The sequence below is a fragment of the Castor canadensis genome, chromosome 15, assembly GCF_047511655.1.
Source record: "Castor canadensis chromosome 15, mCasCan1.hap1v2, whole genome shotgun sequence".
In the NCBI taxonomy this organism is placed as follows: Eukaryota; Metazoa; Chordata; class Mammalia; order Rodentia; family Castoridae; genus Castor; species Castor canadensis.
Genome location: NC_133400.1, coordinates 90192024 through 90332243, shown reverse-complemented (window position 1 = coordinate 90332243; position 140220 = coordinate 90192024). Strand labels below are relative to the sequence as shown.

The 140220-nt window shown below is 36.9% G+C and overlaps 3 pseudogenes; 2 read left to right on the top strand and 1 right to left on the bottom strand.

Annotated features, from left to right (window-relative positions):
- The first annotated feature begins 21608 nt into the window (after positions 1–21608).
- On the top strand, positions 21609–90314 carry LOC109680001 (aldo-keto reductase family 1 member C3-like; annotated as a pseudogene).
- LOC141417591 (putative aldo-keto reductase family 1 member C8) lies at positions 70645–78496 on the top strand (annotated as a pseudogene).
- Positions 90315–129330: 39016 nt separating the features above from the next.
- On the bottom strand, positions 129331–139673 carry LOC109674694 (aldo-keto reductase family 1 member C3-like; annotated as a pseudogene).
- Positions 139674–140220: the final 547 nt, after the last annotated feature.

Here is a 140220-nt window from a genome sequence, read left to right as displayed (position 1 = left end):
TATCATTCACAAAATCTTGTCAAGTAATTTTTTAGCTTGCAAGTCAAGTTAAAGTCTGAGACCAATCATGATTCTTACAGTGATTTGGAGAAAAAATGCAGGAGCAGGGAGAATGGGTAGTTGTGTAGGAGTTGGAGTCTTAGGTGCTATTTTCAATAGCATAGGAAGTAATTGAAATGCTGACTCTTCAGCAGAAATTTGGGTGAGCTGTATGGATATGGTTGAAGGAAGCATGTTCCTAGTACATGGAACAGTAAACACTAAGGATATGAAAATAAAATGCCCATGTAATACTTAAATGACCATTGTTAGGCTAAGGGTGGTAGAGCTTGTGAACAAGGGAGGTGGAAACAAGATAAGATCCAGAGTGGCAATGGGAACTGTATTATGTCAGCTTTTGGAAGCAATTTCATCTTGATATTCAGAGAAATATAGAACAATTTTGACTTTTGTGCAGAGTTGCTACATGAGCTGACCAATTTTAAATTGTTCACACTAGGTATCCTTAAGAAACTAGTACAGGGCAAAAAGAAGATAATTCCTCTCTTAGGGACCTGTATATCAATTCAGGTGAGAAATGTTGACTTGGACCATAGCACCAGCAGAAAAGATGGTCAAAATTTTAAGAAAATGCATTTATTTCAAGGGTAGTGTCAATGTCACTTTCTAATATATTGCATGTATTTTGAAAATACATGTATTTTCTTTCTTTTTCCTTCCTCCCTCCTTCCTCCCTTTCCTGCCTCCCTCCCTCCTTCCTTCTCTTTGTATTGTGCTCCTCTGTACCTCTTGGCTCTTAGTAGAGCAGAGAAAAAAATCCTGCTAAACTATCATGAGATAAGTGGCTCTCAGAGGTACTTCATGTCAAACAGGAAGTGCCAGAGATCTTGTAAAATGCCCAGTACAAATTTTATTCTGCGGACACTAGAGGTCTGCATCTGGAAACACATCTGCATTTTCTGGGTGATGGGCCAAACTGAAATGTTCAGTTTATCCATTGCTAATAAACATGTCAGCAGTTTCCTTGCTCTCACATCTGTTGTGAAAAACGTTATCTTTCTTAAAATGTATTTATGTAGTCCTTAATAACAGTTTTCATGGATTTCAAAAATAAAGATATGCTTTCACTTAACAAATTCAATAGCAAAAAACAGAACAGTTAGGATAGCATGATGGAGTGACTTCAAGAAAGTGTAAGAAGAGAGGGATCAGACATAGAAAGCTTGCCAAGATGTGGTATAAAGAGGATGAGGGAATGGGGAAATCATTGAAAAACAAAATGGAGTCTCATGGGACTTTTTTTGTGAAGGCAGAAATAGTATGCATGTGTGTTATTAAAAGAAATCTTCAAGAGAGAGGAAAATTGATGTTTTAGGAGAGAATGGATAAAGGTAACTAGAATCAGGTCTGTCTAAGATTCCTGTCATTGATGTAATAAATTCCCTCAATGATTATGGAATCAATATAAATTTATTTTCCAAGATTCAATAGGCTACAATCATAGAATTGGCTGGATTGTTTTTGTCCTTGAAGGGCTATAGAAAATGCAATTCTTCCCCTTTGCCAGGTTATAGAAAATGCATTCTTTGGTTCATGGCCCCTAACTCCATTTTCAAAACCATCTATGTAGCAGCTCTGAATCTCTGACTATGCTATTAATGTCATATCTCCTCTTTGACTGTGATACTTCATTTTCCACTTATAAGGAGATGGCAATAACTTTGGGATGCTACTAATTTCAGTAAAATCTTTTCATCTCATTATCCTTAATTAATAATATGTGAAAAGATCTTTGTGCCAGGTAATATATTCAGGCACTGGGAGAGGTACATGGACTTAGTTGGGTGACTATGTTTTATCCTACTGCATTGGTGGTTGATGAATTTTTGGGCATCTAAGGCTCAGTTTCCTAATCTTTCTAATAATAACAATTACATAACCACATACTCAATGTTGAATCTCTAAATTTCATCTCATATATCAAATGGGAAACCACAATTATGAAAATATGTTCCTTTAAAGTTGAAATCATATTGATTCTACTATGTTGCACACTACTTGGTAAAATGTTTTCATTCTTTTAAATTACATGGTATTTTCTCATTGTTCATGCAGACAACTCAAACTTTCCTGTTTTATTTTTTTTTCGTTACTCCCAACTTGTATTAGTTCTACTTGTACCTAAAACATGCTTCAGGTAACTACTCCTCTGTTTACAACTTGTCACTGCTTCATTTAGAAAATCTTAACCTTAGGTCACCTCATACTAAGTAATTCTGTGTGTGTGTGTGTGTGTCTCACAGTTGCTATGTAAGCACTCTAACATTTGAGCTATGCTGCTGGACCTTACGTTGTGGTTTCTGCTAAACTTCCATGCATTATGTCCTTGATTCATTAAGAATTGCAGTCAGTCAGGCAAGGTGGCATGTGCGTGTGAACAATTTTAGCGCTTGGGAGGCGGAGGCAAGAAGATCCTGAGTTTGAGGCCACCTTTGATTACACAGGGTGAGCCAAAATGAACAAAAGTTAAAACTATTGGGTGTTTATTGTTTCCTCCTCTCATTGTTTTATTCCCCATATTCAAATTAGTCTAAATCATTAATTAAATGAAAGTTGACAAGATTCCACGCACTCTCTCCATTTCACTTTCCAACAGAATTCCTGCTGCTTGAGTCCTCCTGACATTTTCACCCAACCATATAGAACAAACGTTGCCATAACCAGAACAAATGCTTTTGCTGGTTTTTTTATATGGACTGCTTTATCTGAAGCTGAGGCCCTCCCCATTTGGTCTATAGTAAAGCCTGTGAAATCTGTCATTTTATGAAAATCATCACTTCCTTATATGATTTCTCCCCAAACATATTATTTCTCATGATTTATTTGTTAAGAGTGTTGTGACTCAGTCTTACCAATGCCACCTGAAAGGTACTGTCCTGAGTGTTGAGGAAAGTTTCCTCTTACTTCGAATGAGAATTTTAAAACATACTGTCATTATATTTTGATTAGACATTGTCTTTTTGCATTATAAGGTCTGAAATTGCTAGGCCAGCCTGAGAAAATTCATTTACAGAAGGAGTAGGGCCAAGAGACAGTGGCAGGAGTTGTGTTCTGTCAAGGGTCATTATCAAGAGATTTTACTTCTTCCGGACTAGTTGTTACTTCAGTAACACATTTCTGTAGGTTTTAAACCAACTAAGATAGGTTTTTTTTGTTTTATTATTCATATGTGCATACAAGGCTTGGGTCATTTCTCCCACCTGCCCCCACCCCCTCTTACCACCCACTCCACCCCCTCCCTCTCCTCCCACCCCCTCAATACCAAGCATAAACTATTTTGCCCTTATCTCTAATTGTCTTGAAGAGAGAGTATAGACAATAATAGGAAGGAACAAGTGTTTCTGGATGAGATAAGGATAGCTATACAGGGAGTTGACTCACATTAATTTCCTGTACGTGTGTGTTGCCTTCTAGGTTAATTCTTTTTGATCTAACCTTTTCTCTAGTTCCTGGTCCCCTTTTCCTATTGGTCTCAGTTGCTTTAAGGTATCTGCTTTAGCTTTTTAAGTAGCCTCCAAATTTTTTTCCAGAGTGGTTGTACTAGTTTACATTCCCACCAACAGTGTAAGAGGGTTCCTTTTTCTTCATTAAGTATAATGCTGGCTGTAGGTTTGTCATATATAGCTTTTATAATATTGAGGTACTTTCCTTCTATTCCTAGTTTTCTTAGAGCTTTTATCATGAAATGGTGTTGGATCTTATCAAAGGCTTTTTCTGCATCTATTGAGATGATTAGATGGTTTTTGTCTTTGCTTCTGTTAATGTGGTTTATTACATTTATTGATTTTCGTATGTTGAACCACCCCTGCATCCCTGGGATGAAGCCTACTTGATCGTGGTGAGTAATCTTTTTGATGTGTTGTTGAATTCGGTTTGCCATTATTTTATTGAGGATTTTTGTGTCAATGTTCATTAAGGAGATTGGCCTATAGTTCTCCTTTTTGGAGGTGTCTTTGCCTGGTTTTGGGATAAGTGTAATACTGGCTTCATAAAATGTGTTTGGCAGTTTTCCTTCCCTTTCTATTTCGTGGAACAGTTTAAGGAGGGTTGGTATCAGTTCTTCTTTAAAGGTCTGATAGAATTCATCAGAGAATCCATCAGGTCCTGGACTTTTCTTTTTGGGGAGACTCTTGATTGCTGCTTCAATTTCATTTTGTGTTATAGATCTATTCAGGTGATTAATTTCCTCTTGGTTCAGTTTTGGATGATCATATGTATCTAGAAATCTGTCCATTTCTTTAAGATTTTCGAATTTATTTGAATATAGGTTCTCGAAGTAGTCTCTGATGATTTCCTGGACTTCCATGGTGTTTGTTGTTATCTCCCCTTTTGCATTCCTGATTCTACTAATTTGGGTTTTTTCTCTCCTCATTTTAGTCAGGTTTGCCAGGGGTCTATCGATCTTGTTTATTTTTTCAAAGAACCAACTTTTCGTTTCATTAATTCGTTGATTTCAGCTCTTATTTTTATTATTTCTCTCCTTCTATTTGTTTTGGGATTTGCTTGTTCTTGTTTTTCTAGGAGTTTGAGATGTATCATTAGGTCATTGATTTGGGATCTTTCAGTCTTTTTAATATATGCACTCATGGCTATAAACTTTCCTCTCAGGACTGCCTTTGCTGTGTCCCATAGGTTCCGGTAGGTTGTGTTTTCATTTTCATTGACTTCCAGGAACTTTTTAATTTCCTCTTTATTTCATCAATGATCCATTGTTCATTAAGTAATGAGTTATTTAGTTTCCAGCTGTTTGCATGTTTTTTGTCTTTACTTTTGTTGTTGAGTTCTACTTTTACTGCATTGTGATCAGATGATATGCACGGTATAATTTCTATTTTCTTATATTTGCTGCGTCTTGCTTTGTGCCCTAGGATATGATCTATTTTGGAGCTGCCTGTCTTTTCATGGTTAAGTTGGGTTTCACTTTCTGTGTGCAGAATCCCTTGAAGAATCTTTTGTAGTGGTGGCTTTGTGGTCACATATTGTTTTAGTTTCTGCTTATCATGGAAGACTTTTATTGCTCCATCTATTTTGCATGATAGTTTTGCTGGGTAGAGTATCCTAGGGTTGAAGTTATTTTCATTCAGTGCCCGGAAGATCTCACCCTAGGCTGTTCTTGCTTTTAATGTTTCTGTTGAGAAGTCTGCTGTGATTTTGATGAGTTTACCTTTGTATGTTACTTGTTTTTTCTCTCTTACAGCCTTCATTATTCTTTGCCTAGTTTCTGAACTTGTTGTTTTAATGATGATATGTCATGGGGTAGTTCTATTTTGATCTGGTCTGTTTGGTGTCCTGGAGGCCTCTTGCATCTGTATGGGAATATCTTTCTCTAGATTTGGGAAATTTTCCATTATTATTTTGTTGAATGTATTTCGCATTCCCTTCGCTTGCACCTCTTCTCATTCTTCAATGCCCATGATTCTCAAGTTTGGTATTTTGATGGAGTTGGTGAGTTCTTGCATTTTCTTTTCACAGGTCTTGAGTTGTTTAATTAATAGTTCTTCAGCTTTTCCTTTAATTACCATTTCATCTTCAAGTTCTGAGATTCTGTCTTCTGTTTGTTCTATTCTGCTGGATTGGCCTTCCGTTTTGTTTTGCAGTTCTGTTTTGTTCTTTTTTCTGAGGTTTTCTGTATCCTGGGTCATTTCCTCTTTAATGTTGTCTATTTCTGTCCTGAGTTCATTTATCTGTTTATTAATCGTGTTGTCTGTTTCACTTTGGTGTTTATACAGTGCTTCTATGGTTTCTTTTATTTCTTCTTTTGCTTTTTCAAATTCTCTATTTTTGTTGTCTTGGAATTTCTTGAGTGTCTCCTGTACATTTTGGTTGACCCTATCCAGTATCATCTCTATAAAATTCTCATTGAGTACCTGTAGTATGTTTTCTTTTAAATTATTCTTGTGGGCTTTATTAGGTCCTTTGGCATAGCTTATCTTCATTTTGTTGGAGTCTGGATCTGAGTTTCTGTTTTCTTCATTCCCCTCTGGTTCCTGTACTAATTTTTTGCTATGGGGAAACTGGTTTCCCTGTTTTTTTCTGTCTTCCCGTCATTGTCTTTGGTGTTGTTACTGTCCCTGTACTGTGTGCAATTAAGTATTTTGTAGCTTGTAATAATAACAATGGTCATATTTAGAATGGAAGGGTGAGCACAGATGGAAAGCAAGAAGTTAAAGAAAAGGGGAAAACAAATAAACAGACAAGAAGGAGAAAACAGAGCAAGTAATCAGACAAGAAAGTTTCAAAGGTATAAACAGGGAACTTCAGTGTACTAATCGACAGTCAGCTGAACAGGCATTAGAGAGACAGAGAATTGAAAATAAAAAATAAAAAAAAGATAAGAATAAAAATAAAAAATAAGTAAATGAAAGAAATATATATATAAATAAAATAAAATAAAATGAAAAATAGAAAATTTAAAAAAAAACCCAAAAAACCAAAAAACCTCCAAGTTCAAATGCAATGAAGTTTCAGTCTTAATAATTTGGGTGTCCGTCTCAGTCTCCAGTCCTGGAGATGGTGCCTCAGATGTTGTTCTGTAGTTGTCTCATCAAAGGGGAAGCATAAAGTAGAACAAAACTACACACACACACACACACACACAAAACCCACCAAGTGTCCCAAGTTCAAATGCAATACAGTTTCAGTACGTTTTTCAGCATGCAGGTGTAATTCAGTTGTTCTCTCATCAAAGGTAGGGAGAAAAAGAGAAAAAAAAAAAGAATCTGGAGACAGTTCTGAGAATGGTATCTGCAGCTGTGGCTTGCCTGCCCACTGCTGTCAGCCTGCTGTTGCTTGCGGGGTTATTCATGCAGATCTCAGGGGTGAGCTTAGCACTCACCTGGCCCTGCAGGCTTTGTTTACTCAGAGCTCTCCTGTGCAAGAGCCTCTGCTACAAGCTTTCCCCTTTCCAAGCACACTGGGGAAGGTGACACTGCAGCCACTTTCTCAGGCCTGTGTGTTTATTTACAGTTCATGTGGGAAGTGGGTCTTCCCCCCCTTCCTGTGTAGTTTTCCTCCCACCGTCACTTTACAAGCTTTCCTGCTCCTGATTACTGGGCAGTGCTGCTGCTCCTGCCAGACGCCATGTTTGTTTACAGTTCACATGTGAAGTGGGTCTTCCCTCCTCTCCTGTGGAGTTTTCCTCCCTCTGCCACTCTCACAAGCTTTCCTGCTCCTGGTTGCTGGGCGCACGCCCCCGGTCCTGCCAGAGCCTCTCCGGCCAGGCCCAGCTTGTTTATTTACAGTACCAGGAAGGATTCCCTTCCCCCAATCTTTGGCTCTCAGTGCACCCCACCCTCTTTCCTACGTGTCTTTATTGTTCTTATTGCTTATTACTCAGTTTCTCTTTTTACCCCGGGTGGAGGTCAGTCTGTCCAGGAGGCTATGCTCCTCTGTTCAAGGCTTGTCTGTGGGAGTACCGCAGTACTGCGAAGCTCACCTTGTCTGCGTCTTCCCAAGCCATCTGGGCATGGGTGACTGGCGGCCTGGGGGCCCTCCTTGTTTCTCCATTTAACATGAAGCGGAGATTCTCTGCACTGGCTGGATGTGTGGAGGGGTCAAAGGTTTCCCTCTTCTCCTGATTTTGCCTGCAAAGTGTGTCTCCAGCATCTCTCCAAGATTTCTCTATAGGAGGCTCACTTTCTGCTTCCTCCCTCTAGCTGCCATCTTGGAATCTCCCTTGTGTTTTTCTTCTCAAGTAATAATCAAGTTTAAAATCTTTCTCCTTATATTTGCTTCCCTTTGCATTTTGTAATAGTTTGGAAGTGTTTACAAACTTTGAAAACTCCATTCATCCTCTAAGAACATGAGTCCAGTGGATTCTAAAGACTCACCAAATTAATGAGCAATATTAAAATAATAAATAATGCAAAAGAGCCAGTGCATCATTTTCTTTGCCTTGATCTAGAACACAGTTTCTTCTTCGGACAGAACTCATTACATGAAACAAAAATGTAAGAGACATAGGTTTTATCTAAAATTTTATGTGTTATAAATTTCATCTATTTCTTAGCTAAAGCTCCATAACAATTCCCTTAAAAATCTCTGTTCTTTTGTTCAATGCTTCTTCCAGGGAAAGAGAGTGCTTCACACCATATTGGTCTTTCCACTGTCTCCAGTTACTCCTACTTTCTAAATCAATGTAGTTTAGTCCTTGTCCTGCACAGATCCTCAGATCTATATTCTTGACTCCTATCCATAAACATCTGTGAGGTTCAAGTGAATGCTTTCTTTTTTCCCTTTAGTATACTCACCCTAGAGAATTCATTAATTAAAATAGGACATTTTCTTGGGACAAATGCTTGTGGCAACTTAAAAGTTTTAAAAACCACACCAATATAGCTTTGTTGACCACACAGTTGAAGTTTTCCAAAGATGTAAAACTCTTCATGCTTTTCATGGAGTTAACAAAGAGAAAATGGGATCATGTACTTGAGGTACATGAGTGTTTATGATGATTCAAGACCCATTCTTTTCTCTTCTTCCTTATTCTAATCCTGCTTTCCTATTTCTTCCCTTCCGATTTCCCTTTTCTTTTCCCTCTCCTATAGGACTCCGCATTTAAAAATTTTTCTTAAAATTAGTTTTTGTTCAGCCTGATTGTATTCAAAGTAAAAAAGGTATGAATTCTTACCAACTCAATAAACTCATAACTGGTCAGACTGAACCACTCACATACCACCAATTTCTCCAGTAGACTTAGCAGGTTAGCAGTTTCACAGCTGTTCATTGAAGGAAGTGCTATGTACATTGAGGAAAAACTTTGAGTCTGAGACCAGCTTGCACATTCTTTATCCTACAAGTGAGAGTCTACTTTACAGTCCTCAAAAGAAAAGCCATCTGGTGTTCAGACTCATTAAGTCTTTCTTCCAAGCATCTGGGTATCAGATGCTTAGAATTGTCCAAATTTCAACCCAATGACCTCAAAGTCCTAACTATCTGTGCATTGTAATTTTTGTACAAACCTAGAACCAGCATGTTATGAGGATGTGGTGTCAGTCCCTCATTGTCACACTCATAAACTTCATGAAAAAAATTTTCCGAATGTTAGTAAAGTAGAATATATAACCTTAAATTCAGGTCCTGGCTTAAGGCATCCTCAGATTGTCAGTGAACACACTCTTCCTCATATCTCCATTAACTTAGATCTTTTTAAACCCTTATATTCTTCAGGTGAAGGCCAAATTGGAGCCATGCCCACAATCTAGTCTTATTATTCTTGGGCCATCCAGGTCAATTCTCTTTTCATTTTCCCCTGAATCCCCAAGTAGGACTAGGAAACAAATGGGGTTTAAAAATGCTTAACAGATGAGTTGAGTGTTTATGTTAAGGAAACTGACATTAGGAAGTAGATTTAAAACTTTGAGTACTTTATAGGATTTTTTTTAAATGTCAAGTAATAGTGTGCACTCTTTATAAGCTGTTAGTTGCCTATCACTTTGTAAGGATTTAGCATCTTCCATTGCTGTACTAACCTTTGTCATGGTCACATTACATTAGTATTATGTTCTAACTAAGTCTGGAAAGAGAGCACTTGGGATATGTCTAAATCTGACCAATTGAGGAAACAGTACTAAATACAGGGTGAGAAGGATTGGTTGTGTACATTGCTGAGTGGTGTAATATTTGGTCTTTGATCTTAGAATCAACAGCAGAAATGTTGAAAGCAGGTTTCATTGTATTCCTCTAAACAAAAACAGACTGTACTTATTTGTAGAAGTTGTAATTCAGGAAACTACAATCATTTCTTCAGTTTCATGATAGTTTAAGTCAGAAATTGTAAGATTGATAATGGAGGCATTTAGAGTAAGATAGTGAATTAAAGTTTGCTGTGACCGTGAAAGTGAGAAAACTCAGGGCAACAAAGGAGCAACTATATTCCAAGGAGATGAAAAAGAGGAAGAAAACCAGGAAGAAAAAAAAAGGGATAAAAAAGGTCACAGGAAAGCTAAAACTTGTGGAACCAAAAAGGCAATGTTGAGAATGGTAGGAAGCAGTCTTCATCCTGCATGTTGGACAATGATAAGCCTGAAAAATTAGGTGGTCCCAGTAATAAAGGGCAGAACAGGTTCTGCCTGGAAACCAGGAGCTGAGGGTGGGGTCAGGGATGCAGGGAGGTGGCACACACAGTGTACACACATGTAAGTAAATGGAAAAATGATAAAATTAAAGGAGAGAAGAAAGAAAATAAATAAACTGTAGGAATATAGTAAAGTATTTTTTAAATCTTCTTAATTTTTATTAATTATAAAGGAATACATACTTAGAATAGATAAAAGTAAGATGTACCTTTAAAAACAAAGGACTGGAATTCCTAGCCAAAAGAGAAACTTATGGTTCTTACAATCCTTAAATGTAATGTAGCAATCTTGTCCAAACATGATTCTATCTGAATGCCAGATGGTCATTTAAGTACAGATGTATTGCATCTCTTGCCATATTTTAGGGTACTGTATCTGAGAACCAAGTATACCTGCTACAATAACTGTGTGGGAGATGCCAGCTGATCCCTTGGTTCCATTTGCTCCCTGTCACTTATAGTTTACTGAAGGTGGGTCTGAAATCATGGAGAATGAAATGGAATAGAAGCTCTCTTCCTAGGGCTCTCCATCTCCATTGCGAAACTGTGTACTCTCTATGATTCCTCCATTCTTCCATCAACTTGGGTTTACAACTCTTTCTTCTGCCTTTGGGTGCACATCCTGAGGGAGAACTCTGGAACAAGAAAGAATCTAATTTATGCACAGATTGTGATTTCATCCTGGTTAGTATTAACTCTTGGTGTGCAAAGAAGGGAAGCCTCTAGAGTGAATAAAGCCCTGCTGCTGACAACATGCCTTTGATTGGTCCAGCATAGCCTGTATACGTCATCAACCTGTTGTGTGGGAACATAAAGGAACTACAATACACTCTAGCCACTACTTCCTCCCCCATTCCTGGTGTATTCTGATGTTAGAGAATCCAGAAAGATGCTTCTTCAAGCCCAGTACCTCAGCTAGGAGGAATTTTTGAATGGTTCTCTTTTTCTTTCTTTTTTTGAATATTATTTCATGACTTTTTAACAGTTTTTAAATTTCACCACCTTTTCTTTTACTCTTTCTCATTTTCTTTTTCTTTAAGTTTTTAAATTGATTTTTGTCTTGCCTTTTGTTTCCTTTTCCCCACCCCCTTGTTTACTTTAACCTTTATTACTTTTTCAAAACTTCTTAGCCTATTTATTCTTTTTGCTATTTCTTTTCTATTGTTACTGGTGGTGTAGACCTGTTATTTTCAATGCTTCAGCTTTTTTTTTGTCAAGATGCTGGGTGCTATCCTATTCCACCTAGGAGAGGAGGCAGAGCTGCTAAAGCTATCACAGTTGTAAAGCTTCAGCTTTGTTGTTGCAGAAGTCCTTAAAAAGGATCAACTACTGCTTCTGTTTCAGTATCTCTAATTGTCTATTGAAGGAAGAATGTATCTTTGTGATCCTAGAGGACAAAGGTAATAAAGGTAATAATGTGTGGGAGATAAGGGAGTAACTCCAGTAAATAATATAAGGTGCAAAGTTTTATGTGGCAAGAAGGGGTGGCAGCGGAGCTAATAGAAGGGGTTAGTGAAAAAAAAAACAGACTGTGATAGGTAGAAGAGATCTAGTAGCTATTCAGACAAGGGAGAAAGGGGGAAGAAAATGGAAAAAATTGAACAGAAACAAATATAAACATGACAAAATAAACTGGAAATCTATTTACCCACTAAAAGTATTGGTAATGAAAGAGGATTGTGGGTAGGTAAACAGAGAAAGGAGAAAATATGAACTAGAAAGCACTTCTGGTTGATGACAGGAGGAAACTATAAATGGGGACTGGCAAAAGGAAAAGGGAAGAGAAGAAATAGTTTAAGGTTGCATTTTGAAAGGCAGGTCATGGGATTCTCAAATGACCACAAAGAAGGGGAAGGGAGGAAGGCAAAACTAAGGAGAAAATGGGGGAGAGAGAATATAAAATTGCTCAGTTGGAATGTACAGAGAATGAAAATGCAACATATAAAAAATCTCTACATGGCAAATTTAACAGCAACAAAAACTAGTTAACATAAAAACTGAGAATTATCTAGTGCTCTTCTGAGCAGCTCATCTTTTGTCCTTCAGTGTCCCAGTCTTTTCAGCCTGTCTAATTAGATACCTGCCTCTGGAATGGTGTCGGTCAACAGCCTTGTGTTCATTCTCCTGTGACGTAAGAATGAGGAGTGTTGGGAGATCTAAATATGGTCTGATAAAGGGTTCTGGAGTTAGTACTGTCAAGTTGCCTATTTCATACCATCTCCTTTTGTAGATTTCCTCTCTCTCAAGATCCCTGTACTTACAGTCTGTAGTCATGCATCAGACTCAGATTTTGTCAGATGTCCTCATTGGCAGGAGTCCCTGTAGTGTTAGTACAAGTATGGCTCCTTTTTGCCATGGCCACCTCCACAGCAGCAGCTGCTGTAACCCACTCCATGCAACTTCTTTGTTCTGAGATGGCCACCACTTTTACGCAAGCAGCTTTTCTATAGCAGGTTCCTCTGCAGGCACCAATCATCTCTGCTGTCACTGCTGCTGTTGCCTCTGCGTCTTTCAGCCAACATCTTTGTTCTAATATAGGACACATGTTACCATGCTATGGACTACTTCTTCTGCTCACTAGGTCCTAGCAGCTTTTCTGTAGCAGGTCACACTCTGGGCTCCTTTCCTATTTGGGCACTAACAGCTTCCTTCCTGACTAGGGAAGCTGATGGTGGGCTCAGCTGGAAGGAGTGCAAACCATTTCTTCACTACACTGTTTGCTTCTCTCTTTCCCCATATTTTTTAGCAGGTTTGTTCTTTCTGGGTGGTTCCAAATGCTCTTCCTCCATTTTGCTCCTCTGTGAAAGGACTCTTTTGTTATCCAGGATCTGAGTCATGGAGTCAGATGGCAAAAGCTTCTATTCCTCTGCTGTCTTGTCTCTCCTCTTTTCTCCACTTTTTCAAGCCGTGTTTTGTGGGTTTCATTATGCTGTCTTTACTGTATAAATGCAGTGTACTCCCATCCTATTCAACCCTCAACATCTTCCCCTGGCACTCACCTCCAGACACACTATGTACATTAATGTTCTATCATCATCCCCCTCCTCCTCTTTCTATGTCCAGGTTCCATGAATGAAGGAGAACATTTGTTATTTGGCCTTTCCATCTTGGCTTATCTCGTTCAGCATGATGATCTCCAGTTCCATTCATTTCATTTTTCTTTATGCAGTCATTGTTTGTTGGGCAGTCACTATTTCTATTCTTTGGCTGTTGGCAAGAGAACTGCAATAAACATAGGTGTACAGGTATCTCTCTTCTATATAGATTTAGATTTCTTTGACTACATGCAGTATCATAATGTAAGTCCTTTCTTAGTGTTTTGAGGAACCTCCATATTGATTTGCATAGTGGTTGAAGTTACCTTCCTACCAACAGTGTATATGGGCTTCTTTTCCCGCATATCCTCATCTGTATTTGTTGTTGCAGGTTTTCTCAATGATTGCCAACATGAGTAAGATGAGATGGAATCTTAGTGTAGTTTTGATTTGCATTCCCTTTATGACTGTTCATTTGCTGTTTATTCTGGTTATCAATCCCTTATCTGTTGAATATCAGAGAGACATTTTTCTTACATTCTGTGGGTGATCTCTTACTTTTGGCCACTGTTTCTTTTGTTGTGCAGAAACTTTTTAATGTGATGCAGTCCCCTTTGTCAAGTCTTGCTTTCATTTTCTATGCAATTGGAATTCTGTTAGGAAAATAATTTGCTATGCCTATATCTTCCAGAGTTTCTTAATTTTTTCTTGTAACAGTTTCATGTTGAGGTCTTACATTAAGATCTTTAGAGGTGAATTTTGTACAGGGTGATAGGGTTCTAGTTTCAGTCTTCATCATGTGTACAGTCAGTTTTCCCAACATCTTTTGTTTCTCCAATGTATGTCTTTGTCTCCTTTGTCAAATACTAGATGACTGCAGTTGTGTTGTTTTATTTCTAGGTTTTTCATACTCTTTCTCTGTTGGTCTTCTTGTCTGTTTTTGTGCCACTATTATATTGTTTTTTGTTTCTTTTGTGTGAGTGTGTTTATCATGAATCCATATTATAAATTGAAGCTTGGTATTGTGATGATTCCAGTGTTGCTCTTTTTTGTTGATGATTTCTTTGATATTCAGGGTCTTTTATGTTTCCATATGAAATTGAGGATTGATATTTTTAACTTTGTGATGAATGTCATTAGGATTTTGATTGACATTGCATTGAATCTGCAGATTGCTTTTAGTAGTATAGCCATTTTCACAATATTAATTTTGCCAATACATGCATATGAGAGGTCTTTCTGTCTTTTGGTGTGTTGATTGATTTCATTCTTGAAGGTTTTATAGTTTTCCTTACAGAGGTCTTTTCCTTGTCTTGGTTAAGTTTATACCTATGTATTTTTTTGAGGCTATTGTGAATAGTATTGTTTACCGATTTTTTTCTCAATCTATTCATTGTTGTTATATAGATAAGCTTCGATTTTTATGCTGATTTTCTATCCTACTACACTGTAGAAAGTGTTTATCAGATGTAGGAGTTTTTTGATGAAATCTTTGGAATGTTTAAACATAGAATCATATCATCTGGAAATATGGATAATTTAAATTCTTCCTTCCCTGTTTGAATCCATTTTAATTTTTTCTCTTACCTTTTTGTTGTGTCTTAGAACTCCAATACTATATTGAATAACAGTGGGGAGAATGGATTTCCTTGTCCAGTTTCAGGTTTTAGAGAATATAATTTCAGTTTTTCCCCATTTAATATAATGCAACAGTAGGTTCATCACATATGCAGTAGGTGCATTCTTTCTATTCTTCATAGCATTTATCACATAAGGATGCTGAATTTTGTCAAAAACATTTCTGCATCTATTAAGATGATTATGTGCATTAATGTATGTTGAACTGTCTTTGTATCCATGAAATGAAACCAACTTGACCATGGTGTATGATCTTTTGAATGTGTCATTGAATTTGTTTGCAAGTATTTTCTGGAGAATTTTTGTGTTTATGTTCATTAGAAAGATTAGAATACAATGATCTCTTTTCTTTGTTGTGTCCTTGTTCAGTTTTGTGACGAGTGCAAGATTGGCTTCTTAGAGTAAGTGTGCGGTACTGTTCTTTCCCTTTTTATTTCAATCAAATTTTGAGGAGTATTTGTATTAGTTTTTTTTTAATATTTGATGGAATTTGGCAGTGAATCCATCAGGTTCGGGGCATTCTTTGTTGGGAGATTATTATTGCTTCAATTTTTAGTTAAGCTTATGTGGTTTTTATTCTCTGGCTCAATTTTGGAAGAACAAGTGAATATGAAATACTATGAATTTGGATCTTTTTCCTTTTCCTTTAGTCATATCGGTTAAATGTCTGTTAATTTTTTTTATCTTTTAAAATAACCAATTTTTTTGCATCATTGATTCTGTATAAGTTTTTTGGTCTAAATTTCATTGACCTCAGCCCTAATTTTTACTATTTCTTTCTGTACCCTTATTTAGATCTTGGTTTGTTCTTTTTTTTCTTTTTCAGGAGTTTGAGGGGCATCATTAGGCTTTTATTTGAGATATGTTTTTGGATGTAGGTGATTACAGCTATAAATTTTTCCCTTAGTACTGCCTGTAATGGATCTCAAGGATTCTGGTAGGTTATCTTTATATTTTCATTAGATTTTAGGAACTTTGGATTTCCTCAGTGATCCACTGGCCATTTATCATGTGTTGTTCACTCTCCATATGTTTGAATATTTTCTGTACTATCTCTTACTGTTGTGTTCCAGTATTATTCCATTATGGGCTGATAGGATACTGGGAGTTATTACAATTTTTTTATTTGCTAAGACTTGTTTTGTCTCCTAAAGTAAATCTATTTTGGAGAAAATTATGTAGACTGCTGAGAAGAATGTTGTTGTGAGCACTTATGGTTTGTTACCAATCAAGTACAAGTAAGCAGTACTCAGGAGACTCTTACTTCAGAGAACAGGATTTTATTCAAACAAATCCACACGGCACTCTCACACAGATCCTACTCCTGTCCTCTATCACCCCAGCCAGTTGGGAACTTATTCGGGCCTTCCCCAAGCCTTGCTCACCATGTGATGTTTTCTTAGCTGGTAAGAGGAGTCCAGCCGGGCTCCGGGGAATGCTTACAGCAGATCTTAATTGCAGGTTGAACTTGCCTCCCCCTGTGACACCTGTCATCAGGAGAAGGGGCAGTGCTCTCAAGCTGAGGCTGCCTCTGCGTTGGAGCTTCGGGTTAGCCTCCGACAGCACGGTCTTCAGCGTTTCGGAGATGAGCGAGGTTTGGGTTTCAGCTCTGAGTTTATATACCTGGTGGTGACCTCAAAGTTTCTGCTCTCAGCACTGCCACCTTAGGGTTAGCTCACTTGTGTATCGGCCTGTCATTCTCTGGCTTGGTTTCTAAGTCCTAACACACACTGGCTAATAATTATTATTAAAACAACCATACTTCAACACAATACAATCCATCAATACAACACCAATGTTATATGTGTTCACCACAAATGTGTATTGTGCAGTCACTGGATTAAGTAATGTGTAGATATGTTTTTAGTCCATTTGGTCTATAGTATCAATTAATTCTGAGCTTGAGCTTTCTTTTTTGATTTTTCTCTTTTTGGGTCTTGATGCCCTGCCTAGCAGTGACAATAGGGTATTAAAGTTTCCCACTATTATTGCATTGGGGTCTGTCTGTTCTTTTCTAAGACAAGCAGTGTTTGTTTAATGAAGTAAGGTTCCTTTCATTGGATGCATATAAGTTAACAATTGTTATTTCCTCTTGATTGATTGTTCCCCTTATTAATATAAAGTGACCTTTTTTGACTCTTTTGACTAATTTTGTTTTGAAATGACTTTATTGAATGTGAGTATAGCTACTGTTAGGGTAAACAAAAAGAAGCCATGTAAAAATTGGACCTCCCACCCTTGCAGACAGCTTACTGATACCCCATTACCCACTGGAAGGAGCACATCTAGCTTTAAGGAAGTGACAAGCCACCACCTCCCTAGTCAGGGGGTCCAGAGATGAGCAATTTATCTACCTAATTACTACTTATCTCCTCTAGATTCCCTGAGCAACTTATCTACCTAGTTACCACTTATCTCCTCTAGCTTCCCCTAGTGATGGTTGACTCCACACCAGAAGAATTTTCTTGCGCAGTGGCGTTTCCCTTCCAGACCAATCCCAATATCTACTCCAAGTCTGTCAGCGGCTTTGGGCTCCAGCTCTCTTGCTGGGGACCTCCTCCACAGGGGTCCTTCCCAAACAATAAACCCTGTGCTGGCATTTGAGCCCTCTCTCTGCCTCTTCCATGCCTCTTTCATTCTAACAGCTACTCCTATCTACTGTTGGGTCCATTTGCAGAGAAAAACTTTTCTATCCTTTTGCCCTAACCCAATGTTTATTTCTTTTATTGAGATATGTTTCTTGTATTGCTTTTTATTCCAACCCATTATTCTGTCTTTTGATTGCATAACTGAGGCCATTAGTATTCAATATTCAGTTCAGCTTAGACCCTCTTCCCTGTGCAATTCTATGTTACAGGTGAAAATCTGTTCCACTACCTTAGCTAATGGGTGATCTTGTTTATCTTTGTCCTTAGACATGGTAGAATTTTTTCTGGTTTTTATGCATTAATAGCCTCAGACTGGTGAGAATGAAGGTACACCAAAATTTGTCTCCTGGTTCATATAATGTTGAGTAGCAAATTAAATATTTATGTTGAAAGATAATATAATTCTCTTATCAATCCTCAGTAAATCTAAATAAGCTCCTATACTTGGTACTTTTTACTTACATATTTGTCTCAGGAAGGAGAACCATTCTGTTTTTAAAGCCTTTCTGTTTAGAAATCATGCTTGCTTGATTTACGAGTTTCTAGGCAAATGTAGGTTTCAGCTTAAAATATTGCCTCTTTGTTTTTTGTCTCTCTACTTATCAAGTTACTTAACATCTAAAAGTAAAAGTAGAATGATAGTAGGTAAGATTGTTGTTCTAATTGTTAGCTTTACTTACTCTTCTATTTCCTGATCTGGTCTTTTGTGTGTGCGTGTATATGTGTGTGTGTACGTCTGGGGTTTGAAATCAGGGGTTCACATTTGCAAAGTAGGTACTCTACAACTTGAACCACACTTCCAGTCCCTAAATGTGGTTTTTAATATTGTAAAACTATCTTTCAGTTTCCTGTTGCCTCTTCTGTTATCCTGCCATATTTTCTGCTGCAAGACCCCATTAATATGGTCCTTATACCCAATTCTATGATACTCTTTGTGTACAGTCTTCTTCACCATGCTTTAGCCAATATTATGAATTATTTTTTTCCTGTTACATGTGCTTGTATCATAACAGATTATTCCAGGATGGACACTAGATCCTTGCTCAGAATTTCTGTTATTGGAATTTTAAATCCTAAATGAATATTATGGGTATGTTGAAACATGTTTTTCTCAGAGGTGTAGAGAGAAGAAAGTCACAGTTTGCTTTAGCTGAGATGTCTTATGTTGCTCTGGTGTTTGAACATTCTAAGTCTTGGTTCCATTCCCTTGCATTAGAGTCCATTATTAGCATTGTAAACCAGCAAAACATACTTAAGCAATATAGTGTAACACTAGCTCCCAAATCACAACAATTCTAGCAGCTGTATCTGAAAATCAAAATTCTTTGTTACTTCTAGAAAATTTGATATTTCTTTGATTCAGTATGGCTTATTTTTGCTTTATGTTATGTTTTTCTTTTCTTCTTATTGACATTGAAATTTCCTTGCCTTTTCTACTGCCATGCCCTCTATTTTTCTCTGGTTTCATTTTCTGCTCTGTGTTTCTTTTTTGTAAGCATGTTCTTGGACGTTTCTCACATTCAGACTTCTAAGAAAAATGGTGCAATATGTTGGGTTGTTTTATCACCATCCTCTATACAGCACCATTTTGGGGAAGTTCTCCTTCTGTACCTACTATGCCATTGCCTTGCTAGATGATGAGAATCTTTGTTTAATTGAAGATTCATGTTCAAACAGTCATGCCTAGAAACATAACCAGACTAAGTGTTGGACTGCTTGTCCCTCAAAATTCAGATTTCAGGCTCTTAGAGCTGGTGGCAGAAATCTTTTTTTTTTTCCAAGGGCCAATACATTGAGAAGATAGAGGATCTGTCTAAGTCAAATTTTGATGTAGTGGAATTCAGCAGTATAAAGTGCTTTTTCGGGGGAGGGGAGAGGTTAGAAGGAGTCAATGGGCAGGAAGACTGTAATGACAGAATTTTTTGTGATTTGATGCAGAATTTAACTCCATTTCTGGAGTTAAGTTCAACAGTTTAATCAATGAAAACAAAAGGGCACACAAGAAAGAATGGTGAAACTCATAGAATGAGATCACGGTAGTCATGTTGATTCTGAGGCTGGAGCATGCATATTGAGGAAAAGTAAATTTCATAATGCTAATGGAAACATAGCAGGTTATTCTAGGAAGAGATAGTTGCTGAAACAGAGGCAAGAATAGAGAAATTTAAGTGTGATCATAAATTTTCTTGCTTAAAAGACTCCAGGAAACAAAATAGAGATAATCAGAATGTAGAATAGAGCTTTGAAGCACACAAACAGATAATAAAATTAGGCATGGATGTTTAAATAAAATTTTGTCACCTCTTGTATTGGGAGCAGACATCATACTTTGTTCAAATTCTAAATAAGGTCTTTTTGATGGTACATATGACAAAAAGGAGAATGAGGAAATTAACTAGAATTCTGTATTAGAATTATTGTTGTAAAATAACCAGCCTGAGCCAACAGAATGGGAGAAAATCAAAGGTAGCTGTACATATGATTGGGATTAATAACCAAAATATATGGGGAACCAAAAAACTAACTCCCCCACCCCAAAAAAATGACCCAATGAAGAAATTGGCAAATGACTTGAACAGAGATTTTTTTTTATGGTACTGTGTTTTGAACTCAGGGCCTCATGCTTGCTAGCCAGGTGTGCTCTATCACTTAAGCCACTCCATCAGTCCTTGAACAGAGCTTTTTAAAATGGCCAAAACACACATGGAGAAATGTTCAATATCTCTTCCCATAAAGGAAGTGCACATTAAGATTCCATCTCAAATACCAAAATGTACTCCCACCCAACACAACAATAAAAAATAAAAATATTTTAAAAAACAAGATTCCACCTCACTCCTCTTAGAATGGTTATCATTAAGAACACAAACAACAATAAATGTTGACAAGATGTGAGGAAAAAGGAAACTTCATACACTGTTGGGGTGGGTTGACAATTAGTACAATCACTATGGAAAACAGTTGGAGGTTTCTCAAAAAACTAAAACTAGAACTTCCATATGATCCAGCAATACCACGCCTAATGATATACCTGAAGGAATGTAAGCCAGGTTACAGTAAATACATGTGCACACTCATGTTTACAGCAGCATTATTCACAGTAGGTTAGCAATGAACAGACAAGATTCCCCACAACTTATGAATGGATTAAGAAAATCTGTTATTTATGTACAATTTGATTTTATTCTGCCATAAAGAAAAATGAAATTTTGTTGTTTGCAGGTAGATGGATGGAACTGGAGAACATCATGTCAAGTGAAGTGAGCCAGGTTCAGAAAGCCAAAGACAACATGTTTTATTTCTCACATGTGGAATACAGTCCCAACACAAATCCAAGCAATATTATGAAAAACAGGTCTCACTAAAGGAGGTCATTAATGGGAGAGTGAAGGTAAAGGAAAGAAGTTAAGAAGGTAAATATGCTTGATGTACTTTCTATACAAGAATGAATACAGAATTTTTATACCTGTTGAAATCACCATAAGAAGTGAACTAAGATAGAAAGGAAGAAGGTAGAGGGGATGAGCCAATTCAAATTATAATGCATGTATGCCTAGAAATGTCACAATGAAACTCCCCGTATAGCTTTCTTAAACAAACAAAAATGTCTCTTTTCAAAAATTAAGAATATCAAGGTAAAACAGGTCCTCTCTAGTGGTTAGTACCAGTGGTGGGGCAGGGGAGGGACATAAGGAAGGGGTGTAGGAAGGGGAATAAGATGGAAATATTGTGAACTCATGGATGACAATGGATAAATGAGACCTGGTGAAACTCTTCCTGTTGTGGGGGCATGGGGCATAAAAGAGAATAATGGATTGGGTGAATTCAACTACGACATATTAGAAGAATTATTGTAATGTGTCTTAATGAAACCTCAATACAACCATGATATCATAATAAAAAATAACCAGCCTAATGATCAATTTGCATTGCGTAAAGTAAGTCTGGTATAATTAACAAGGACAAATCATCATGTTTAATATTTAACTTAGGAACAATGCCAAAGAAAAAATTCAACTGCCCCCCCCCCAGCATCTATAACACTACTTATGCTTTTATGTAAGGTATACCTGTAAAGACATGAAAGAACCACAAGCAAGCAAATGAACTGGTTTCAGCTTCATTTTGAAATCACTGGTAGCTGTAATCTTGGCTCCACCTATCTTGTGGAAAAAATGACCTCTGGAGCTTTGTCCTCTCAGCCCTGGTCAGGCAGAGGAATGAACGGTCAAGTCAGATTAATTGGGTTGTAGATAATGATGGATCTCAAGCATAGTCATTTGGTGAAGCTGAATGACGGACCCTTCATGCCAGTGCTTGGATTTGGCACTTATGCTTCTGAAGATGTAAGTGAACAGTAAGGGGATTGAAGGGTTGTACACCAATTGCCCTGGGAGTGCTGCCATAGGCAGGAGCCCTAAACCTGCTGGACAATGAGTGGCTTGGAAAGACTCATCTTGCCTTCCCTTTTGCTGTCTCTAAACTTTATTTATTTACTCACTTTTTTGGTTGTATTGGAATTTGAAACAGGGCCTTGTGATTGCTAGGCAGGTGTTCAAGTACTTGAATCATATCTGCAGTCCCTTTTGCTTTAGTTATTTTTCAGATAGGTTCCCCCCCTTTTTGCCTGGGGCTGAGATCCTCACACATTGCAGGGATTATAGTTGTGTACCACCATGCCTGGCCCTTGCCTTTACGTTGCTTCTCTCCAGGTTTCAGGGATGATTTCTTACAATAAGTAGTTTGCAAACTGCTGAATCTGGAGTTTTAAAGATTGATAGTTTTGTAGGTGGATTATCTTCATTATTGATATTATTATTACCATTATATCAATGTTTACTGTGTGTTTTAAGTACTTTTCATAGATGATCTGTGTAAATTCCTCAACAGCCCTCCCAGGTAAATTCTATTATTATTATTGCAATGTTCTACATTTTTTAAGTCCAAAGTTCATGCTATTCCTTTGAACTCCTCTGCTACATTAGTTACATTGTATTGCTACATAGTAACACCTGCCCTAATCTTCCCTAGAAAGTCATGATGGGCCATGTTTATAGGAGGAAATGGCTAAGAAAACTACTTTGGAACACCTTTGCTGTGAGTTTCTAGGGGCTACAAGTATTTGTCAGAGAGTATTAATCATCCAAATCTTTTGTCATATAAGAAGCCTTGATTATTCTAATATTGTTAGGTAATTGTCAAGGAAGATTCAAGAAGCATAAAATCACAATAGGGATGAGATTGTGCTTCCCATAAAATATATTATTTACCCATCCATACAGCTCATTGAAATGAACTTGAAGTGTCAAATACTGGTCACAGTGAGGCCAGGGCAGTTTTAAGGACAGTTTGGGAAGGATTGCCTCACAATGGCAGAGGTCAATATGGCATAATTATCCCTTTTATACATTGTGATAGCTTAGGCATAGGGTGTGTCTTATATATCCTACATCTAAAGTTTTATTACTGCTGTTAAAGATAGGAAGTATATTGGAGAATAGAATAAAACTATACCATAATTCCTTCGGAAATATAAAGTTTTATGTGCCTGTGCTTAAAATGCAGTTTGTCCACCAAAATAATTCAGGTAAATAGGTAATTATTAATAGATAACTATACAATTCAACAGTCATGATTAAACACCTACTTATTCTAAGAATGTGGGAGTTTACCTAGAATGTAATTCTACATCTGTCAGGAGAAGGTGACAGATTCAGAAAGAGGGAAGCTGATGTGAGCTGGATTGTGCTGAGAAGGCTTCAACCAGGAGGTAATCTGAGCTTAAGCAAGGCTTCATCTTAAACAGGCATTCCCATGAGCAGTGAGTGAGGAAACCATAGCAGAAGGAGCCCGCCAAGGGCAAAAAGACTGAAAATGTCCTGACTGCACAGAGTGTGGACTTCAGGAGACCAGTGCTAGTGTTTTCCTGTAGGAAAGGGGAACTATTGTATAAGCTCTTTTTTTTTAAAGGAATGAGATTTAAATATCATTTATGGACTTACTATTAATATCCAGATATTTTAGATGGACTGTTTAGAGTAGGACAAAAAGTAAGGGAAATTCTTTTTTCCTTTTCTATTATTTCTCTTGAGCATGCATGGGGAATTGCTAGAGCAGAAGTAGAAGATTGTGTGACCACAGTCCAGACAAATGATAGTCAGGACAGGGAGATTCGGGGAGTAAAAACAAGGGTGGAACCTAAAGGCATTTAGAAGAAGTGACCGGACTTGATTATTCTGCCCCTCGTTCCTAGTACTGCAGCCTTCCTGGCCTTTCTACTGTTCCTGGCACTTGGGTATCTGGTTCCTATTCTGGACCTTGCAGATGCTCATGCATACTTTCTGGGTCCTGGGAAGTCCTCTCTCTGCTTCATCTTTGTTTAGCAGGTTCTTGCCTGTGAGCTTGACTTAAAACCCAACTTCTCTAATGCATCAACTCCACATCACATTGCTGGAATTTCCTTCCTAGTATGGAGTTTGTTATATGGACATATTGAGAAGTTTTCTCAGCAATGATCTGCATATACTTCAAACTTGGAGCAAGTTATAAAATCATATTTTTAATATTTTGTGGTGATAATTTTAGTTTGCTGATTTAATACTTACTTCCTTATTTAAACTGGTATCTCTGTTTTTCATAAGCCTCATGAGTGCATGAGAGATAGTTCTTTGTTCATGGCTACATCCTAAGTACCACAGGGTCCAGTACAATGTCAGAAATATAGAAGGCACTCAATAAATACTTGTTGCATGAATGTTGAGGGAGAATACTAAGAAAGCGAAGGATAAAAATGAATCATGAACTACTTGAAATGCCTAGCAGGGTGGAAACTGGGAATGATGAGTGCTATCATTTCTATTGCAATAATCAAACAGATGCTGTATCATACATTTGTGTGTGTGTATGTGTGTGTGTGTTTACTTGTGTATGCTTGTCCTGTCTATTGAGTGCCTTGGAATTTTTCTCCAAGGATCCAAAATTTTCCTTTTAGCTGTTTCCTCCTAATTGATTCTTACTGAATGAGACTTGCTTTTCCATAGTCCATGGTGAAGTCCTCTTCACTAACTTATTTCAGATAAGAATGTATACTGGAGCTTGGTCTGTGTCCCCAGAGTATAAAGCTATTATTAAGGTTTGTGCCATCAAGTCAGAGGAATAATCAGGCCACACAAAAAGCTGGCAAAATGTTTTAAGGAATTAAATTGTTTCTTTATGGGGTGAGCAGGCTACCAACTGTCTGTACTTGATTTGTAGACTCCTAAGAGCAAGGCTCAAGAGGCCACCAAAGTGGCAATTGATGCAGATTTCTATCACACAGATGCAGCATAATTCTATCAAAATGAGAAGGAAATTGGAGAGGCCCTTCTAGAGAAGATTGCAGATGGTACTGTGAAAAGAGAGGATTTGTTCTATACTATCAATGTGAATGTTCTGTGTGTGGGCTGACTAGAAGACATTGTCAGTTCAGATACGTCATTTTGAAAAAAAAATAAAAGCATTCTCAGTTTGAATGTTATTTTTACTTCCTAATATTGTGAAGGCACATTGTATGAACAAAGAGAATGGAATAGGCTTGCTTTTCTCTGATATGTGTTAAATGTAAGACAGAGCTCAATGTTTCTGAATATTGGACATTGATCAGATGCAAAATGGGAAGAATATGGCTTATGTTCTTTACTCTTGTGTGGTTTAACTGGCCAGTGTGGGTCCACTCTAATTCTTAAGTAGATTCTCAAGCAAGCTTGAGATATTATTTCAAAAAGGGAGGCGGTAAGAAATTCCTTTTTTCAAACATGCTCTGAATTTACCGAAATTTGTAACATTTTCTTAGGTAGAAAACCGTGTTTTCTATGTAAAGATTACTGAAATCTATACAGATGAATCCTAGCTATATTTACATTGACAGCACATTAATTTCAGAATATTGATCTCTCAGTATAGTTGTATTTTTAGGAACTTGTTATCTAGGAGCATAGACTCCATTCCCATATTACCTGCTATTTCTTGACTCCATTCATAGAATAAATTTTCTAATCCTTGAAACATTTAAGCTGTTCTTCCCAGTTTTCTTATGGTAAAGTCACAAAATAAATCTCAGAATTCCATTAATTTATGATTTATACTGGTAACATAAATTTAGTCACTGTTCTTAGTTTTAGGGCACCATAGTGGTTTGTTGCTCATTTCTCAAACCTTTAACTGTGATGTTTTATTCTCCCCCCTCCCAGCAATGAAATCATAAATCACTTTTTATTTCTTTTGGTCACTACAACTTTGGGCTTCTTTCAGTCAACCAGATTTGGTTCAATAAGCCCTGGAGAAATCATTGAAGAAACTTCAAGTGGTCTTATAGATCTCTTCAATGTTCATATGCCAGTTTCTCTAAAGGTCAGCTTTTGATGTTCTTGGTATGCTTTTAAAATGTTATTTCACCTCCACTATCTCAACAGAGATTTTTCTGGGTTCTTGCAAGGAGAAGTAACTTTGAATGAGGTAGGTAGAATTGACAAATTATCACAACAATGTTTTGTAAGTGAGTCAGGTAAGACTTGTAAACTCTTCATTCTCCAGGCTTCAGAGGGATTGAAGTTCAAGAATCTCACGTTCTACCTTCAAGACCTGAGGGTATTACCCCATATTTAACTGATGTGCTCTTGTCTATAGGCCATTAGTAATTAGAGTCCTCCAGAACACTGAGTTACTACAGACTGAAGAGATAAAACAGGAAACCCTCACCTCTGTAAGGCAGGTTTTCTCCCATGTGTACCTCTCAGCCCAAGTCAAGAAAGAGTTGCCTCAGGTAGCCCAAATTGCAAAACTGGGTACCTTTTCCCTTTTCTGGTCCAACTTTCCTTTCCAGTTTGTGTTTACTGAACAAATCTGATAGACTCATGACATCGGAGTTGGATAATTGTAAGCCGGAGCCAAAACACATTGATTAGTAGATATGTTACTATCTTACAAACTAGCCTGTCTTTGAGGCCTGAAATACATTCTGCAGTGGACCTCATGCTTAGCGAAGTCCAGAGGTTGATGGGGACAGAAAAGTGGAAGCAGTGGGGGGCAAGATATTTTTTACAACACCTTAGATAATCCTGATTTTCAATAACCACAGCCTCCTGAAGGCTGGGTGACCAAGCTCCATAGACATTGGAAAGTGATTCTTAAAGAGAACCTTCTTAATTCTCTCTTCTCTATGTGTTGCAGCCCAAGGATGCCAGTGGGAAAATTATTTTAGATAGAGTGGACCTTCATGATACATGGGAGGTACGTTCTGTTACAGATGGCATGGTGTCTACTATGTGTGGAAAGAAGAAAGCACTAGATGTGGATGCAGAAGAGAAAGAAGTTTTTGCTCCAGCATGTGTCTGAATTAGACATGTCATAAACTTCTCCATATTCTTCATAAAGTGAAGGAGTTAAATAAAATGACCTTAGTCTATTTTTAATCTCAACTTCTTTGGTTCTATGTAGGAAAAACTTTGCCCCAAAGAGTTGGTCAAGTATGTAAACCATATAAAGGGGATCATTAAATATAAACTGAAGAAATATTAGCTCAGTATCTCAGGACAGGTAAACATCTATAGAGGGAGAGACATGCTGTGATCTGAGTTAGCACCTACTTAGATTATAAAGGAGAGAAATCTACCCTTACATATCCTATCTCATATATATTTTTTTCATTGTTGTAGGAAAAGAGGAACCAATAACCCATAGCAGAAAATCTGAGAATTCTTCTTTGGTCTTTACTATGGTAGCATTTTTTCAAGAACTATTGCATGCCCAATACCAAAACAGGCACAACTGATGTGGTTTTGGAAGTTAAGGGGGAACTTTAAAACAGGTTAATGCCTATTTGTTGTTGTGGATGAGCATGTGCTAGAATAAAGTAGAAAATAAGTATGCACATCATCAAAGTGCATTAGGAAATACTGTTTCAAGTAGTAAAACTGATTAAGTCAAATGGTTCAAGAAGATTTCCAGCTTTTATAATGTCCAATGACAGATGAAAAGATGAGTTATACTAAAAGTTTACTAAAGTACAATATAAGCCTAATCGGAATTTCATCTTGAATCCCCCCATGTATAACAAATATATCCTAATAAAAAACTTTTCTTGGTTGAAAAAAAGTTTACCAGACATTTCCTTACTTCATAGGCCCTGGAGAAGTGTAAAGATGCAGGTTCAACCAAGTACAGAGGGATGTCCAATTTCAACCACAAACAACTGGAATCAATCCTGAACAAGCCAGGCTCAAGTACAAATCTACCTGCAATCAGGTGAGCTTTTAGCCCATCTGGGATATACCTTACCTTCTGCTTTTTATATCCTTCTTCCTTAGCTAACATTTCTCAAGTTTCTGGCTTTATATCAGACACATAGGTGAAAGTTTCTTTTTCTGAAATAAAAAAGAATAGAGAAGTATTACAGTGGATAAGAATGGAGTGGGAAGAGCATGATTTTTTGATCATTCACAGTTAGACTTGAGGTCCCTGTGAGCCATCCAGGATGGAGATGCTGCTTGAAAGGTGGCATCATTAGCCTGAGCTCAGGTAGTTGTCAGCACTGGAGATCCTGATGTGTTGGAGTTGTTGCTTCATAGACGGTCATTAAACTCACTGGGTAAGTGAACTTTCTCAGGAAAAGAAAGAATAAAAAAAGCAGAGGGCAGGACAGAGTGAGATAAAGAAGCTCTGGCAGAGAGAAGGAATGGGACTTTTAGACAGGCAAGGAGAAAATGAGGAGTGTGTGGTATGAGCAAAGCTAAAGAAAGGGCTGAAAAGAGATGAATCATAAAAGAGGAGCTGGCCACTCTACCAAGGCTGGGAAATTGTTGAATTTGGTAGCAGAGTTTAGAGTAAACCTAGCACAGGCAGTTACAGAATGGTGGGAACAAATGAAAAATCAGAGGATGGGAGGGAATATTTAAAACATAATTAAATAGATATGTTGAATAACATACCCAGTAGGCTAGAGGTATGTGTAGCTCAAAGACAGAGTGCTTACCTGTCATGCATGAGGCCTGGAGTTGAATCCCTTCTAACACACACACACACACACACACACACACACACACACAAAACAGGACAACAATAAAAGACCCATTCAGCATTATCCAATTTCAAGCATTATTTATGACATGTTAAAATGTATATAGCCTTTGAAAAACACTGATAATTATACAAAAAGTCATCCATCTGGGATTCTATTTGTAGAAAATCAAAGCATGTTTTAAAAAGCAGTACACATTTTTGCACACTTAATTTAACTTTTTTTCTTTTTTTTTTTTTATGGTACAGGGTTTTGATCCCAGGTCCTAAAGTGCTAGCAAGTATTCTGCCACTTGAGCTATGCCTCTGGACCTTTTATTTTCTGAGTGTTTTTGAGAGATAGGGTCTTGTTAATTTCATCTGTGTTGACCTAAAACTGGAGGTACTCTTGCTTCTACCTCCAGATTAACAGAGATTACAGGAATGAGCATGATACTCACTGGCCTTTCCTTTCTTAATGAATCTTTTGATCACAGTTTTATTTATTACATTAAGTAATTGGAATTTTATGTATCTTGCAATAGGAAAATTTTAAATTTATGGTGATATCATGGAAATGTAAATTGGTATGCTGTGAAAATTCATGGTAGAAAGGAAAAGTATTATTATATTTCACAAAATCACATCAAGCAACTATTTGCTTCTGTGTCATTTAGGATTATTTCAGTTGAAACAAACAGAAAATCCAAATCAAACCATCTTAATATCTTGATGTATTTACAGAAAGTTTGGGGTTTTATTGTTCTAGAGGCTGTAAGATGTTAATATATTTTGTCTATCCTTTTTCTTTCATAATTGCAGAATGACATCCCCCATACAACTGAGCTAAAATTGGGTTCCTTGCTCCTGGTCAGTGTGAAGAGAGAGGTTTCTGGTGCTGTTTCTAAATGCAGAGGAATTTTCAAGGAAGTTTACTAGAACATTTTTTCTCACATGTCATTTGTTGGTCAACATAATGTGTTCTTTCTTAAACCAATCAGTGCAACAGAAAGGAAGACCATTACATAGTATAGCTGGCAAATATTTTCTCCCACTCTGTGGGTGGTCTCTTCAGTTTAGAGACCATTTCTTTTGTTGTGCAGAAGTTTTTTAATTTTATTAATTCCCATTTGTCCATCCTTTCACTTAGTTGCTGGGCTGCTGGGGTTCTATTGAGGAAGACTTTGCCTATATCTATTAGTTCCAGAGTGTTTCCTGCTCCTTCCTGTAGCAACTTCAGAGTTTCAGGTCTGATATTTAGGTCATAGATCCATTTTGAGTTGACACTAGTACAGGGTGATAGACATGGATCTAGTTTCAGTTTCTTGCAGAAGCGTAACCACTTTTCCCAGCAACATTTGTTGAAGAGGCTGTCTTTTCTCCATCGTATATTTTCTGCCCCTTTGTCAAAAATAAGGTGGGTATAGTTGTGTGGATTCATATCCAGGTCCTCTATTCTGTTCCACTGGTCTTAATGTCTGTTTTTGTGCAAGTGCCATGCTGTTTTTATTGTTATTGCTTTGTAATATAGTTTGAAATCAGATATTGTGATACCTCCAACATTACACTTTTTGCTGAGTATTTCCTTGGCTATTCGCAGTCTCTTGTGTTTCTAAATGAACTTTAGGGTAGATTTTTCTACTTCTGTGATGAATGTCATTGGGATTTAGATGGGAATTGCATTAAACATGTAGATTGCTTTTGCTAGTATAGCCATTTTTGCTATGTTGATTCTACCAATCCATGAGCACGGGAGATCTTTCCATATTCTGTAGTCTTCCTCAATCTCTTTCTTCAGGAGTTTGTAATTCTCTTTGTAGAGGTCATTCACATCCTTAGTTAAATTTACTCCTAGAAATTTGAATTTTTAGACTATTGTGAATGGAATTATTTCCATATATTCCTTCTCACTTTGTTCATTGTTAGTGTATAGAAAAGCTAATTATTTTTGTAAGCTGATTTTATATCCTGCCACCTTGGTGTACCTGTTTATGGTGTCTAAGAGTTTTTGGGTAGAGTTTTTTTGGGTCTCTAAGGTATAGGATCATATCGTCTACAAATAAGGATATTTTGACATTTCTTTACCTATTTGTTCTTCTTCTTGCCTAATTGTTCTGGCTAGAAATTCCAGTACTGTGTTGAAAAGGAGTGGAGATAGTGGGTGCCATTGTCTCATTCCTGATTTTAGGGGAAATGGTTTCAGTTTTTCACCATTAAGTATGATGTTGGAATCAGAACCACATTAAGATTCCACCTCACCCTTGTTAGAATAGCCATCATCAAAACCCCCACCAAACGGCATGTGTTGGTGAGGATGTGGGGAAAAAGGAACGCTGGTACACTGCTGGTGAGAATAAAAGCTGGTGCAACCACTCTGGAAAAAAATTTGTAGACTTCTTAAAAATCTAAATATAGACCTGCCATATGATCCAGCAATTCCACTCCTGCAGATATACCCAAAGGAATGCAACACAGGTTACTCCAGAGGCACCTGCACACCCATGTTTATTGCAGTGCTATTCACAATAGCCAAGTTACAGAAACAACCAAGATACCCCACTACTGATGAATGGATCAAGAAAGTGTGGTACTTGTTCACAATGGACTTTTACTCAGCCATGAAAAAAAATGAAATCTTGTCATTTGCAGGTAAATGGATGGCACTGAAGAACATCACTCTGGACATGGTTAGACAGGCTCAGAAGACCAAAAATTTTATGTTCTCCCTCATATGCAGATCTAGGGAAAATGCAGCAATGTGATTGGACTTGGATCACAGGACAAGGGGAGAGCACAAGCAGGAGATATAGGAATAGGTAGAAAACTCAAAACATGAAAGCATTTAATGTCCCCACTCCAGAGGAACTAATACAGAACCTTAAAATGACAGAGGTTAACATGAGAAGGGGATCAGTAACCAGTGTAAGGATCAGTTAGAGATGAATCAACGTGGGTTGTAACACGTGTTCTTGAAAGCAGTGCTAGGAATATTTCTATATAGTTATTCTTAACTCAGCTAGCAAAAATGCTCTGTCTTCCTTATTATGCTTATGTCTTTTGTTCAACAAAAATAGAGATAAAGGCAAAACAGATTCTGCCTGGAAGTGAGGGGAGGAGGGGCAGATGGAGGGGAAGGAGGGCATGAGGGAGAAATGACCCAAATAATGTATGCACATGTGAAAAAATGAACAATTAACACACAATAAAATGATAAAACCCAAGCAGACACACACTCATTGAGCAGCAAAACTTGGATATAGTGACTTTGGGTGGTTCACCTTGTTTATTTAGAGTGCTTACTGTGAATATCTGTATGTTTCATTTAAAAAAAAAACAGTAATGTGTATGATTTCTCCCTAGTTACTAATACTTAGTTTATGTACAGTGTGACCTTTCTAAGATGTAAAAGTATCTGAATGTGAAATAAATCATGTACAAAGGTTTTAGACAAGAGAGATTGCACCTGTCATATCTGTACTGGAATTTGCTTATCTGAATAAAGTAATATCTTAATGCCCTCCCCCAAAAAACAAAAAAGAAATATTATTGGAAATATGTTATAGCATTGTGTATGTTTCTTTCTCATTCTTACGGAAGTTTTCTTTGATACAAAATACTTTTCATTTTGATGAAACCCAATTGAACTACTTTTTATTTTGTTGACTGTGCTCCTGGTATCTTATCTAAGGCATTATGACCAAATCCAATAACATGAAGTCTTTTTTGCCTGTAAGTTTTTTTCAGTAACAGTTTTATGCTTATGGTTCTTGGTTAGGGAATTGGATACACTTTGAGTTAAACTTTCCATACACTGTAAGTATAATTCCAATTTGTTTTCCATGAGGGTATCTAATCTTCCTACTATCTGTTGTTGAAGCCTGTTTTCTACAATGACTGGCTTGAAACTCTTATCAAATATATTTTGACCATATATGCAAAGGTTTATTTCTGAGTTATTGAATCTATTCCATTGCCATATATTTCTGTCTTTAGTACAATATTGTTGGGTGCCATGAGCCACAATCTGACAGGGTCAGAGGCTGCAGGTACACCAAGTTTCTCACTGGGGCTTTGAGGAAAAATGGAGTGGTTCCCTTTGTGTGGAGAAAAGAAACATTAACCTGAAGGTATTTGTTTATGAAAAGTCAGGAACAGGGCAGCATGCTCTTGGCCACCAGGCCCAGGTTTTATGTATGTGAAACAAGGTGAAATAGGTGAAACTAAGAGGGTCTGAGTTTAATTTATGAAACAAAGGAGTTTTGGAGCAAGGACATTGTTTTTCAGGTAATGGGCATTGTTTCTCAGGCATAGAAGTTCTCCATGCATTGTATAACTTCTTGCTTTGTACTACTTATAAGCCTAATGCAAAAATAAAAAAAATTGCCAATTTGGTCATCAGCCTTCTGGTCCTCTCGATTTGTGTCTTGACTCTTCATTCCTTTCCTGAGCCCTTTCAGGTCAAGAACCTCTGAGATGCCAGCACAATATTATTTTGCTAACTGAAGTTTGTAGTAAGTTTTGAATCTAGAAATGTGACAACTTTACCTTAGTGGTCATTTAAGTTCTTCTTCAACGTTATGTCTTCCTTTTCAAGATAGTTTTAGTGCTTTTGGGTCCCTTAATATTTCATATGAATTTTAGAATCTTTTTCTCTATTTGTAGCAAAAATATCTTGGGATACTTTTGAGGATTACACTAAATGTGCAGATCACTTTGGATAATTTTGCTATTGTATTCTCTTCTAGTCATAATTATGACTCTTATTTGTTTCTTTTCTAATTTCTCTTAGCAACACTATGTGGTTTAATTATACAACTCTTTTACAACTTTGGTTAAGTTTATTCCTGAATATTGCATTCTTTCCATGTTTTATAAGTGAAATTATTTTTTTAATTTCCTTCTCAAAATTTTTGTCATTTATATACGTGAACTGATTTCTTTTCTTGTGTGTGTGCTTTTTGAGAGATGGTCTCACACTGTAGCTCATTTTGGTCTGGAGCTCCATGTGTAACCCAGTCTAATCTTGACCTTAATTTCATCTGCTCCAACCTCCTAAATTCTGAGATTGTAGATGTATGATACTATGCCTGTATTTATATGGACTCTTTAGAGTTTTCGTCACATAAGATTATGTTACCTATAACCTGAGATAATTTTACCTCTCCTTCACAATGTGGATTTAAATTTTTTCTTGCTTTTGCCCTAGTATTCTAAATAGTACTTTCAATAATGAGTTGAGTTAGAATGGAAAAAGAAAGAATTCTTATTTTATTCTTGATCTTAATGTCTTGTTCTTGATCTTTTACTCTTTCACTATCAAGAATGACTACAGCAGTGGGTTTTCATGTATATCCTTCATATATTGAGGAAGATTCCTTCTATTCTGGTTTGTTGAGAATTTTTATCATGAAAATACATTGTGATTTTAAAAGAGATTTTTCTGAAGAAATTGAGATTTTCCTTCATTCTGTTAATGTGGCATATTATACTCATTGATGTTTTAGTGTTGTATAATCCTTGCATTCTAAAAATGAATTCCATTTGGTCATTGTGTATACTTTTGGTATGCCACCCAATGTGGTTTCTGGTATTACACAGAAAATTTAGGTGGCAAAAAATATGAGGTGTATTTGTTTGCAGTTATTTTTTCTTATACTGCCTTTGGTTTTAGTATGAAGGCAATGCTAGCCTCATAGAATGAGTTAGAAAGTGTTTCTGCCTCTACAGTTTGTCAGAAGTGTGTGAAAAGAATTGCTAATCCTTCTGCAATATTTCATGGAATTTATTAGAGAAGCTGTCAGGTAATTGGTTTTTCTTTTGGGGGGAGATTTTTTTTTGCTTATTGATTCAATTTCATTGTTAGTTATAGGTATTTCACATTTAAAAAATTATCCCTGACTCAGTCTTGCAGGTTATCTGTTTGTATGAATTTTTTTTATTTATGTTACTGAATTTTTGACATACAATTATTTATTTTTCTCTTTGTTCTATTTCCTTGTTGATCTTCTACATATTTATTAAAAATTGGGCAATGGAATTTCCAACTATTATTGCTATTGTTTCTGTTTCTCCCTTCAGTTACTTTAATGTGTGCTTCATGTAATTTGAAGCCCTGATGTTTGATACTTACATGTGATGTTCTTCATGAATTGGCCCTTTATCAATATATAGATTCTGTCATAGTTTTAACAAAAATTCTATTTTATCTGATATTACTTTAGTTACCACAGCTCTTGTTGGTTATTATTTTAGTAGAATATGATTTTGCATCTATCACATACAAAGTGTTTGTGTTTTCAGATCTAAAGTGAATTTCTCATAGAATACACAGTTGTTTCCTGTCAAAAATCAATTCTGCCAATATAGCAGACTTTTGATTGTAAAACTGAATTCATTGACATTTAAATAATTACAGCTAGGAAAAGACTTACTTCTATTATTCTACACTTTTTTTCTGCTTGTATTTTAAATCTTTCTGTCCTTCATTTCCTCCATTATTAACTTTGTGTTTGTTACATTTTTTTTCAAGCAACATTTTTTGAAGTGTTAGGGATTTTTGCTTCATCACTCTGCTTTATATTATTGGTATCATGTATTGCAATTTTGTACATAAGATACATATTGACAAAATTAATGCTTTTTTGTTTTTATTTTCTTATAGTAAATTTGAAAGAAGAGAAAGGTAAAAGGCAAACTGTCTTCCAAGTTTATTATTTGATTCTTTATTGAGGATCAGTTATTTGAAATATCCTCATTTCTTCCTACTCTTAATTTTGTATGTATGTCTGCATGTGTAGGAGGCACAAGGTAGTCAATTATTTGAAATGATGCAACATAAACAGGAGACTTCATTAGTTCTAAAAGGTAAATTTATAGCAATGAGGACCTACATTAAAAAATCAAAGATCTCATATAAATAATCTAATCATGTGCCTCAACTTCTTAGAAAATGAAGAAAAAGAACAGGCTAACCCCCAAATTGGTAGACAGATAGAAATAATTAAAAAAATCAGGGCATGAATTAATGAAATATGGTTGGCTCTTTGAAAAGATAAACAATATTGATAAACCCTTAGCCAAACTAATCAGAAGAGAGAGAACACCCAGATTTATAAAGTGGATATTACAACAGATATCACTGTAATCCAGAGGATCATTAGGAATTATTTTGAAGAGATACTCTAATAAGTTAGAAAATACAGAGGATATAGACACATTTCTAGACATATATGATCTATCAAATTTGAACAGGAAGGTATGTAAAACATAAACAGACCTATAATGAGCAGTGGGTAAGAATTAATAAAAAGTCTCACAATAAATAAAAACCCATGACTAGTCAGATTCACTGCTGATGAGACTTTTAAAGAACAAACATCTATGCTTTTCAAACTATTCCATAAACTAGAAAGGGAAGGAATGCTTCTAAAGGAAGTCAGTATTATCTTATACCAAAACTGGATGCATATATAATAAAAAAGAAAATGATAGATTAATTTTCTTTATCACTAAAAATGCAAAAATTCTCAATAAAATACTTGGAAAATTGAATTAAAAAATACATTAAAAAGATCATACAACACAATTAAACTGGTTTCATGACAGTGATGCAAGGCTGGTCAAAATATACAATTCAATAAATGTAATACAGTGCATAAATAAAGAAGATTTTTAAAAATGACCTCTTCAAAGGTTAAATAAACCCTTTTAGAAAACCCAATATCATTTTATGACAAAAGCCCTGAAAAAACTAGGAGTAAAAGGACCATACCTTAATATAAGGGCCACATGCAACAAACCTATGGCCATAATACTGCATGGGAAAAACCGAAAGCATTTCCACCAAAATCAGGAATGAGCTAAGAGTATCAACTCTCTGTAATTTTATTCAACATAGTGCTTAAATTCTTACCAACAGTAATGAGACAAGAAAAATAAAAGGGATATAAATAGGAAGGGGAAAACTTAATTATCTCTACTTACAGTTGATCTGATCCTATACTTAAAAGACCCAAAAGACTCCACCAGAATACTCTTAGACCTGATAAACACTAACAGCAAAGTAGCAAGATCCATAATAAAAATACAAAAATGGATAGTTTCCTATATTCCAATAAAACACACGATGAGAAAGAGAATCAGGATAAAATCCCATTCATGATGGCCACAAACAAAAAAAATTCTTGGGAATAAGCCAAAACAAGGAAGCAAAAGACCAGTGCAGTAAACACTACAAAGCACTGAAGACAGAAATTAAAGAACACAAGGAAGATGGAAAGACTTTTTATGTCCATGGATCAGTAGAATTAACATTGTGAAAAAAGTCATATTGCTGAAAACAATCTGCAGATTCATTGCAATCACCTAGCAAAAACAGCATGGCACCGGCACAAAACAGATACACAGACCAATGGAATAGAACAGAAAACCTGGAACTATACATACAGCTAAAACCATCAGATTGACAAAGGTGCCAAAAATATGCATTGGAGAAAATATGAGACCTTTAACAAATGTTGCTGGGAAAACTGTATAACCACATGCAAATGATTGAAAGTAGATCTCCATCTCTAAATGATGTACAAAAATCAGCTCAAGATCGATCCAAGAATTTAATGGAAAACCTGAAACTTTGAATCTACTAGAGGAAAGTATAGGGAAAGTAAGGGAAGCATGGCAAGATTTATGTATAGGAAATGGTTTTCTGAACAAGCCTTCAATATCTCAGAAAAAAAATAGGGGGATATAATAAATGAGATTTCATTATATTAAAAAACCTCTACACAGCAAAGTAAATAATAACGAAATTGAAAAAACAGTTTACAGAATAAGAAAAATCCTTGCCAGCAGTTTACTAGAATAAATTAATATTAATTAATATTAATAAATTAATATCCAGGCTGTATAAAGAATTGAAAAAAAACAAACACTCCAATTAATACAAAGTTTAGTGTACTGAGTCACTTTTCAAATGAAGAAGTACAAATGGCCAATAAATACATGAAATAACACTCAGTACTTTAGTTGTCAGAGAACTGTACCTCAGAACTACACTGACATTCATCTTCCCCAGTTAGAATGGCTATCATCATGAAAATAAACAACCACAAATGCTGTTGAGGATGAGGGAAAAAGGAACCTTGATACACTGTTGGGAAGATAAATTATATCAACAACTATGGAAATCAGAATGGAGTTTCCTCAGAAAACTGCAAATAGACTTACCATATAATCCTACTATACCATTCCTGGTTGTGTATACAAAGGAATCAAAGGCAGCATACAAAAGATAGACCTGCAATCCATGTTTATAGAAACACTAGTCACAATAGCTGAGTTTTGATATTAGCCTTGGTGCTTACCAATGGATGAATTTATAAAGAATATGTGGTACACAAATATAAACAGAGAATTATTCAGCCATAAAGAAAAAATCATATTGTTTGCAGGAAAACAATAGAACTGGAGGTGATGATTTTAAGCTAAATAAACCAGACTCAGAAGGATAAACGTAACATTTTTCATATGTGGAATTTAGTTTTAAAAAATACATGAAAGTATAAGGGAAACTATTTAGGAAGAGGAAGGAGACCAGCAGGATGGGGGAGGAAGAAAACAGGTCAATGAAGGGGTGAATATGTTCAAAAGTACATCATATAAATGGGACCTCATAAAACTAAAAAGCTTCTGTTCATCAAAAGAAATGGTCTCTAAACTGAAGCGAACACCCACAGAATGGGAGAAAATATTTGCCAACTATACATCAGACAAAGGACTGATAACCAGAATATACAGGGAACTTAAAAAACTAAATTCTCCCAAAACTAATGAACCAATAAAGAAATGGGCACGTGAACTAAACAGAACTTTCTCAAAAGAAGAAATTCAAATGGCCAGAAAACACATGAAAAAATGCTCACCATCTCTAGCAATAAAGGAAATGCAAATTAAAACCATGCTAAGATTCCACCTCACCCCTGTTAGAATAGCCATCATCAGCAACACCACCAACAACAGGTGTTGGCGAGGATGCGGGGAAAAAGGAACCCTCTTACACTGTTGGTGGGAATGTAGACTAGTACAACCACTCTGGAAAAAAATTTGGAGGCTACTTAAAAAGCTGGACATCAATCTACCATTTGGTCCAGCAATACCACTCTTGGGGATATACCCAAAAGACTGTTACTCCAGAGGCACCTGCACATCCATGTTTATTGCGGCACTATTCACAATAGCCAAGTTATGGAAACAGCCAAGATACCCCACCACTTACGAATGGATTAAGAAAATGTGGTATCTATACACAATGGAATTTCATGCAGCCATGAAGAAGAACGAAATGTTATCATTCGCTGGTAAATGGATGGAATTGGAGAACATCATTCTGAGTGAGGTTAGCCTGGCCCAAAAGACCAAAAATCGTATGTTCTCCCTCATATGTGGACATTAGATCAAGGGCAAACACAACAATGGGATTGGACTATGAGCACATGATAAAAGCGAGAGCACACAAGTAAGGGGTGAGGATAGGTAAGACCCCTAAAAAACTAGCTAGCATTTGTTGCCCTTAACACAGAGAAACTAAAGCAGATACCTTAAAGCAATTGAAGCCAATAGGAAAAGGGGAACAGGTACTAGAGAAAAGGTTAGATGAAAAAGAATTAACCTAGAAGGTAACACCCACGCACAGGAAATCAATGTGAGTCAATGCCCTGTATAGCTATCCTTATCTCAACCAGCAAAAACCCTTGTTCCTTCCTATTATTGCTTATACTCTCTCTACAACAAAATTAGAAATAAGGGCAAAATAGTTTCTGCTGGGTATTGAGGAGGGGGCAGAGGGAGGGGGCGGAGTGGGTGGTAAGGGAGGGGGTGGGGGCAGGGGGGAGAAATGACCCAAGCCTTGTATGCACATATGAATAATAAAAGAAAAATGAAAAAAAAAAGTACATCATATGTATACGTGAAAATATAATAATGAAATGCACTATTTTGTATAAAAAAGAAATGAAATCTTATATGATGTCTGAAATAAAAAGGAAACTGGCAGCTAGAGTGTTTTTAAAAATTTAATATACTTTATCTTTTTACCAAAACAATATTTTGCATCTTTATGAAGTACATTATGATAATTTGATTCATTTTCAATGTGTTTCTTCAATGTGTAATGATCAAATCAGAGTAATATGCACTTTCATCTCAAACATTAACCATTTTATATGGTGGGAAATTTGTATTCATATAGTCCTTTTGAAATATAGTACACAACAATACCTACCTTACTCTGCCATAGAAATCCTCTCTGTTGTTCTTTGGGTTCCCTTATATAACTTCTTTCCACTCTTGCACTTCCCAGACTCTAGTGACCACTACTTTACTTTGTTCTTCTATAAAATTGATTTCAAATTTTTCTTTTTAATGACACTTCATTGTCAACTGAATTAATATAACACAGTTACTCAAACACACCTCTTGTGGTGCATTTAAATTTCCCACATTAAAATATAAATAATGCTGCTGTGGACATTTTTCTATGAAAATCTTTTTCTGTAAGTATTGAGTTTTAGAAGTGGATCAAGGAAGATGAACAATTTAAGTTAATTATTTCAAATACTGTCATCAAGTAGGTAAGAAAAACTTGAGAATAAGTTGATCAGAAAATGATAGAGTATTTTTGTAGAGATAAAATAAAATAATGAATTTAAGCAACCAAATCATGCTGGGAACATGTATGTTGGTCATTTCCCTCGGAGATAAAAAAAAATAAGATTGCTGCATGATAATCCCTCCCTCATAGAGAGTACAGGGAGTTTCTGTTCTTGTATGTTTCTCTTTCTGTGAGATCATTCATTCAAGAAGTAGACTTTTGCCACAGCCCCTATGGCATTGGGACTGCCTGCTTTCAAGATGGAGTCAAACTTTAGCTGATTGTTTTCTATCAGAACTAAACAGAGTGATTCTTAAGCAGGGAACTCCCCCTCTCTGGTTCTGTGTCCTGTATTTTTGAGCCAGCCTTTGCTGACACCACTATGAGTTATATCTCTTTCAAGAGCCTGAATCTGTCAGTTTTGCTGCAATGACTTACAATACCAGAAATAAGTTTCTCAAGCATGTCCCATGTAAGCCAAGACTTACAGTGGACTTTTCCACTTAAATTCTCATTCCAGGTCCTGGGCAGAAAAAAGAGCTCCTCTCTGAGGAGTATTGAGCAACAGAGAGGCTGTGTAAATTAGTTTTTGCATCCCTGGAAGCTGGAGTTTTGTTTGCTAGCCAAATATATGAATAATGATTGTTCACCAAATCTCTTATAATCATGTACAGCAATGTACATGGATTGTGAATAGAAAAAAATTCTTCTGCAAAAAATTAATGCTTTCATTGTTACTATATAGTAATTTACTTATGAATCCACTTTCATAAAAATGTAAACTGTCTCCAATCTCTTCTCTTTCCATGGAATACTGCATTGAAGTTACTCCTCCTGGAGTTACTCCAGGCATGGAATACTGCATTGAAGTTACTCCTCCAGGCATGTGCCTGGTTAATCTTTGAACAGTTAGGAAATTTCCAGCTTTGTAAAGAACTTATGTACACAGAAGAAAGAATCAGTGTCTGCTTATCCACAAGAGTGAGAAGTTATGGATCATAAACATCCATGTGTGGCACTAATTGATGGTCACCCTATTCCTGTATTGGAATTTGGCACTGCTATAACAGAAAAGGTAACAACAGGGTCTTTGGCTTAGCTGTTTATATGAAAAGAGAATGAATGGAAGCTGACCTGAATTTTCAGGTTTTATACCTTTGTGGCTAAGGGGAACACATTTGTTTATGAATGTCTTTAGGCTAGAATTATACCATGTACAAGAAACAAAGTAGTCACAGGTTACTGTGCATTCTGGTTTAACCTACTGACTATTCTGGGCTCTTTTGTTTTTCCGTTTGTCTCAGTCTATTTCATAGCATGGTGGAAGAGGTAAAACTCAGCACTCAAGAACACTGCTTGTCCTCCCTACTTAGAGTTTGATTGTAAATTGCAAATTTCACAAATATTTCAATTTTTTCATTATCATTACCATTACATCATTTATTGTGATCTTTGGTTAGTGATCTTTGATGTTACTGTCATAATTGTTTTTCACTTCTCTGTAATAGAAAAGGACAAGGTGAAGCAGCAAGTTCTGAAACAGACACTGTAGCAAGTCATCTAGAAGTTCTAGACAACTGCATTAGAAGAAGAAAGCTTTTGTTTGAGACAGGGTTATGCTATGTTTTCCAGGCTGACCTTGAACAACTCCCGATCCTTCTGCCTCAGACTCCCCAGTGCTGGAATTAAAGGCTTGAATCACTACACTGGGTTTAAATAGTTTTTTAATGTAGATGAGACAGCCTTTTGAAAAATTTGCCATCTATGACTTTCATGGCTAGAAGTAGTCAATGCATGGCTTCAAAACTTGGAAGGATAGGCTGATGCTTGCTGGAGATAATGCAGCTGATGACTTGCAGTTGAGGTCAATCCTCATTTACCATTCTAAAAATCCTAGAGTCCTTAAGAGTAACATTAAATTGTGAGGCACATAAAATTACACCTGTATCTCGCATCCACAAACAGTAAAATGAGGGATGATTATATCCCTATGGTGCACTTATTTACTCCTAGTATTTATCCCTGTCATTCAATGATAATGGATAGCTACAAGAGATTTAACTTAATAGTAGTGCTCATTTTCAAAGTGATGCCTGTCTAGCAAATGTAACTTGAATTTATCACCTTGTCCTAACTGATGATGAAAGTAACTGTACCTTTACAACCTAATTATTAGGGTTTATGTAAATCCATTTTTTCTTGGGTGACTGCAATTTTTTGTGTGCTAGCAGGGAATGTCTATGAAGCCAACCACTGGAAAAAAACAAGAATTTAGTCTCTAAACAGCATTTCTTGTAGATGGTGGTTTTTACTTTTTTTCAAAATTGAATGGTGTGAAACCCATGCCACTTATTTGAGGCACTGAGGAATTTTGTATTTGATTTCCTCTCTTTTTTTTCTCTGCGCCTAGTCTCTGAAATGATTTTCCTTTGTAACTGTTCTCTATAAATAATAGACATGACTATAACTACACACTTAGTCCTATGAATCCTTCCAGGAAATCAATGAATCTGGGGACCTCCAATATCAGTGATAAACCAGTGATTTACAGGGCTGAAAGTGTTCTTGAGATGCTTGTCCTTTATTACTCTTTATGACTGGTTGGAGAAGATTCAAGAAAATTGCAATGGGTTTGTTACCATACATATATAACTGACCCAAGACATAAGAACTTGATTCACGTGAAAGTCATGCTTGCATTTGATATAACTCTCATTACACAAGTGTCTAAATGCTATTTGTGGTTAATTCTCTAGGTTCCTACAAGTAAAGCAATAAAGTCACCAAATTAGCTATAGATGCTGAGTTCTGCCATATTGACTCAGCTAATGTTTACCAAGTAGAAGAGGAGGTAGGACAGGCCATTAGAAGCAAGACTGCAGACGGCACTGTGAAGAGAGAAGACATATTCTATACTTTAAAGGTATTGATTAGTGGTAGAGACCTGCCTAGAAAGCCCAAGGTCCTGAATTCAAACTGCAGTACCAACCAAAAATGAAAAAATGGATTGCTTACATGGTATGATTTTGTGTATATTTGTTTAATACAATTGTATAGAGATGACAAATATATAGAAATGTATATGATCAGATAATAGCTGTTTTGGTAAATTGTTGCTTACTGGTATAACTTTTAGCCACATATATTCTTGTCTTAAAATGAAGATCAAAACCAGATAATGATGATATCTTTGTCATCACTGGATGTCAAATTTATGACTTTAATATAAAGTTGCTATTCTTAATTTCAGATCAAAGTGGACTGATTCGTTGTGATCACAGATATAACTTATTAGATTATAGCTTTTCTTATTTTTTGGGTGACTTTCTAAAATTTTTTATTCTGAACATCAATTTTTCATTTTGTCAATTAGAAAGAGTTACATAATATCTTTAGATATAAGAATAAATGGATAAGTATATTCAACTGTGTCCAGCACATATTAACATGTTTTAAACAGTTTTTCTCTTCTAACTTCAATTATGTACACAGAGGAGATACTAATTCTTCCCATTTGGTTGAACAGAAGAAAGATTAAGACTAAACATGTACACAACGATGTATACTTAATCAAACATAATTAAGATAATGAACATTTTTACTTGAAAATCAATTTTATATCTTAAGCAACTTCATTTCATGTTCAGTAGGTGAACTGACAGCAACCAAAGTATAATGAAGTCTATATGTGGTAGACAGTTGAAAAGAAACAAAAGTGACCTTACTTCTGTGGCCATTAGTTTCCAACCAGTCAAAAATGTCTTTATATTAGGTGAATCCAACTAATAAAATGGCTAAAGTATTAATTCCAAGTTTCATTCTTTAACCCTGTAGCTTTGGCCCACTTTCAGTCATCCAGAGTTGGTCCAACAGTGCTTGAAAAGGTCACTGAAAAAGCTTCAATTGGACTATGTTGACCTCTACCTTATTCATTTTCCAACACCTTTGCAGCTAAGCAATTTGTGTGCTCAAAACTGTTCCACTGATGATGTCAACATACTCATTCATTATTCAGATGGTTGAATTAATTTTTTCTTAAGAGGGAGTATGGATTATTATGCTGGAAAAATCCTAAATAATAATTCTTGATTACCTTTTTATTGAGCAATTTTTGAATCCTTGATTCCCTACTTCATGCCTACAACAGAAAAGAGCCTATGGGAATAAAGGAGAGTACATAATACAAAATTATATATACTCAAAATTGATAGATACATCATAACTAATATTTTTATTAGCATAGAGAAAAATTAAGTAGGAACATAAGGTAAAGAGATAGTGGTAGTGGTAAGCAATGAGTTGTTATTTTTATCTATTAAATGTTTCAATATGAAGGCGTGATAATCATTTTGTATTAATAAAGTGTATTTTGTATTAGTAAAGTATGAACATCAACAAATTATAAACTAGGCTCCTAATGCATGAAATTATTTCCACTCATTAAGTTAATGTAATATATTGATTATTGTGGTAGGCAGTAAGTAATTAATGATTTAGTGAAATCAAAGTGAAGTTGCTGACAGTAATCTATATACCTTGAAATATTATTTGGTGCTGACCAACATCTGTATTTATCCTTGTTCAAAACAAGTAAAATCAGGTTTCAGTTTTCATTGAGAAATGGAATATGAAGAGATGAAATATTGTTCTCCTTTGTTTACACATGCGGTTCAAGGAAAAATAGGTTTGGATATTTTCTCTGTTTTCTGTGTTTATCTCCAGGCATCAATAGTATTTGAATCACTTAACTATGATTTTATAAGAAACATTTACTGTTGAGTCATGTTCATGCAATTAAAGAAGGCATATTGTACAGTCAAGAAATAAAATTATTCAACTTAATGCTCATGTCAAGTTCACAGAAAGCATTTCCCACCCTGAGTCATCAAGCTAACATTATTCATTTTTTCTAATTTTAGTTTGGCTGGACACCCCAATCATCCATTTGTTGATACACATTAATGTGATGACCTTTATCTTAACTTCTGCCTGAAACCCCTGCTTATGAATAGTGATGCTGGGACATTTCTCATTGGTCCATGGGGTCTGTCAATGCCTACTTAGCTGGAACAGGTTCCACAGGTCAGGAAGGGAAGACACTAATTTTTTCACATTCTGAAAAATAATATAAAGTTGTTTTCCTAACTAATTTTACTTAGTACTGTCTCTATTTCTTGCATATTTTGTTTCCTTCTGATCCCTTATGATCAAAACATGTTTTAGTACGGACTAGGAGATGATAACAGTCATTTTATAGACATTTCTGGCTAGAAAGATTTTTCAGCCTTTAGGGAACTGACAAAGAGTATGTATCAGTCAATGTTCCTCAAGTCCTTCAAAGAACAAGAAGTCACACTGCGCTTAGCTCGTGCTTCTTAGTCTGAAGATGAGGCACATATAGTAAAGGTTACCAATAGTCCCAAGACACCTGTCCAGCAGCTCAATAATGACAGCTCCAGGAAACTGGGTAATGAGAACCTCCTTGTGGTGCAGTGAGTTAGCCACAGAAGTAGGAGGGGAAGCACACTGGGACATTCATTAGGAATTAGATATGAGGGAGTTTGAGGAGGGAGTTAAGCGCATCTCTGTTTGGAAAATAATACCTTATTTTTTTATTAATATCTACTACACACAAAAGGGAACTGTCCAGATAGTGTATCCAAGATTGAGACATAGGTTTAGTTTGTATCTTTCCAAGAAATAACAGTGGCCTTACTAGGCTGTACTGGGACAAGAACTCAAAGAAACAATGAGTTAATCAAATTCACTGATGATCCATATTCATCAAATTTTCTGATTGAAAAAATTGAATCTGTGAAACTTGACCCTTTTAGCTGCTTCATACACAAATAAGTCAGACTCATAAATAGAAAACACAAAATATCCCAAAGCTATTAAATGGTAGTGTTACATTGATATATATTAAAAGGATATCTTATATATCTACTAAGACAGATTCTGTAGATTTTCAAAAGACTTTTGGAAAGAACATCTTTAAATGAGTACAATACTTTTAAAACTTACTTTTAGGAATACCTTTTACAAAGATATAAACTAATTTTAAGTATTTTTGTGGTAGTTGTAGACAAAAGGGAATTTCTTTTTAATTTTATTTTATTCATATGTGCATACAATGTTTGGGTCATTTCTTCCCCCTTCGCCCTACCCCCTCCCACTGCTCCCCAACGCCCTCGCGTCCAGGCAGAAACTATTTTGCCCTTATCTCTAATTTTGTTGTAGAGAGAGTATAAGCAATAATAGGAAGGAACAAGGGTTTTTGCTGGTTGAGATAAGGATAGATATACAGGGAGTTGACTTGCATTGCTTTCCTGTACATGTGTGTTACCTTCTAAGCTAATTCTTTTGGAATTAACCTTTTCTCTAGGTCCCCTTCTCCTATTGGCCTCTGTCACTTTAAAGTATCTGCATTAGTTTCTCCACATTGAGGGCAACAAATGCTACCTAGTTTTTTGGGTGTCTTACCTATCATCATACCTTCCTTGTGTGCTCTCACTTTATCTTGTGATCAAGTCCAATCCCCTTGTTGTGTTTACCCTTGATCTAAAGTCTGCATATGAGGGAGAACATATGATTTTTGGTCTTTTGGGCCAGGCTAACCTCACTCAGAATGATGTTCTCCAATTCCATCCATTTACCAGCGAATGATAACATTTCGTTCTTTTTTTTTTTTCATTTTTCTTTTATTATTCATATGTGCATACAAGGCTTGGTTCATTTCTCCCCCCTGCCCACACCCCCTCCCTTACCACCCACTCCGCCCCCTCCCGCTCCCCCCCTCAATACCCAGCAGAAATTATTTTGCCCTTATCTCTAATTTTGTTGTAGAGAGAGTATAAGCAATAATAGGAAGGAACAAGGGGTTTTGCTGGTTGAGATAAGGATAGCTATACAGGGCATTGACTCACATTGATTTCCTGTGCATGGGTGTTACCTTCTAGGTTAATTCTTTTTGATCTAACCTTTTCTCTAGCTCCTGGTCCCCTTTTCCTATTGGCCTCAGTTGCTTTAAGGTATCTGCTTTAGTTTCTCTGCATTAAGGGCAACAAATGCTAGCTAGTTTTTTAGGTGTCTTACCTATCCTCACCCCTCCCTTGTGTGCTCTCGCTTTTATCATGTGCTCATAGTCCAATCCCCTTGTTGTGTTTGCCCTTGATCTAATGTCCACATATGAGGGAGAACATACGATTTTTGGTCTTTTGAGCCAGGCTAACCTCACTCAGAATGATGTTCTCCAATTCCATCCATTTACCAGCGAATGATAACATTTCGTTCTTCTTCATGGCTGCATAAAATTCCATTGTGTATAGATACCACATTTTCTTAATCCATTCGTCAGTGCTGGGACATCTTGACTGTTTCCATAACTTGGCTATTGTGAATAGTGCCGCAATAAACATGGATGTGCAGGTGCCTCTGGAGTAACAGTCTTTTGGGTATATCCCCAAGAGTGGTATTGCTGGATCAAATGGTAGATCGATGTCCATCTTTTTAAGTAGCCTCCAAATTTTTTTCCAGAGTGGTTGTACTAGTCTACATTCCCACCAACAGTGTAAGAGGGTTCCTTTTTCCCCGCATCCTCGCCAACACCTGTTGTTGGTGGTGTTGCTGATGATGGCTATTCTAACAGGGGTGAGGTGGAATCTTAGTGTGGTTTTAATTTGCATTTCCTTTATTGCTAGAGATGGTGAGCATTTTTTCATGTGTTTTCTGGCCATTTGAATTTCTTCTTTTGAGAAAGTTCTGTTTAGTTCACATGCCCATTTCTTTATTGGTTCATTAGTTTTGGGAGAATTTAGTTTTTTAAGTTCCCTGTATATTCTGGTTATCAGTCCTTTGTCTGATGTATAATTGGCAAATATTTTCTCCCACTCTGTGGGTGTTCTCTTCAGTTTAGAGACCATTTCTTTTGATGAACAGAAGCTTTTTAGTTTTATGAGGTCCCATTTATCTATACTATCTCTTAGTTGCTGTGCTGCTGGGGTTTCATTGAGAAAGTTCTTACCTATACCTACTAACTCCAGAGTATTTCCTACTCTTTCTTGTATCAACTTAAGAGTTTGGGGTCTGATATTAAGATCCTTGATCCATTTTGAGTTAATCTTGGTATAGGGTGATATACATGGATCTAGTTTCAGTTTTTTGCAGACTGCTAACCAGTTTTCCCAGCAGTTTTTGTTGAAGAGGCTGCTATTTCTCCATCGTATATTTTTAGCTCCTTTGTCAAAGATAAGTTGCTCATAGTTGTGTGGCTTCATATCTGGATCCTCTATTCTGTTCCACTGGTCTTCATGTCTGTTTTTGTGCCAGTACCATGCTGTTTTTATTGTTATTGCTTTGTAATATAGTTTGAAGTCAGGTATTGTGATACCTCCTGCATTGTTCTTTTGACTGAGTATTGCCTTGGCTATTCGTGGCCTCTTGTGTTTCCATATAAATTTCACAGTAGATTTTTCAATCTCTTTAATGAATGTCATTGGAATTTTGATGGGAATTGCATTAAACATGTAGATTACTTGGGGAGTATCGACATTTTTACTATGTTGATTCTACCAATCCATGAGCATGGGAGATCTCTCCACTTTCTATAGTCTTCCTCAATCTCTTTCTTCAGAAGTGTATAGTTTTCCTTGTAGAGGTCTTTCACATCTTTTGTTAGGTTTACACCTAGGTATTTGATTTTCTTTGAGGCTATTGTAAATGGAATAGAATTCCATTGTGTATAGATACCACATTTTCTTAATCCATTCGTCAGTGGTGGGGTATCTTGGCTGTTTCCATAACTTGGCTATTGTGAATAGTGCCGCAATAAACATGGGTGTGCAGGTGCCTCTGGAGTAACCTGTGTCGCAGTCTTTTGGGTATATCCCCAAGAGTGGTATTGATGGATCATACGGTAGATCTATGTTTAGATTTTTAAGAAGCCTCTAAATATTTTTCCAGAGTGGTTGCACTAGTTTACATTCCCACCAACAGTGTAAGAGGGTTCCTTTTTCCCCGCATCCTCGCCAACACCTGTTGTTGGTGGTGTTGCTAATGATGGCTATTCTAACAGGGGTGAGGTGGAATCTTAGCGTGGTTTTAATTTGCATTTCCTTTATTGGTAGGGATAGTGAGCATTTTTTTCATGTGTTTTTTGGCCATTTGAATTTCTTTTGAGAAATTTCTGTTTAGTTCACTTGCCTATTTCTTTATTGGTTCATTAATTTGAGAGAATTTAACTTTTTGAGTTCCCTATATATTCTGGTTATCAGTCCTTTGTCTCATGTGTAGCTGGCAAATATTTTCTCCCACTCTGTGGGTGCTCTCTTCAGTTTAGAGACCATTTCTTTTGATGAACAGAAGCTTTTTAGTTTTATGAAGTCCCATTTATCTATGCTATCTCTTAGTTGTTGAGCTGCTGGGGTTCAATTGAGAAAGTTCTTGCATATACTTATTAGTTCCAAAGTATTTCCTACTCTTTCCTGTACCAACTTTAGAGTTTGAGGTCTGATATTAAGATCCTTGATCAATTCTGAGTTAATATTGGTATAGCGTGATATACATGGATCTAGTTTCAGTTTTTTACAGACTGCTAACCAATTTTCCCAGCAGTTTTTGTTGAAGAGGCTGTCTTTTCTCTGTCGTATATTTTTAGCTCCTTTGTCAAAGGTAAGTTGGTTATAGTTGTGTGGTTTCATATCTGGATCCTCTATTCTGTTCCACTGGTCTTCATGTCTGTTTTTATTGCTATTCCTTTGTAATATAGTTTGAAGTCAGGTATCATGATACCTCCAGCTTTGTTCTTTTGACTGAGTACTGCCTTGGCTATTCGTGGCCTCTTGTGTTTCCATATAAATTTAATGGTAGATTTTTCAATCTCTTTGATGAATGTCATTGGAATTTTGATGGGAATTGCATTAAACATGTAGATTACTTTTGGGATTGTAGACATTTTTACTATGTTGATTCTAACAATCCATCAGCATGGGAGACCTCTCCCCTTTCTATAGTCTTCCTCAATCTCTTTCTTCAGAAGTGTATAGTTTTCCTTGTAGAGGTCATTCATATGTTTTGTTAGGTTTACATCCAGGTATTTTTTTTGAGGCTATTGTAAGTGGAATTGTTTTCATATATTCTTTCTCTGTTTGTTCATTATTAGTGTGTAGAAATACTAATGATTTTTCTATGTTGATTTTATATCCTGCTACCTTGCTATAGCTATTGATGATGTCTAGAAGCTTCTGAGTAGAGTTTTTTGGGTCTTTAACGTGTAGGATCATATCATCTGCAAAAAGGGATATTTTGACAGTTTCTTTACTGATTTGTATTCCTTTCATTCCTTCTTCTTGCCTAATTGCTTTGGCTAGGAATTCCAGTACTATGTTGAATAGGAGTGGAGATAGTGGGCATCCTTGTCTGGTTCCTGATTTTAGAGGGAATGGTTTCAGTATTTCTCCATTAAGTATAATGCTGGCTGTAGGTTTGTCATATATAGCTTTTATAATGTTGAGGTACTTTCCTTGTATTCCTAGTTTTCTTAGAGCTTTTATCATGAAATGGTGTTGGATCTTATCAAAGGCTTTTTCTGCAACTATTGAGATGATTAGATGGTTTTTGTCTTTGCTTCTGTTAATGTGGTTTATTACATTTATTGATTTGCATATGTTGAACCACACCTGCATCCCTGGGATGAAGCCTACTTGGTCATGGTGAATAATCTTTTTGATGTGTTGCTGAATTTGATTTGCCATTATTTTATTGAGGATTTTTGCGTCAATGTTCATTAAGGAGGTTGGCCTATTGTTCTCCTTTTTTGGAGGTGTCTTTGCCTGGTTTTGGGATAAGTGTAATACTGGCTTCATAAAATGTGTTTGGCAGTTTTCCTTCCCTTTCTATTTCATGGAACAGTTTAAGGAGGGTTGGTATCAGTTCTTCTTTAAAGGTCTGATAGAATTCATCAGAGAATCCATCAGGTCCTGGACTTTTCTTTTTGGGGAGACTCTTGATTGCTGCTTCAATTTCATTTTGTGTTATAGATCTATTCAGGTGATTAATTTCCTCTTGGTTCAGTTTTGGATGATCATATGTATCTAGAAATCTGTCCATTTCTTTAAGAATTTCAAATTTATTTGAATATAGGTTCTCAAAGTAGTCTCTGATGATTTCCTGGACTTCCATGGTGTTTGCTGTTATCTCCCCTTTTGCATTCCTGATTTTACTGATTTGGGCTTTTTCTCTCCTCATTTTAGTAGGGTTTGCCTGGGGTCTATCAATCTTGTTTATCTTTTCAAACAACCAACTTTTTGTTTTATTAATTCTTTCTGTGGTTTTTTTGGTTTCTGTTTCATTGATTTCCACTCTTATTTTTATTATTTCTCTCCTTCTACTTGTTTTTGATTTGCTTGTTCTTGTTTTTCTACGAGTTTGAGATGTATCATTGGGTCATTGTTTTGAGTTCTTTCAGTCTTTTTAATATATGCACTCATGGCTATAAACTTTCCTCTCAGAACTGCCTTTGCTGTGTCCCATAGGTTCCAGTAGGTTTTGTTTTCATTTTCATTGACTTCCAGGTACTTTTTAATTTCCTCTTTTATTTCATCAATGACCCATTGTTCATTAAGTAATGAGTTATTTAGTTTCCAACTGTTTGCATGTTTTTTGTCTTTATTTTTGTTGTTGAGTTCTAGTTTTATTGCATTGTGATCAGATAGAATGCATGGTATAATTTCTATTTTCTTATATTTGCTGAGGCTTGCTTTGTGCCCTAGGATATGATCTCGTTTGGAGATGGTTCTGTGGGCTGCTGAAAAGAATGTATATTGTGTAGAAGTTGGATGAAATGTTCTGTAGACATCAACTAGGTCCATTTGATCTATGGTATGTTTTATATCTTGGATTTCTTTATTGATTTTTTGTTTGGCTGACCTATGTATTGATGATACTGGGGTGTTAAAGTCTCCCACGACCACTGTGTTGGAATTAATATATGCTTTTAGGTCCTTCAGGGTATGTTTGATGAAATTGGGTGCGTTGACATTGGGTGCATATAGGTTGATAATTATTATTTCCTTTTGGTCTATTTCCCCTTTTATTAGTATAGAATGTCCTTCTTTATGTTGCTTGATCAATGTAGATTTGAAGTCTACTTTGTCAGAGATAAATATTGCTACTCCTACCTGATTTCTGGGGCCATTGGCTTGGTAAATCTTCCAGCCTTTCATCCTAAGTCTATGCTAATTTCTATCGGTGAGATGGGTCTCGTGTAAGCAACAAATTGTTGGGTCTTCCTTTTTAATCCATTTTGTCAAGCGGTGCCTTTTGATGGGTGAATTAAGTCCATTAACATTAAGTGTTAGTACTGATAGGTATGTGGTGATTCCTGTCATTTAGTTGTCTTAGTTGTTTGAAGGTTTGATTGTGTGTACCTAAATTGATGTTAATCCCTACTTTCTTGCTTTTTCTTTTCCTGTAGTTTGGTATTGCCTGCCCTTTCATGGTCATGTTGAGTTTCACTTTCTGTGTGCAGAATCCCTTGAAGAATCTTTTGTGGTCACATATTGTTTTAGTTTCTGCTTATCATGGAAGACTTTTATTGCTCCATCTATTTTGAATGATAGTTCTGCTGGGTAGAGTATCCTAGGGTTGAAGTTATTTTCATTCAGTGCCCAGAAGATCTCACCCCAAGCTCTTCTTGCTTTTAATGTTTCTGTGAGAAGTCTGCTGTGATTTTGATGGCTTTGCCTTTGTATGTTATTTGTTTTTTCTGTCTTACAGCCTTCAATATTCTTTCTCAAATTCTCTCTTGTGTTTTCTCAAATTTTCTATTTTTGTTGTCTTGGAATTTCTTGAGTGCCTCTTGTATGTTTTGGTTGACCATGGTCTAGTAACATTGCCATGAAGTTCTCAGTGATTACTTGCAGGATTTCTTCTTTCAGAATGTTCTTGTGGGCTTCATTGGGTTCTTTGGCATAGTTTATCTTCGTTTTGTTGGAGTCTGGATCTGAGTATCTATTTTCTTCATTTCTCTCTGGTTCCTATACAAATTTATTTTTGGGGGGAAACTGGTTTCCCTCTTTTTTCCATTTTCCCGTCATTGCCCTTGCTATTGTTACTGTCCCTATACTGTGTGTAATTCAGTATTGTCTAGCTTATAATAATAACAATGGTGATATATAGAATGGAAGGGTGAGAGGAGAGGAAAAGTAAAGAAGGTAAAGAAAAAGGGAAAAAAAACCCAACCAAACACACAACTAAAACAAACAAACAAACAAAAAGCAACAAAAAAAGCAGTGCCAAAGATATAAACAGGGAGAGATAGTGTACTAATCAACGGTAAGCTAAACAGGCATTAGAGAGACAGAGAGAGGATTTAAAAAAAATCCCCAAGTTCAAATGCAATAAAGTTTCAGGCTTAATAATTTTGGTGTTAGTCCCTCAGCCTCCAGTCCTTGAGATACTGTCTCAGAAGTAGTTCAGTCACTGTCTCATCAAAGGTGAAAAAACCAAAAAACAAAACAAACAGAAAAAACAAACAAAAAAACAAAAACAAAAGAACAGAAAAATCCAAAGTTCAAATGCAATACAGTTTCAGTTAGTCCTTCAGTTTCCAGTTCTAGTTCTGTCATTGTCTCATCAAAGGAAGTGAAAAAAAGAAGAAAAAAAAAAAGAGTCTGGAGACAGCTTTGTGAATGGCTATCTGAGGCTGTAGTTCACCTGCCCACTGCTGTCAACCAGCTATTGCTGGAGGCTTTATTGATTGCAGATCTCAGGGATGAGCTTAACACTCACCCAGCCCCGCAGGCTGTGTTTACTTAGAGTGCTCCTGGGCTCGACCACCACTGTTACAAGCCTTCCCTTCTGCAAACACATTGGTGGTGCTACACCTGCCTTCTCAGGCCGGCTTGTTTATTTACAGTTCACGTGGGAAATGCCCCTTCCCCACTCTCCAGTGGAACCCTCCTCATGACACTGTTACAAGCTTTCCCGCTCCAAGGTTGCTAGGCAGGGGCCACCACTCCTTCCTCCTCAGGCCAGCTTGTTTATTTACAGTTCTGTGAGGGATTGCCCCTTCCCCCCTCTTCAGCACTCAGGGTGCCCCACCCTCTTTGCTATGTGTCTTTTGTTGTTGTTGTTGTTGTTTATGCAGTTTGGTTTTTTTTCTCTTTTTTCCCTCAGTGGGGTCAGTCTGTCCAGGGGGCTATGCTGATCTGGCCCAGGGTTGTTTGTGGGTGTACCATGTGCTGCTTAGCTCACCTGCTTCTCTTGATTCAATAGGAGCTGGCATCTGCTGGTGTGGGAGCCCCCCTGGTTTCTCCACTTACCATGGAGTGGAGATGCTATGCATGGGCTGGGGGTGTGGTGGTGTTGGAGTTTTGCCCCTTCTTGTTGATTTTTCCTCCAATGTGTATCTCCAGTGTCTCTCCAAGATTTTACTTTAGGAAGCATGCTTTCTGCTTCCTCCCTCTAGTCACCATCTTGGAATCCAAAAAAGGAATCCTGAAAGAAACTGGCATTGGTCAAAGATGGTACTGTTATGTTTTAGAAGATCCAGAAGAAGACAGGGAGAAATTTTTAAATTTGCAAAATATATTTGTTTCATGGATACAGCTGGATTTCTGTACCCCATTAAAAAGTAGTTAGAATAGATTTGTTTTTGAGATAGTCTCTCACTATGGAGCTCAGGCTAGCCTGGAGCTCAAAATATGTAGTCCATGTTGGCCTCAAACTCATGATCCAACTGCCTTCCTCTCTGAGTACTGGAATGACAAGGATGTGTCACCATGCCTGATTTAGAATAAGAAAAAAATTATCAACATAATTTAATTCACAAATTATCTCAATAATAATTATAACATGTTCAAAGGGCAGAAGAACAGGCTTGAAGTGATATCTCACTGTCTAAATAAGAGACATATGCATTCTTTCAAGATATATGCCCAGGAGTGATGCATCTGTTTTGTTTTTAAGGAATTTCCATAGTGGCTTCACTAATTTACATTTTCACCAACAGTATATAGGGACCCTCCTTTCCCTGAATCCTTCTCTACATTTGTTATTTTTTTTCTTGATGAAAGCCATTCTGACTGGGGTGAGTTGGAACCTGAATATAGAGTTGAGATACCTGTATAAATAGGTATAAACCTATGTTTATTCACAATAGCCAAAATATGAAGTCAGCCTAGGTGCCAATCAACCAATGAATGGATAAAGAAAATGTGATATATATTATGTATGCTGAAGTATTATTCAGCCATAAACAAGAATGAAATTATATCAATTATGGGAAAATGAGTGAAAATAGAGATCATTATCTTAAGTGAAATAAGACAAATTGAGAAAAACCAATGATGCATGTTCTCTCTCAACTAGTCCTCAAATATGAATTCATTTTTGTAAATGTAAAACAGATTCCATTTGGGGATGGGTACTATAGTGGAAGGGAGGAGAGCAAAAAGAGAAGGTGAAGGGGGATAAATGATGTTGAAATGCTTTATGTAGATGTATGAAAACAGAAGAGGATGAAGGGGTGTGAGGGAGGTATGGGGGGTGCATTTGATCAGGGTGCATTGTATGTATGTATGGAAATAGCAAAATGAAACCTTTTGAATAACTAATATATGCTAATAAAGTGTATACATGAATAAATAAATTAGGGGTATTTTAATTTTATTTTTGAATGTTTTTATTAGTATATGATATTTATAACAGGGGGTTTTGTTGAGACATTTCCAGGCATACATACATTGTACCCCAGTTTGGTTCATTCCCTCTCTTGATCTCCCTTTTCTTCTATTACCCATCTTAAAATGACTTCGACAGGTTTCAATGTTCCATATTCATGCCTGTATAGAAAGTACCTCAACCATTTTCATCCTCTTTTCCATCTTCATTTACCCTCCCTCTCTGGATATTACCCTGCTTTAACATGACATATTTTACATTCCTGTCCTACATTGTTCAAGTATTTGTTCATTGTTCAATAGGGTTTTTCCTCAGTATTTTACCTATGAATTTATTATACTTTAGTCAATCAAACCCCCTCCATTACTGTACCTTATCCTTTTTCAATTATGGGTATTTTAAACATTGAAAAGATTGTTGGCAATTGTTACCATATTGAACCAAATGCATTCATATAATTCATAGTAATATTTTAAAATAACAATACAGAGAATGAGGCATGCTGAGGGCAGGCCTCTAGGGTTAGAGCAACTTATTTGAACTTTCCCATACATTTGAAAATCCTCCAGGAAAGTAAAAATATCAAAAGAAAATAAAATTATCAGGTGTCTATTAATAAATCTAATAAAATGTATATAAGTACCAAAATGAACATCATAAAATTTACTGAAATATTCTAATTAGAAGAAATTAAAATGACCCAGGAGGCATAGATAGGAGAATGGCAAAGTTACTGCTAGAATCTATCTAAAAAGAAAACTAAAACCACAAAAGCAGGTGAGAGGAAGGGGGCTAAATAGTACAGCACTTGCCTAGTAAGCAGGAGGCCCTGAGTTTAATCCCCAGTACAGTAAAAAATAACAATAAAGTTACCTTCCCCTTAATAAATCTAATAAAAATACATCAATACCAACAATATAGAATGTTATGAATTTATTGAAGTATATTCAATACCAAATAAATAATAATTGGAATTTGTGTCATGATCATAGAGTCAAATGTCACTACCATCAAGAAGTCAGCTGTCTCCAAACTGGTCATTCCCAATGCCATATCATTCAAATGCTTAGGCTCTTGTAGGATGTTGATAAAGTAATTATAGATTTTATTTAACAGATGAATTGGTAAAAAATTAACATATTCTTAAATAGGAAAAGGAGGTAGAGAAAAGTTACCATTGCCATTCTTTACAAGACTCCAGCATAGTAAAGATGGTACTTAGTCAATTGAATAGAGGCCAGAGGCCAGGAACACCTCTGCCTCTGCAAACATTTGATATTTTGATATCCCATTGAAATTTCATATATATAAATGACATATATATATTTTTTATCAACTTGGAAAGACTTTAACATCTTTGTAAGATAATGAAGCAGAATATTTTCATGTTCCCAATACAGTGAAAGACATGGCACTCATCAAACACAGAGAAAAGACATGAAGAATTTCACATTAAGAGTAGAAATACTTGTTCATGAAAATATAACATGAAGAGAATGAACATATGTACAATTTCAGGAAAATATTGCAATAAATATTTCTGAATCTAAAAAGGAATTATCATCTAGAATATATAAGCATCTCCCAATCTCTACATTGTTTGTTATGTAAATTATATCTCATTCTACTAAGAGGTGGTACCACTCACCAACACTTAAACCTGGTCTTTCTGTAGCTTGCATTTATACATAGAATTTGCCACGAACAATGGTGCACCATTTCAGAGCCTAGAGAAGAAAAGACTATTCAAGTATCTACTCATGGCCTTGGGATTGTGTCATGTGATGAGGTGTAGATTGACTAGTCATAGCCACCAGGTGGATGAAAAAGTGTCTTGAGGAGAAGTGAAGTGCCCCAGACACAGCCAAATCAATATCATGAACATGACTGCCACATTGTGCTAAAACATAAAACACAAGATATATAGCTATGAACAAATGAGGCAACCTACCCTAGAATGGAGGAAATACTCAGCTAGTTTCAGGCTAATTGTTATCATAAGCTAAGTAAGAGAATATTATATTCGGTCTTCATGTTGGAGGTGATTTACTATACAGTTATGGGCAATGGTTTAATAGTGGTTTCCTATGTGCAAATAAAAGGTACAATTAAATAATATGGGGCTAACTTAAATAGGTAATTAAAAACTCAAAAAGCTCAAGCAGAATAAATATGTAAAGATTGAATTGAACATTTACACAATGAAAAATAAATCCACAAGAATTTTTAGACTGAAAATGACCTATCCCTATTCTCTTATTTCAAGAAAGTGAAGAAAAGGAAGCTAGGCCAGCCCAGGCAAAGTTACTGAGTCCCTCTCTCAGAAAAAAAAAAAAACTCTGGAGGTGTGACTTAAGTGTTAGAGTACCGATGTACTATGTGTCAGGCCCTGGGTTCAATCCCAAGTACCACAAAAAAAAAAAAAGATAAAAAGAAAATGCAATGTCATTTACATGGGGCTACCTATTATACTGCTGACTGTTAAAACAAAAACAAACCACTGTTATTTTTCCAAACCTAATTCCATCATGTCAAGTTGCCTCTACTATTGTAGAATAGGAGGAAACCTTTACCAGTGTGTGTAAACCATGCATGCTAGAGAATACAGTGTGGTCCAAAGACATCTTGAAAGCTTACCATGAGACACACATGTGAAGGATAATATGTAGGATCCCAGATTTCCAAAATGACCTTCATTATCTGCAAGTGCTCTTTTATGTGCTTCTCATTGAAACAGCAGAGTGTTTTTTGCCATGGATCATCCAAGAAAACTGGGGAGCTTGGACTGATGCTGGAAGGAAAGGCAGAAATGCTGAACTCTAGAAGATAAGTATTCAGTTTGTAAGGAGGTTTCCAAATGCTAAAGATGTCCACTCTAGACCATGGTTTCTCAAATGTGGTCCCCAGACCAGCAGCACCAGTGTCTTTGGGATCTTCTCAGAAATGGAAATTTTCTCTTTTCTTTGAGCCAGTTGAAGATTAACTTCAGAAAACTGAGTATTGTAGGACCAAAAATAGTTTATAAATTATGGTGTTTTGCCAGGCACGGTACCACATGCTGGTTATCTCAGCTACTTGGGAGGCAGAGGCAGGAGGATCTTGAGTTTGAGAACATCCTGAGCTCCACAGTGAGACCCTGTCTTAAAAAAAAAGGCCTTTGGATATCTCTCAGTGGTCCAGCACTGACCTAGCATGTGTAAGGCTCTGGGTTCAGCTTCCACCGACGCACGCGCACACACACACACACACACACACACACCCTTCCTCTCTTCCTTCCTTCTGTCTTCCTTCCTTCCTTCCTTCTGTCTTCCTTCCTTCCTTTCTCCCTTCCTTCCTCTTCTCTCCTCCCCTCTATCACAATACTTCTGTTAGGCAAGCACTCTCCCTTTCACCACCCCTATTCTTTTTATACTTCATTCATTTTTTGGATAGTGTTTCTCATTTTGCATGTAGTCATCCTTGGTCTATGATCCTCCTACCTATGCCTCCTGAATAAATGGGATTGCAGTTTGCACCTACATGCCCAGTCTATTTTGTTCTTTTAGTGAGATTCTGTCAGTTTATAACTGACACTGTAGTGCATGTGTTTTGAAGCTTTTATTTTCTTTCACCTGAGCCCTCATTTCTGCATCTACATGTGTTCTATGCTCTCCATTCCAACTGCTGGAATAGTCTGTCTTTGTCTCTGTTACATTTTCCTTTTTTCATTTTTTTCTGTTCTGTCTTTTAACTACCAAAGCTTCAGTGCCATTCCACTCTCACCCACTTCAAAGGCAGTTTTAACCCTGGAGATGTTAGAGATTAGTGGGTGCCACCACTATTCCACTATCTTCTTGATTCTTTTTGAGACAAGGTCTTCCTATATAGTCCAGGGTGGACTCAAACTCATGATTTTCCTGTCTAGCCTCCCAAGAGCTGAAATTACAGGCATGGGTCACATTGCCTAGCTTTAAGGTAATTTTTATGTATGGTTTAGCAAGTACCATAATTCATGTTATTAAAAACTACGTGCTAATTTTATGTATTTCAAAATGTATTTGCCCCAGAACATTCACATAGCACAGAAAATAAGGAGAAAAGAAACCAATTTCCTTCAGTTCTGTTCAGTAAAAAATTAAAATAACAACTACCATCCCACTCCAAAGCATGGAAATCTGACTATGACTCACATCTGTGACTAAGTAAAGAAAAAGAAAAAGAAATGTAAATTATTGCAGACAACTCAAGAAGAATTATAATGTGGATAGTTTCAATAGCACCAATGATAGTGGTTGCAATTGAGTGATTTTCATATTTTATGCAGTATTCTCAATTAATCCCCATAATATATGAAGTAGGTTCAACTAAAACCTTATTTTACAATTAAGGAAACTAAAAGCTTTAATGGATTGTCCAAGGTCACTTGGCATAAGATATTATTCTAAACTTTCATTTTTTATTGCCACAATGTCCATTGATTCTTACAGACCTTTACATCATTCCCTCCTATCCTACTTCCTTCTTTTCTCAGTGCAACAATACATTTGGATAATGTGGAGGATTTGTAGGAAGCCTTGGGAGAAATCTCTGTATATTATATTTGCTCCACATAGAAAATGGGTAGAAAATAAGAAAAAAATGAAATTTTTAGTTTCACAAGTGTTCACCTTTTTCTAACATGGGTAAATTTCCTTGCCACTTCCAGGAGCACAACTTCATTTCCACAGTCATGCAATAGGACAGCTACAGTGTGATTGGTGTTTCACACAATTCCTGGTGTAATAGTTTTCTAACAATTTATTGCCTGCAATATCCATAAAAGATCATTTTAAAGCCAGAAATTCTAAGGATAATCTCATTGTCAGTGTGGAAATTGTCTAGAATCTTATGACTCCAGCAAGTACATGGAACTGAGGATGCTCACAACTTCCTCCATAGTCTCAATTATATGGACCAAAACTTGATGAAACTTATTTCAAGGTTATACTACCTGACATCCCCAGGCTGATATTGCTTGTGTTCTTACTGAGTATGAACATAATTGATTTTCCCCTGTTGAGTTTTCTTCCTTGACCAACCCTCTGATTGTTCAAACCCATGCCACCTGTCTTACTTAAGCCACTCTTCCAAATGGCAAGTGTCCAGTCAGAATGTCTAAATAATACAGACCAATGTACAGTAGATCCTTGGTATCCATGGGTAAATAGTTCCCAGGAGACTGTCACTAAGCAAAATCACAAATACTTAGGATGCACAGAGTTCAGTACTGTGCTGCAGATACTTGATTTCATTTTCCCAACAATGCTGGCCAACTTCAACTAAAGTCAGGGCACCTTTTAACAAATCATGCTTTTCCCTTTATCACTTAAACACTTGACTTGTACCTTGATTGGGGAGCATCATTTTCTTTTGGGGAGATACATTTTCACAAAATTGAGGGCAGGGAATCATTCAGCAGATCACACAATGATTGAAAGGCAACTGATGATGACACAGGAATGACTAAGGGCTTCTCCACAGCACCTCAGCTGCATAAAGCATGCATAGAAATTTAAAAGTTTTGTTTGAAATTGCTTTTGATGTTTAAATTTTATTTATTGTTGCAATTGGTCAAAGCACAGGAAATAAATCCATTAAAAAGGCTGGCTTATTATATTGAGTTTTCAACATTATAATCCTTATTAAGACATAGAAAAGTGGATATTGAAGAATAGGCTTGTAGATAATAAGTATAAAATTAGATTCTGCATATGAGAAAAAGGTGATGCTTATCTTTCTGAATGTGGCATATTTCATTTAACATGATGATCACCAGTGCTATCCATTTTCCTGAAAATGGCATAATTTCAATCTTGTTTATGGCTGATTAATTCTTCATTATCTGTTCATTTCCTGTATCTGTTCCTCTTTTGATAGGTACCTAGGCTGATTCATAACTTGACTATTGTAAATTGTGCTTTACCAAACATGGGTGTGCATGTCTCTTTTGTATGTTGAGTTAGATTCTTTCATTTATTTACCCAGAAATTGTATACCTGGATTATATAGTGGTCCTATTTTTGTGCAGAATGCATGTTCATTTTCAGAATTGTTTTCTTAGATATACCAAAGCTTTTAAATTTGATAGTATCCCATTTACCAATTTTTGTTCTTATTTCCTGAGCTATTGGTGTCCTATTCTGAAAAGCATTACCCATGTCTATATCTTGAAAAGTCTTACTCATGATTTCTTGAAGTAGTTTCAAAGTTTCAGGTCTTAAACTAAGGAGTCTGAAACATTTTGAGTTTATTTTTGTAGAGTGAGAAGTGGGGATCAGTTTCAGTCTTCCATATGTAGATATTCACTTTTCCCACAGCACTTGTGGAAGAGGATATCTTTTCTCTAACCTTTATTTTTGGCACCTTTATTAAGAATAAAATGGCTGTAACTGCATGAGCTTATTTTTGGATCCCCTATTCTATTGCATTGATTTATATGTTGTTTTGATGCCAGTAACATGCTGTTTTTGTTATATAGCTCTTCAGTGTCCTTTGAAATCAAGTATTGTGATACTTTTAAAATTGCTCTTTGTGCTTAGGTTTTCTGCTATTGTTGTTCTTGTTGCTGTTGTTGCTGTTGTTGTTATTCTGGGTATTTTCTGCTTCTATATAAATTTAGAATTTTTTTCTATTTCTATGAAGAATAGAAAATGTTTTTGTAATTTTGATGGAGAGTGCCAGAATCTTTTTATCAGTTTCAGTGATACAGTCACATTAATTCTGCCACTCCATGAACATAGGAGATATTTGCATTTTCTAGTGTTTTCTTTAATTTATTTCTTCAGTGTTTTATAATTTTCACTGTAGCAGTCTTTACCTCCGTGGTGATGAGGTTTATTACTAGGTATTTTTTTGAGGCTGCATTAAGTGGGATTGATTTCTTTCTCAGAATGTGTATTATTAGTATATAGGAAAGCTACTTACTTTTATATTGATTTTGTATTCTGCTACTTTGCTGAAAGTGCTTATCACATCTCCGAGTCTTCTAGGGGAGTGTTTATGGTCTTTAAATTATAGGATCGTATTGTCTACAAATGGAGTTAATTTGCTTTCTTCCTTTCTTATTTGTGTCTTATCTTATTTTATGTCTCTCTTGCTTTGTTACTCTAAGAATTTCAGGACTATATTAAATAAGAAAGTAGAAATTGGACACCCGGTCTCATTACTGATTTTCGAGGAAATGCTTTCAGGGTATCACCATGTACACAATATTGGATAATATTTCCCTAATTAGTACAAAGTTTATCATATGCAGCCTTTATTACATTAGCATAAGTTTCTTCTATTCCTAATTTCTTCAGGGCTCTTACCATTAAGGGATGTTGAGTTTTGTCAGAGGTCTTTTCTGCATCTCACAAGATGACCATATGATTTTCTCCCTAGTTCTACTTATATGCTGCATTACTTTTATGCTCATATGTTGACTTCTCCTTGCATCTTGGAATGAACCTAAATTGCTCATGGTGTGTGATCTTTTCTAATATTTTGTTGAATTCAGTTTGCAAGTATTTCCTAGGAAGTTTTACATTTATGTTCATCAAAAGAACTGGTCTTTAATTCTTTTATGTTGTCTTTTTTCTTTTTGTTGTGTTTTTACCCAGTTTTGGTATCTAGTTAACATGGCTTTGTAGAATGGGTTTCCTTCATGCCTTTCCTTCATTTTTTTCTTGTATTGTTTTAGGTGTATTGGTATAATTCTTTAAATATCTGATAGATTTCAGCACTTAATCCATCTGGTCCCAGGATTTTCTCTGTTGGAAGATTCTTGTTGCATCAATATCGATACAGGTCTGTTTAAGTTGTTTATATAATCTTGGTGGGCTAGAAATTTTCTAGAAATTGTTGATTTATTCTAGATTTTCCAATTTATTGGAATATAAGGTTTCAAAATATTCCATAATGGTCCTTTGGAGTTCATTGTTTTCTAAAACAATATCTCCCTTTCATATGGATCATCTCTTTCTTTTGGTTAGTCTGGTTGAGAGATAGTTGATCTTGTTTATCTTTTCAAGGAATAAACTTGTTGCTTCATTCATTGTGTTGTTCTTTTATTCTCCACTTCATAAATTTCCACCATGATCTTTATTGTTTCTTTCTGGTACTAATTTTGGCTTTGTTTGCTCTTATTTTTCTAAGGGGCTCAGGTGCATATTAGGTTATATAAGATATTTCTGATTTTTAATGCAGCACTCATATAGCTATAAATTTCCATCTTAAAAGTGTTTTTGCTTGGAAGTTCTTGGAAGTTGTGTTTTCATATTCATTTGATCACAGAAATTTTTAAATTTTCTGTCTGATTTCTTCAATGTCCCTCTTATCATTCCAATGCATGTTGTTGAATCTCTTTGTTTATGTAGTTTTTAATTTTATTCCATTATGATCTGCAAAAAAACTGATGAAATTATTTTAATATTTTTATTTGTTAAAACTTGCTTTATGTCCTTCAATGTGATCTGTTTTGGAAAATTTTCCAGGGACTGTTGAATAGAATGTGTATTTTATAGTTGTTAGAAGGAATAATCTGTAGATGTCTGTGAACACCATTTGACATATGGCACAGGCTAATTCTGAAGTTTCTTTGTTGATTTTTTTGTCTGGCTAAATTATCTGTTTATGAGAATGGGGTCTTGAAGTCACTCACTATATTGTGTCTGGACATATGTCCAGTAATATATGATTTATGAAATTGAGAGTACCAAACATTTGCTGTATAACTTATAACTTCTAATGGAGTATTCCCATTATTGATGTGTAGTGTCCTTCTTCATCTCTTGTAATAAACTTTTGCTTGTCTACTTTGTCACATTGTAACTTCTCTTGTTTGCTATCAGCTTCTGCTTGCTTGATATATTGTTGATCCTTTCATTTTCGGTCTAAGTGTGTTTCTTACAGTCAATGAACAGTTCAATGTTTTTTTTTTTTTGATGGTACAGGGGTATGGACTCAGGGCTATGTGCTCACAAGGTAGGTGTTCTACCACTCGAGCCACACCCCCAGACCCACACCTTTTGCTTTCATTATTTTTTTTTGCAGTACTAGGGTTTAAACTCAGGGCTTACACCTTAAGCCACTCCACCAGACCTTTCTTGTGGTGGATTTTTTCTAGATAAGGTCTTAAGAACTACTTTCTTGAGCTGGCTTCAAATCATGATCCTCCTTATCTCTGCTTCCTGAATAGCTAGGATTATAGGTGTGAGCCACTGGTGCCTGGCAAAATTTTATTTTTTGAACACTTTTTTGTTTTTTTTGCTTGGTTTGAGCTGGACCTTGATCCTCCTAATCATGCTTTCTCTGTAGGCATGTGTACATAATCCCAGTTTTTATTGATAGAGATGAAGTCTTGAGGATTTTTTTGCTCAGGCTGGCCCTGAACTATGATCCTTCCAATCTCTTTCTCTTGAATAGCTGGTAATATAGGAGTGAGTCACCATGCCTTCCTGGATCTTGATTTTTAACGCATTTAGTCAGTCTGTATCTTTTGATTGAAAAACTAAGACCACCAACATTCAGGATTATTACTAAGAGGTTGTTACTGACTCATACGACTGTGTAGGTGTTTTACTGGTTGATTTGAGTATCATTTGTCCCTTTTTTATCCTTTATTCAGCTCATTAATTTGCTGGTCTAGTGAGTTGAACATGATTCATTGTTTCCTAATTCTCATGTGTTCATTCAATCTTCTCCTGACATTTTTCTTTCCTGAGACTTATGTTTGTGACTGTGCTAGATTAGCACAGTAGTAGTACTGTGCTAGATTAGTGGTAATGAATTGGTTTAGTTTATGCTTATCTTGGAAAGTAGTAATTTCTCCACCTAATTTTAAAGAATAGCTTTGCTGGATATAGTAATTGTGGTTGGAAGTTATTGATTCTCAGAGTTTGAAATACCTTATTCCATGCATTCCTGGATTTTAGGGTTTCTAATAAGAGGTTTGATGGAATTCTGATGAATTAGACTTTGTATATATGTTGGCATTTTTCTCTTTCATCTTTCTTTCTACCTTTTTTTCTTTCTGTCTGTCTGTCTTCCTTTCTTTCTTTCTTTCCTTCTTTCTGTTTTTGTGGTACTTTTTTCATAAAGGCTGTACTATTTCAGCCATTTCAGCCATACCGCAGACCACCATGCATGTGCATATGTGTGTGTGTGTGTGTGTGTGTGTGTGCATTTTAGTTTATTCTTCACATAGGGTCTTGCATTATCTTTGGCTGGGCTGACCTAGAACCATGATCCTCTTACCTCTACCTCATGAGTAGCTGGGTTTAGCAAAGTTCACCAACACAACAGGCTCTCTTGAAGCTTTCAAAACCCTTTCAGTATTCTTTAGTCTTGGTGCTTTAACTATAATGTGATGATGAGAAGTTCTTCTCTGTTCATGTCTATTTGGAGTTCTATATGTCTCTTACTTTCCTATTTGGGAAATTTTCTGATTTTTTAATGGATAAATTTTCTATGCATTGAGTTTGTACCTCGGGTCCTTTCTACCCCAACAATTCCCATGTTTGGTTTCTTGATTGTGTTCCAAAGTTCTTGACAGTTGTGGTCATGCTTATAATTTTTCCTTTATTGTTCTTGAAACAACCTTGCTTTTAATCTGTGATATATTTTTTCTCTTAGATCTACTGTATTGGTGATGTTTTCTACTGTGTTTTTTATTTGATTTATTGAGTCTTTCATTTCGAAGATTTTCATTTTTTTCTAAATTTCTCATCCTTGTTGCTGACTTTCTCATCCAGGCATTAAATTGACTTCCTTAATTCATTTATCTGATTGCTTAAATCATCTTTGAGGCTATTGATCATATTTAAAACCAGTCTTCTGGGTTCTTTGTCTATCATTTCAGTCATTGTGATGTCTTTGGATTTTGTTGTTGGGGCAATATGAGCTTTTAGAAGAGTCGTGTTGCCTTCTTTTGTCATATCACTTGTGTTCCTGCATTCTAATTTGCACATCTATTAGGAAACATGTTTTTCTCTATCACTCAGAGGAGAGAAAAAAGATAGCAGAACCAAAATCAATTATTCAGAAAAAATTCCAAGCTACTGAAATGTAGTAAAGAGCAATTGGAAACATCATCTACACCACTAATATAGTTAGAAAGGAAAGGAAGTTGGATGCACGATAAACTAGAAATTTTAAATTATTTTTTGTTATAGGTGATAATAATTAAATAATACAAAGGGTGGGTGGGGAAAGGAAAAAAGAAGAAGGAAGATAGGAAAGGGGAGTATTATATTCTAGGTATATTCTTGTATGTAAGATATAAGAAACAATGGTGAAAGAGAACATAATCAAATAAGGTAGAAAAAGAAAAAAAGTCAGGACACCCAACCCAAACATCAACAACAACAACAACAAAACCCACCAGTCAATATTTCTTCCTTGCTGAAAAGGGGTGGGTCTCCACCTAAGGCTTGCCTTTTGCAAATTACTTTGTGGGTGAATCAGTTTCCTTTTTCTTTCTAAAGTCCAAACAGATTAGATCATAAAGAGTGGTTTGTAGCCTGAGTCCATTCAGAGCAGCAGATGTTTTCCTTCAATCTCTTGTTCTCATGGTTCTGTCTGAAATTCCCTCAATGTGTTCACCTGTGGTCTCCTCTGGGTGTGCTCCAGCCCTTGGGCATGAGCCTCTCTAGGCATGTTGTGGCTTACGGTTCCCCCTAGTGTGCAGTATCATCCATCTCCAGGTGACTCCTGACTCATCATTCCACCTAACTGGGTCTTGTCTGTGAATCTGAGTCCAAGTCCTGACCAGTTTTTTGTTCCACAGTGATCCTTGCAGTGGTTGCTTGCCTAGACAATGCAGGGAGAAAGCCCTTTGCAGTTTGGAGATTTTAAAATTCAGACTCTTCATTCTCCCCAGCTGAAATACTTATATATTTAAGACTTCTCCTAAGAAGCTCATTGTCAAATTTTCACACATGTATATGCATGTGTGAAAATTTATATGCACATGCATATCCTTTGAACATATCCACACATCTATTACCTTCTCTAATACTACCTCCCTTCTTCCTCCGGTCCCCTTTATCCTCCCAAATTTTCTCCTGTATAAGTTCGTGTCATTTAAAAAATGTAAATTCTGCATATGAAGAAAAATATGTTTGTTTTTTCGAATCTTGGTTTTTGTGATTAACATGACAATCTCCAGTTACATTCATTTTCTTGCAAATGAAATAATTTTTTTCTTCTTTATGGTTGAATAATCCTCCATTGTGTATTTATAACACATTTTCTTTATCCATATCACTATTGATCAACATGTAGGCTGATTTCAATTTTTTAATTGAAAAATGATTGTGCATATTTATAGAATACAATGTGATGTCTTGTTTTCTACACATATGACAGAAAAATTCAACTAACCTAATTAACATATCCAGCACCTCACCAACTTATGTATTCATGGAGAAAATAAAAGTTCCAATCTCTGGACCCACATGGGGAATCAAGAAGGGAATTGACATGGGCATCTCTGGGATAACAAACACAATTTTCTGGGTTAGTCTACAGTATGGACTTCAGCTGGAAATGAAAAGACTTTGTGGATATATGGGGAGGAACAGTCCACTGCCAATCTGAGGACTCCTCAACAATCCAGGAATGCAGACAGAGATTACACTTTCTATTTTACTACCAGTTTGGAAGATTTCACCACAAAGTTTATGACTGTGGCTATCAAGCACTGACATACTCTCCTCCTAACATGTTGTTTCAAGCTACACACACAGATTAAAGAAGAAACATAAATGGTAGGACTTTGTGAGGTCATATGGCTTGAGATAAGTAAAGACATCTTGTGGAAGACTAGATACATGAGGGAAAAGTCAGGGCATACTTGACTACTTCTGCCTTTATGGGACACAGACACAAGAAAGGAAGGGCTAAAGGAAATTGAACACAAGTGGCTACCCCTTAGGGGTCTCAGTTAGACTCTGACTTGGTTGATAAAGGATGTGTTAAGCAGGTCTCAGACTCAAAACACTCCTATTTATTTTATCTCCATTTTGAAGAGCATTTCTGCCAATGATCAGCTATGAAAGAGTTTTCAATTTTGATTTTAAATTTCTGCCTTTTTCTTCTTAGATTTACAGAACTAATAAACAAGATTGAGCTCTAACTAGAAGGGAAGCTTATTCTTTGTCAAGAGGTAGGATAACTAAAGATAAAAGGCTCATGATCTGCTTATTGACCTATTGGTGGAGAAATGGTAGATACAATATGAACAAAATCAGAGGGAAAAAATGAGCTAATAATAGGATAGAATATTTATTTCCTCTGGGAATGCATGGAGATTTTCTAGAAATTCCAATGCCACCTTTTTTGCTCCTTTTATGTTTCTTTCTGGTTGTCATAAGGGCAATTGTCAGAACACTGGGATATGGATCATTTAGCATACAGATGGTATTGTAATGAAGACAGAGGTTATCTACAGTCACTCTGGCAGCCAACTTAAATCAAACCACTTTGGGTAGCCCACCTTAGAAGGATCTTTTGGTTTGTAGTTTCCTGCATTGAAATTTAAGCAAGATTAAAGTGGAGTAGCAATCCATCCAGGTCATGTAGGAAGTACAGAATTAGTGTGTTTATTAGAAACAGCAAGTGTGTTAGGTCACGTAGGCAGTACAAGATTAGAGTGGGTTAAAGAAAATTTGAAATTCCCTGGCCAGTGGCTTAATGGAATTCACAAGAATTCCAAATTGGTTGTATACAGTTAGGCTGAACAAGAAATTAACCATGGGAAAACTCAGATGTCTGAGTCTTGTTAGAGGGAGAGAAGAGAGAATGGGAAGGAGAGAAAGGAGGAAGTAGGAAAGCAGGAATAAAAAGAGGGGGAGGAGAGAAGAGACTGGACCCTTGACACATAAGTAATGCACATTCATATGCCAGTACATAATTGCTTCTATTTTCTCTTCACTCATTGCCTAGAAGAAAGTTGTCAAACCAGCTTGCCATGTCTTAAAGCCTAGTGGTACTTAGGTTTTACTATGGATTATATGAACAAGATTGTTTTAGATAAAACAATCTGGATACCTAAAAGCAGAAAAATTTGTTTTGATTGTGGAGACCTTTGATCTACAAAGTACCCAGCAAATGTGAAAGTACTGACAAACAGATGTCCTTCCTCAGTTACAGTATATTTTAAAAATTGTAGAATGAGTGGAATATGATCAACTTTCATCTAAATTAAACCTAATTTGAATATGTAAATTTCTACAGGGAATGAAAGAATGAAAAGAGGAAACAGTTCCCAATGATTGCAATTTTTGACAAATCAAGAACTGAATAAATGTAGGTATATTGAGATCACAGGGTAACAGAATTTTTTAGCATGGAATGTGATAGTATTTGATCTCTAAACAATGCAGTTGTAGTATACATGAGAGTAGTTACCTGAGGAGTGTTTAAGGTATGAATAGAAACTCTTAGTAGATGACAGTGTGAAGAAACAGGAAACCTTGAGCTTGTCTTCATGAATAATGAAAGGTCATGTCAAAATATTCTGGGTGGAAATTTAAACTGATCAACATAAGTAAGTATATCAAGAAGTGCCTGATGTAATACAGTTAAGATAACATCAGCCTTAAAGGAATATGTTAACATAGATGGGGATTCCTGCTTAATATCTAAGATGAAAGTATAGAGTTTCAGTATACAGGACTTGGTTATATAATTATTTCTATTAGAAAAATTAAGAAACTAAACCTTAGATGTCCCAAATTCACCACAATACTAGTAGGGTAACCTAAATTATGTGCCCGCAACTATGGCACAGGGAACCTTGGCAGGTGGAATTCATTTAGGAATCTTGAGATGGGAAGCTTTTTGTTACAACCTTTTAAGTGGGACAAGGAATGTGACAGTCAAGGCGATGTGAGGATAGTAGCATAAGTTAGAGATTCAATGATGCTAGATAGATACATGACTTTGAAGATGAGTTAGTGACTATGCACCAATGAATACATTCTCTTCAGCTAGAGGGAAGGACTTGGACGTTCTCTTATCCCTTATGGAGAAACAGTTCTGACTTTATCAACTCTCATCCAATCTCCCTGGAATCAATCCTCTCCAAGGCTGCTACTAAGAACACACAGGAATGATGTTTTTTTCTACCATCATAAAAGATACCTAATGCAGTTCATTTTCTTCTTCTATTCCCTGTTCTAATTCCCTGTTCTTATTCATAGTCAATTCTTTGAAAACTTTCCTTTCCTTTATATCTAATTCATCTTCTCTACTCTTTCTTGAAGCCACTATTTTTAAAATCTTGTCTCCAGCATGTTACAAAAACTGTTCTTGATATTTTTATGGCCAAATTATAAATCTACAGATCAATTTTCAGTCCTCATCTTACTTGTCCTATTTGTAGGATTTGGCCTTTCCGCCATATGCAGTTTCTTCATTTGGTTTCAAGGACAGAACCCTCTCTCACCTTTACATGTGCCCTAGTGGTGACCCTTTTTTTAGTCTACTTTCTTGTTACTCCTCTTTTTTTTTACCATCTACTTAGTAATGGAGTGTCTTATGTCTCATTTCTTTTGTTTCCACACTAATGTTTCATCAAATCTCATTTCTGAACATCTAATTTCATGGCATAGAAAGCGACAGCTCTTTTCTGACATATACTAAATCTTTGTCTTACCCTTTCCCTTGAATGTATATGCAAAACAGTCTCCATGAAATTTTCACCCAGTTTTAACTTTAGATCTTTTCCCGAGAGTCAAAATTTTAAGAAATGTGTAACATTCATTTCTTTAACTTTTTGTGTATATTGCATGAAAGTTAACTATCTTCAATAATGTACAATCAACAAGGGGTGTCACAGGCAAAATCAGTAATAGAAAACAAAATAATAGCCAAGGATGAGGAACATACCTCAGTAGTATAGTGCTGGCATAGTAAGCACAAGTCTCCTGAGTACCACACAAAAATATTAAAACTAAAGCAAGAAAATAGACACCTGAGGGTTTCAAGTATAACATATAGTCCATTCAATAACTGTTTAATCAATCTCTTGTAGTAAGTTATGCCTACAACATGTGGAAGAGTGTAATGAGAAAGCTTACTCAAGTCTAATATTTTAATCACCATTTAGTAATATACTGAAGAATCTTCTTTCATATAAAATAAGTGGGCTGGTTCCAATAATATGTTCAGTACTGTTGAACTTCACATTATTTTTGTTAAATAACAGATAGACTGTGTCATTTTTATATATATTAAACATAATTAGTATTTATTTGTATTCATTGAATTGTAGCATAAGTTTATGAGATACTCTACAAAAGTTCCATATAAATATTAAATGAAGTTTAATTATAGTCAGAAGATATTTGTACATATATACACACATATGTATTTTTATACATAGGTTAAGAAAGTCACAACTGACCTCACCTTTTCTGGATGATAAAGAACTAAGTTACTAAAAAGTAGTCCAAGTTACTAAAAGTTGTTACTGAAGGTAAATATCTATGGCTGCTAAATTATATTTTATTTAACTTAAAACTTGTGTTCATCTCAAGACAAAGCGGATGGGAAATGCCCTCCACCTTTGCAAAGTCATTGTACTTTAATAGATCCCTCAAAAATGAAGTAAAATGGAAATCAGGAAATATTGCAGCTCAGAAATTGGGTAACTTGGCCACATCAAACCTTATTCTTATGGCGAAGTGGGAAAAGAAAGGCTTACACAAATACCTAGGTGTATATTCTGCCCTTTTCAATAAATCCCAAGAAACTGGTTCATTTAGTTACAAACTTGTGAATCCTTGAACTTTCACGTGTTCAGACCTGCCCTTTGTCGGCTCCATGGAAGTGTCACAAAGTTCCTGTTACTCATCATTATACAGTTTGTACTGTTTTATGGGGGAAAATATTGAATTGAAAAATTCTAGGAGTGTCAAAACTAAATTGTAAATGTGATAATGGTGGCTACACAGTTTCTGAGCATTTTCAAAGCTTTAGCATGGAAGCACCATAAAGCCATCAGATTAAAATTAGTCAAAGCCTTTCCAAAACTTAATGTTCTAGTGACACAAGGAGAAGATGATTTTAGCATTAATCAACAGGTGTCATTTTGTTTAATCCTTAGAAAAACAGTTGGATCTATGACTTCTGTTTATTCACTATCCTGTGAAGGCAGTAAAAGAAATAATCTGCTTAGTAAGAAGTGTGATAGACTGAGTAGATGAATTCCATACCTGACTAAGTTGAAAAAAAATTATGGTCACTTCATTCCTGTACTGGGATTTGGTACCTATGCAATTGAAGAGGTAAGTACAGAGATGTTGGGATTTAGAGTTTTAAAGTAAGAGAAAAAGCATGAGTGGGAGATGTGCTGGATTATCAAGTCTCCCAGTGTCCATGTGACAATGGTGGCCTCTCCTGAATCTGTTTCCTCATGCTAGAGAAATTCTATATACAAACAAGAAATAAACAGTGCTTTGATTATGTGGTCACATACTAATTATTGTGGACACTTTTTTTCTTCTGTTTCAGTCTGAAACAAATGTATTTTCTGACAAGGTAGAAAGAAGAAATGTAGAAAGTAAGATCATGATGGGTAATGATATTGAGTATATTTTCATATTTGTTGACTATTTTTATTTCTTCTTTTGAGAAGTGTCTACTCAGATAATTTGTCCACCTTTTAAATGGATTACTGGATTCCTTTTGTTGTTGAGTTTTCTGAGTTCCTTATATATTTTGGAGATAATATTTTGTCATATTAATAGTTGCTAAATATTTTCCCCTTATCTGTGATATATTTTTCACTTTGTCAATTGCTTCTTTTGCTTTGCACAAGTTTCTTAATTTATGCAGAAATCTCTTAATTTGATATAATCCTATTTTTCTAATTTAATTTTCTTTCCTGTGCTTTGACGACATAGCTAAAAAATCACTTCCTATACCAATATTTTAAAAGATTTTCCCTGTTGCTTTCCAGTACTTTTACGGTTTCAGGATACTCTTTAACATCTTTGGCTCATTTTGAGTTGATGGTTGCAGTGTTATGAGAGGGGTCAAGTTTCAATCTCCTGCATGTAGACATCTAGTTTTCCCAGCATTTATGCCAAAGGGACTGCCTTTTCTTGAGTGTAAATTTTTGACACCTCTATTAAGAAACAAGTAACTGTAGATTTGTGTGTTCATTTCTGGGATGTCTATTTTGTACTGTTCGTCTATGTTTGTAGTCCTGTGTGAGTACAATCCTATTTTGCTTACTATGGCTCTGTAATATGTCTTAAATAACAGAATTACCTGAGCCAGAAGAGGGTGACTCACATCTAGCTACTTGGGAGGCTGAGATCAGGATGATGACAGTTGTAGGCCAGCCCAAGCAAAAAGTTTCCAAGACCCCACCTCAACCCATAACTGGACACAGTGTCACATGACTGCTATTCCAAGCTATGGTTGTAGACCAACCTTGGTGAAAAAGTTTGCAAGACTCCATCTCAATGGAAAAAACTGGGTGTGGTGGCAGACACCATCACTCAAAGATGGAAAAAAAGCATAAAATAAGATGATTGCAGTCCAGGCCAACCTGGGAAACATGTGAGAGCCTATCTCCAAAGTAACTAGAGCAAAAAGAGTTAGAGACTTGTCTCAAGAAGTACAGCACCTGCCTAGTACGCTTGAAGTTCTGAGTTCAAACCCCAGTACCACAAAAAAAATCAAAATTATAATAAGATACCATTTCCTCTCCAGATAAAATATCTATTATCAAAAAAACAAAAAGTAGCAAATTCTTAAGGGGATGTGGGATAAAAGGAGCTCTTTCACACTTCTACTAGGAATTTATATTAATATTGCCAATATGGAAAACAGCACAGAATGTCTTAAAAAAACTAATAAATTGAAAATAAGATCCAGCTATACCACTGCTGAGTATATCTCCAAAGGAAGTGAAGTCAGTATACTAAGGTTACATCCACATTCCTGTGTTATGACAACATTAACAAACACTAACAAATGGAACCAACTTAAGTGTCCATCAATTAATGAACAAATAATGGAGTTGTGGTCTATGTACATTATGGAATAATATTTAGTTATAAGGAAGACTGAAATTCTGTCATTTTTGCAAAATGCATACAAATGGAGGACATATTAGGTAAAATATGCCAGACACAAAAAAAGATATGCCATATGTTCTGTCTCATATCTGAAAAAACATCTAAGTATGGTCACTTGAATATTGAATAGTGATTACTAAAAGGTTAGGAAGGGTAAGAGAAAGGGTGGGTAGAGGGAATTTGGAAATATAGTTAGAGAAGGAATACTTTCTCAAATTTTACAGCACAGAGAGATGACTAAGGTTCACAGGGACCGATTACAAAATTTGTGACAATCTAAAAGAGAGGCACACAAATACCACAAGTACAATGAAATGGTAAGTAAGGATAGGGAACTGCTAATTATCCTAGCTTGATCACTGTATGTTGTAGGTCTATGCTGAAAAATCAAAATGAACTCCATTTGTCTGTGTAATTGTGTTAGTCAGTTTTTCCATCATGGCAATAAACAGCTCAAAGAAGAAAAGGTTTGTTTTGGCTTATGGTTTCTAAGTTTTCAGTTCATTTGCCTCCATGTTTCTGGGTCTGTGTTGAGGCAGTACATCCTGTTGGAAGAATATGACAAAGGAAAGCTAGTTACTTTATGGCAGCCAGGAAGCATAAACAGCAATATAAGGAAGCAGGGACAAGGTACACACTCCTAGGTCCCACCTCTGGTGATGTACTTCTTCTAAGTCTTTTGAGACTGAAGGCAACATTATAGCCGTGAGATTCTGCAACTAACAAACAAATTACATATTTCTAACATACAATGGCACAGAGTAAATATTCCCATTCAAAAAAGGAAGAATAGACTACCAAGTAAGAATCAAACTGAAGCATGACCAAAACCCAGTAACACAAATATAAATCCTTTAGTTCTGTGTCCAAAAGATAGTAACATGTTTGCTCCAAAAAACTTGGGCTGTGCTACTGTTATGGACTTGGCAGCTGCAGCCCAAATAACTGCTATCTTTGGCTGGTTGTGCTTACTCCACGTGGTGTTCCTCCATAGATGTTCCACCTTCCTGGCATCTCTAATTTCCTGGTGTCTCATTTGTAGTTTCATAACTCTCACAGGGACTGCATGCAAAGACTTCAGCCTTGTCACATGTTGTCTGGTCTCCTAGGTCTTCCATTGAAATGTGGTTGGAACCCTCTGTAATTCCACAACTCTTGCATTCTTCATGCCTGCAAAATCAGCATCACAGAAATGACACTAAAGTCTGCTGCCAGCTGAACCTTGCTGAGCCCACCTGGACCATGGCTGTAGTGGTCTCTTAGTGCCTAGATGGCTGCTCATGGGGAATGATTTTGAAGATTCATGATAGGACTTGGTTACATAGTAGAACAAAGTGGCATGAAGAGTAGGGAAGGATCAAGGACAGCTATAAGTTGGTAAACCTCTTCTGCCCTTATAACTAAGAAAGTCAGGGATGGTATCAGGAAAATGACATAAGAACTGACTTTCATTTATTGTAAAAGTATTCCATCAATTCTTTTTCAAATCTGGTGGATAAACCAATAATTTAAAATTTCATTGCAATCATAATTTCCCTAAAATATGGTACTCTGGTTTAAGTACTGACACTTGAATACTTCCTTATATGATGTGGGTAGTTCCTTATTTATAAATCTTTACCTCTTAATGTAAATCATTACAGATAGTATTTACCTCTGTCATCAGGTAGAATGACTGCATAGAGAATAATTAAAATAGCACACTGCTATCTCTTTAAGTGTGCATTTTCAAACTAGATTCTGAATAATACTTGGAATTAATTTTTCAGCATTTCATAATAAATTTGGATGATAACTTTGTCTGAACTGCTTATACAAGCAGTGGAGTTTATTTAAACTTGATTTCCTTTGGGAGTATGGAATTTTAGAGTGTGCTAGCAAAGCACATCTATGAAATCAATCCCAGATAAAGGATTAGAAACTGAGTCTCTAAACAGCTCTCCTTGTAAATGACACATCCATGTGTTCTCTAAACACAGCAAGAGGAGAATTAGTGTGTTCTCTGTGATTTCACTGTGAGAAGACTCAAATAAGTTTGGAGCCTGTTCTTTCCCAACTTCGTCCCATTCATATTTTCCTTGGTTACTTATATTTTATAACTTCACTATGTAAATAATAACCATCATTAGAGCTATATGGTGAGTTCTGTAAGTTCTTTCAGAAAATCATTTAACTCACTTAACCTGTAGCTGTTCCTGGAGACCTCGGATGCCAGTGATCAATGAATGAGTGTTCGGGATTGAGGAGGTCCCTGGGATGTTCAAGTCTTCTTATGAAGTAGGAAAAATCAAGAAAAACTAGGATATGTTTATCACCCAAAATGCAGAACTAACCAGAGTCATGAGAAAAAGTGTTTTTTGTGAAAGTCACTACTTGCTCCTGACCTAACTGAATCATATGGATCTCTCAATACTACTTTCAGTTGCTCCTCTAGGTTCCAAAGAGTAAGGTTTTGGAGGCCAGCAAATTAGGTATACATGATGGGTTCTGCCATATTGATGCTGCTTATTTCCACCAAAATGAAGAGGAGGTAGGGCTGGCCATTCAAAACAAAATTGCAGATGGCACTGTGAAGAGAGATGACATTTTTCACACTTCCAAGTTATTGCTCATATTGTGTGCAGGTGTACAAATTAATGAAATGTGATGTGTTAAAGTGATATTTGTATGAGTGGATTAGTATTGATGAATTCTGTTTCTTAGTCCATATTTTATTCATATATGTTCACATATAATATCCACTATTGAAAACAGATGAAGATGATAAACCATTGATAAAATTTAAATTTATAACATTAAGTCCCTATGTTTTATTTGTCTCAGTGTAAAGAAGTGTGATTTAGCATTGACTGTGGAATCAGATAAAACCATTACAAGACTATGATCTTACCTCCTGTATGAACTTCTCATTTCTTAAGATTCTGAATATCAGATTATACCTTTATCAATAATAGAGACAAGTACAAATTTACTCCTTTGTTATTAAATAGTATGCTCAACACATACTAAAATATTCAAACTACTGATTCTTCCCCATTTAATTGAATGGATAAAAGAATAAAGACTATTAGACTCCTTTGTAAACTCTTGTGAAATATTACTCACAGAAGAGTTATTATTATAGCTTGATAAATTGTTATCTTTGGAGTAATTTCCTTCCACTTTGTAAATTAGATGTGCTAATAATATTCAAATTCATGACAGAGTTTACATGAATAAATCATATCAAGGAAAATTCAGAATGGAAGTAAGTATTTTTTCTAGGTGGTCATCTGTTTCTAACCAATTGATAAAGTTTCTATATTACATAAAGATAATCCAGAAAATTGGCTATGTGTTAATCTTGCATGACTTCCACTCTTCAACCTTTGGAGTGTCTCTTAACTTGGCATAGACCAGAACTGGTCCAACCTTGCTTGAAAAGGTCACTGAAGAAACTTCAGTTGTAATATCTAGACTTCTATCTTAGTCAATTCCCAGTGTCCATGAAGGCAGGAAATTTGCATTATCAAATCTATTTATGTTCAGCTGTCAGAATGACCATCTGTTTCATGGATGATTTGATAGATTTGTGCATATTTATATGAATTATTTATAGGTTATGAAAACTACTCATGGTAGTTTGTACAAAGAAGTTTTTGGACTATGTAAATGAAGAGCCATACTGGCTAGACTGATAAGTTTGAAACAGTCTTCAGAAATCTTGCTTCTTGTCAGTTCCTTCTCTGCATTTCTATAAGTTTGCTTGTTTTTTGTCCCAACATTTTACACTGGTAGCAAATGTGGTTTTGTGGTAGTTTAATGCTCATGTTCTCTATACTTGATGGTTTATAAAATCTCCCAGCATCACAATTAATCATAAAAAGAAACTCCATTGATCCTTTGTCTTCAATTTAATCTGTAGGATCTATTTTTGTTTTAAGTTGTTCATTTGCTAAGAATTAAGTAATTAATAAACATAGGCAAGTGCCAGCCAACAAAAATCCAATCAATAAATGAGGTGCTGTGTAATAGTGAAGAGCACCATACTGAGAGGTTGGTTGCTTTTTGTTTTGTTTTGTATTATTTTATTATTTGCTTTGTTCAAGGCAGGGTCTTGCTATGTAGCCAAGGCTGGCCTTGAACTATCAGTCCTCCTCTCTCAATCACCTGAGTACTGGCATTACAAGTGTGTACCACAATGCCTGATTCATACCAAATAATTTTTAATTCCTTTTTATCAGTTGTTGTTTGGTTAAAATTTTTAGATTTTTAAAACTCCATGACTTGTTTTCCTTATCAATAAAAGTGTAACACCAGCGTAGAAAAAGGGGATTAATAAGATAATATACATAATTCATGGAACATGGACAGTACTTGGTAAGTAAAGGTGTTTTTGTAATAGCTATCAAAATAAATGGAAAATGCTAATTTGTGTCTGGTGGAAACAGGAATTGTACCAATTTCAATATTCTTCCAATCACAAAACATGAAAGTTAATTATTGATTATTCTTTTTTTTCATTTTTCTACCCTTTGCATGCCTCTTAGCATGATGTGTTGAGAAATTAAAACTAGAAAAAACAATCACAGTACACTAGAACATAAAGTGACAAAATGCTGTATTTTAAGATGTAATGCCTGTGAAAGAAAAAAAATATTTGTTCATTAAGATGTTTAATTCTAATACTGTAGCAACAAAGAGTCCTAAGTAAGCACATACACCATGGTAAATAATCCATCCCCAAAAGAATTCAAGGGTCTTGCTTCCTTGTCGGGCCTTGAGTTTTGTGGGTACCTCACTGGCCTCTCATAGAAAGATTCTAAAATAGAACTCCTAACACCAACACTGAGGAGATTCTGTGAAGTTACAGAATCTATGGCTAGGGGTTGTAATCCAATTTATTTGCTGAACTTACTTGATTTTGGAGCAAATTATTCTGAAGAGTTATTCACATTCCAGTGTCCTGTCTACTTTACTTTTTCTGTTTCCTTTATCTGGCATTATACATCTCATATATAAAAAGAATCTTGATGTACTATATTTAGTTTACATGCCTGACCCATTCATGTGCTCAAGGAAATGGATGTTGACTGGACATAGGTTTTGCCTGTGGTCAAAAGCTGGAGATTTTGACCATTTCACCACTGACTTTCTCCGTGACAGAGAGGAAGTTCTTCAGGGGAAACAAGGGAAAATGAAAAGCAACAAAAGTTATTATTATCCACAAGGACCCAGGATAATATTATAAGTTAGTATATATAATAGACATAAGAGAACAGAAGAAAACTCACGTAAAACATTCCTTACAACCTCCATACAAAACATTTTGCAAATACAAGGATGTGAAATTGTTGCTCCATATTAAGTATGGAATTTAGTGGCCAGTTCTAAATTTATCTGGAAACATAGCTATGGGGAGCAATATGAATTTGTGAGATTGTTTTAATGACTACTTTTACTCTTTTCAGGTAAGGAAATTCTTCCAAGAGGTGAAAAGGGGAAAATAATATCTGACATTGTGGATCTCTGTGAAACACGGAAGGTGAGTCATTCTAATACAGATCACAGAGGAAGTTGAGAGTGTGAGAATCAGGTCACAACTCTGCATGTAGGAACATATGCATCCTGGCATCCAGAAATTCATGAGCTTTACAAGGGCTCTTTTGCAGGCATTGAGTGAGAAAGATATTATTGGAATATATTAGAGAGAATTAGGGAAAATTAGAAAGTCATATTTTTCCTCTATATGAAATAGTCTCTATGATTTCCTAAGTAAAACAAGGAAATTCTTTTTCTTGTTGTCATTACGTTTTCCCCTATTTTCTTTGCCATTTTTTTCTTCTAAACAGTCAATTCTAGCCAGGTTCATTTTGATTTCTTGACCATGATCCTTTCAGCAATACTACCTTGCATTTATTTATATCTGAAGATAACTGAATATATTAGACTTTGAATATTTTTCCCTCCTCAGGCCATGGAGAAGTATAAGGATTCAGGACTGGAAAAGTCCTTGGGGGTGTACAAATTTAACTTCAGGCAGCTGGAGATGATTCTGAACAAGGGAGGGCTCAAGTACAAGCCTGACTGCAACTAGGTGAGTTTCCTCGACTTCCTCTCTTTCTGTTCTTCAGAACTTTCTCCTTGCACTACTTCCAGGCATCCATGTCTTTAAACTTTGTGGAGCACAAGGCATTAATTGTATTGCTCCAGTAAATGTCTTGGTGAAAAAATTTGAGAGACCATAGTTTTGAGCTGTGTGAAGAATTTGTTTATGCAAAGGTGATGACAGAGAACTGCACTCATTATTTAGACCTTAAAGAGAAGGTGCATTTGCTCCTGAACTATGACAATGTCCAGAGATTGGATGACAAAAAGGAGCTTTGGAAGGAACTGTGTATAGGAAGGATGTTCTTGCAAACATGGAATGGACAATAAAGAAGAATGGATTGAAAATAAGAGGAGATAATTGCTAAGGGTTTGTGTATGAGTCTGATGCTGAATCCTTGGTTCTGGCATTTGTGCTTTAAGGTGTCTTGGTCAGAGGAGGTATAACAGGAAAGATTAAATGGTGTCTGTGAAAGTCATCCATGTTAGGAGAAGAACATTATCTGTTTATGGTAATATTAAATCCACATACACAAACATTTAGCAAACCCAAAGTTGACCTTGTGCCTGACCACATCTTAGTCAGCTTCCCATACTGGCTTTCTGCCCTCAAATCAACCATATAAGCACAACTATCTTGTGCTTGGTTCTGTGCTCAAACTTGGTTTTTGACAGTTATGGAGTAAGGGTCCTCAACTGGAAAATCTAGTTTAAAAATTTCATTAATTTGGTCCATAATGACAAAATGCTATGTTTTCAAATATAAATATTAACAAATTAACATGGTTTTAATATTAATTTTTCTCCTTTTTCTGATGAGCACTTTCAGACCTTTAGAATGATTGAAAAATTGATATTTAGCATCCATATTGCCCACCTGTATTCATAATTGTTGCTGTTTTGTCATATTGCCAAATATAGGTAGGTTTATGTGGGGTAACTGCATACATTTTTGAAGTTATTCAAAGTATATTATAGATATAGCTATTCATTTCTATAGATCCCAGAAAACATCTAAGAATGAATACATTATCCCACAGAAATACAGTTCCATTATTATGTCTAAAGAAGTTAAAAATTGTTCCATTTTATCATTTAACATTTTGTTCATATTCAAACAGAATGTGTACTTCTTTTGTAGCCAGGATATAGCAGTAACTCACCCTTAATGAATTGTTGCTTTTCTAAAGATTTTTCGGTGTAGAATGGTTATCAATCTTTTACCCCTATGTTCTCCAGGCAGATTTTGTCAAGTATTCTGAATTTATCAGATTGCTGTCTAGTAATGATATATAGGTGTTTCTATTCCAAGTTTGTGTATATTTGAAGTTAAGTGAGATTTTTATGGCATTAACATTAAACACGTCCAGCAAGAAAATATCCTTAGCATGCTGTGACTCTCAAGTTGTAATCCTCAATTCGTCTATAAGGACAGGCTGTCCCACTGTTATTAATCATAGTTTTGATCACATGGCTGAATGTGAGCAAGATCTCTTTGCAAATATATGCTTCTAGCCACTGAAGTTATTGATAACCTGGGAAGTTAGTCGTTGTCTACAGTGGAAGTTGTATATCATGACCAATTTTCACATAACATTCAGGAATACATCAATGATTTTTTGCCTGAATAATATTTCATTGGTGTTTGTAAATAATTATTTTCATTTTACACTATTCTATTTTCCTACATTACATTCTACTGAAAATAAAATTTGATTAAAAAGTTAAATAAATGACTCCTACAAAATAGGATAAGCAGTATTACCTTTTTATAATTATTTATATTCTGAGAGAGGATTTGCTATCATGATCACCATCAGAAGGGAAGAAAGTTCATGCTTCTCTCTCTCTGTACATCCATTGCTATGTAATTGTGGATTTTTATTTACTGTATGGGTTATAATTGATTTTACTAATTATACTTATTATTTTTGATGGAGAAATCTACTCAACTGCCACCGGTAGAATCCCTCAAAGCTCAGTGAGATCACCCCCAGTTCCATGTCTGAAATTCATGGAGTCTCTTCATCATATCTCCATACTAGTAGTCCACAGAATTGGTCAAGCCCAGGAATGTTATGTTTTTACCCTTCACATCAACAGATATTTTTAAAAGAGGATCATTATTTGAGGTAGTTATTTTCCATTCAAATTTCATGTGACAGGTTTTTTATTAAGGTTTTTTTGCTTTTAACATTTCATTTTCACATTAATATGAGAATTTTATGAAATCTCATGTCCTCTATACTTTTCATCTATAGGTAGAATGTCATTCATATCTCAACCAGAACAAACTTCTGGATTTTTGCAAGTCAAAAGACATTGTTCATGTTGCCTATGGTGCTGTGGGAGGTCAATGATACAAGTGTAGGTAATGAGAACACACTTGTTGATGAGGTAATTTTAGTCTTACATTGCTCAGTTTTCTAAAGTTCTCTTTCAGCCAGCTCAGGGAGAGGAGAGAATGTGCATTTTTGAGAAGATCCCAACGATACTGGTGTTACTTATCCAGAGATCACATTTGAGAAGCCCTAATCTAGACAGGACAGCACATCCATTCTTCCAGTTGCTAACAAATAAAATACTCAGCCACATAAGCTAGCATGTCTGCTTTTCTTTCCAGTATGGATCAGAGTGACCCATTTCTCTTTGAAGATCCAGATCTTTGTGCCATTACAAAAAGCACAAGTGAACTCCAGTGCCAATTTTCCTTTGTTATCAGCTGCAGCATGGGGTTGTGGTCCTGCCCAAGAACTTCAATAAGAATCAGATCAAAGAGAACATGCAGGTAACTAATGAGCTCGGGGCATCAGGGCTTTTACATACTATCTTCCTCATGTGTGCTTCTTTGCAAGCTCTCAAGACAACTTCTATCAAGACATTTTGCATATGTACTTTTTGTGCATTCCTAAGAGCTTCTCCTCCTCTACAAAAGCACTTCTGGTTGTAGTACTAAATAGAATTAGGACTGGATTAAAATCTAGAGATTTGAGTGTCAGCCTTAAGTGAGCACTGTACTCTATCCCTATGCAAGTGACATCTCCTTTTCTTCATTTTCTGAAACAAGGAGATTGAATTAGATAATGTTCAGTCTGCAATTATGGGTTCATTTTTCATATCCCTAAAGCTCATATATTTTAATATCCATCTATTTATCCACATTATTAGCTGAATATCTTTTTTAATTTTCAAATGTTATCTGTAATGGTTGCATATCCAATCACTATTAATGTAGACGTTTATGGTAAAATAGTTTGTTGGTTTATTTCATAACTCTATAGTTTGAAAATTTCCTTGGCCACTTCTGAATGCAGCCAAGTTCTTCTATGTAGGTTGAGTTCTCTCACACATTTGCAGAACAGTGAGGTTCCTGTGCTCCAGGATGTTGACTGAGCTGTTATCTGGATTATCTTGCTTTCCTCCATGTATCTTGTACTCCAACTAATTAGTAGTAATTAATACTTTCTCAGAGTATATTTCAGAGGCTTTTCATATCTAGACTCAAAACTTAAACATTGCTGCTTTTGTCACATGCCAGTGGTCAATGAAAGTTCAAACTAGGTGAAACCCAAGGGGATGGGAAAAAGATACCAGCTCTTAGTGTAAGAAGGTACAAATTTACATGACAACAAGCATGGGCCTTGGAGATGAGAAGTATGTGGGGAATTTTTATAAACAATCAACCACAATTATGTATTCTGAATATTATTTTCAGATTCAGATGTAGTTATTGTGCTATATTATCTTACAAAGGGCTTTTAAGCTGTTTTTTAAATTTTAACTGTAGTTTGTTAGTGCCATGTGAAATAAGGATAAAAATATGTAAGAATAATTTTTAGTGGCTGTCAAAAGAATTATCAGCAAGAATAAGCACCTGTTTCCTTTCACCAACAGATAAAATTACTTTTCCTTACTCTCTTAATTATGATGAAAAATCAGTCTGTTATTTAGAAGAGCAAATCTTTATTACTACTTTGATTATTTAAAAAATATCTTGGCTAGTCTTGAATGATTCTTTGGTTAAGTAAAACAGGATCACTTTATCAATTCAGTCTTCCACCTATGGAAGTGCTTGACACTGCATGGAAATTATTGATCATTTTGGATTGAAGTGACTTTTTGACAATATTTAGTCTTCTAATATGATTGTAACACAACCTCTTAATTAGGTAGTCTTTTGGAACAAATATAAAAGAGAGCCATGGAGAATACTACGAGTTAAGAATAGTCTTAGCATTAGCCTCACAGTCAGAACAATGAAGGAGAAATCAAGATGTGACATGAGTATCTAGAAAACTGGCACCATACAGTTCAGAGATAGGGAGATGAGGGGGCAAAGAAAAAAAAATAATCTCTAGGATGAAGTTGCTTTCTTTGCTCTTTGATGTATCCCAGCATTTGGAATCCTGCAGCTGATTCGTCCATGAGGATGGCCCATAAAGATCATTGCCTAAAAGAATGACTGTATCTCTGTTAGGTTCCCAAGAGGACTTGTTCTTAACTCAGCAACCTCAGCAACAGATCAACAGCTTTTGCAGAGCTCTTAAGTAATGCAGGTTGTGGAACTCCTGTGGAAGATGCTGACACAAAGAGCAAAACTTGGGGTCTTTATTTTACACACACACAAAAAAAAAAAAGAAAAGAAAAAGAAATAAAAACAAACAAAACTTTGTTGCACTGTTTTCTCCTATTTCCAAAGTTCTTATTCTTGGATTAGATTTTCAATTCACACATTTATTCTTTTCTGCAATTCTTAGGAGTTTTACTGAGTATTTTTTTTAATATTCTATTTATTTGTGTTTTACTTGTGTTAACCAAATGCTCCTTCAAAAAGATTTTAGTAAATTTCAGCTGTGCTGAAGGAGGATCAAGGCAAAGCCAACTTGTCAACATCTTGCCAGAAATGAGGACTAAGTGAGATATGAGCATTTCAGAACAGTCGAAATGCAAAATTACACCAAGTGCCAGGAATGCTTGTCTTTTCTTCCTTTCTTGCTAGAAGCACATGTCAGAGAGTATTGTCTAGTGACAATGAGTTTTCTTGAGTAAAATATAGTCAGTGTTCTCTAAACTCTCAAAAAAAAAAAAAAATCCCACCATTGTGCATGTCCTATAGAGCAAATTTCAACAATGAATCCTGGTAGCTTGGTTTGGCCAGAAGATCCTCTCCTCCTGATGTTTTCTCTTGGTGATTTTCCATCCATTGACTTGCATTTTGATCCTTGGCTATAAATCTTCAAGTGCCCATGTTGTATTTAGAAGTCAGTTCACTCATACACTGTTGTTTCTTTTTCCCTTTTGCAGATTGTTTGAAAATAGAATTTGGAGTTTTTTCCCCCATTTGAACTACTATGAGGCTCTGGTATTTCTTGAAATCTGGTGAGGATTTCAACCTATTACTTTGGGGGCAATGCACAAAGTCAGTCAATTGATCTGGGCAAACAGGCTGTTGAAGGACGTCACTCCTAACAACCACTTTTCTGACACTATTAATTGCCCTTCTTCCTGAGTCTAGTCCTCAACCCTGTCAGGCCTTCATGCTACTCTGGCCTACTACTTCAAGTTCTACCATTCTGAGCAGTGCCTCGTGGTCTGAATGGGATCCCCTTAGACACATTCTATGCCCCTGAAACAATATGTCTCTGTCTTTTTCAAGTTGTTGGCTAGGAAATTAGGGAGTCTGATTAAGACTTATAACTATAAGCAGAGGTTTCCCAAAGCACTGTATGGCCCCCCCTCTCTCTGATGACTTGGTTCTTTGCTCCTGCCTCAACTTCTCAGAGAAGTCTTCTTTGCTGCCTGCAACTAAAGATGTTATTTCCTTCCCTTTCCCCATCTCACCCTGCTGTTTTAATTTCTTATCAAAAATCACTATTACTAGATTTATCTGGCTGATTCTTGTATTTTCTGATTTGTTCTCAAACTTATGGTCTGAATTATCCAATACTGTGACTTCTGGACTTTGAAGTGCTACACAGCACACAGGTAGTGCTCAGTAAATATTTGCGGAACAAGTGAAACTGACCTCTGAGCAAAGCACATTGGGTAGCTTGTAGTTACTCCCTGTGTTATTCTTATATTCTTCAATTCCTAAGATCTCTCTAAATCTTATTAAAAGACTGTAATCCAGCTATGCACAGTGGCTGAAGCCTATAATCTCAGCCTCTCAGGAGGCAGTAATCAGAAGGATCATGGTTCAAGGCCATCCTGGCAAAAAGTTTGCAAAACCCAATCAACCCATGCCTAAGAAATGTGGCACAAGTATGCCATCCTAACCACCTGGGAAAGAAGAAGTTGGAGGATCACAGTCCCAGCCAGATCTGCTTAAGGCCATACCCTATTTCAAAAATAGCCAAGAGAAACATGGCTTGCCAAGGTTCTCAAATGGTAATCAACCTGCCTAGCAGCACAAGGCCCTGAGTTCAGTTCCAGTAAGGCAAATAAAATAAAAAATTTGGTCACCACACATGGTGACCTGTGTCTAAATTTCAAATCCTCAGGAAGCTGGGCAAGAAGATCACTTGAAGACTGACTTATAGCTCAGAGGGAGAATTGTGGAGAACAGAGTATGAGAAGCTTATGAGAACTTGACATAAGCACAACCATGTCTTCAGGCTGGGGTTGGCACAGCCCCCAGCTGCAAAAGGGGGTAAGGGCAAAATGCAGCACAGCAGCTTTTCCTAAGATGTTTATGTGTAGAGAGTACCGATCTCAGGTTCCCCCTGTTTCCAATAACTACAATGTCACAACCCCGCCACTTCCCCACCTCTGAGAACTGTTGCTTTACTTCCTTGTTTGCTGTTATATAAAATCTCTGGAGGTTGTGGAGGCTGTTGTCTGCCTCCACCAGAGTGCCTAGCCCACCTTATCCCATCTTTTTTGCATGTTTGTCTTTTGTCTTTTCTCAATCTTTTGTTGCTTTCATTGAGGTTCCTAGGACGAGCTCATGCAGGCTGCCACGAGTGGAGGCTTCCAAACAGGGACCTAACTATGGGGGAACTTGAAGCCCATGAGGAGGAGACACTCTCCAAGAAGTGTGGGCATGATAAAAAATAAGTAACGTGAGGGGGTCAGTGAATTAAATACAGTCAGGTATAAAAACATAGGACTGTGAGTCTAAGGACTGAAAGCTCTATATACAGGCTTTAAATGCTATGCTAAAGATTAGAGGAAGCAGGGTCAGGTTGCTTTAGCTTATGCAGTTTTTAGATTTTGTACAGGATACTTGCCCTTGGTTCCCTGAGGTGGGCACTGTAAATTTAGAAACATGGAACAAGATAAGAGACAGGCTAAATGTGCGAGATATAGCTAAAGGGCTGGAATGCATGACCATTTTTACTTTCGGTTTGTGGTCCATGATTAGAGATTGTTTGGTTCCTACTCCCTCACATAATCAAAGACTCTCCTCTTCGGTGTCCAACTCTACTCCACAAGATATGCTTTCAGTGTCACAGGGAAGGAACAGGATTAGCAGAGCATGGCACCACCACCGGAAACAGGAGGGCCTGAGAGTGACAGAGTCATGGTGGGGGCCAGTGGAGCCTTGTCTTTGGATCTGCCTCCTAAAAGAGCTCAGCCCCAGCCAGGCCTGGCCCTATTCCACACCGCTGTTGCAGGAACACTCTGGCAATTACAGGGGTTGTTGGAATGGTTATACTTAAGTCACCCTTCTGCTAAGGTTCTTACACCATATCATGAGCTGGTAGTTAGGCTGATTGCTCAGGGACTCACTTCTTGTTGTGAATTGTTGAGACATGAGTCCAGTAACATTGTTGTCTCATTTTCAAAATATCAACAGCATTTGTTATGGCAATTTTCAGACTTATGGAAGTCTGCACTGGCCAATTTTCTGGGACAAGTCAGGGAACATCACCTGCATTTAAAACATTTACAGTTTGCCTCCCTTCATGCATTTGTCTTTCCAAAAATTATTCTATCATCCCCTCTGTCAGAGGCTGTCACAATTTTCACTGATGCTTCTGGGCATGGTACTGCTACCTGTTACACCAAAGATTACCTCAAGGTTCAACATACTGTTTTTGCCTCTGCTCAAAAGGTGGAGATTTATGCTGTTGTCGTGGTCCTCAGGGACTTTCCACAACAATCTATTAATCTGTACAGTGATAGTCACTATGTGGTAGGTGTTTTATGCCACATTGAAACTGCTTACATCAGTCATACTAGTAGTGAAGAGTTACTTTATCTTTTCTTTCAGTTATGTAGTCTGGTGCAAACTCACCTCTATCCCTGTTTTGTGAGCCATTTGTGCTTGCATTCTAATCTACCTGCCCCACTTACTGACGGTAATGCCCAGGCAGATAACCTAGTATCTGGGCTTGCCTTGGCTTTGCTAACAAACTGCTGCACCTGTAGAAGCTGCCCGAGGAAGTCATGCTTTGTATCATCAAAATGCTTCAGCCTTGTGTAGACAATTTCACCTAACCAGAGAACAGGCTTGACAAATGATTAAATCATGCCAGCAGGGTGTCACATGTTTGCCACAAGCACCTAAGGGGGTTCACACCTGGGGCCTTCTGCCTGGAATCTTGTGCAAGTGGTTGTCACTCACATTCTCTGCTTTGACCAGCAGTGCTATGTTCATGTGTCAGTGCACATTTATTCAGGTTATATCTATGCCTCTGCACATGGTGGTGAGGCCACTAAGCATGTCATCACTCATTGCTTGGCTGCCTTTGCAGTTATGGGTAAACCCCAACAGATCAGACTGACAATGCCCCTGCATATACTTCAACTGCTTTTCAGCAGTTCTGTGAGGTCTATCAGATACATCAGACCACTGGCATTCCTTGTAATACTCAAGGGCAGGCCATAGTGAAATGCACACATGCCACTCTCAAAATGCAATTAAAAAAATTAAAAGAGGGAGATGAGGCATGCCACCCAGCTAGCCAATTACATAAAGCTTTATATACTATTAATGTTTTAAATTGCCCAGAACAGGGTTTAACACCTACTGAAAGGCATCAGCAATCACAGAAGCTGACTGTCAGGCCTCAGTTTCTTTGGAAAGATTCCTTGACTTGCAAATGGCATGGTCCTAGTCCTGTCCTGATGTGGGGTCAAGGACATGCTTGTGTTTTGCCTGAAGATGCAGAACACCCAGTGTGGGTACTCTCATGGGTATTAAGCCTCATGGACTACCCTGGTCCCAAAAATGAGGAGGCTGAGACCAGACAACTCGCCCTGGGACAGGGAACTGCTGAGGCTGATTCTTTTACCAACCAGAGGTCGGCCAAGGAGACAGCCACTAGTGAGAGAGACACAGAACAGCGAGCCACCTACCTGGGGTCAAATTAAGAAACTGATGGGCATGGCGACGATGGTAACTGGTAACCTGGCAATGGCTGGGAATCCCACAGCCACATTGCTGGTGGCATTGGTCATGATTACAATACAGATGGGTTCTGTCCAGGGAGATGCATACTGGACTTTCATGCCCAGCCCACTAATTGTCCATCATGTCATTTGGCAGAGTCACCCTGTAGCTATCTTTACTAATGATACTGTACACATGGGAGGTCATTCCTCAGAACATTTGGTGTTTCAATATAGTGACTATTACCTTTATAGGAATGTCTAGTTCCTTACCATATATATGTCTTTTAGTGAACTTAATGCCATAGAGCCCTATAATGCCACCTATATGCTTCCCTTACTGAGGTGGTCTGTTCATCAGGTAACCTGGAAGTCTGGAGTGGCACCTTGGACAGAGTGTCTTTTGCACGATGTCTTTATGTTCAGCTTATCAAGAAATGAAGTAATTTGTTGGTCTAAAATTGGTAGTCAGGAGTCCAATAACACAGGGTTCTGGCACTTGTCAGTTCTGGGCCTAGATGGGGGGACACCCCAAAGGGATTTATGGAAGTTGGCAGCTACTGTCAGCCTGCTCAATTTCATGAGTTGGTCACTGGCTGATCTGGACAGTGGAGGGGCTGAGAAGATTGGCTGACAGGCCTGCATCCAAAACCCCTATGCTTTGGTGATTGGTAATTTCGAAGTTGCCAAGGGAGAAGGGTTATATAGTATTACTTGTTAAGGGTGCAACTTTACCATCTGCATCTCCAATCATAACAAGGACAAAGACATCCCGATCATGGTCCAACTTTCCTATGTCCTAGTGCCTACCAACATTTTAGGAGATTGGCATGCCAATAAAGCCCTACAAGTAGTTAAGGAAATAAAAGGGATTTCGCTTAAAGAAAAGAGGATGGTGGGGCTAATTATAGCAGGCACTATGGCCCTTGTTACCATGATAGCCACTGCTGCCACAGCTGCAGTGGCATTGACTCAAAATCCTCATAATGTTAACAAAAAAAAATGTTACTTATGCCCTAGAAGCTCAAGTGCAGATTGATAACAAGATGGATGTTTGCCTCAACATACTTGATGCTATGGTTATCACACTAGGCAGTGAATTGGATGCCAGAAAATATTGACAAGGGCTGGTATGCTGACTTCTACCCTGTTTGTGTCATGACCACACAATACAATGAATCAGAATTTTGTGGGAAAAAATAAAAGCTCATCTAATGGGAGCCTGGGAATGAAGCAAGGATATTATAGACTTACGGAAATTAAGACAACAAATACTGGCCATGCAAAAGACTTATGATAATGTTGTTCTTCCAGCTAAGATTGCAAAAGCTATCCTGGGTGAACTCCAGGGTTTCAATCCATTTCACTTGCCAAAGCACTCCTTCTGGTATTTGACAGGAATGAATGTGTTGCTGTTCATCCATTTTCTTGTTCAGTCAGATGCCACACAGTGCAAAGACAGAAGCTTGGATTAAGGGTCTGGCTTCATCTGGAGCATTTAAGAAATAAAAAAAGAGGTGATGTGGAGAGCAGAGTATGAGAAGTGTATGAGAACTGAACATAAGCACAGCCATGTCTTCAGGCTGGATTTGAACACAGCCCCCTGCTGCAGAAGGGGGCTAGGGCAAAATGCAGCACAGCTGCTTTTCGTAAGATGTTTATGTGCAGAGAGTAGCAACCACAGGTCCCCCCTGTTCCTGATAACTACAAAGTTACACCCCCTTGAGAACTGTTGATCTACTTCCTTGTCTGAGCATCACAAAAGAATGTAGAACCAAGTAATATATTACCAATGCATTAGCAATCCCACCCCTCCCAAGTCCAAGATGGATAATAGCAGGTCAGCCTACTTCAGGGGACAGTTAAGCTTAGTTGCATTACACAACTTCTGGCCACAGAAAAACCCTAGACCAGGGGATGACATTTGGTTCACAGAGACAGAGAAAGAGGGTCCTCTAATCAACATCAGGCCTTAGGAATTCCAGAGAAGACTAGGAACATTTTGATGATGTTTGATCAGTAAGGTGACAAGAAACAAGCAACTTGTTGGTTATTTTTTTATACTACCCAATATGTACTGAAAGCTTTGAATAATAATAGATGGTGAGAGAGAAGGATTAAGGTAGAGTAACAGAAGGGGTTGAACTGAGCAAAGTTTAGTCACAGCAGGGATACATTGAGAAATCCCTTTGAGGATTGACTTTGGAATTAATAAACACAGACAGGAGGATTGAGCAAGATAGTGGATTGTCAAAAGCCCTAAACCCCAGTGGTGACTAACTGCCTTGAAGCAGGAAGACCAGGGGACCCAAATGGGCATCCACAGGTCCCATAACCAGTGAGAAGCAAAGCCCTCTCCTAATCCACAATTAGAGAAGCAAATAAACATGGGAATATTGGGATGAATGACCCACAGCTCAACACTTCTGAACCACTGCCCCTGAAGTCTCAGGCAGCTCCACACTTCTTCACTCAGTGGTAGAAGTCCTCCTTCCTGGCACAGATAGGAACTTTGAGTTCCATTCTCCTCCCTGCTACATGATCCTCTAACTCACACCCTGAAATGCCAAGAAAATCTGTGTCCAGGCATAAGAAGGCCCCAGGGATCCCACTAATCCACAGGTACCAGAAGTCATAAGCCAGCAGGATTTTTAACTCTTGTGTCAGCAGTGCTACTCTATGGGCTCCTGAAAACCCACACCCAGCAAGCAAATCCCAGAATTCTAGCTGTCCACAGATTTGATTCTCCCATGACTGCAGCAGCATCACCCTCATTCCAAACCCAATAAAGATGCATCCAGAAAAGAGAATGATAGACCAATATCTTTTATGAATACAGATGCAAAGATTCTCAACAAAATATTGGCAAACAAAATTCAACAACACGTTAAAAAGATCATATGCCATTACCAAGTTGGTTTCATTCCAAGGATGCAAGGATGGTTCAACATACATAAATCCATAAATGTAATACAGCATATAAACAGAAGCAAGGACAAAAACTACATGAGCCTCTCAATAGATGTAGAAAATGCCTTTGACAAAATTCAATACTCTTTCATGATAAAGCTCTGAAGAATCAAAGAATAGAAGGAATGTTCTTCAACATAATAAAGGCTATATACAACAAATGTATAGGTAACATCATACTAAATGGAAAACAACCAAAATTGTTCCCAGTAAAGTCAAGAAAAGGCAGGGATGTCTGCTTTCTCCACTTCTATTTAACATAGTTTTTGAATTTCTAGCCAGAACAATAAGACAAGAGCAAGAAATAAAAGATACTCAAATAGGGACAGAAGAAGTCAAAGTATCCTGATTTTAGATGATAATATCCTTATACATAAGAGACCCCAAAAATTCCACCAAAATATGATTAGAAATCATAAACATGTTCCACAAATTAGCAGGACAGAAAATTAACATACAGGAATCAGTAAGCCTTCCTAAATATCAACAATGAACAGAATGAGAAAGATATCAGGTAAACACTCCCATTTACAATAGCTTCAAAAACAACAAAATACCTTGAAATAAATTTAACAAAAGAAACCAAAGTCCTTTTTAGTGGAAACTGTAAACCACCAAAGGGAGAAATCAGAGAAGACATGAGGAGATGGAAAGACCTTCCATACTTGTGGATTGGTAGAATCAACATTGTGCAAATGGCCATACCACCCAAAGCAATCTACATGCTCAATGCAATGCCTATCAAAATCCTAATGATATTCTGCATAGCAATAGAAAAATATATCTATCTATCTTTCTATCTATCTACCTGGAAATGCAATAAACATCAAATAGCCACAGCAATTTTGAGCAAAAATTTCAATGCTGGAAACATCACAATGCTCAATTTCAAACTATATTACATAACAATAAAATACAGCATAGTATTGTCACAGCAACAGAGAGGAAGACCACTGCATCAAAACAGAAGACCCAGACAGAAACCCATGCATCTATAGCCAACTGATCTTCAGAAAGGAGCCAAAAATACACTATGGAGATAACAGAGGCTTTAACAAATTCTGCTAGGAAAATTGGATATCCACAGATAGAAGACCAAAGCTAGATCCCCACCTCTTGTGCTGAACCAAAATCAACTCAAGTGGATCAAAAACCATTGAAATACATAAGAATAGGGAATGACTTCCTAAATAGAATTCAAAAGACTCGGCATCTAAGAGAAAGAATGAACAAATGGGACTGCATCAAACTAAAGAGCTTCTGCACAGCAAAGGAAACAGTCGCCAGAATCATGAGACAGCCCTCGGAATGGGAGAAAATCTTTGCCAGCTACTCATTTGAGAGCTTGTTTGGAGGTTCTAGCAGGGGAGCGCAGCTACTCGTATACCCTTGACCGAAGAACGGTCCTCCTCTATCGGGGATGGTCGTCCTCTTCGACCGAGTGCGCAGCTTCGGGAGGGAAGCACATGGAGCGGTGAGGGAGGAAGGGGACACCCGCCTAGCCAGCCAGATCAGCCAAATCAACCCTGGCGATAATGGGGTGACAGATGTCACAGCCAGATCGCCCTCACATCCCCAGCTACTCATTTGATAAGGCACTAATTATCCAGAATCTAAAAGGAACTCAAAAATTAATACCCCAATGAAGAAATAGGCTCATGAATTGTTATCATGAAGTTCTCAAAGGAAAAGGTACAAACAGCCAGTAAATACATGAAGAAGTAAGTGCTCATCTTCTCTGGTTATAAAAGAGATGCAAATCAAAACAACACTTAGATTTCATCTCACCCCAGTTAGAATGTCCATAATCAAGGGCAATAACACCAATAATTGCTGATGAGGATGAGGTGGAACAGGAACACTTATACACTGTTGGTTGGAATGCAAATTAGTATGATGATTTTGGAAAGCAGTATGGAGATTCCTTAAAAAACTAAAGAAAAATCTGCCACATGGTTCAATGATACTGCTGCTTGACATGAAAGGAACCTAAGACAGCAGAGACACCTGTATGCTGATGTTCATTGCGGCACTTTTCACAATAGCCAAGCTTTGGAAACAACCCAGGTGCCTTACTACTGATGAATAGATCAAGAAAATATGGTATGTATACAGAATGGAATATTACTCAGCCATATGGAAGATGGCTAAAATGACATGTGACTTGAAGGCAAATGGATGCAATTGGAGGTCATCATGTTAAGTGAAGAAAGCCAGGCCCAGAAACACAAAGGCCAAATATTTTGTCTCATATGTGGAAGATAGATCCAAAATATACACACATACACAAAAACCAGCACTATCATATTGAAACTCAGATGTAGAACACGTTTGTAACAGTGGAAGTATTCTATGAAACTCAGGAAAGAGGTAAAGTTAAAGAGAATGATAGAGCATCAGTAGTCTTGTAAAATGTAATATATGAATGTAGAGGATATAAAGATGTGTATTGAAAGCTGTTGAAAGATGGGGGGATAGGTGGTAAAGAGATAAGGGAGAGTAATGGAAGGGGTTGAACAGGCCAAAGTAAAGTATATACACAGTGGGCATTCGTTGAGACACTCCTTTGAACACCAGCTTAAATATTAATAACAAAAAACAGGACTGTAAAATAGGTACAGTGTGTGGGGGGCAGGTACTAGTGGGAGGGAGGAGGGTGAATGAAGGAGATTAAGGTGACAGAATATGGTAGATGAACTTCATATCCCTATTTGGAACAGAACTAAGAAACCTCTTACAATTGCTTTAAGTGGGGTGAGGAGGAAGTTGAGGGGCAGTCCCCATGGGGACAATGTAACCAATGTACATTATAAGTCTAATTGGAATTACCATTATGAACACCCCCCCTTATAATGAATTATATCCTAATGAAAAATTTATGAAAAATAGAGACAGACAGGACTGTAAATTAGGTACAGTGTGTCAGAGTGTACTTGTTAGATTGGGAGGATAAATGGAGGAGAAGAAGGTGAGGAAATATGGTTGATGGGCTTATACATGTATGAAATAGAATTGTCACAATGATTTCCCTGGAACAAAGAATATGTCCAAATAATGATGAAAAAAAGAAAAAATTCTTTTTATTGTGAATCTAAAAGTATAATCTTATGATATTGTTAGTATTTTGGCCTCCTCAAATAAATTTATATTCAGGCAAGTTAGCCATATTAAAATTAAACATGATTAACTGGTTGAATTTTTTGGCCTGGTAATAAATGCTGCAACTTTCCTTGCAGGGGCTAAGAACTGTGATAATCTCTGTATATTTTTTGTAAAATTAAGGAAAAGCTCCTGTAGTCAATACATAAGTAATTGTTAGGCTCCAAAGATTAGTTGAGGTCCAAAGGGATACCAGTGAAATATCGTCCTGGAAAAAAAGGAAAAACGCTAACCTGAAAATGAATGAATGTGCAAAAAATGCTAATTTCAATGGTACAAGGGTGAATTTAAGTATGATATATTTGACATGTCGTAAGAACATTTTAGATGCCACAATTTACCCCCATTAAGCACAACAACAAAAAAAGATCCTATGGAGTCTTAAAGACACAAAATAATTTATTTATTAATGGCATTATAAAGCCACTCCTAGCCATCTCAATTAGAGATGCATTGTAATAAAGTTTTATGCTTCATGTTCACAGTTGCACAATTTAAAGTAAAATATGATTTATGTTGTCTAAAGGTACAAATGTTTATGTAACAACAGCTTACTCAAGTAGAGGTTGTTGAAAATATTCACATCTTTATGGACATGGGAGATTCTGTCATTAAATGGACTGGTATACAGGATAAAAAGGTAAACAAAGACTAGTCACCCTAAAGGTAAACAAAGACTAGTCACCCTAAAGGTAAACAAAGACTAGTCACCCTAAAGGGAAATGACGGGGCACTGTGCTGTCAGGATTTCAAGCATGCAGGTTTTACTATACCTAAGAGCAAATGTTAATGTTTTTAAAAAATTTGTGTTTCATTAGAATCTTTCCTTTGTGTTTATAGGTAATCATCAACCATATTTGTGATATTAAAGAAAAAGTCACAACTCTTAAAAAAGCCATTTTTTCTTATATAGGGGTTTAGAACATGATGATTTGAGAGATTTACAGTGATAAACAATACAAAAAAAGATGTAGAGTTGATATTATTTATATCTTTAGTGTATAGAGAACATAGGTTATAAAATCAGAAGCTTTTTTTTTTTTTAAAAAAAAAAACAGGTCAGATATTGTAGGCCAGCCTGGCCTAAAATTTATATTCTTCTGTGTCAACAATGTAAATTCTGGGATTACAGAGTAGACCACCACACTCAGCAAGCAGTAATAAATTCTATGGTAGCTCCTAAAACAGATATCAGAGTTTTAGTCCCCAGGCCCATACTACAATGGTTCTACATATCATGTCAAGCCACTAACCTCTATTTGCCAAATAAAGAGATGAGTTACGATGAAAGGTATAGAAAGGGCATATTACAAGACATGGCACCCACAGGAATAGACAAAGTAAACCACATTAGCCCATATTCAGGGCACAGACATGACCTTTATGTCCAAATAGAGACATAAAGGGTGTCAGAGGTATACATAGTTAAGCAGCCACAGTTGTGGCTTGGGTAATCTCAGGCCTGATTTCAGGAGCAGTTCCAGAGAAGTTGTTTACACTTTCATCCCTTGAGGGGTAGCAATCTGGTCACCCAGAATGTTGTTACTAGAGACTGAAGAGATAAAACATGAACACTCTACCTCTTTAAATCAGGTCCTCTCCCATATGTACCTCTCAGCCCAAGTGAAGATAGAGGTGCCTATTATAGCCCAGATGGCAAAACTGGGTTCCTTTGGGCTTTTCTGATCCAACTTCTCATCCCAGAAGATTATTGCTGAACACATCTAATATACTCATTACCTCAGATTTGGGTTATCATAAGCTGGAACTAAAACACATTGATTAATAATTACGGTAAGTTCTGTCTTCCATACCAGCCTGCCCTTTTGACATGAAATAATTCTGTGGAATAACCTAATTCTTAGTGAAGTTTACAAATTGATGGAGATAGAAAAGTGGAAGAAATTGAGGGGAAAGATATTTTTGGCAGTCTCTGAGATAATTCTCATTTTCCTTCTTTTCTGAATCTTTACACACACAAACACACAGACACACACACACACACACACACACACACACACACAGCACTTTGATTAATATTCACAGCCTCCTGAAGGCTGGGTGACCATGCTTTCTTGGCATTCAAAAGTGAAGCTTAAAGAAAATATTCTTTATCTACTCTTTTTTCTGTATTTCACCCTTGGCAAGAACTTTTGCCCAAGGAAGACAAATGGAAATTTATTTTAGATAGAGTGGACCTCTTGATACATGGGAGGTATGTGCATACAGTTCTGCTACTGCACTGTATGTTAGAATCACTGTATGGGGAGGTGGATGGGAAGGGATTTTGTTCCAGAAATTGTCTGACCTGAGACATGTCATGAAGCTTCTCCATATTCTTTATAAACTGAAGGAGTTGAATGGAATGACCTTAGTTTATTTTTAATCTAAACTTTTATGGTTCTAAGTAGGCATTTCTTCGTCCAAACGCTCTGGTAAATGATGTAAGCCCTACAAAGGTGATTATCAGATACAATATGAAGGGGGGATAGCTAAATATCTTTGGACAGATAAACACATGTCTTGAGGTTGGGAAATCTGTGCTCTGACTTAGCATTGACTTGGACTACTTCACTGTGGAGTGAAGTAGAGGAGAGAAGTTTGTCCATATATAGTCTATCTCACATATTATTTTTGCTGTTCTAAGAAAGGGATATCACCAACAACCCCTATGAGAAAATTCTTCTTTGGTGTTGACTATGGTACCATTTCTTCAAGAATTATTGCATGCTCAACAGCAAAACAGTGATAATTGAAGGGAAGTGAATGTTAAGGGAGAACTTTAAAACATGTTAAAGTGTATGCATAGCAACAAAGTGTGTTTGGAAACACTATTTCAAGTGAAAGATCTGTTTGATTCACACAAATAGTTAAAAAAAAAGTTAAAGCAGATTTCCAGTTTTCGTAAAGGATAAACTACACTAAAGGTTAATCAGTCATTTCCTTCCTTCCCAGGCCCTGAAGAAGTGTAAAGATGTAGGTTTAACCAAGCCCATAGGGGTGTCCAGTTTCAACCACAAGCAAAACTGGAATCAATCCTGAACAAGCCAAGACTCAAGTAAAAGCCTATTTGCAATCAGGTGAGTTCTTACCTACTAGGGCTTCCCTTACATTCTTCTCTTTATATCATATTTCTTCCTTAACATCCCTTAAGTTTTTGACTTTATATCAGCTCTGTAGATGACAGCTCCTTTTGCTGAAACAAGAAACACCAGAGAAGGACTGGAGTCGAGTAGAGTTGTGGAGTGGAGTGGGGTGGAGTGTGGAGAGCATGATTTCCTTGAACATTCACTGGTAGATTTGAGGATCCTGTGAGCCATCCACGTGAGATGCTTTATTGAAGAGTAGCATCATTAGCTGAAGCTCAGGTAGTGGTCAGGACTGGAGATAAAGATGTTTGGAGTTGTTTCTTCATGGATGGTCATCAAACTCACAGAGCAGAAAGTTAGAGAACGACAAGGCAGAGGGTCAAGACAGGATGAGGCAAAGAGGCTTATGCAGAGAGATAGAACAGGAGTTGCCAGACAGGCAGGCAGAAAATGAGGAGAGTGTGATATGAGCAAACACCAGAAAGAGAATGCAAAGGGCTAAATCTCAAAAGAGGGAATCCTTTGGAAGAGACTTCCTCTTCAACAAGGCTGGAAATTCATTGGATTTGGTAGCAGAATTAGGGTAAACCTAGCATAGGCAGTTACAGAATGCTAATAACAAAGGACAAATCAGAAGAAGGGAGAGAACAATAAGTAAATATATAAATCATAATTAAAATAAATGTATTGAAAAAATGCAATCAATATGCTGCAGAAGTTGGGGGAGCTCTGTCATGGAGTAATTACCTGTCATTCATGAGGCCCTGAGTTCAATCCCAGCAACACACACACACACACACACACACACACACACACACACACAAACACACACACACCTACAGGAGCAACACTAAAAAAATCCCACTTATTGTTGTCAGTTATCATATTATTTATTACATTGTAAAATTTACATGGCCTTTTGAAGAACACTGGTAATTATACAAAATGCCAATGTCCTCTGTCTTAGATACTTCTAGGCATCTATTTGTAAAAAAAAAAATCAAAACATATTTAAAAAAACAGATACACATTTATGAACATTTTAGTTAATTTTATTTTCCTTTCCCTTCCTTTCCTTTCCTTGCTTCTCCTTTCCTTTCCTCTCCCCTCCTCTCCTCTCCCTCCCCTCCCTTCCTCTTTCTCTTTTCTTTTAGTTTTTTTTTGGTACTAGGGCTTGATCCCAGGGCCTAAAGTGCTAGCAATAATTGTGCCACTTGAGCTATGCCCCTAGCCATTTTATTTTCCTTTTGTTTTTGAGATAGGGTCTCACTAACTTTGCCTGGCTGGCTTCAAACTCGAGACTCTCCTTCCTCTGCTTTCTGAGTAAGTGAGATTATAGAAGTTTGCACCATGCCCAACTGCTTTACTTTTTTAATGGATATTTTAGTGCTAGTTTTATTTATCACATTAAATCATTGGTAATGGAGTTTGAACTTAGGTCCTTGCACTGCTACACAGGCACTCTACCAATTGACCTACATCCCCAGCCCAAATTTATTGTCATTTTTTCATGGTACTGGGGTTCAAACTCAGAGTTTCATGCTTGTTAGGCAGGAGCTCTACCAATTGAGCTACTGTGCTAGTCCTAGAGACTGGTCTTTTTCGTTCTTACCTCGCCTTTTCATGTGAGCTCCTCCATGATTTCTTATCCTCTTTGGTCTCTAGAATGAAAACTACTGAAGGTTCAACCTGTAGCCTCACCTACAACATGGTCAGTCATTTCTCTAATTAGTCTTGGTTTCTTTCAGTAGAAAATTACATTTGGAGACTGCAACTGGGGAACAAGAGAGTTTAATCTCATTAAAATACTAATAAAAATAAGAAGGAAATTGTTTCATTCGTTGATGAGATATGAAAGTATTAAAACAGGTACATGGGAAAATGTCCAATCTGAAAAATATAGTGTTCATGTCAGTGCTAATTTAGGTATACCTTCAAAGCACTTTTGAAATTTATATGTGGATCTTAGCCTGTCTATTCTGACACCCTTTGTTCTCAAAAAATTACAGATGGAATGCCACCCTTATCTCAACCAGGACAAACTCCTGGAATTCTGTAAGTCCAAGGACATTGTTCTAGTTGCCTACAGTGCCCTGGGAAATCAAAGAGACCCAAACTGGCAATGACAAAAATCAAAGAGTTTACCTATATCGACAACTCTGTTGACCTTATAAACAGGTCAAAAATAAAGAAGTAAACACAATTATGTAATGATTTCTCATGTACCATCACTGACCTTTAAGGATACTGATATTATTTCACTTTGTTTTATTTATATGCTTACCTGTCCCCAACACTAAACCAAACCTAATTTTAAAAATGATTTCACAATGAAATTTCTATAGACTGGAATGCATAGATCCTAACCATACAATTTTAAGAAATGACTAGTCTAGAACCCGTATTCCTATCATGTTATAGAAACTTTCTCATTGTTAAGCTATTTACCAACACCATATGCATAGCAGAAAAAAATATGCAATAGTAAGTTTAGGAGGGAGTTACTGAAAACTGTTTTTTGTTATTAGATAGTTTTATACAGAAACCAAGCCAAGAATATACCCATGAAAATCTGTGGGACCTAGCCCAAGTGGTGACATTTATATACAGAGTATTTCACATGTTATTAGAAATTTCCAAAATAGCATATAGAATTGAACTCACTTGGGCATGGTTGATCCCCTCACCTTAATAAATTTAAAAATAAACTCCTTAAGCTTATGAGGTGAACAGAAATACTCTAATGTTCGTGAGTGTCCCTTTTTAGATGAGGGAGAGCAGGTAAGTGCATATGTAAGAAAAAAACATCCTTTAATAATTCCCAAAGACATTTTCTCTTCTTTCCGTGCTTGTTTTTAATATAAAACAATGTTTAATGTAGAAAGTTGATTTTTAAATGAAACAGAATTGATAATAATAATGTAGTAAAGAAATTTTTATCTCCACCAAAAGTTCTTGTTGCCTTCTGAGACAATTCCTCCTCAATTGCAGGCACTTTTTCTGTTATTTTTTTTTTTTTACGTTAGATAAGTTTTGCCTGCTGTAGTACTCCATATAAAAGAAATTGTAGGTATTATTTTGTGTCCAGCTTCTCTTGCTCAGCGTATCTGGGTGATTCATCCATGTGGTTGCAAGCATCTCTAGCTCATTCCATTTTACAGGAATCCTCCCTCATCTGTGGTTTTGCTTTCCATGGTTTTAGTTATTAACTGTAGTCTGAAATAATAAAAGAAAAAATTCCATAAACAAACAGTTGTCAGTTTTAAACTACATTTCATTCTGAGTAGTGTGATGAAATACCCTGCCATCCTGCTTGATCCCACACAGGATGCAAAACATTCATTCCAACTGCACTACCTGCTTCTTAATTGCTTAGCAGTTGTCTGTGTTATGGACTGTCACAGTGTTGCAGGGTTTGTATTCAAATTACCCGAATTTTACTTAAAAATGATGAAAAATACAAGTGTAGTGGTGCTGTCAGTTTGGATATGCCAAGGGATAGTAAATTGCTTTCTTTAAATGAAAATGTTAAAAGTCTCAACTTACTGAAAGAGACAAATATTTATGTTGAGGTTGCTGAGATCTACAGTAGGAATGAAAATTCTCTCCATGACTGTCAAAAAGGAAAAAGAAATTCACTCTAGTTTTGTTGTAGTTCAGACTATAAAAGTTATGGTTACAGCATGTAACAAGTGTTTTTTTAAATTGCAAAAGTCATTAAGTTTGTATGAGTATGTGTAGGAAACTACACGGTGCATATAGCACTCAGTATTATTCACGTTTCAGGCACTTACTGGAGATCATAGAACATATTCCCTTAGGATAAATGACATCTATTCTACGAGTGATATATTTATTGTATGGACAATTATATTATACCACATTTTTTTTATTATTTCACCTGTTGGTAGGTAGATTATTTTTCCAATTGCAGCAATCATAAGTGAATTTCTATGAATATTAATAAACCTTTTTAAACCATATCATATTGCTCCTACTCCAATCAATTGTCTGGGATTTTGGAGGAAAAGAAACAGCACAATAGGTTTTTCATAGCTTACCCTCCATATCTCTGTCTGTCTGTCACTGTCTGTCTCTTTCTCCCTCCAGTCTCCATGTGTGTATTTTTTTTTCAAGATTGCACAGGATAACCCACAGTTCTTGGAGTATCCGATTTTGAATGCTATTGCCAAAAAACACAGTCAAATTCCAGTCCAGCCTGCCCTGTGTTACCAGAGCAAGGGGGTGGTGGTTCTGGCCAAGAGGTTCAATGAGAAAAGAATCAGAGAACTTTGAGAAAAGGTTCAAAAACATCTTTCCAGAGAGAGACACATGGGCTGTATTCAGGCAATTTCTCTTGCATGGGAGCATGTACCATGTCTCATTAATTTCCATGCATTTCTCTTTCCTACAGAAAGCAGCTTGAAATCACTGAACCAAAAGGCCTAAGTTTTATCTCCTATAGGCCTGGCTTTACCATTTAATAGTTCTGTAGCACTAGGTATATTTCAACTCCATTACTTTAGTCAGTTTTAGGAGTACTTCTATTGCAGGCAGATCAAACAGGGAGACAGGACACCAAGGCTTTTCAGGAAGCAACTTTATTTAGCGTGCCATCAGTAGCTGAGTAGATTCACATCCAAAGGCTGAGCCTGAAGAACAAAGGAGCCTTGCCTTATAAACCATTCTAGGCAAGTTACAGAAGCAAGATTAACCCATATATGATTATGTACAATTCTGCTGGCTACTTCACCCTCAGTGCTATGTGACCCCTTCCACATTCAGCTTCTTTAAGTTTCCTGCCATGCTGCCCCTCCTACCTACTATATTATTCACCCTTTTGATGCTTGAACCCTCTCCCCAAGGTCAGTGAGCATCATCCTGATTTAGGGGTTTATATTTCCACAGCATCATTATATGAGTGGTTGTATTTTTTCTATAGTAGCCTCCATAATGGTCCTGATAGACTGAAATACCAAGGGAATCAGGAAGAGTGTCATCAAACATGCTCCCAAGACTAGAACCATGCCCCCTATTAGGGATTTGAATCTGCCCAAGGCAGAGAACCTCCTGCTGAGCAGACTGTTTGGGTTCCATCTTTTCCACATCTGTGTGGGTACATGTGTCACCTTTCTAATATTAATGGCAATTTCCATTACTGCTTGACAGTTGTCATGTATGTGGAGGCAACAGTCTGATCAATTGAACTTCCCACATACTCCCCCTTCCTCAGCTAAAAGATAATCCAAGGCTAGGAGATTTTGATACATAACAGCTCACATTTGGTCTGTTGCTTGGCCAGTAGCTCTAGGGCAGAGGCAGTCTGGTTGGTAATAATTTCTATGACTGCCTGTAGCCTAATGGTTCAAGTCCAGTAACCCCAGCTGTGCCCAGGTGGCTGGTCCATAGGTCTTAACAATCCTCTGGGGAGACCATTTGTCTTTTCCCTATCTCTGTTGGCCTCCAACCTTGAGGTCCCTTTTTATTCTAGGCCCCAGAGTTTCAAAAAGGGGATTCTCCAGCTGTTCCCCTTGGTGGTTGGGCAAGAGCAAAAACCCAGGCTGGATAATTGCTATAGAACAGTTTCCCTCTCAAGTTCTAGGGAGTTTGGTATAAGCTCGCTGCTCACATATGCAGAATAACCAATCAGGTGCCCTCCACAACCCCAGGTTAGTATTGGTGAGGTTATTCCAATATTGCCGTTCTCAGGGATGCCTCCAAATGAGTTTGCCTTGCCAGTAGTAGAACAATTTAACAGGCTATCATTGCTTGGAGAATCATGATATTGGTAACCATTTTCCAATGGGAGCAATGTCCAATACCATTTAGGCTCATTGGGCCAACAGGTTAGATTAGCCCCATTCAAGAGAGAGTACCCTTTTACAAGGGGTTTACTCCACCCACTTTTCATACCCTGACCCAGTTCTTTTGATACATTATTCCCCAGTTAACCTCTGATGTGAGAATCCAGATCTGAGGTCAGTTACTCTCTTGTCTAGTTATATATTGATTTCATGATAAAAGTTGATAGGCATTTAAACTGGTCCCATTCCTAGGCCATTCCTCACTCAAGAGGATGCCTCTGCACACCCAGCAGTTTGAGACATTTAGTTCTTTAGCAATCCTTTCTGCCAGGTCTACAAAAAAGGCTTTTTCCTATTGTTGGGAGATCCAATCCTTTGCCTAATTTGTCTCTGATTTTATTATACACTGGCCCAGCACTTTGAGTGGCAGCTGGCATGGTCTGGGTGAGAGTACCTTTGATAACTGGTGTGCTATCTCTCTAACAAATAGTTCCCTAGATATATCCTGGACTCCTCCAACATTAAAGCTTCTCCAATATTCCAAATAAACCCAGTAGACCCATTCTTCCCACTTTCCATGACAAATACATCTTGCATTGTTCCCTTTACTCTGGGACTTCCAGTATTGCCTACCAGCAACCTCGCAAACCTGAGGTTAGAAGCCAATGTAACATCAGACCTGTTGGTGGATGTATGATACACAATATGGTTGTGCAGAGATTCCAACAAAGGCTGTCTTATAACATTCAGTACATGGGGAAAGACTTGCAAGGACCAATCCAAAAAGTAAGAGTCCAAGTATGTAGGGGAAAACAGGGGTGCATCCCTTGTTGGAGTTTCTGCTGTGTGAAGACTAGTTAACTTCCAGAGTGACAAGAGCAGGGCTGTTGTCTTGTTGCTCATGGTCACCTGTTGTTTCAGAGGAAGTGGAGTCCTGCCAAAGAAGGGTGCTGACATTCCAGAGGATGATCTTACATGGTGAAGCCAGATTGGGGATGCACTTCCACTCAAGACAAGCTGGCTTGATTCAGCTGTAGTGGAGCCAAGGAGCTATCTCTGCCTCTTTAAGTGCAGTAGGGGTAGACAAAATAACAACAAAAAGGCCTCTCCAATGAGGCTTTAACTGTTGGACATTCCATTCCTTTACCCAGACAGCATCCCCTGGCCTGTATAGGTGTATAGGTGTTGTCAGGCTGACAGGAAGTCTCTCCCAGACCCAGTCATTGATCTTTGAGAGAGTCAACCTGAGGGCCTTCATCTGCTACCTCGAAGTTAGGTTACATATTTCCTTAAGGTCCCCCTTATGCCTTTGGTTAAGGGGGATGGGCATCCATAAAGGACTTCAAAGGGTGAGAGTCCTGTCTGCTTCATGGGACTAGACCTAATCCTCAGTAATGTTATGAGCAGTAATTGATCCCACTGCAAATGGGTCTCCCAACACAATTTTCTAACTGTAATTTTAGGGTTCAATTCATGCATTCCACTTTTCCTGAACTCTAGGAATGGTAGGCCGTATGCAACTTCCAGGTGATTCCTAGGCCCTTAGCCATTAGCTGTACCACCTCTGCCACAAAAGTAGGCCCATTATCTGACCCAATAGACACAAGTATTCCAAACTGAAGAATGATTACCTTTAGCAGACATCTGGCCACCTCTTGGGCCTTTTCAGTCTGTGTGGAGAAGGTTTCCACCCATCCTGAGAAGGTACGAACACTAACAGATATTTGCATCCTGAAGCTCATGACATTTCTGTGAAGTCCATGATCAAGTTTTCATGAAGAGTTGCACCAACACTCTGAGCCTGGGGAGGCACTCTTGGCTTTTGTCTGGGGTTATTTTTGGCACAAAGGCTACATCATTCACCTACTGTCTTACTTATGCTGGAGAGCATGGGGACATAAAAATGTTGGGCCAGGGTGGTCTCAAGTGCTCTTCACCCTGAATAAGACCGTTTGTGGAACTGCTTGAAAATGGCAGGGACCAGAGACTCAGGTATGGTAATGCAGCTGTTGGCAAACTTCCACCATCTGTTTGGTAGAAAATTTCCCTCATCAGTCTTAGAACAAGCCTGTCATTGTGTTGTGTACCATGGGTCTAATTCACTTAAGGGGCATGGGAACAAGGCAGCTCTCAGAACAGTTGGGGCTTGTCCCCTCATGAGGGTCACTTGTTTGTCCTCTTTGTCAGCTTTCTGGTTTCTCTGGGCAATTGTATCTCCCTTCTGATGCCCTCAGCAATGTATAACTGCCACCCATTTAGGTTCTAGCAGTTTGAGGATTCCTGCCCATTCTTACTATGTTTTCCTCCTGATTTAATGAGTCCCCTCTCATTTATATAAGGCCCCAAGGACATGAATGTTTGTGAAGGCATATTTAGAGTAAGTGTAGATATTTACTCATATACTACAGTAAGCTGGAGCGCCCACAAGTTCAGCTATTTGCACAGAAGTCCCAACTGGCAGTGGGCGAGCCTCGATAACTCAGTCCAAAATCACTATTGCATACCTGGCAAAGCGTGTGTGGTGTTGGACAAAGCTGCTGCCATCTGTGAAATATTTAATGTCTGGTTTGCCAATAGGCTGATCGGTTAGATCTGGCTGGCTCAAGAAAACCTCATCCATAACCTCTAAGCAATCATGCTCCCAGGGGGCCCAAGCCAATCTGCAATAGAGTGGCCAGGTTCAGAGTCTTCATAACCTACAGCTGGATGTGTGGGTTTTCACATAGCATACCTGGTATTTGACCATCCGAGAGTTAGTCAGCCAATAATTTCTCTTATACTCCATGAGTGTTAGGATGGAGTAGGGAACCCAGACAGTGAATTCTTGCCCTAGGGTTAGCTTGTCTGCTTCTGTTACCAGGGCAGCGGTGACTGCTCAGGCATGAAGACAAGGCAGCCAGCCTTGGTAAAAGGCATCAAGTTGTTTTGACAAGTAAGCCACTGGATGGTGCTAGGAGCCCAGTAACTGAGTCAGGACCCTAATAGTTGTTCCCTTTCACTCATGGACACACAAGAAAAGGGGCTTCATCATATCTGGCAAGCCTAGAGCTGTTGAATTTGTGAGTGCCTTCTTGATTTCTTTAAAAGCTTTCTCTTGCTCCTTACCCTATACTAAAGACTCCTATTCTCCCTGTTTTGTGGCTTCATATAGGGGTTTTGCCAAGACGGAGTATTTAGGGATCCAGATTCAGCAGAAACCCACAGCTCCCTAAAACTTTCTAATTTGCTGGTGGATTAGGGGCTGGACTGGAACATACAACCTGTTTCCTCTCAAGGCCAAGCCTGTGTTGCCCCTGGGACAGGGGAAAGCCATGATATTTGACAGCGTTTTGGCAAATCTGGGCCTTTTCCCTAGAGATTTTGTATCCTACCTCCCATAAAAGAGAAAGGAGAAGGTGTGTCCCAAGTTGGTTCAGCCAGCAGGAGATCATCTACATATTGGCGGAGTGCGCAGTCATGCTGATCAGCTGAGAAGCCTTTTTGCGCAGTCATGCTGGTCAGCTGAGAAGCCTTTTAGGTCAGATGTCAAGGCAGTTCCAAAAATAGTGGGCAAATTTGCAAAACCTTGTGGTAACCAAGTCCAGGTTAGTTTTCCCTTTTCCCCAGTGTTGGGATTTTCCCATTGGAAGGCATGAATAGGCTGGCTCTTGGGGCCAGGCAGATGTAGAAGAAAGTGTCTTTAATATCTATCTAGGCAGGCAAAAATCCTTGCCTCAGCTGGGACAAGGCCTTAAAGTGCATATGGATTTGGGACTTTGGGGTGCAAAGTGGCACTTGCTGAATTTACTACCCAAAGTTCTTGAACTAGCCTGAAATCCTCAATAACCAGTTTCTGGACTGGTAATAAGGGGGTGTCCCAGGATGAATGACAAGGTTGGAGGAGCCCATATTTTAAATGTTTTTGAATTCTGACCTGGGCCTTGTGAGGAATGAAGTACTGTTTCTGGCTGACAGGGGGTGACTCCTGGCTTCAGTTCCACCACTACTGGGGGCACATTTCAGGCCAGACCTAGGGGAATCATCTTCAGCCCGTACACTTGAAATCTTGAAGGGAAGTTCAGGAATCTCAAGAGGCTTCCCTTCAGAGGCTTAGAGACATCATTCCTCTTTTTGTGCAAACATGAGGTCCTCTCAACTTTAAGGCTGCTGTGCCATCCAAATCTAAAGTTATCTGTTCTGTCAGTTATCTTGCATAACAAATCCCTGCTCATCAGGCCTACAGGGAAATCAGAGAGATAGAGAAATTCATGCCTTACTTCATGAATCCCAAGATTGTGTCATCTAGCCATTAAGAAGGGTTCCCCTGTAACCCCCATAATAGTTGTATACCTTTTGGAGAGAGGGCTCACTGTTTGGGTCACAACTGAATGTTCTGTGCCCATGTCCAACATGAGATAAATGGGATGGCCTCCTATTTCATTCAGACCACAGGTTCCTGGGGGCCCAGTAAAATGGAGCCTGTTCTGACCTAGTCCTCATAGCCTTCCAGGCCTGCCAGACTGACAATGTTTTCCTCCCAGGAGCTGGCTCCCCTGTGGGTGGGCTAATATTTTCCTTGGACAACCTGGCCTCTGCCTCTGGTCTGAGGGGCCCTTTGGGAGTCCCCAACCCATTGGGGACATTCATTCCTGACAATAGTACACACATTGATTTCACCCTAGTTCCTCCCTAGGCCAGGAGCATCCTGGGATTATTTGTCATTGTCCTCAGGGATTGCCTCTGCCTCTGCCTCTGCCTGGATTAGCTCACTGGAGCCCAGCTGACTGTCTATCAAGGGCTGCTGCAAGGAGGTCCACTTTTATTTTCATCTTCCTTTCAGCCTCCTGCCTAACTTCCTGATCTTAATTGACAAAAACTTTTGTGGCCACCTGGAAGCTGACTAGCATTCATTCCAGTGAATCCATCCAGTTTCTGCAGTTTTCACCTTATGTCTCCCTGGAACTGGCCAGGTAATCATCTTCTAGTTTTCAGTGGCTTCCTGGTCTAAGGGCTTGTACAAATGGAAGGCCTCACACAAATACTCATAGAACTGGCTGGGACTCTCATCTGGCCCTTAGAGAATTTCTGATGTTTTGCTCATGTTCATGGCCTTTTCCCCTCCTTCCTTCATGCCTCCCTATAATGCCTCCTGATATCACTCAAGTCATCAGTAATCTCAGTCATCATTGGGGTCCTGACAGAGAACTTCCTTTGGGAAATGGGCCTGAGCATATGCTTGGGCATTTATGATCTTCTAAACATGTTGAGCTGCCAGTGTTATACAGCATTGCTCTTCAGTATTAAATACAGGCAGAAGAAGCTGTCAACAGTCTGTCCAGGTGGGTTTGTGAGTATGGATGGTAGAATGCATCAAGTCAATCAGAGCCTGAGGCTTTTCCATAAAGGAGAGGGTATGATGTTTCCAGTTGAGGAGATCTGTGTGGTAAAGGCCTGGTAGACAAATGTCTGTCCTCCTCCTCGTATTTGGCCTTTCTGGTCATAATACATAATACTCTGGGTTTCCCTTAGGAGCATCTGCAGGGCATCAGGCATCTGAAGAGAGGAGGAGTCCTCATGGAGACTGTTAGATGCCCCCAATCAAGTGGGGAATGTAGAGTGAGAACTGGCAGCCCAGAGTGGGCATGGGGTCCATAGGACTCAGGGAAATAAAGGGAGTCCCAGGGGATTCTGGGCCAGAGTTTACAGATGTGACTGTCCCTTGAGCTCCCCCATCCAATGTCAGAGGAGGGGTACAGACCTGGGTGCTGGTAGTAGAGGAGGATAAAGTGGCATATAAGATGGTTATATTTTCTCGGGTTCCTTGACCAGTATAGGTTCCTTTGTTTTCTCTCTACACTTGAAAGTTGCGGCCTCTCTAGCTACCATGATTCTACAGGCCTCTTCCAGACAGGGCTTTAGCCATGTGGACCAGCTGAGGACAGCATCCTGCCAGCAGTCAACATAGGGAAATTGAGCTAGGTGCCCAGACCTCCCAACAATTACCCTATAAACTTCATTAACTATAGTTTAATCTAATGACCCTTCTAGGGGCCACCCTATGACAAGAACAGGCCAGTCTTCTTCACAAAGGGCCTTAAGTGTGTTATGAGTTAACTCCATAGTCTTCATTAAATCCCTTTTGAAATTTTTTAAGTGTGCACTCCAAGGGAGTGTTTTTACTCTGATTTTCACCTATCTCTTCCCATTACCAGACAGCAAGACAGAAACAGAAGGGTAGGAGTTTTGGAGGAGAGGTAAAGGAGTCTCTTCTCTGACACAAAAAGGAGAAAAATGAGCACCCCTTTTCAGTGACCTGGATGCAGTCATCTGGCCAGGAACTGCACCTACACAGAGTCCTCATTCACTTCGTCCATCTACAGCTGCTCCCCTCATGGGATTTGGGTGTCTCTTGGCTCTGGTGAGTCCATATTAACCCTTGACCAGAGGCCCTATTAGGGCTCACCCTTGACCACACACCCACCGATTGGGACTCTGCACTTGCTTCTCAGGTTGGCTGTTTCAGGCTCACACTTTCACACACTGTCACACAGCACAGTACTTCCACTCCACTCCCTGACCCTGAGAGACAGGGTTTCACCCCAAAAGGCATTGGTGGTTACTAGGATGTCTCACTGGGAGGTGATCAGACGCCTCTTCTGCCTCCTGATGCAGGCCTGAATTCACCCAGGTTCTAACCAGTCTGATAGGCAGTGCTCCCCTCACTAGTTTCTGTGCCTCACCAGGTTCTACTGTGTTTTGGAGGCCCTCACTCTGTCTCTCCAGGAGGACGAGTTCCTCCTCTGTATCAAACTGTCTGGAAAAAGAAAAATTTCTTCCAAAACATTACAAAAATGAAAGCAAAGAAACAAAAGTGCATAAAACAAGAATGCCAAAGAATGACAGGGGAGACAACGGTTGTTTTAAAAAAAAAATTACAGGAAGCCATTGTTTTGGACTAAACTCCAGCACTAGGCCCCAACAATCCAGTCTAAAAATCAAAATGGAGTCACTCACAGTAAAATTCCATGCTTCCAAGCTACAACTAAACTGTTTATCTGACCTAAGAAATCAGGGGCTGGGAATATAGCTCAGTGGTAGAGTATTTGCCTAGCATGTACTAGGTGCTGAGTTTAAACCCCAGCATAAAAAAAGATAATAAAAGTTCTTGAAAGATAATCTAAAGTAGATAATGTTAACCAATCAGTTATTTTTCTTTTGAAATGACCAATCCATTCTTTTGTTTTTTATTTCTCCTTTCTTCTGCCCTTTTCTGTCTATAAAACCAACTTCTTCTGGTCAGCTAATTAGAATACATCCTTTCTTATGGAATGATGTGTTACCCAATTCTAGAATCAAAATTAAAGCCAATTAAGATCTGTAAAAAAAAAAAAAAAAAAAAACTGTCTGTTGGTGCCTAACTGGATCACTTCACCCCATGGTCCACACCATTCTTGGATACTTCATAAAATGAAAACATGTGACAGAAGCAGATTAGTGGTTGCCTGTGGCCAAATACAGCAGAGGAGATTAAGCATAAAAGAGTAAGCAAAGACATTTTGTCACATCAATTTTTTGTATCTGATCACAGTTGTGGTTTCCATGATGACATTCTTCTGCCACATTTTTAAACTGAACATTTAAAATTGATGAATTTATTGTATTTAAATTATACTTAACATTGTAAAAATATTTGGAGCTCTTCTATGAGCATAACTGTAGATCAGCAGTTATTCTCATGCAATAGCAATCTACTAAGTAGCAGAATTCAGAAGCTTTTTAAAACTTTCTGGTTTTAAAAACTTCCTGAGTATTTAAAAATATACACAGAAAGTATATGTGATTTTTGTTTTACTATTAAAGATGCATAATACAAATTCTTAAATTCTTTAAAACAGTATGTATGGGGAGTTCATATGTCTGAGTCTGAGTGTGTGAAAGAATGAGTGTGTGTATATTATTTGAAATATTTAATGTTTTAGTGTAGGGTTTTTTTCATAGCATTTTCATATGAGGTATGAAAATATTGTATTTGAGCTAAAACTAAAATAAGCTTATAGATAAAAAATTTTAAAGGAATTTTAGGACTGCCTAATTTGTTTGTACATAAGTTAGGTTATGAACACAAGCCAATTCATAGTGCATAAATGGGGACTATCTTTAATCCATGCAAGAATATATCCAGTCAAGTTAAGTGAAAAAAAAGCTGATCTAGTAAACTGTATGTTCTTTTAGAAATAATTAATTATAGCATATGTACATTCTTTTCTGAAACATCTTGACAAGAAGTTTATGCCGAAATATATTATCAATATAGAATCCAATTAATTCAATATTTCTTGTGTCCCACCAAAATTCCATAGTGTCTCTGGGTGATCCAATTCATTAATTGAATATTGACAATAGAGAAGGCAACTGCTTCTAGTCTCACACAGTCTCTTAAAGTGGTGACCTCATAATTCTTCTGTATGATCTCTCTTCAAATTATGGCCTTACCCTTATTTTGGGAGACAAGGGATTCTACTTAGTGCAGTTCTAGTGTTTGCTGTGAGATGATCGGGGTGACACCATGGTAGAACCATAACACTTTCCCACCAGTTTTCATGTACCACTTCTCCAATAACTTGTATCCAGATGTGTACAGACCATATCTACTTGAAAGGAGGAAATGGTTTTTTAATTAAAGAAATAAACAAGAGAACCCACTCCTGTTTCAGCTGAACTCAAAACAAGGAAGCTCACAGGCAGTGTTGCTGACTACTGATGTTGTCATTATCAGTTTAGTTAATGGTACAATCCCAGTAAACCTGGTGTCTCACGTTGACAAAGAGCAAGGAGACTTACAGCTCAGATATCTCAGGACAGCCATTCTGGAGTTATGGAGGATAGGATTTAGACAAAAGATCTTTGATTTTGGATTGTGTGCTTCATCTTCTAGACCGTTCCTAGGCCTGAATCAATTTTCTCAAATTTTAAGACATTGTCAGTGAGTTGAATATTCAGTTTCTTGAGATGAAAGCATCCTAATTGGCAAAAAAAGCAGTTTATGCAAATCTACATGTCACAAATATACTATGCAATATTATAATGCAGATTTACTTTTTCATTATAAATTCATATTTTTTCATGGCCATAAGTATTACATATTTAATATGTAGCTCCCATTTCATGTGTGAACTTCTGCTTGTTTGTGGAATAAGTAAACTGCAATTCAAATATTCACATGCACACACAAAAAAAGATTTGTGAAATTATATTTTGAAATGTTGTGATAAACAGATTCCTCAAAATAAAGAGAAAAAAAAGGTATTAGAATTTTAATATTTTTGCTTACTAATCAAAATGTTTTTCAAAAACCTAAAACCTTTATAACATGATAAATAATGTTTGATAATTGGCAGCATTATGTTTAAAAAATATTTGCTATAATTATGTTTTCCTCTCATTTGGCATTTTCTCTCAAAACTATTTTACTGCTTAGGCTAGGTTTCAACTAATTTCCATGTTGTACAATTCAACAACTCTTTCCCACATTTTTAGAGTGACTTGTTCCTCAGAAGTATGCACCAGGGGAATTCCAAGATGGCGGCTAGAGGTAGGAAGCAGAAAGCGACCCTCCTATAGTGAAATCTTGGAGAGACGCTGGAGACACACTTTGCAGGCATCATCACCAAGAAAAGGCATAACTTTGACTCCTCCACATCTCCAGCCGGCACAGAGAATCTCCACTTCACGTTAAATGGAGAAACAAGGAGGGCCCCCGGGGCCGCCAGTGGCCGGCGCCCATACGGCTTGGGAAGACGCAGACCAGGTGAGGTTCGCGGTACCGCGGTAGCCCCACAGACAAGCCTGGGCCAGAGCAGCATAGCCCCCTGGACAGACGGACCTCCACCCGGGTAAAAAAGAGAAACTGAGTACTAAGCAATAAGAACAGTTAAGACGTGCTGGAAAGAGGGTGGGGCGCCCTGAGCGCTGAAGATTGGGGGAAGGGAATCCTTCCCGGGACTGTAAATAAATGAGCTGGGTGGGCCAGAGAGGCTCTGGCAGGAGCGGGGCATGCCCAGCAACCAGGAGCGGGACGCTTGTGAGAGGAGGGAAGACCCACTTCCCACGTGAACTGTAAATAAACACGCAGGCCTGACAACGCGGGGCAGTGTCACCTTTCCCAGTGCTTGGAAAGGGAAAAGCCTGTAGCAGAGGCCCCCCTCCCCCGCACAGGAGAACTCTGAGCAAACAAAGCCTGTGGGACCAGGTGAGTGCTAGCTCACCCCAGAGATCTGCATAAATAACGCCGCCAGCTACAGGCTGAGAGCAGCAGGCAGGCAAGCCACAGTTGCAGATACCACTCTCAGAACTGCCTCAAGACGCTTTTTTTTCTTTTTCTCCCTACCTTTGATGAGAGAACAACCGAATTACACCTGCAAGCCGAAAAACTTACTGAAACTGTATTGCATTTGAACTGGGGACACTTGGTGGGGCTTTTTTTTTTTTCTTCTGTGTGTGTGTGAGTGTAGTTTTGTTCTACTTTATGCATCCCCTTTGATGAGACAACTACAGAACAACATCTGAGGCACCAACTCCAGGACTGGAGATTGAGACGGACATCCAAATTATTAAGACTGAAATTGCATTGCATATAAACTTGGAAGTTTTTTGGTTCTTTTTTTTTTTTAATTTTCTATTTTCCATTTTATTTTAATTCATTTTTATATATAGATATTACTTTCATATACTTATTTTTTATTTTTTTTATCTTTGATTTTCAATCCTCTCTCTGTCTCTCTATTGTCTGTTCAGCTTACAGTCGATTAGTACACTAACACTCCCTGTTTATACCTTTGAAACTCTCTTGTCTGATACCTTGCTCTGCTTTCTCCCTCTTGTCTGTATATTTGTTTTCCCCTTTTCTTTAACTTCTTGCTTTCCATCTCAGCTCACTCTTCCATTCTCAATATTACCATTGTTATTATTACAAGCTAGAAAATACTTAATTACACACAGTACAGGGACAGTAACAACACCAAGGACAATGACGGGAAGACAGAAAAAACAGGGAAACCAGTTTCCCCACAGCAAAAAATTAGTACAGGAACCAGAGGGGAATGAAGAGAACAGAAACTCAGATCCAGACTCCAACAAAATGAAGATAAACTATGCCAAAGGACCCAATGAAGCCCACAAGAATAATTTAAAAGAAGACATACTACAAGTACTCAATAAGAATTTTATAGAGATGATACTGGATAGGGTCAACCAAAATGTACAGGAGACACTCAAGAAATTCCAAGACAATAAAATAGAGAATTTGAAAAAGCAAAAGAAGAAATAAAGGAAACCATAGAAACACTGTATAAACACCAAAGTGAAAGAGAGAACACAATGAATAAATGGATAAATGAACTCAGGACAAAAATAGACAACAATAAAGAAGAAAACAGCCAGGATATGGAAAACCTCAGAAAAAAGAACGAAACAGAACTGCAAAACAAAACGGAAGGCCAATACAGCAGAATAGAACAAACAGAAGACAGAATCTCAGAACTTGAAGATGAAATGATAATTAAAGGAAAAACTGAAGAACTATTAATTAAACAACTCAAGACCTGTGAAAAGAAAATGCAAGAACTCACTGACTCCATCAAAAGACCAAACTTGAGAATCATGGGCATCGAAGAAGGAGAAGAGGTGCAAGCGAAGGGAATGCGTAATATATTCAACAAAATAATAACGGAAAATTTCCCAAATCTAGAGAAAGATATTCCCATACAAATGCAAGAGGCCTCCAGGACACCAAACAGACCAGATCAAAATAGAACTACTCCACGACATATCATCATTAAAACAACAAGTTCAGAAACTAAGGAAAGAATATTGAAGGCTGTAAGAGAGAAAAAACAAGTAACATACAAAGGTAAACCCATCAAAATAACAGCAGACTTCTCAACAGAAACATTAAAAGCAAGAAGAGCGTGGGGTGAGATCTTCCGGGCACTGAATGAAAATAACTTCAACCCCAGGATACTCTACCCAGCAAAGCTATCATTCAAAATAGATGGAGCAATAAAAGTCTTCCATGATAAGCAGAAACTAAAACAATATGTGACCACAAAGCCACCATTACAAAAGATTCTGCAAGGGATTCTGCACACAGAAAGTGACACCCAACTTAACCATGAAAAGGCAGGCAGCACCAAACCACAGGATAAGAAAAAGCAAGACAGTAGAGAGTAACATCAAGTTAGGTACACACAATCAAACGTTTAAACAACTAAGATAACTAAATGGCAGGAATCACCACATACCTATCAGTACTAACACTTAATGTTAATGGACTTAATTCACCCATCAAAAGACACTGTCTGACAAAATGGATTAAAAAAGAAGATCCAACAATTTGTTGCTTACAGGAGACTCATCTCACCGACAGAAATAAGCATATGCTTAGGATGAAAGGCTGGAAGAAGATTTACCAAGCCAATGGCCCCCGAAAACAAGCAGGAGTAGCAATACTTATCTCTGACAAAGTAGACTTCAAACCTACATTGATCAAACGAGATAAAGAAGGACATTCCATACTAATAAAAGGGGAAATAGACCAAAAGGAAATAATAATCATCAATCTGTACGCACCCAATGTCAACGCACCCAATTTCATCAAACATACCCTGAAAGACCTAAAAGCATATATAAACGCCAACACAGTGGTTGTGGGAGACTTTAACACTCCATTATCATCAATAGATAGGTCATCCAAACAAAAATTCAATAAAGAAATCCAAGATCTAAAATATGCAATAGATCAAGTGGACCTAGTAGATGTCTACAGAACATTTCATCCAACCTGTACACAATATACATTCTTCTCAGCAGCCCATGGAACCTTCTCCAAAATAGATCATATCCTAGGGCACAAAGCAAGCCTCAGCAAATATAAGAAAATAGAAATAATACCGTGCATACTATCTGACCACAATGCAGTAAAAGTAGAACTCAACAACAAAAGAAAAAACAAAAAACATGCAAACAGCTGGAAACTAAATAACTCATTACTTAATGAAGAATGGATCATCGATGCAATAAAAGAGGAAATGAAAAAGTTCCTAGAAGTCAATGAAAATGAAAACACAACCTACCAGAACCTATGGGACACAGCTAAGGCAGTCTTGAGAGGAAAGTTTATAGCCATGAGTGCATATATTAAAAAGATTGAAAGATCCCAAATCAATGACCTAATGATACATCTCAAACTCCTAGAAAAACAAGAACAAGCAAATCCCAAAACAAATAGAAGGAGAGAAATAATAAAAATAAGAGCTGAAATCAATGAAATAGAAACCAAAAAAACCATACAAAGAATTAATGAAACAAAAAGTTGGTTCTTTGAAAAAATAAACAAGATCGATAGATACCTGGCAAACCTGACTAAAATGAGGAGAGAAAAAACCCAAATTAGTAGAATTAGGAATGCAAAAGGGGAGATAACAACAAACACCATGGAAGTCCAGGAAATCATCAGAGACTACTTTAAGAACCTATATTCAAATAAATTTGAAAATCTAAAAGAAATGGACAGATTTCTAGATACATATGATCATCCAAAACTGAACCAAGAGGAAATTAATCACCTGAATAGACCTATAACACAAAATGAAATTGAAGCAGCAATCAAGAGTCTCCCCAAAAAGAAAAGTCAAGGACCTGATGGATTCTCTGCTGAATTCTATCAGACCTTTAAAGAAGAACTGATACCAACCCTCCTTAAACTGTTCCATGAAATAAAAAGGGAAGGAAAACTGCCAAACACATTTTATGAAGCCAGTATTACACTTATCCCAAAACCAGGCAAAGACACCTCCAAAAAGGAGAACTATAGGCCAATCTCCTTAATGAACATTGATGCAAAAATCCTCAACAAAATAATGGCAAACCGAATTCAGCAACACATCAAAAAGATTATTCACCACGACCAGGTAGTCTTCATCCCAGGGATGCAGGGGTGGTTCAACATACGAAAATCAATAAACGTAATAAACCACATTAACAGAAGCAAAGACAAAAACCACTTGATCATCTCAATAGATGCAGAAAAAGCCTTTGATAAGATCCAACATCATTTCATGATAAAAGCTCTAAGAAAACTAGGAATAGAAGGAAAGTTCCTCAACATTATAAAAGCTATATATGACAAACCTACAGCCAGCATTATACTTAATGGAGAAAAATTAAAACCATTCCCTCTAAAATCAGGGACCAGACAAGGATGCCCACTATCTCCACTCCTATTCAACATAGTACTGGAATTCCTAGCCAGAGCAACTAGGCAAGAAGAAGGAATAAAAGGAATACAAATAGGTAAAGAAACTGTCAAAATATCCCTATTTGCAGACGACATGATCCTATACCTTAAAGACCCAAAAACCTCTACTCATAAGCTTCTAGACATCATCAATTGCTATAGCAAGGTAGCAGGATATAAAATCAACATAGAAAAATCATTAGCATTTCTATACACTAACAATGAGCAAACTGAAGAAGAATGTATGAAAACAATTCCATTTACAATAGCCTCAAACAAAATCAAATACCTAGGTGCAAACCTAACAAAAGATGTGAAAGACCTCTACAAGGAAAACTATACACTTCTGAAGAAAGAGATTGAGGAAGACTATAGAAAGTGGAGAGATCTCCCATGCTCATGGATTGGTAGAATCAACATAGTAAAAATGTCGATACTCCCCAAAGTAATCTACATGTTTAATGCAATTCCCATCAAAATTCCAATGACATTCATTAAAGAGATTGAAAAATCTACTGTTAAATTTATATGGAAACACAAGAGGCCACGAATAGCCAAGGCAATACTCAGTCAAAAGAACAATGCAGGAGGTATCACAATACCTGACTTCAAACTATATTACAAAGCAATAACAATAAAAACAGCATGGTACTGGCACAAAAACAGACATGAAGACCAGTGGAACAGAATAGAGGATCCAGATATGAAACCACACAACTATGAGCAACTTATCTTTGACAAAGGCGCTAAAAATATACGATGGAGAAATAGCAGCCTGTTCAACAAAAACTGCTGGGAAAACTGGTTAGCAGTCTGCAAAAAACTGAAACTAGATCCATGTATATCACCCTATACCAAGATTAACTCAAAATGGATCAAGGATCTTAATATCAGACCCCAAACTCTTAAGTTGATACAAGAAAGAGTAGGAAATACTCTGGAGTTAGTAGGTATAGGTAAGAACTTTCTCAATGAAACCCCAGCAGCACAGCAACTAAGAGATAGTATAGATAAATGGGACCTCATAAAACTAAAAAGCTTCTGTTCATCAAAAGAAATGGTCTCTAAACTGAAGAGAACACCCACAGAGTGGGAGAAAATATTTGCCAATTATACATCAGACAAAGGACTGATAACCAGAATATACAGGGAACTTAAAAAACTAAATTCTCCCAAAACTAATGAACCAATAAAGAAATGGGCATGTGAACTAAACAGAACTTTCTCAAAAGAAGAAATTCAAATGGCCAGAAAACACATGAAAACGTGCTCACCATCTCTAGCAATAAAGGAAATGCAAATTAAAACCACACTAAGATTCCACCTCACCCCTGTTAGAATAGCCATCATCAGCAACACCACCAACAGCAGTTGTTGGCGAGGATGCGGGGAAAAAGGAACCCTCGTGGGAATGTAGACTAGTACAACCACTCTGGAAAAAAATTTGGAGGCTACTTAAAAAGCTGGACATCAATCTACCATTTGATCCAGCAATACCACTCTTGGGGATATACCCAAAAGACTGTGACACAGGTTACTCCAGAGGCACCTGCACATCCATGTTTATTGTGGCACTATTCACAATAGCCAAGTTATGGAAACAGCCAAGATGCCCCAGCACTGACGAATGGATTAAGAAAATGTGGTATCTATACACAATGGAATTTTGAAGAAGAACGAAATGTTATCATTCGCTGGTAAATGGATGGAATTGGAGAACATCATTCTGAGTGAGGTTAGCCTGGCCCAAAAGACCAAAAATCATATGTTCTCCCTCATATGTGGACATTAGATCAAGGGCAAACACAACAAGGGGATTGGACTTTGAGCACATGATAAAAGCTTTAGCACACAAGGGAGGGGTGAGGATAGGTAAGACACCTAAAAAACTAGCTAGCATTTGTTGCCCTTAATGCAGAGAAACTAAAGCAGATACCTTAAAGCAACTGAGGCCAATAGGAAAAGGGGACCAGGAGCTAGAGAAAAGGTTAGATCAAAAGAATTAACCTAGAAGGTAACACCCATGCACAGGAAATCAATGTGAGTCAATGCCCTGTATAGCTATCCTTATCTCAAACAGCAAAACCCCTTGTTCCTTCCTATTATTGCTTATACTCTCTCTGCAACAAAATTAGAGATAAGGGCAAAATAGTTTCTGCTGGGTATTGAGGGGGAAGAGTGGGAGGGGGCGGAGTGGGTGGTAAGGGAGGGGGTGGGGGCAGGGGGGAGAAATGAACCAAGCCTTATATGCATATATGAATAATAAAAGAAAAATGAAAAAAAAAAAAAAAGAAAATCAGTTGCCATGCAAAGGTATTAAACTTATTCCATACAGGACTAGGATTGCTGGATTTAGGTAGCAGTTCCCAACAGGTAGAGTTGTTCCCACAAAGCATGGTCTGTACTGGAAGAAGGCCAGGAAGTACTGGCTGTTGACCTGGAAGATCCTGGAGGACCGAAGATGATGTCCTCCACTAGACCTGGTGGGGCCTTCTCAACATGAGAACTCAACATGAGGTACTTTAGAAAGTAAATTAATCTAAAGATACTTTTTCTTTATCTTTAAATCTAAGAGAAGATATTTGCATAAAAATCTATGCCATCAACAAATGGTTTTCAGAGAGATCTCTTCAGTTACATATTCCACCAGCATGGGCCAAGCATCCCATTCCCTGTGTCCTTCTGAACACAGAGAGTTAGCATTTCCAAATGGTTTCCAATCCAGTAGATAGAAAGGCATCCATCAAGGAGATTAAGCATAGTGTGGGGTTTAAGTGCCCTAGAACAGGCAGGTGGGTATGGGCAGTCATAGGGGCTACATGACTAGGGTATGCTCCTTGCCCTCAGTTTCTTCATTTCCCAGCTGTGGGTGCCTCATGGAATTTGTTGTAAGCCTGCAAGAAGATAATATAACCTGTCTGGAGTCTAGTAAGCGCTTAATAAATACATTATTTGCATTTCTGTGATTAATAGTAAAAAAAAAAAAAAAGAGGAAGTATGCACCATTTCCTTACTCAACCTTTTTCCACTCTCTTTTCTTGGCTTTTCTGACCCCATACTCTCCTCAGTTTCTCTGTCTTCATATAACCATTCCATTTCTTTCCTGATGTATTTTTCTCATCCTTCCATGTTGACTGTCTTGCCCTCTGCCCTTTCATTGTCTAAGCTTTCCTTGGAGAGCTCGGTGGGTTGTCTCCTGCTACTTTACTACAAATGGAGAACAAAAATTTTGAATTTTTTGATCACATACTTAGCGCTGCATGGTCAGGTGAACAGTCAAACTTCATGGGATAGGAGAGGTAGCCCTGTTCTTTTCCTTTGGTGGAGACATTTAACAACAAGGTAAATGGACTCTTCATCCCAGGTTCCATATGTACTGTTGACCTGGCATGATCACAGGTGCACATTCAGGTGGTGGAAACTAAAGGATGACTATTTATAATTCATGCACTTTAAGATGGTAACTCACAGAAAAAGTTGAAATCAATTTCACACAAAGGAAGCAATGTACTGGCATGTCAGCAAGCAGCAGTGCCTCCAACAGACCACTTCCACTAGGTGGAAAATCCAATTTAATATCCATTATCAGTCTACAGAGATCTCTCTTATCAGAGGCCAAACCACAGTGCTTACTGCAAGAATACTGTTTTAACCATATTCCCCTGGGTGAGGTACAATAAGATCAGGCACAGATCAAGAGAGAAAGACAGGGAAAGATTTTATTATATTCATAGGTTCTTGGAGAGAACACAGCACACCTTTCAAGACTCTAAGGGAAGCATCAGGGTTAATCATGAGACACAGAGAGAAAGTGGAACTGTGGAGCATGAAATCACCTTTATTGTGGTTTCCACAGGAAGGAACAGGAGAGGCAGAGTAAGTTCATTAACCATTGATTCACTTTGTTCAGATGTGATACACCTGCCAACTATGTGCTCACTCTGAAGTCTCCAAATGATATGGGTCAATTGGAATATGTTTAGAAACAGACTAGTGGTCATTTTGTAGATATTAAATGTTAATATACAGAAATTTGCAATGTAGTTCCTGTAGCCAAAGGGTGAGTTTATGGTTTTAGTTAAAAGGAATCAGATCAGCAAACCTTATTTAATGTTTTCTCAACTTTCTAATGCTTACAATAAGTTTTCAAATTGTAAAGTCATAGAAAATGATAAAATTTTATACTTCCAGTACAAAAAAATGATCATAGTCAATGAATTGAAAACATTTAATGAAATTTTCTCTAAGAATATTATTTCTTCTTTCCCAATTAATTTCTCTTTTTTTTTCTGCATTAGTAGGATTTCCAGTATGTTGTTAAACAGGAGAATTCACAGGAAGCAACATTTTGCTTTATTTTTTAGTATAGTGGGAAAGCATCCTTTGTTATCACTAGGTATTGGTATTTTCTAGATGTTCTTTAGCATGTTGAGAATTTCTTTTCTTATTTCTGAGAATTTTTTTCAATAATGAATTGGTATTTGTATTATCAAATGACAAAATTTTATACTCCCAGTACAAGCAAATGATGATAGTCAACAGATTGAAAACATTTGATGAAATTTTCTCTAAGAATTTATTTCTTCTTTTCCAATTAATTTCCCTTTCTTTTTACTGCAGTAATAGGACTTCCAGTATGATGTTAAACAGGAGAATTCACAGGAAGCAACATCTTGCTTTGTTTTTTAGTGTAGTCTATTGACTGATATAATTTTTCTACTTTTGTGTTTTGGTTTTATGGATTATGTTAATCAGCTTTGAATGTTGAACTAGTCTTGCATTCCCAGAATAAATCTCACTGGCTCATGATTGTAATTCTTTTACACACTGATGGATTTGACTTTCTAATCTGAAGTTTTGGAAATGTTTACATCTATATTGACGATAGTTGTTGACTTGTAATACTTCTTATATGACTTGCATAACTTTAGTATTAAGGTGATGTTGACACTATAGAGCGAGTTTGGAAGTATTCAACCTGCTTCTACTTTTTTCTTTGAAAAATGGGTAGAGATTGGTATAATTTTTCCATAAAATGTTTGGTGGAATTTGTATGAAGATATCTGCAAATGTGGCCATGGGAAGACACAATAGTAATTAACATAAGTGTTAAAAGGTACAATTAGGTCCTGAACAACTAGCAGTGTTAAGAGCTAGCTTAGTATTTGGGCAGTTAGGGTAGGAACCAAAGGGTGGCAGTGGCTGGATGTGCAGGACACCAAAGAGCAAACAGCCTTAGGAATGTGGACTTGAGCAGCAAGTAGGGAGGGACAGGAGGGAGTTACCTCAAAACAATGAAACAAAGACCTCCATGCCTTAGGGAGGCTCAGCACCTTCACTTATCAGAAAACTTTCCAAGTTCCACCCACCCCACAAGCTGCATAAATACCCTGAGTTCATAGCCTATTGTGGCTTGGACTGCTTTCCTCCCTTCCCTTCCCCTCCCCTCCTCTTCCCTTCACTTCTCTGTTGCTTTGCACCTCACTATTGAATCCAAGTTGGTCATTCTTTGTTGACCTTCAGACAAGAACCCAGGTAACTCCCCCACTCTTTTATCAGCAGTTATTGGAATATTCCATATTTGCTACATGATGTTCCAAATTTTAATAAAGTGGTCTGAGATGAAAACTTGTTTGTTTAGAATTAAATGATGAAAGTTTATACCTTTAAAAATTATAGAAAATAAGTTTAATTAAAAAGTCTCTCTAAAAGTTACTACATTTGAAAAGCTTTAAGCTGCTTTGCATACATGTGTTTCAAAATGATGTTGAAGTTTAAAAATAATTAAAATTACCAAATGCTCTCAATAGTATGTTATTTTCCCAGAAAATATTTAATGGCTTAGAAATTATTTGGTGTTTTCTATATGTAAGTAAGCCTTACTTTGTATTTGAAATGTTTGAAAAGATTAATATTATAAAATCAGTATTTTAAACTTAAGATAGCTCAATAAACATTATGTTAGATTTTTCTAGGACTTGATCTGTCAGTTTTTTTTCTTTATTATTATTTTATTACTATTATTATTATTTTGTTCATGGTAGGTTATCCAAACCATTCTTTTTCAGAGGTGAAATGCTTTAAAATTTGTTTTAATAAATTGACTAAGAAAACATGTCTAAGAAGACATTGTAAAAGAAAAAAGAGCAATACAGTGGTAGCCAACATAAAGGGAACCACTACCACCAGTTTTGCTGCTATTACTGGGCACACTTTGAGACCCAGCAGTTGATCTTGTATAAAACATGTGGAAGTTCTGCTTTTATCTACTGAATACAGATGTCATAAATGCATATTCTAATATTTGCCATGAAGAGGCATGAACTGCTATCTACTCATCAATTTCCTCACATCTGACTTCTTGTGATCTTTTCAGACTGGTTCCCCTCTTACTTCTCTGGCCAATGTCCCACAAGGATCATTCCTTAGTTCTACATATCTTTGGTCCTGCTGGTCATCCTTCCTGGGTGTTTCTTACTTTTCAGACCACATGCAGTGTGTTTTCTTGTTCCTCATAGGCTAGGAAATATTGACTAGTAATACCTGATAACTATTTCTTTCCTAGAGTTGAGAATTGTATCAACTCTTACCACAGAATTGTTTAGAAAATGGCTATTCTCATATCCTACCACCTGCCCACAGACTTCTAACCAAATCAGTTTTCAAGCCTAATGGATCAGAAGGAAACAAAATATTCAACTTACACAAATTAGAGCAGGTAAGTTTGAGGGAAAATATTTACTTATTTCTATTCAGAAAATGACATAAATTTAGAGCTTTCCTTCCTGTCCTATGGATTTATCTCAAGTAGAGGGAGAGTTGCTAAGTAGTAATATTAGAGGTAAAGTGTCTAATCATCAGTAGATGAGATGTCTGCAAAAGTACTATCCACATACATGTACTTCTAGCAGAATCATGACCAAACCTCCTTTCTAATATTCATTATAAAATGGATAATTAGGGTGGCCTTCAAACCTACAACGACAAAGAATAATGCATAATGTATTTGATCATCTTGTTTCTAATAGAAGTGATTTTTGTGAAGTTGCCATTAGGGTGAGAATTTAAGTTTATTTCCTGGTGAGTCATAAAATATGGCTTTCTTACTTGTATAAACATGACTTTTAACAGATTTTTAGAAAGCAATAAGGAAATTATTTAAACCATATTTATGTCCATGGGACTTAAAATACAGAAAATTCAGAGGTAAAGCAAATGTTATATCTGTCAAAAAAAAGCCCAAAGAGATGATCATTGCTTTTCATTACAAATTTCCAATGAAAGTAGAAACTGGTTTTGCCCTGTTTTGAACAGGGACAACTCCACATACATCTTAGCACTAATAAATATTTTTGGCCAATACAGGTGATTGTTAGTAAGTTCATTTATTTATTTACTTGTTTATTATTTAGTAACAGTCCACCACATAGAACATATTATATTGGAATCAGAAATAGAATGTCATATATAAAGTAAAATCTTGTATCTAAGGAGTTTACTATGTAAAATGTTCAGTAATAAAGAAGACACAAATTATGTAGTTACAAAAGTAATTACTTACTAAAAAATTAATGAGTAAAAATTACTGATGGTTGCCCCTCAGTTTCTTTATAAAATGTGCCTACCCTATTCTTCATTTTAATTTACACTAATAAAATATTAGCAATATTGTGGGATATATTACTGCTATAGCTGACCAATAAATCTCCCATTGTTGGTTACATACAACTGTGCATTATGATAATCCTTTTCAAACATTATCACACTTTTTCCATTATGAATTAAATTGTCTACAGACAAATATATATTATATTTTCCACAGAAGTATGCATTTTTTCATCCTCCCTCATATGTCCTTTTTCAAATTCTATAGACTTATACATGGCATGAAAGAAGAGTAACAATCTCTCATTGAACATAAATTCTGTCCAATAATGGGGCATTTTAATGAACACTATTCATTTTTAAACCTCTCTTCTTTATAACAGCTTCATTCTCTCCATTCAGATCTTGGTACTTCAGAAAATCAATACTAAATGTCCTATTGACTGTTTCAACCCAGACATTCTTGAAACAAATGCAGTGTTTGGATTCTGAACAACCATTTAGTGAAAAGGAAGTGATGGATTTGAAATTATTAAGGGCATTAAAATGATAATATCCAATGGAATATTTTTGACCTGGATCACAGGGTTCATGGGGAAGCCTTTGATCTAATAAAGGACTTTAACAGGTTTTAGAGAAGACAATGTTAAAGTGATTTTTGAAAATATTTAAATAGGCTACATGAGATACTGAGAGTGTAAATCCATAGGTACGTGAAAAATGAGAGGCCTACGTGGAAGATGTAAATTCTGGAATGGTGTATACCAATCAAGTACATTCTGTGGAATAAGTGCAGAGGTGAGTATGTAGCAGATCAAGTACATTCTGTGGAATAAGTGCAGAGGTGAGTGTGTAGCAGATCAAGTACATTCTGTGGAATAAGTACAGAGGTGAGTATGTAGTAGATCAAGGTGAACTTGGATCCACTCATCCTGTTGCTGTGTCAGAGAACAGAGTTCTGTGAGAGTCTGAGAAGAGAATTCCAGAAATTGCCTATCTCATCCCTGACTTTCTCTGGCCTCTGTCTTCCTCATATTAAGGATACTTTTATTAGTCATCTTATATTGATCCTCAGATAATAAACTGAGAAAATGTATTTGCCAAAGTTATTTACATAAAAGCAGCAAAGTACTGCAAATTTATGTTCAGACCTTCTAGGATTTTCATGTCCTCTGTAAATAGCTGGAATTCAAAAATCTGTCACAGAAGTAGAAAAGTTTTTATTATACTTAGGGAGCATATTTGTCAGTCCATAAATATGAAATGAATCTGTATGGTGCAGAAACAATAATTAAATGTCTGAGAAGTTTTTAAAAGTTCTTAAAGACATCACCAAATAACACACTCAAGGGAATAACAAATACTAGGTGAAAAAATAAATAGAAATACTTTCCTATGTATAATATATTGAAGCTTTATAACCCCGGAGACAAAAGGAGATTTCAAAAGAAGCCAAAGAAGAAACAAAGCTAATATAATGTGTCATGTACTTAAAGGGTCCTGAGAAATCCAAAGCCAAACTTCTGAATTATGTAAAAGAACAGAGTAATGTTCATGGATACAGTTGAATTTCTAAGTCACATCAATCAATAGTTAAAATGTTTAAAATGTAATTTTTGCCATAATTTAAACTGGGAACTGTCCAAAAACTAATGATGACAGGTACAAAAGACTCACTAACTGGTTTGAAGCCTTGTGTCATTTTTGACCAGTTTAATCATCAAAAATATGGGGACTAATTATTAATGTTTTGAAACAAATGTGCTCATAAATCCTTAGCAATACTCTGAAATAATAATACAAAGACAGAGAGAAAAATTAAAAATTAAAAAATCTAGGTAAGAAGCATTTATTGCATAATTCTTTAATCTTTCTGTACATTTGATATCCTTAAAACAAAAAAGGAAAACATTATCCAAAGAACTAACATAATTACCAGTTTTCCATGAATAAATTCAACAAAACACATATAAATTCCTAAAGAGAGAAATTTATAAACTTTATTGAAATAAAAAGATCACCTAAATAACCGGAAATTCCTCTCTTGAGCAGGGATTAGAAACTTTGATATTATCAAAAAAAGCCGCTTGTCTCCAAAATGATGATTAGTATCATATAATTTCAAACAAATACTAAAACATACTTCAGGTGGAAATTTGTAAATTCTAAAGTTTATATAATAGAAAATTCAGTCAAGAATAACCTGGTTATCGTATGTAAGATAGGGAGTTAGTCCTTACTAATCTGGACAGGAAGACAGCATTTTCAACTTGACTAAAAGAGAAGAGCAAATAGGTTAATTGACAATAGAATAAAGGAAAGAAATATACTTACTGATGCTGTAGAATTTGTTTATATAATTAAAAGTTTTATACATATATATAAGCATATTTGTGTGTACACATATTTTTATTCAAGTGCTATAAGAGAGAGTCCAGTTAAACTGAAGACCACACTTGAAAGTAAAGGCAATGACACATTTAAAGATAATGAATAAGAATAATTTCCACATAGGAAAAGGCAAGATGCTCAAAATCACAAAGAATTTGATTACATTAAGAAAATAAACTTCTGTTCATAATAATATACAGTACAAATAATAAAAAAACAGTGTTTTGACAGATATATTTCCACATATTTACCTGAATTTGAGACTAATGCATATCCAGAATGTATGAATGTGGTAGACTGACTACAGAAATGACTCTCAATACATCACATCAACCTGTGTCCACACTCTTTGTTTTGTGAATGTAGAGCTTCTTCCATTCAGAGGTGGAAGAAGCTAATTCTATACCCTTTTAATCTTGCTTGGTCTGTAACATGCATTGTCTAATAAACTTTTCCATAAGTAATGATTGCTTGTTCTGAGCACAAAAATGAAAAGGCGGTCCAAGAATCAGCCATAACTTTGGAATTGTGCAATGTGATGAGGCAAAGCCTGGGCTGGAGGGATGGAGGATGAAAAACTATGTAGGAGAAGAGGCAACCCTCACCAATTTTCATCACAGAGCAGAGGGGCCTCATTGTTTGATAAATGCTTGAGACACTTTACTGCAAGTACAAGAGGGAACCCAGAATAGATGATGGATAAGCCAAGGCCAAATTTCACACCATAGAATCATGGGCTTAATAAGTGAGTTTTGTATTAAACCTGTACATCAGGGGTGGGTTGTTTTCATACCATTATTGTTAATGGTAAAAGTGGTTTTGTAATTGAAAATGAAAAAATAACCTCTTGAAATGGGTAGGATTTGAAAGGGTGCTTAACAAAAGATGAAATTGAAAGTGAGTAAATATGAGTTTAAAATATGAGTGTTCAGGAAAATAAAAGATAAAATTAACTGGTAGATAGAAAATTATGAACAGAATATGTCACTTGCATAGGGTTAAGAAATCATTGCTGGGATAGTGCTGAATCCAATTTTGAAAACATAGTGCTAAGTCAAAAATCTTTGAATTCAATTCTAATTCCTTCCAGCCCTACAGACAGCAATGCTAGTATAGAATTGGAGAAAAACCTTAAGAATGCATAGGAAGCATACATGTATAAGAAATGCATCAAATTAGCCTAAGATGTCTTGAGAGCCAGCAAAGAAACAAGTATGAAGGCTATAAACATAAGAGTCTGACACTAAAACTCCTCATCACCTGCATGTTCTCTTTGATCCGATGCTCTTTGAAACTCTTGGCCAGGACCACAACTCCACGCTGCAGCTGGTAGCGAAGGGCAATTAGGGCTGGAGTTTTCTTGTGCTTTTTTGCCATGTTGCAAAGAACTGGATCATTCAAGAGAACTGGTATGTTCTTGTTAATACTGGAAAGGAAGACAGAAATTCTGAATTCCTGAGGCTGTACATGGTGTTTGTTAGCAGGCAACCAAAACATGAAGTTGCCCATATTAGTCCAAGATTTCTCAAATTATCATCTGAGATCTTATCATAAATGCAAATCCTCCCATTCACAGACAATTGAGAATGAAGTCCAGAAACCTATTGTAGAATTAAAAAATTTTCATCAACAATTGTGTCTTCAGAGAGATTTCTGTTGTTCTTATTACCAATGTTTATACATTGAGTACCCAGAGCACCACAGCAACCAGAACAATGTCCTTTAACTTGCAGAAATCAAGAGTTTGCTCTGATCAAGATAAGAATAACATTATACTTACAGCCAGAAAAATAGAGGGGTATCAAAATGAAATCCTATATTAGTATAAAAAAGAAATGTCAAAAGTTAAAGAAGCTAAGCAAAAAAATGTGTTATCAATATTAGGTAATGATTATTTTTTAAACTAAATTGTATATATCTATTGCTGGGAAGGGCAAAATACAGTAACACTTCTGACATAATCTAACCCTGTGGACCAGATCTTAGATGTTAAATATCTGTTTCCACTAGGAGGAGTCATAATGAGTTACAGATTTGGAGCAAGGAATGAACTTACTGAGCTTAGAATATTGAATAGTACAACAGAGCAATAATTTGATCAAAGACTCATGAGGTAATGTCTGAAGGACAAAAGAAATAGTTTGACAGAAATCTTGATGATCATGTTTTGGTAGATTGCAGCATCAAAAGAATAATAAGTAAAATCAGTTTTGATGTGTAGAGTAAATAAAACCCCACCACACAGTAGTAGTGAAGAGAGAAGGAGAGGGATAGGATCAAGAAGAGGGAAGAAAGAGAGAGAACTAAAGTATTGCCCCTGCTTATGGTGACTCTCCCTTTTAACAACATTTATAATTAAAGGAAAGAGATTAAGGTTCACTTTATGTTATGGTAACAATTGTCGTTTGTTTTGACTTTTTAGCACATTCTTTGTACATGAAAATGTCATGTAAGAAAAGTAAACATTCATTCAAATGAAAATTATTATCTACAAAGTATAATGCAATAACTACTTTCAGTAAAATCATTGACAGAGTTTCAGATATTATAAGAAAATTGGTCAAAGATCATAACGTATCTTGTTGAAAATTATCACTCAACAGGGTCCTAGTTATTTCAATGAGGAAATACTAACCTTTACAAAGAAGTGATTTGACTAGGATGAGCTGTATCAGATAATGAAAACTAAAGTCACTAACAGTGGGGCAAAATGTCATTCCATGGTAATTAGTTGGGTGCAATTTGAGTCATAGCATACTAAGGACATTTTCTTGGTAGGAGTGATTAACATTAATGTAATAAATTGTTCAGAGTTAAATTTTAATTTATGAAAAATTTTAATTTGTAAAAATATCTTTCACTAAAATACAAATCTGATAAATTTCGAATACCTGATAATTCCTTAATGGATAACATAGGGATAATATTGTTGACCATTAGAGGTTAATAGAGCTTGAGAAACATGACAAAAAGTTGTATGAAACAAAATTATACTTAGGTTAAAGTAGCACACAGTCATTTTAGGAAAGCAATGGGAAATTTGATTATGAATCAAATGACAAAATGATAGGAGGACTAATTACTAATTTTCTTAGATCTAATAATGAAACTCTGACTCTGAAGGAGAATTGCTTCTCTTAGAAGATGTTTTCTTAAGTCTATAGAAATGAATAGTGATGTCTACCATTAACTTTGAACAGGTTCCACTGTGTAAAGTATTAATTCTTTATGTTCATCTGTGGATAAATCCCATTCCCTGCCTGGAATAGAAGCAATCATTAAATTAATTCACCAAATTCCCATAGCAACTAGGCAAATCTATGTCTGGGAATTAAACCTCTATAAAATAGGTGGAGCAATATTTTATATTTTTTCCAAGTGTTTTTCATGTGGATTTGTATGGAGTGTCTTTGGGTGATGTGCTTCTATGTTTCTACATCTATGATGTGTATTGATAAATGATACAATCTCAGGCTTTTATGGGGTACTAGTTGACTTATGCTACTCTCCGTACCCCTATACTTTCCCCTAGGAAAATTACTGTCTTTTGCTGAGAAAGTCAGTAGTTACATGGCCTTGATCTCAGGCACTAGTGAGCTGCAATACTGACCTAGTCTAAACAATCAAAGGTATAATTAATAGTCATTATCTCCTAGTGTATATGAGTGGTTCAGTCAGTCAAATCCACAAACAATGGTTACTCAGGAGTTTTTGAAGATAAACTTTGATCAAGAACATACAGGGAAGATCAAATGTTGACGATCACAAAATCGAACTGCTTCAAGACTTATTTGCCATCAATGGAAGTGGCTGGGCCAAACAAAACTTCTAATAATAGATGAATGAGCTATGGATAAACAGAGACATTTCAGATGATTATTACTCATACATAAACCTACCCATGGCTTTGATTGTCCATTTACATAATGCAATTCATTTTTGGCATAGGTTACCTTGAGCAATTTTATTATTGATGTAAATAGTTTATATGATTTTTTAGAAGCTGAATTAAATCACCTATAAAATGGTTATGTTGACAGATAGGTTAATATTGCAAATTATTTACCTTCAGAGACACTAGGAAATGAATAAGATAGAAGTCAACATAATCCAAATGAAATTTTTTCAGTGATCTTTCCAAGTTAGGTTGAACCAGCTCTTGCCGATGGTAAGTAGACCAAAGCTACAAAGGTTGAGGAATGGAAGTTAAACTCAATTAATAAATTATCAAAATTGGGGCTTTCCTTTACCTAATACTGAGACTTTTTCAATTAGTTAGAAAATGATGGGGGATGGAGGGGAGGTGGTCCAAACAATGTATGTACATGTGAGTAACTATAAAAAGATAAATTTAAAAAGTAAATAAATAAAAGAAACTGATGACCATAGGAAATGTACTCCCTTCTATCCTGATATTCCTTCCATGATATCTGTCCATATAAATTCTCTTATATGTGGGATTGTTATTAGTGAATCTGGTGACCAATGAAAGGAAATCACTGAAGATTTAAAAATTATGAGCTAACAAAATCTCTATGATTAAGATTATATTTCACAGAGTTTTTTATAAATGAGTTTAATAGTCTAATTACCTCATCAACCAACTCAATGTTGAAGAGTTAGTGTCCCTTTTCTTACATTTCTGAAGGAAGTATATTTTGAATGTTTTAATATATTCTGGATATAGTACAAGATGCCTTGTTATGTCTTATTTAACACAATTATAACGTTGTCTCTTGTTGATAAAGATGACAATTGTATTTAAAATGGTAAGAAATTTTAGAAAATCACCCAGGAGATAAGGGAAGCCATAGAAATACAGTTCATCTGATCCCCGGTTCACATTCTAAATCACATTGCTTTGAGGTAAGACTCAGAAAGCAGAGTCTTTACATTAAAACTGTAAATGTAGAGACAGCAGAATTAAGAATGTCACCACCTTCTCTGAGCTTAATACTGAATGCAATATGTGAACATGTGTGAATAAAAAGTGTTTCAATATGACAATTACCAACTACTAATTTAATCATGTAAATGTCACTTCAACACATCCCATTTCATTAACTTGCAGACATGCACACCGTATATCCAATACCTTTGAGGTGAGGAATATGTCTTCTCTCTTCACCGTGCCATCTGCAATCTTGCTTTGAATGGCCAGTTTTGCCTCGTCTTCACTTTGGTACAAATAAGCAGCATCAATATGGTAGAACCCAGCATCTGTAGCTAATTTGGTGCAGTCTGTAATCATTCTCTTAAGAACCTAGAGGAACAACCAGAGTAGTATTTGGGTATCTGCATGACTGAGAGTTATTTCAGGCACAATCGGTGACTTATTTATAAGTGGCAACTTTTCTTCATATCTTGGGCTAATTCTGCACTTGAGGTGATTAATATATGGAAGCTTGCCTAGGTCTATCCTGCTTACATGACAAGAATTGGGCAACTGGGAAACCTTGTAGTTCCAAGCACCCCTGCTTAATAATTGGCAGTGAAAGTCCTCACTAGCACCCCAGCATCAATGATTTGCTACAAGGAGTAACAAGATTCAGCATATAGTTACAGCAGTGATTATTATTTAGAAGTGAGATTGAAAAGTTAATTAATACAGGAAAAGGTATGTGAGAGGAAGTTTTACAGCCATCCTGTAAAAGAAGATTCCTAGGAATCTTCTCCCAGTGAAGTCACTCAGAACATCCTAGAACTTTCTATGACAGAATTTAGAGAATACATTAGAAAGTTGTTTTCAAGGAAAGGTATTTAGGGATTCAATTTCTAAGACTTTCACTAGAGGCTGATTATGCAAGCTTCCTTTACTAACACACCCCAAAATTCTAATCTTTCAAAGGAAAGCAAGTACACAAAAAACCCACTGTTTGTATAGCAGTTAGGTACATTTGCTGTCCACAATGTTCTTGAAATAGTGAGAAATATAAGCTCACAGGTCTCAGCAGCTCTACTTTGCAAAGAGGCCTTGTAAAAGATAGCCGTATACATGTAGCTAACTCTTTTCTACACATCCATTTTATCTGTATGAGGGAAGTAAATATGAGCAATGAAGATATATACTCAAAGATACAGATTAATGTGTAAGAAAATATCACATCACATAAGGAAAACTTCAAGTAGGTGCCAGCCTTTATATCAAAGTTGCTAATTTTAGAGAAATTATCACTAAGGTGAATTTTAAATTATTGTCTATCAAAATTTGGGGGGTTTATGGGTTTTTTTTCTTTTTATACTTCATTGTGCTGGGTGGAGGTACACTGTGGTACTTACAAAAGTTCTTACAATTTATCAAATGTATCATACTTAAATTCACCCCCTCTACTGTTCTCCCTCGTTCCTCCTCCCCCAAATCTTGGAACAGTTTCAACAGGTATCATTTCTGCATTTACATACATGTATGTACCCATTATCTGCACCATATTCATCCTTCTGCCCCCTTTTGCTGCCACCTGCTTCCTCCCACCAGTGCAAAATACACTTCCCTATCACTGGAGCCATATCTTTTTCTATTTATTTTAAGAATTTCAGAATTTTCCTTTTTTCAATGAAATCACACTGAATGAGATACTGGGTCTTTGCACCCTCTCCTGCCATCCCTAAAAGTTGTCTGAGATGTAAAGTCATTCAGATTTACCAAGATAGAGAATTTAATTATGTTCTTGCTCCTTCACATCCCTTCATCACACTTTGTTCTACAAGGAAACGAAGTCCTCTCACATGTCTGTATAATTGCTCTTTGAATATTGTTCTGTCTTACAGGAAAATATAGTGTGAATTCAAAGCTCATCGAACTAGTCACTTGTCAAACAAGTGGTCTGAGCACAGTAGTGGAATACAAAATATCCTGCCGCCTAGTAAACTTTTCACTTTTCATGCAGAAGACCACCAGGACCCTTGTTCTTAAATCCAACATATATTGACAAGGAATAGTAATTTTTACATGCCCCTGTTAGGTTCTCATTTTCCCCTAATGCTGTGTCTTATTTTCATTTCCAGAAGTGTGTACTTGGCTCACATGCAGTAGCTGCTATGAGACATTCAAGGCTATACTACAGCTAAACAGCAGTTCTGATTATTTTATGTGTCTCATCTCCAATAACTTTAATTTTATTTTGCTGGCGGTACTGGGATTTGAACTCAGGGTCATGCACTTGTTAGGCAATATTTTTTCACTTGAGGCAAGCCTATAGCTTTTTGGGTTTTTTGAGGTTATTTTTCAGATAGGATCTCACACTTTTTGCGTGGGGCTAGCCTCAGACTCCTATCTCCCTACCTATGCCTCCCTCATATCTGGAATTACAGGTGTGTTCCACCATGCTTGATGAAATAGGGTCTTGCTCATTTCTTTCTCTTCTTCTCCTCCTCCTCCTCTTCCTCCTCCTCCTCCTTCTTCCTTTTCTTTCTTTCTTTCTTTCCTTCTTTTTCTCTCTCTCTCTTTCTTTCTTTCTTCTCCTTCTCCTTCTTCTCCTTCTTCTTTCTTCTTCTTCCTGTTCTTTTTTTTTTGTACAGCCAGTTGACCCACCATCCTCCCAATTTCCATCTCTCAAGTAGCTGGCATTACTGACAAGAACCACAATACCTAGCCCTCTAGTAGCTGTCATCACAAATAATTCTTTAGATATTGTCTTCTTGAAGGAAGAAAGAATAGAGAGTAATGACAAAGAAAAATAGCTATAAATATGAAATCTTAGACATAGACCTTTTGTTGTGCTAGTGGGGATGGAATGTGGGGCTTTGCACCGGCTAGGTGAGCACTCTGCCACTTCACGTGCCCCTAGTCCTTTTGATTCTAGTTTGTTTTTCAGGTAAGGTCTCATGCTAATTTTGCCTGGGATTACTTCGAACCACAATCTTCTTTGTCTCTGCCTCCCACAGAGGCAGGAAATTGTATTTCCACAATTTACCCAATCATTTGTAAAGATCTTTTTTTTCTGACATTGAGGATTGAATCCAGGATCTTGAGAACTGGCTAGGAAAGCTCTGTACCACTTGAGCCCCAGGGCCATCATTGTCTTTTTTTAGACTAGCATCTTTTTAAAGTTCATTTTGATTAACTTGTACTAATAATACATATTATTGGTGTTGAGTGTCATATTTCCACATCATGCAAACAGTATGTACTGATAAATCATTGTAATTAGTATTTCCCTTGCCTTGTCATTTCTTTATATTAAGAGATTTTGATTCTTCCCTTCTAGATCTTATTAAATATGATATTATTGTGAAGTATACTCATCCCACTGTTGTAGAAAACCAGAACTCATTTTTTCTGTTATTATATGTGTTACAAAATCTCCCTTTCATAACCCTCACCTCTTTTCTTTTTTCTTATCTCTTGTCATTACTATTCTACATTCAGGTTGCCCCATTTCAGTGTCCACTTTTGAGAGAGAACATGTGGCATTTGCCTTTATGTGTTTGGGGTATTTCATGTAATGTAATATTCTCCAGTTCCATCAATTCTACTGCAAATTATAGGATTTCATTCTCGTTTGTGGTTGAATAATATTCCATAGTGGTGTGTCTCTCTGTGTAATACATCCCTCCATTGATTAGACAGCACTGAAGTTAATTCATATCAACTACTATGAATATTGCCACAATAAACATGGGGCTGTAGGTATCATATATATATATATATATATGATATATATATATATCTCCAGAAACTGGCCAGTTGGATGGTATGGACGATCTATTTTTAATTTCTAAAGAAATCCTGCACTGTTCTCCATAATGTATATACTAATTTACATTTTTGCCAGTAGGGTAAAAGAATTCCTTTATCTCCATATTCTAGATAGCATTTGTGTGTGTGTGTTTGTGTGTGTGTGTGTGTTTATTTTTTTGGTTTTTGATATTAGTCATTAGGGTACAATGATATCTTATTGTAGTTTTGAATTTCAAGTCATACTCCAGAGCCATATAAAACAAAGTACCATGGCACTGTCATAGAAACTGACATACAGACCAGCGGAACCGAAATGATATGCCAAAATGATTCTCAATAAATTGACCAAAACCATACTTTGAAGAAGGGATACGCTCTTTGATAAATATTGCTGAAAAAGTGTAATGTCCACGTGCAGAAGACTGAAATTTAGGAGGGTGAATATGGTGGAAATATTATGTACACATGTATGGAAGTGGAAAATTGAGAACTGTTGAAACTATAATGGGGCAGGGGGGGATAATGGAGAATGATAGAAGGGGGGAATTCAACTCTGATATAGAACTTTTGTAAATGTCACATTGCACCCACAATAGAACAATAATAAAAAAAATTTAAAAGATTAATATTTGACCTCAGTCTTTCACCCTATACATATGTCAACTCAAAGCTGAATCAAAGACTTTACTGTGACCTGGCATGACTTAGAAGCTCAGTATAGGCCATGTTTTTTTATATGTCTCCACAAGCCAGGAAACAACAGTAAAAGGAGGCAAAAGATATTTTACAAAGCTAGGAATTTTCTACATACCAAAGGAAACAGTCAGCTCCCACAGAATGGGAGCAAATATTTGTCAACTAACTAATCATCTCATCAAACATCAATGTTCCTATCATATAAAGAACTCAGAAAACAATAACAACAAAGTAACACAATAAAAATAGCAAATAATCTGGATAGGAATTTTTTCTAGAGAAGTAATACAAATGACCAACAAATAAATAAAAAATGCCCTATGTCATTATCAGGTAGTGATCGTAAACATTAAATTTTAATTTTTCTACGTAGTTGGGAAATAGACCAAAACGAAAAAAAAATGCCCAGAATAATCAGTGTCTGACCACACCCAGGTCAGCTTCCATTCATCCTAACTCTATTTTCTTTTGGACCCTCAACCCCAGCACCACCGTTGTTACCGTTTCAGATGCGTAGGTGCCAAGCCTAGAACAGGAATGACGTGCCCATCATTGAGTTCCACACAGCGATGTTTTGAATCCATGGCCTGTCACTGCTCTGGGGAAGCAGATTCTGTTTCTTCCTTCACAGTGCAGTGAAGAGGTCGAAGGCCTTTATAACACTAGCTGTGTGAGTAATGAGGAGCCCCAAAGGCATGAGGGAGGAACAATGTTACAGTAGCATTTCACGTGTGAGGAGAGAATTGGCACCAGCTCAATTTACAGGAAAGAGAACTCTTCAGAAAACTCCAACATAGCAATCCAAAACTACCTGTTTTTAAGTATATTTTTCTTTAGGCTTTCATGTATCATTTAAAATTTTTAAGTCAATAGTTATTGACCATTTCTAGCCTAGAGATAACCAGTTACTTATTTTCTTATTGAATTTTGCTAATTTTATGATAAATCCCCTTTCCATTCATACTTTATTTGAAACAATGATCTGTCTTACACAACATACACGACCACAGTGTATGGTCAGAATTAGAGAAGAATATAGAGCATTTTTCAAATTTTGATCTTCAGTAAAGGAACAAAAGTTAAAATTGAAGGAAAATTAGACTTTTAAACTTTTCAATTTGCTAGATATGTTCTGTATCTTCTTTGTTGCATTTCATTGGAATATCCGGTTAGGATTCAGCCCTGACATGTATGCAATAAAGCAGAGCATCCTACTGTTTAG